This window comes from Ascaphus truei, chromosome 2 (genome assembly GCF_040206685.1).
Source record: "Ascaphus truei isolate aAscTru1 chromosome 2, aAscTru1.hap1, whole genome shotgun sequence".
Lineage (NCBI taxonomy): Eukaryota > Metazoa > Chordata > Amphibia > Anura > Ascaphidae > Ascaphus > Ascaphus truei.
Genome location: NC_134484.1, coordinates 148975812 through 149119990, shown reverse-complemented (window position 1 = coordinate 149119990; position 144179 = coordinate 148975812). Strand labels below are relative to the sequence as shown.

The 144179-nt window shown below is 42.1% G+C and overlaps 1 protein-coding gene and 1 long non-coding RNA gene across 3 annotated transcripts; both read right to left on the bottom strand.

Moving 5' to 3' along the window:
* Positions 1-25474: 25474 nt before the first annotated feature.
* LOC142488154 (zinc finger BED domain-containing protein 5-like) lies at positions 25475-27124 on the bottom strand. The gene has a single exon (XM_075588527.1). The coding sequence runs from the start codon at positions 27122-27124 to the stop codon at positions 25475-25477; it is 1650 nt and encodes a 549-aa protein (XP_075444642.1).
* Positions 27125-51795: 24671 nt separating this feature from the next.
* On the bottom strand, positions 51796-141843 carry LOC142486925 (uncharacterized). Of its 2 annotated transcripts, none has more exons than XR_012799082.1 (6): positions 141134-141843; positions 89333-89398; positions 87483-87641; positions 56635-56771; positions 53588-53841; positions 51796-52319 (listed from the first exon to the last, which is right to left on the bottom strand). It is a non-coding gene; the product is annotated as an uncharacterized LOC142486925 (long non-coding RNA). The 2 variants fall into 2 exon arrangements; XR_012799081.1 differs by lacking the exon at positions 141134-141843 and adding an exon at positions 136774-137105.
* Between the last annotated feature and the right edge of the window lie 2336 nt (positions 141844-144179).

Below are 144179 nucleotides of genomic sequence, written 5' to 3'. Positions count from 1 at the left end.
AAATGAAGGTGCTACTGTATTATAGTAGTAGTCTTCTTGCTTTTGAAAGAGTGAACATTTATGTTAATTTGTTCTTCTTTTACGTATGGTACGAAAGGTTATCCTGGCTTCACTGGAGATTTCAACTTTCCAGACTCTTAGCTGCTGATTAGCATTATATAGTATATTGTAAGTGATTATTGTTTTAAGTGATTGTAATAAAGAATACTGTTTTTTTAATTATTAAATCAGTTTTTGATGTGTTTTATGTCTCACTGCTCACGTTAAGCATTGAAATTCTGATGTTTTGTGTTGTTTGGGATTTACAGTATACTCACATGTTCGTTGACATTTAACTTGACTGGAGTATGTTAACAGTATGTTTTTTGATAATGTTTGTTTGACTGAGAAAAGTCGGCAAAATAAGAAGAATGTCAAGAAAGTGTGGCATTGTTTCTACAGTTTATATTATAGCAATATTTAAACAGCATCTCCTTATATAAAAACTAACAAATTATCTCCTTACTCTTAATTTTGATGAGAAAAAAGAAATACTGTAACTTACAGGCTTTATATATGTTTTCCTGCTAAGTTTTATATATACCTGAAGATAAACTACAGTTGTACAGTACTTCACAAGTGCAAAAGGAGCTTTGACACACTGCAACTTTTTTTGTTGTTACTGCTCAAATTTTATGGTACCAACACATGATCATATTTTATGAGCAATATGTAGGGGATTGCAATGTATAAAAAAACAATCAATTAATGTAAAAGTGTTTTTGAATTATTATTCTTAAACTGGGTTTCATCAAAGAGTGTTAGTGCTGATTGGGCACTTACACGCAGACAATGTAGCTGAAGCAGTGTGTTTTATGTTGACAATAAAGGATTTAGGGGCCTATGCAGAAAGGTCCGAAAAATTGCATTCGCCAGGGTTTCAATTCGCCAGGTTTTTGGCGTGTTAACCTCGCTGTATGCAGGAAGGGCCGAATCCCTGGCGAATGAATGCGCCACCACCATTTGATAAAATGGCTAGTAACCGGTGGCGAGACGGCTGCCTGGCGAGAAACTGCCGAGAAGCCGTCCCCTGGCGAGTTGTGTTTGCAGCAGAGAGAGATCCGCTGCTCTCTCTGCGCAAACATCGGCACATTAAAAATTATTTAAAATACATTTTTACTCCTAGTGTACATGTTCAGGGGGTCTCTGGAGCTGAACCGCATTGGTTTCAGGTCGGGGGACCCCCTGCTTCCCGAGATACAGGCCCCTTTATGAGGTGCCGGTATCCCACTGCATTTAAAAGTCCCGATCACGTGACCGCGGAATGTAAACAAAGCAGAGGGATACCGGCACCCCATAAAGGGGCCTTATCTCGGGAAGCAGGGGGTCCCCGGACCTAAAACCAAAGCAGTCCAGCTCCGGAGACCCTCTGCACATCTACACTATGAGAAAAACATCCATATCAATAAAGACTCGTTCCTTACCTTTGCGGCGATCTGCTACGGTAACGAAGCAGCACGAAAGTATTTTTAATAATAGTGTACTGTGAGCAGGGGGTCTCTGAGCCACAAATCAATGCGGTTCAGCTCAGGGGACACCCTGCTCCCGCACAATATTATTAAAATACAGAAATGCTGCTTCATTACCATAGCGTATAGCCGCTAAGGCAATGAAGGGTTAAGGCAGAATAGCATGTTTATTGGGGACAATTGCCCCCAATAAACATTGCAATAAACAACACACAACCCCTGTTTATTTAAAATACATAAACAACAATAAATACATTAAATACATTTAGCACTCACCCATGTCCGGCTGCCACGATGAAGGCCATCCTCCTCTTCATCCTGCCCATGCCCCCTCCGCTGCTGCAAAACAGACACAAGAATGAAAACATCCAAAGTAATGTCCCCTAACCCCTTAATCACCATAGCGGTTATTAACCGCTACAGTCATTAGGGGGTTAACCCACCCTCACCCACCACTCGGGATGCCTACATACCCTCCCCCACTAACCCCCCACCCCGTGAGGCCTAACCACCCTCACCCACTACCCACAAGGGAGGCCTACCCACATACCATTGTTTAACCCCCCCCCCACCCCAGTACCCACAATAAAAACAATACAGTGACACACAATAAACATCATTCTATTTATTAAATACATTACCCACCCCCTGTGCCACCCCATAAATACAAGATTTATCCTTTTACAAACAGGGTTCATAACACAGACCCATGCGAGTCCCCGGTGGGCTGGCGGGGCACCTGACAGACCTACAGGGTACCAGCAGCCCTTTTCAAACAGGTTCTGGAGGCTTGTTGGTGGGTCCCACCAAGCGCCATGGCCCCCAGGTGGTCTCCTTGGGTCACATGGGCAACAATTGGGTCCCCACGGTAGGCCCAAGGATGTCTGGGAACCCCGGGTCAGACCCACAGGTGTCTGTGGGGCCTCGGGTGGTTCCCACGGGGGTCTGGGGAACTCACGAGTGCTCACTATGGGTCCGCGGTGCCCCCACGGATGTGGGACCACCGCTTCATCCCCACACCTATGGGTCGGCGGTGCCCCCACGGATGTGGGACCACCGCTTCATCCCCACACCTATGGGTCGGCGGTGCCCCCACGGATGTGGGACCACCGCTTCATCCCCGCAGAATACGGGTCCGTGGTGCCCCCACAGATGTGAGGCCACCGCTTCATCCCCTCATGTGTCACCCGTGGAACCAACAGCCTGATACCCGTGAGATACCCGAGGAGACTACAGGTGGTCTCCATAGGTCTCACGCAGAACCACGGAACAAACCCTGAATGTAAAAAAAATAAACCTGGCCTATACATTCAATACATACACACCCTACCCCCCCCCCCCAACACCTACAGTACAATAATGTGCAAAATAACTATTATCCAGATAGGGATAATAGATTTTTTGACCATTATTAAAACCATTAACTAGCATATTCAAATAAATAAATTACTACTGACCTCATCAATAAGAAGTCTCAGTCGCCAGCAACATCCTTGTCTTGCCCACAAAAAACATAGACAATACAAAGCCAATACATTGTAATTACATTCAGATATCAATTAACCCCTTAAACACCTTATCGGATAATAAACGCAAAGGTAATTAAGGGGTTAAGCCACACTGGCCCAATACCCACCCTTCACCCATGAATTTTTACTTTGGCTTCATCATGCAAATATATATATATATATATATATATATATATATATATATATATATATATATATATATATATATATATATATATATATATATATACACACATGATGAACCAATATACAAATAAATGTAGAAGGGTTATCAAAAACATGCTGTACTCAAAATAACACTTCTCTGTAAAGACACACTACATTAAAATTAATTTCATTTCATAATCCTAACTGATCTTACAATCAAAAACATCAAATGCCAATAAAAAACCTCAAATGACAATCAACACATTGCATTTACATTGTATATATGATGCATCCAATCTTAGCACCATATACATTCTGCAAATGAATGTTAACAATAACATTGCAAGCAAAATACAGATAACTCCAAACAAGTGTACTATTTTAACCAATCCAGTAAACATAAATCAATTAGCATTCATTAATGACATCCCTAAGCAATTTACATTCCATCACTAACAATTAAACAATTAACTAATTCAAGCCTGGAACTGAACAATGTAGCCTGAGAAAAAATATAAGTACCAACAAGCATACAAAATTGAAAACCAAGGCTAACCCTGACCTGAAATACAACATACAATAGCAACGATTACATCTATCTAATTTAAAATACTTTAAACACACATTTAAGCATAGCTGCCTTGTCAAATTAATTTAAAACACATCAAATCAAGCTTTTCAAACAACCTAATTTCTAAACAGTAAATTCCTCAATCGTCGAGCAGTTACGGCGAAGACGGAGGTACTGCCCTATTGGGATACCTGCTATCAGGCTCCTGGGGTGTTGGCTCTGTGCCAGTAACAAACTGTTAGTTGCTGTGCTTTTTCTGAACACCTTAGTTTGGATATTACATTCGTGATCAACATAGATGTTCAGATCTAAAAATGTTATTGATGTAGTACTCATCACAGTCGTGAGCCTCAAATTAAGCGTGTTCGTATTTAGCACCTCAACAAATTCATGCAGTAGTTGACTGGATTCTTCCCACAGGAGCAGGATATCATCTATGTACCTGATCCACATGGTGAGTGTGCCTGCTTTCCTTGCACAGCACTGCTGTTTCTGGCAGGTCTATGCTGCAGTGTATGTATCACCATTATCACTGCACTTGCCAGCTTTATCACTCCAGCACTCTTACTTTAACACACTAAAGTCTCTATTATAGTGCGCAGTGCTGGTTGTTCTAGCAAGGTAGCTGGACATTTAACACACTGGCCACTCACTTGTGTACATTTATATACCTTTATTTTTGGGTCTCATCGTTGCTCCAGAGGGGTTAACACCCTGACTTCTAGCAACCTGTGTCCTCTTATCCCACCATTATCAAGTGGTTCAATGGGATAGTATATACTTAAAATAGACGACACGGTTGCCTGATAATGTTGATTTAATATATTTTTAATTCACATTACACATTACTTTGGTAATATATGTTTTAAGTAAATTTATTAAAAGTTAAATTTTACACTGTTTTGGTATTCCTTGGGAATCAGCTCTGGAGACCCCCTGCATCAATCCGAGCTAGGAAAAGGGCCTGTTTCTTTTTTTATGTCCCCTATCGCCGCTCAGTCCAGCTTTTTGCCAACTTTTGTTGGCGGAGCTATTTGGAGAACATCTCTCCATTTTATTGGCGCGATCAGCGCCGAGGTGCTGATCGGGGCTACATGCATATGGCGGGTTTTAAAACTGGCGAGATATTGCTTCTCGCCACCCGCGCGGTGAGTTTTTTTTCCAAGAAACAAAAACTGGTGGATTTTCCTCATCTCGCCAGTTTTACGCCATTTACTAAATTGCTGTAGGCATATTTGGCAAAAAACTGGCGAGATTGGGCTTCTCGCAGCTCTCTGCATAGGCCCCTAAGTCATGACTACCTAGGCCTCTATTAAATATGATGGAGAATTATGAAATGGAATTAGTTTGCACTGCCCTCCGCTTCCCCTCTTCTCACTGCCTATGTGATCCTCCCTGCAGCTCTCAATCTCCCGTGATCAGCGGGGCAAATTCCACATAAAATAAAACAAAACAAAAGGGGCGCACGAGAGAAGAGACAGTATGTACTACCAAACACAATTTATACAGTATGTACACTAATACATGAAACATACTTAAAATTAAGACTAGATCATAATATCCAATGAATCACACAACACACAACACTACCAGAGGGCAAGCCTCAGTAACCCAAGGCACTTATTCAATCAAAGATCTTAGGGAATGGGGGCTTACGTGATAATTATCAGCCACCCCAATGCCTTCAACGGAGCCCTCATGGGTGTGTACACATGCACAGCTGCTGGAGTTTGTCGTCACAAGCCCTCCGTCGCTGCTTATGACCTCGCCGCTATGTGCCATTCCCATAGGCTGATATTATTTCCAGGAAGGGTACTTAACTAGTGCCATGGGAACTGTTAGACCAACCCCCTGAGGAAGTGTCATTCTGACAAGAAACGCGTCAAGCGGTGAGGTCATAGGCTGTGACGGAGGGCTCGTGACGACGGACTCCAGAATCTGTGCACGCATACACACCCATGAGGCATACACACCCATGAGGGCTCCATTGAAGGCATTGAGCTGCTGATAATTATCACATAAGCCCCCATTCCCTAAGATCTTTGAATTCAACGAGTGCCTTTGGTTACTGAGGCTTGCCCTCTGGTAGCGTGGTGTGTTGTGTGATTCATTGGATATTATGATCTGGTCTTAATTTTAAGTATGTTGTACATGTATTAGTGTACATATAAATTGTGTTTGATGGAGATTTATACTTAGTTGCCTACTTGTGATATATGTAGATTTATGGCCAAATGGATACCGTACCATTGTTTTAACATGAATGTTTACTGAGCACAATGCCATTTGTTAAGGTGAACTCTTAAATAATGTATTACAAAAACATTTTTTGAAGTCCACACTGCAATACATTTCAATTAGTTTTCAACAAAAATTAAGAAATGTAGAGAAAACATAATGTTTTCAATAAACAGGTGAATTTTGATTGAACTTCAAGCAATACAGGTAAGAAGATTCCAAAAGTACATTTTGAAGCACCACATAACGTTTAAATATAACAAACACATTAATAAAGTTTCTTACAAGTGATACAAATCCTTAGGTTAAAAATACTCTGATACACTGAAACTTGTTAACATGTGTAGCGCTGTTTCCCCCGCAGTATGGGAGATGTGGCGGCTACTGAGTGTGTGTGTTTTACCTGTGGCTCACAGGAGACCTGAACCTTCGCTGCTGGGAGTCTGGGGTGTACCTGATCCATCTGGTGACAGTGCCTCCACCTGTGAATGATCCTAGCACTGCTGGGTACCCCCTTGCACAGGACCCAATACAATAGACACGCACTTGTATATTATAACAGTTTACAGAATACAGGTAAAACTAGGTATATCACTATTCCACATACAACATAGGCCTCCCACGCCCGTAACCCCACAGTGCCCTCCAACCGTAGTGTGCAAACTCTGATGGGATTCCACCAAAGTACTGATGTGCCCAATGGCACCCAACCTCCCTGGTATCCACAAGAGCCAACCCATCCAATGTGTGCGACAGTGCTGACCACAGTAACTGAAAGTGTTATAGTTGGTGCACGTTGTTAGGTACCTGCCCAGGTGCTCCAGCACCCGGGTATGACCGAAAAGCAAAAGGCATTTGCTGATCCAGCGACGTTGTCGTCAGCTAAGTCTCGACATCTGCGTGGGGTGGGTTCCAGCTGGATGGTCCCACCATGAAGAGAGTCTCTATTGTTGTGGTGGTCTGGTCCCAGACCACTTGATTTCCAGTCTGATGTCGCGTCCTGGCTCTGTTCCTAACACTTGGCACTACAGGGGCAGTGTCCCTATCTAATGGCCTGTCCCTGTAGCAGCCAGAAACTTGCAGGGGAGTCGGGTGTAGCTGGGGTCTATAGGGGATCTTTGGCCTAGAGCAGGGGTCACTCACCCCCTGCACACAACCTTACCTCCCTGTGTCCCAGCTATGGATGGCGTGGCTCACAGCACGCCAAATGTATCAAGTGTGGGGAGCAGGGGAAGCTGCAGCCCTATTGGCTGTACTGGGCCATGTGGTAATGAAGCCCCAGTGGCTGCTGGGAACTGTAGTTCCCCTGCAGGAGCTTAACTCCTAATCGCCGCCACTTGCGCTTGCACTGAGCATGCGCGAGGATTCCCAAGATGGACATCACAACTATTGGGCCATTGCGCATGCGCAAAATGTACTACACATGCGCGCGCATTCAAAGATGGTGGTCCTGCAAGTTGGGTTCGCCATGGACCTCCGGCCACATGCTCCCCTGGTGGCTCCTCCCTGCTCCTATAAGTTGTTCCACCACTATGCGGAGTTAAGCGGGGAACCAAGGGGGGCCGAGGGGGATGCCCAGAGGGGATATACAACTTAATGCATTGCAATGGCTTTACATCACAATGACAGATTTAATTTTCCTACGAGACCACTGCTGAGCTTCATAGTGGGGTGCCCCTAATGAATCATAGGTTACTCGGATGGGAGGGTACCTCACTTTTTGGCTTGTGTAAAGCTCTTTTTTGGCAACTCCCTCTGGGGAGTAATCATCATAAGCTTGAGGCTCGTGCAAAGCGGGTGTAACTGTCTCATACGGGTACAAAACAGGGACTTCTGGGGTCCAGAGGAGGGTTTACTGGAGTAGGTGTATATTGCCTGGGCCCATTACCCGTGGCTCCTGTGGGAGGTGCTGTTGCAGAGTACATGCACCTACACACATGGGTTCTTTGGATAACGTTTATTTATTTGAGCCTTAAGACATACAGCACACCAAAAACAAAGAGCTTCTCATCAGCAAACAAAAGAAAAACAGCTTTTTCTTAAACAGAAAAACATAATATCTTCTTTTTAGCAGACAGAGTAAAAGAGGTTCTTTTTAGCAGACAAAACAAAAATAAGGCAGCTACTCTGTTGTATGCAGGAGACAGACAGTTCATCACATAAGTATTTTGCAACACAGTCCTTATATACGTAATCTCTTCAGCACTTTTAGTCCTATCTCCTCACCAGCCAGGCATGTGTGCACATCCTGGGGTTTTTAACACACCTTGATTAGGCAGCTGGGATTCAACTAATTGCCATGAGCTTCCCAGCTGAAGTTAACCTATTCACTGCTGCACTGCAGACTAAACATATGTCTGCCAGGCATATAGCTGGAGGTCCGTTTCCTCCTCCACTGGGTGGATGAATAGAGACCGCTGCATCTTCCAGGGTTTCAGCAAGTTCACATGGTAAATTTTTTTACCCTTCCTGGACACTGGTTGAGCGATCTCGTAATCCACATCACCCGTGCGGCGGAGTACTTCGAATGGGCCCTGCCATTTGGCCAGGAGTTTACTCTCGCAACTGGGTAATAATAACATCACCTGGTCTCCCGGGTGAAACACTCTCATGCGAGCATTCTGATTGTAATGTCTCTCCTGACTGTCCTGGGCTGATCTAAGATTCTCCCTAGCAAAATGGCCGACCACATCCAGGCGCTTCCTAAGGTCTAGTACATATTGCAGGGTATTCTTAGAAGGGGACCGCTGTTCCTCCCAGGACTCCTTCAGGAGGTCTAGGATACCCTAGGGTTGGCGGCCATAGAGAAGTTCAAATGGAGAGAATCCCGTGGAGGCCTGGGGAACTTCCCGCACTGCAAACAACAGAAAAGGGAGAAGTTCATCCCAGGCTCTCTTCTCTGAATCTACAAATTTCCTCAGCATCCCTTTTAGAGTTCGGATAAATCTTTCCACCAATCCGTCAGTCTGTGGATGGTAGACCGATGTCCAAACAGACTTGACATCTAGTAATTTTAAGACATCCTGCATCAGTTTAGCCATAACATTTGTACCTTGGTCTGTCAACATAACCTGGGGAAGTCCAACCAGTGAGAACAGCTCCAACAACTTGTTGGCTACTTGCTTTGCCGTTGCTGTTCTCAGGGGGAACTCAGGATATCTTGATATATCCTCAGGATATCTTGTTGCATAGTCAAATATTACAAGAATAAACCTGTGTCCTTTCGCAGAAGGTTCTAGAGGTCCTACGAAGTCTACCACAATCCTCTCAAAGGGAACTGATACCAAGGGTAGAGGAACCAAAGGGGCTGGTTTTTGTCCCTTCGGACTAGTTAGCTGGCACTCCGGACATGCCGCACACAATTTCGCAATATCACTATGCATCCCTGGCCAATAGAATCGGGACGAAATACGGTCCAACGTTTTATCCCTGCTCAGGTGACCACCCCAAGGGACAGTATGGGCTAGAGTGAACACAGATTTAACAAACGCCTTTGGAACCAATATCTGTCTGGTAACCTCCCCTGTTTGTGTCTGCCTATTCACTCTATACAGGATATCATTTGATAATTCAAAATAGGGGAATACTAACACCCCCTGTGCATTTAAAATCTGCTCATCAATTTTCACCACCTTGTCATACTGTCTAGCAAGGACTGGGTCTTCCCTTTGCTTCTGGCGAAACTCAGGGAGATACAGGTCTGGTAAATCTCCAGGGCCCATATCCCCCTCCCTCTGGCCATCCCCAGCCATCACTTGTGACCTCTGGCTACTAGAATGGTCACCTTGAGACCCAGATTTCTGCAACCAGTCCTGTTTGTCAGAGCGTCTTTGCTTCCGAGTCTTTTGAACCCGGTGTCTACTGGGAAAAAGGTCTGCCGAGAAGGGGAACAGTTTGCCAGGGTTCTCCTGAGCCATAGAATAAGGCTCCTCGTGAGAGACTGGAGCCATTAGGTCCGAAAATAAAGGCCAGTCCCGGCCGAGCACAATGGGGGCAGGGAGCCAAGGAGAGACTCCTACTTCGAGGTAGGCCTCCTGACCTTTTACCTGTAGCCGGATTTTGGCCGTCGGATACCGTTTTACATCGCCGTGTATACATTCTATACTCCATAGAGAGTCAAAAGAACACACGTTAGGTGGTAACAGTTCCTGGAAGACCAGAGTTTTCCCAGAGCCCGAATCTACAAGGGCCTGGACGTTTTTTCCCCCAACCTGGGCTGGAAGTAGCCAGGGCTTGTAATTTTCTCCAGTGAAGGCCGAGGCAACAGTCCTGCTGAAGGAACAATTGATCTGTGGACAGTCCACCTGCCGGTGGCCTTGTTCTCCGCAGGCGGAACATGGAGAGGGTTCCCTCACAGGAGGGGGCCGTGGATAGCACTCCGCTGAACCGGATACTGGATACCAGGCATCTGGTGGGTCTTGTGGGTGACGTCCTAGGAAGTTCCTCTCATTTTGCATCGAGCCGACATCAGGAAGGAGATGGGGGTCTCGGCGGGGACCAGCATATGGACTCCGCCCTTGCTGGAATGACTGCTATTTCCGTTGGACTTGGCGGTTGCGCATGGACGGACCGTAGGTTCCCCGTTGATCAGACCTTCCTCTTTGGGCATCCGCAGGTGCCGGTGGAGTCGGACCTGTCGGGTCTAGGACACTCGCCTGTTCCTCAGCCCCAAGGAAGTTCTCCACGAGTCGGACCACCAAAGCTAGGGTTTCAGCCACTTGGAGTTTTACCCACGAGCGTGCGGAAGGGGGTATTATTTGTAGGAATTGTTCCATAACCACCTGCTCAAGAATTGCCTCCTTATTGCACTCCTCGGGTTGTATCCAGCGTGTACACAAGTCCAATAATCGCTGAGCGAGGACCCGGGGTCTCATCTTAGCGGTGTACTTCATGTTCCAGAACTACTGCCGGTAGGTCTCTGGGGTCAGACCTAAGCGATCCAGTATGGCGGCTTTCACTTGTCGGTAGTACATTGCCTGATCTTCAGGGAGGCCCTGATATGAGGCCTGTGCTTCTCCTATGAGTAACGGGGCCAAAGCAGCTGAGCCCTGAACTTCGGCAACCCGTTCAAATGTCAGTAAAAGAGCCTCTGGATCCTCGTTCGGAGCCATTTTCCTCAGGAGTATCGGGGGGTTATTTGCAAGTTCTCGACTGGCAGACCCCTGGAATTGGGTCAGCAGCTTGGCCATCCGCGCATCCTGTGCTTTCTGCTGCTGGGTTAGGAGCTGGGTTTGCTGCTGCAGTAGTAGTTGGGCCTGCTTCTGCATTAACTGTCCCTGCTGTCTGATCTGCTCGCATAGAAACTCTTTAAAAAATTCTTCCATTTTTCTCATTCTTGTGAGTGTGTGTGTGGCCCTTTAACTGCAGGGGCCTTTCAAAGTCCCGGCACTTCTTGACACCATATGTTGCAGGGTACATGCAACTACACACGCGGGTTCTTTGGATAAGGCTTATTTATTCGAGCTTTAAGACATACAGCACACCAAAAACAAAGAGCTTCTCATCAGCAAACAAAAGAAAAACAGCTTTTACTTCAGCAGAAAAACATAATATCTTCTTTTTAGCAGACAGAGTAAAATAGGTTCTCTTTAGCAGACAAAACAAAAATAAGGCAGCTACTCTGTTGTATGCAAGAGACAGACAGTTCATCACACAAGTACTTTGCAACACAGACCTTACATCAGTAATCTCTTCAGCACTTTCAGTCCTATCTCCTCACCAACCAGGCATGTGTGCGCATCCTGGGGTTTTTAACACACCTTGATTAGGCAGCTGGGATTCAACTAATTGCCATGAGCTTCCCAGCTGAAGTTAACCTATTCACTGCTGCACTGCAGACTAAACATATGTCTGCCAGGCATATAGCTTGTGGCTTTTATTTACCCTGTCACAGGTGCCCTGTGACTGTGGTCTGTACTACTAGAGAGCCCTTCCATAGGATCCTCGGGTGTCTCTGTTACTATTTCTGATCTCTCGTCAGCTCCACTGGCTCACCGGCCAATGGAGTAGTCTCTATTTCGAGATCATCATCCCCCATTTGCGGAATAGGCAGGAGATGATTTCGGTGCCAGACCTTTACTCGGCCATCCGTGTCTCTTATATGATAGACCGGGAGGCCAGGCACCTGCGATTTTACTTCAAATATTCTGTCTCGCCAACAGTCGCTAGCTTGTGTTTGCTGGGGATCCCAAGGTTGCGGAGGTGAACGACGTCTCCAGGACGAATTTCCTGATGGCGGACCTTATGGTCGTAGCGACTTTTATTACTGGCATTCAGATGAGCTCCATTAGGTGGTAGACTCATTGCAGGCTTACTTGGAGCCGCTGTACGTACTTGAATTGCGTCCTGTTGGTAGATATACTCAGACGTATATCTACAGGAAGCAGTGCTTCTCGCCCAAACATTAGAAAGTATGGAGTGTATCCCATAGACTTGTGGCGGGTGCAGTTATAGGCGTGCACCAAGGACATCACGTGCTTACTTCACTCATTCTTCTGCGAACCTTTTAGGGTGCCGAGCATGTCGAGGAGTGTCTGGTTGAACCTCTCCGGCAGAGAATCTCCCTCGGGAGGGTATGGTTAGTTCGGGACTTAGTGATATTTAGCAATTTCAGTAACTCTTGGATGAGGTTATTTTCAAAGTACAAATGTAGGTGATTGGGTATTCCATAATGTATAAAGTACCGCTCCCACAGAATCTTCGCCATCATGATGGTCTTCAGGTCTTAGGTGGGGAAGGCCTGGGCATAGCGAGTGAAATGGTCTGTGATCACTAGTACGTTGCCGATGCTGCAGGCATCTGATACATAGAAAGTCCATGCATACGAGGTCCAGGGCACCCAAGCTCTTCAGATGAGCCATTGGAGTGACTCTGGTAGGGAGTATGTTTCGTTGGATGCACCGTGAGCATCGGCGGCAATGGTGTTCTACGAACTCTCTCATCTGAGGCCAGAAGAACCGGTCGCGTATTAACCCGACGGTCTTATCCACTCCAAGATGCCTATGGTTATTGTGTAGCGATCGAAGAACCATATGCGGTAGGTTCCTTGTTAGAACTAGTTGCCTTCTATCCGGGTGGATGAAATACCCGATAGAGTAAACCCTTGTCGATTTCATATTTGTCAATATCAAGCATTAGTATTGCGACTGTGTCGCTGGGAGAACATTTCACTAATGAGGTTTTGTCCTGCTGGATGGCCTGGCAGCTAGTTCCAGCCATTGGATCCCGTATCTGGTACTGCACCAGATCTTTCCAGGCAATGAATTTGCCCGGGGTGATATTAATTCCTTCTGGGTGGCAATAGGCGGCCGGGATAGCCTTGGATTGACATCCCAATTAATCTGCGACCCTCAGTTCTAAGAAGGCACTTATTCTTCCACAATAGCTGCGGTCAAGAACATAGTCCGCACCCCTGGTTCAGGGATTTCTTCCAAAAGGTCATCATCTGGGATGGTACTCAGTCCCGTTCTTCTGGATATAGCATCGGCTCTGATGTTCAGGAGCACGGGTTTGTATTTCAGCGTTAACTGGTAGTTCGAGAGAGCTGCCAGCCATCTGTGACCTGTGGCGTCCTGTTTGGTAGACGTCAATATGTACGTCAACGGATTGTTGTCCATACGCACTTCGAAGGTGATGCCATACAGATAATCATGGAGTTTGTCCACAATTGCCCACTTGAGAGCAAGGAATTCCAACTTGTGGATAGGATAATTATGCTCGCTGGGGGTACAGCTGTGATTGACATAGGCTATGGGCCAGAGACCCGCCTAGGCCGTTGAAGCTCGCATCCACATGAAGGATGATGTAGGGCTGCTCGGGATCAGCGGAAGTGAGAACGGTGCCTTTTCACAGCAGATCATCAAATGGCAGTCACGCAGAAGTGGATTTCCGCCCCGTATCCTCGGGGTACATCTTGAGAAGGTTGTTGAGGACCTTCGCTTTGCTCGAATATCCCTCCACAAAGCGGCAATAGTAACCGCAGAATCCTAAGAAGGAGTGAAGCTCCATTACGTTTTCGGGTCTTGGCCAGTTCACCATAGATTCGACTTTGGCGGGGTCGGTAGCTATCACATCCGCGGACACTAGGTCACTGATGTGCGGCAGAACTGGCATTTTTTCAAGGACAGCTTCAAGCCTTCCTTGTCCAGACGATTCATCACTTTCTGTAGCTGTTCTTTGTGTTCCACCAGAGTTTTGCCAAAGACGATGATGTCGTCCAGGTAGACTAAGCACTCCTGTGGGTTCATGTCGCCGATGGTCTTCACCATCAAATGCTGGAACATTGCCGGTGCACCACAAATGCCTTGGAGCATGCAGGTGAACTGGTAGAAGCCCAGGGGACATACAAATGCTGTCTTCTCTTGCTTTTCTGCACTCATTGGTACCTGGTAGTACCCAGATCTCAGGTCCAGTACACGGAACCACTGGCTTCCTGACAGTGTGTTGAGAATTTCTTCAATCCGCAGAAGAGTATACTGGTCGGGTACGGTGCCGTTGTTCAAGGTCCAATAGTCGACACACAAACGGACCAACCCATTCTTCTTCTGGACCACCATGATCGTTGATGCATAGGGACTATGGGATTTTGTCACAATGCCCACCGCCTCCCTTTCTTGTAGGACATAGCTCACGTCCTCCACATCTCTGGGAGCGATGTGACGGGCATGGTCCTGAAAGGGCATGGTATTAGTTAGCCGGATGGTCTGCAGGGTGTTTCGGCTAAACCCCATATCCATTTCACTGGTGTAAAACATGTCCCGGTGTTTTTCCAATATGGCCATTAGCTGACCCCTTCACTCGGTGGACAGTGTTGATTCCCCAAAGTCGAATGCCAGTCCAGCTGGTTGATCTTGCACTGTCGCAGTATTCACTTGACGGCCATCATCTTGACAGGGGTGACTGGGTATATCCTACCCAACCGCTGTCCTTGGTCGAGGGCATGGAGTAAGGAGAGATGTTTTGGATACACACCTTTATCTTCCTGATCAGTGAGAACTTCAATTCTCGTACCTCCGGCACAAGCTTGTAGCCGCGGTAGGCATCTTCCTCTGGCGTACTCTCTAGAGAGAACAGATGATCGGCCTCGTCTCGGCCCGGATAGCAGCATGCATCGTACATGATCTTCCCCCCGGTGGAATCTCGGTCAACACATTGGTGTGGTTGAATAGGTCCCCATATACTTCCTGGGCCGAGACCTTATAGCACTCTTCCTTCAGAATCGGATGGATCCGAAGCGACAACAGGGTTTGTTTGCCAGTTTCCTGTAGGTAGGCTTGGATCACTGCTCGCACCACAATGGTGTTGGTCCCCAAGATGATGGGAGAGCATGGATGTTCGTGGGGCTTTGGGAATATCAAAGCCTCCACATCTATAATGTGAGACTTGCCAGTGTTCAGCTGTTGTATCTCTATTCATACATTTATCATGCCATCAATGTGGTAATCCTCATTGCTGAGTCTCCACAACTTCATCTTGTCCGCCGACTGTAAGGGCAGGTGTTTAAGATGTAGGTCATAGAAGGGGTGGTATACAATAGTCACTTGAGACTCGCCAAGTCCAGCAAAGATGATGCGTAGATGCCTTCTACCAGAATCCTTATGATAGTGGCCGGTCCCACTCGACTGCAGGCTTCGGGTTTGGGTGCTTCATCGGTGATAGGCATTGGGGCTCCCTCCGATGGTGGGAGGGGGAAGTATCTGCGGTGGCGCCGTGAGGGTCATGACCTTAGGGATGTGCTTCTTGGGCTTTGGACATTCCTTGGAGAATTATCCCCCTTGACCGCAGTTGTAGCAGCGGTAAGTGCTATCCTTGCCAGCACTGGATAAAGCGCTAATCTCCTAGGTGGTGGTGAGATCTGTCGGTACTGCCTCTGGGGAGTAGGATCTTCAGATTTCACTTTGCCACAGGTCTTCTCTCCTGGAGTCTTTGGAACCAATGCTCTTTTAGTATCTTCTTTGAGGGGCTCCTTAGACTTCTAAGGACAGTGGAAGTGTAGTTGCACCTCTTGTTTTGTTATATGGCCCATCAACTCTAGGCATCCAGGGGGTGTCGCAGCCCGAGGGGCTCCTCGCATCTTGAGAGCCACCGGATGTGATGATAGGGATCGCTTCATGAGTTGTTAAAATCGGAACTCGTTTACTACCGTGGCGGGGATAATTTTCTTGGAGAGCAATCCCCATAAGGACATCTGCAAGTGGCGTGTAAATGCGGACAGTTCTTCTTCCTCTTTCTGGCGAAGAGCACGGAATTGGGCCAGGAGTTCATCCTCACTTTCCTTGGCAGTATAGGCCTGAGTGAGGAGTTAAACTAGCTCTTGGGCAGTGGCTTCTCCCTCAGTCTCACGATGCATTTGGACCAGTTGAGTGGCTGGGGGAAGTAGACATTCGATTATTCGTTGTCGCTTTACGGCCTCGAAGCAGGATCCTTTGTTGGGCACATGTAGGGTGTAAAAAAAATATAGAAGAAAGCGCAAAACCCTCATAGTGTAGTAAATAAAATAGAAAGTTTTATTAAAAAGAGTAAAATATGCACGTACAGAATAAAAGATAACAATGGGCATGTAGGTATAATAACCAGTTTATAACAGATGCTCCCATGGCTGCTGCACTGCATCTTTAGTGCCTCGTCGTATTCCTTCAAAGGCTATGATTTGCCAGAGATTTTCACCTCCACACTCCTGGACAGCTGTGGTAAGTGGAGGGTATTAACCAGAGGTTGCCTTCCCCATTAGTTGTATTCTCCCTACTGATCTCCACACCCATTGGCAGATACTCCGTCTGGGTACTGCTCCGTCGAGGGGAGGAAAAAGGAATCCCGCACACTGTTAAGCTGTCAGGTCACCTCATATGGTAAGGGGCTCCTCGACTCATCTCTGCATCCGATCACCAGATACTCCGTCCGAGTACTGCTCCATCGAGGAGAGGGAGGGGGAATCCCTCTGAAACACCAAGTGGTGTATAGCACGTCACAGTCTACAGCTGTTCAAAGCCATGATTGCAGGAAAAAAACAGCTTGTTCTAAGCGTTCTCACACCCCAAACACAGTGGAGGAAGCGGCAAACTAATGGCTAGCTGTTTAAAGTTGTAAGTCCTGGAAAGTCTAGAAAAGGCTCAACTGAGCTTGAAGTGCCTAATGTCTGTCAGATCACCTCATATGATAAAGAATACGCATGGATACGTGCACAAATTTGGCATGTTAATTTTTAAACATTTTGATATGTTCAGCGAGTGGAGCCAAAAAGGGAATAATGATGTCAATAGGACCAAGGCGGGCGTTCTGTGAATTTAAGGATAATTATTATTATTAAAAAACAAATTAGTGAATACTAGGATGGCAGCCTGAGGACAATATAACAAGTCTATCCAATGACTTGTAATAATGATAGAACTAACAAAAGAACAGAAAGTCCTTTGCGCAGTTATTGATTAAGAATACCAGTCCTGGCACAAGCTGTAGTCAGTCCAGGTGTATAATCTCTGATAAAGCGCGATCTCCTCCAAAAGCAGTACTTCTATGAATAAACAGAAAAAAAGAAGACCATTGTGCAGTAACTTCTAACTTGAGTCCCAGGACACTTCACAAAGAAATGCCTACTTACAGGAGATTAATAGATTAAGTAACTTGATTGGTATCTTTATCTTCATCATGATCTTGTGTGCACACTGGCTCCCTGTATCCCACGAAGTCTCCAGATCAGTAAATACCCATATACAAAGAATAAAAGTACATAGAGTAGTACCAGGGATAACAATTTATTAAAAATACAAAGAACGATAAAACACTCACATTGTGATCAGTCTTGGCGTGTAGCTTAAGAATGCCATCCGCAGCTTGAGTGTTTGGGATGTAGGGCAATCAGCTGGGTTTGGTTCCACACCCTCCTCTCTACCTTCGCGGCCACGACTGGAGTGTGTTCCTCTTCAGATGTCATCACCACCACTGCATGGATCTCCCTCACTCTGCTCGTAAACGGACATAGTAGGCTGCACCCGGCGCATTTCATGACAGTAATCGTCTCTTCGTCAGGTACTTATGCGACATTAAAGAGTTGTGTGTTTTGCCTTTCCTGGGATGCTGGGACCAGGAGCTTTCTGTGAGATTCAGGGTAGGTTTGACAGAGAAACTTCTTTCAGATTGAGTCTATTTAGCGGGTTTCCAAAGAGTTACTGGAGACCCCAAAAATGTACCCCGGTTTCAGGTTAGATTCCTGGCTACATTGAAGCGCAGTGCTCCGGTTAAAACCCTACCATGAAAAGCATTCTTGCAACTCACTGCCAAGATCCCTGCTGCAGCATTGTCCAGACAAGGTAAGTGGGTATGAAGGGGTTAAAAGATATCTGCAGGTAAACACGGAGTCCCCAGTATAGCAGAGGTACCCAAATATATGCCCAGGTACCCTATAACCCAGGAACCATATAGGGGTTCAGGGGTGCTTCAGCTAGGTGATAAGGCTGAGCATGTTTGCAGTGTGTACAAGTTTTAAAAGTAATGTTTCTAATGTGTGCCAAGCATGAGGCTAGTGAGGGTAGGTGAATTATACCCTCACTCCATCCCTGACACCAGAACAAAGACTAATGGCCAATCAGAATTACACAGCGGGGTCCCTGCTTCTGAATGGGAATCCCGCTGTATTAGTCCTACCGGGCTAAATAAGTCTTGATGAGACGCGCAGTGAGAGTACACAAAATCAGTCACACCCTCTGCGCATCTCTAACAGGCGATCGCACATCTTTTATTTTATTTTAATAACATAGAAGTTAAGCACGGGGTCTCCGGAACTGAACCGCATTAATTTCAGCACCACAGACCCCTAGTTCCCAATTTACAGGCCAGTATGGGGTGCCGGTATCTCCGCCATGTTTAAATTCTCCTACATCACATGACCAGATCATTTAAACAATGCAGAGAGATCCCGGCACCCTGGTATCTTTTTTTTTTTTTATATCAATGGGTTTAATAGCAAATATTTGTTTTTATTTAATTGCAATATGATGGTTTTTTTGTGTGGATGTTTATCGTGGGGTTGCCCATTCATTGCCATTGTAGTAATCCATAACCAGACTGTGAGCATAATTTACCATAGTGAGAATCAATGGGTAGAGGGGTGGGGGATGGGGTGTAGCTACCCTGGGGAGGGTAGCTAAGCCTCCCAGGTGGGTAGCGGTAGTTGGGGTTAACTCTTTAATTAGCATTGTGGTTAAAACCTGCTAGGGTGTTACAGGCCAGTATTTATTTATTTTTATTTTTATTTTACTGTTGGTGCACAAGTGGAGGACTAGAATGATGAGGATGGCCTTCATCCTAGCATGGGTAAGTACAACTTTTATATTCTATATGCTGGCATCTGAAATGGGTAATAATGTCATTAGTCATTTGGCTACTAGTGCTTTTGCCCATTTGTGTGTTAGGTTATGGGGTTGGTTGGGGAAAGGAGTAGAGGGGCTGGGTGATGGGGGTAGTTGCCCTGGGGCAGGTGGTTAGGCCTCCTGAGAGGGTTACAGGTGGGTTTAACCCCTTAATTGCCGTAGCGTTTACAACCCCTAAGGTAATTAAGAGGTAACCCATCTAGCAACTCTCCCGGGGGTCTTAACCACCATCCCCGGGAAAACTACCGTACACGTTTCACCAACCTTATTAAAAAATCAGTAACCCCTTAATTACCTTAGCGGTAGTAATCGCTAAGGTAATTAAGCGGTTACTGGTGTTTTAATGCTTGGGCATCGGCCCTTACATGCTCAGTCAGAGGGGGACACCTTCATCCTTGCAGGGGTCAGTAAAACATTTATTCATTTAATAAGTTATGTATTTTACTATATGCATTTTACTGTATTTCAATGGGAAAAGTGGTGGTAGCCATATTTGGCTACTAGGGTATTTACCCATTTGTTTGTGGGGGGTTTGTTGGGGTAGAGGGGGTAGGTGAAGGGGGTAGTTGCTCTGGGGACATTAGTTAGGCCTCTCGTGTGGGTAGTGGGAGGGGTTAACCCCATTCATTACCTTAATTGTAGTAACCACTAAGGTATTGAAGGGGTAACCCCTCCTGCAACCTTCCCGGTAGGCCTAACCACCCACACTGGGGCAACTACTCCCTTCACCCACCACCTCTAACCCCAACAAACCAGGTTGTTTTGTTTAAGAAAAAAGACCTAAAGCGCACAGGAGAGATAAAGACAAAAACAGAACATAGTGTAATCTGTATGATAAAGAAAAAATGTCCTGCTGTATAAATCTTCACTTACAAGATAAAAGTTTAAAGCAGGCAGAAATTATGATCTTATCTTGTTGTTTTCTTAAAAGGGGTCCACTCTGCTGGGCTCAGCTGGGCTCAGCAAGGCTCCTCTTTTGGATTATAACCGCTGTGCTCAACCAGGAAAGGGTCTCCTCACACTGAACTGCTAGGCTCAGCTCAGTTTTTGTCTTTATCTCTCCTGTACACTTTGGTCTTTTTTCTTTTTCATATTGACTTTTCTCTCCGGGTGAGAGGGAGAGATGTATTATTTTAGGTATTGTATTATCCCCTTGTTTTGGTGTTTGTCAAATTGCACAGTTCTGTACCTTTACAATAGTTTTATTAAACCTCTTCATTACCATAGTGGCCAGCCGCTAAGGTAATGAAGCTGCTTTTATTTTATTTTAATTACATAGTATTGAAGCAGGAGGTTTCCGGAGCTTAACTGCATTTATTTCAGCCACGGGAACCCCTGCTTCCCAAGATACAGGCCCTGGTATGGGTGCCAGTATCGCTCTGCAGGTTCAATTCACTGCGCCTCTAATACAGCTTGATGCAGGATTGGTGTAGGATTCACAAAGCGGGAGTCCCATTCAGAAGCAGGGCACTCAGCTGTGTTAAACCTGATAGGCCATTAGGTAGATAAGGGAATAAACCCCTAAAGTGGTGCTTCAAATTGGTGTCGGTATTGAGGACTGTTTAATCCTCAGTGTAGCAGTGGTAGGGCAGATTTGCCATGTTTTGGAGGTGATAGAGCAGAGCAGCGGAGTGAGTACCCCTATATAGAAAATAATAACTTCTTTTGGGCACAATAAGGCACAATCTGGATAGCCGTATAGGAAAAATGATCTCTAACCTGACCGGAGTGCTTCTCCCATCCGGCGGTTCCTTCTGTGGCGGATCACGTGTTCCCAGCGGGTCCTCGAGCAGGGAGTGCAGGGACTCGTGTAGCTGGCTCGTGTAGTGCCTGATGGCTGTCCGTTCCAAAGGAGGGGGCCTCACCGCTGCTCTCTTGGAGCGTGCGTCCGTCCCAGAGCAAGTGAGTAGGAGGAGGGGAGAGACAAGGACATTGGAGCATAGCAAAAAGACAGGCTGGCGGCAGTGACTGCGTGCAAAAGCTTTATTCCGGCAACATTGCCATTAAAAACAGGACAGGTTCTCTGACGCGTTTCGTCTAAGAGACTTTTTCAAAGAGTGCTATACTGCAGTCAGGGATGTTCCCTAAATACCCACAGACACCCACGTGATCAATTTGAAATCCCCGCCCCTGGCCGGTAATTTACAGGCCACTGGATAATTATCTAAATAAGAAGGGCGCTGCCCATCAAATCCAATGGAGGGGAGTTTTAACCATATGGTTCCTGAATACATTATGGGAAACTAATACTGTAAGGGTAGCAGGTTTATCCTCTGGCTGCCATAGCAAACTGATATGTGGAGAACATAACACAACATGACATTTAATCTTATTTAAAATATATACATATTAATATACATTAATAGGTAATGCATCATCTGATAATATTAAGCATATTAGAATGACCATTTAGCTTGTAAGAGATTATCCTAGAGAGGTAGATGTACTTAATTCACCTATTTATGCATAAAAATAATAAAAACCAAAAAACATGTTTAAGACATGTCACAAATCTAAACATTAAAAAATAAAATAAGAACAGCCACACAGAGAGAATATATAAATTGTCACATAATCCTAGTTGAAAGTTCAGGCAGCAGACAATGAGGGATACATAAAAGACTGACACTATTGCATTCTATTTTGCATTCTATTTTGTATCGTAGCAACAGACCACCCAATAATTTTGGGCATAACCTCATATTATTGTGATACAGAAGATTATATTAGTACATCCAAAGTTATAACAGTAATCTTGAAGCCTCTAAAAACAATAAAGGCAAGAAAGCAAAAGAGCAGCAGAACAACGGCAGAGAAATAACATAAGTACCGGTCTTGTATTCAAACACCTAATATATAATTTTCAGTTTTTAGTTTCAATATTTCAAATTTTAGTATTTTAGTATTTTAGTAGACCCTAGGTACATCAGCCAGGGGACAAACAGTTCACCAGCCCATATATACATATATCTCTCTCTATTCAGCAAACAGTTGACTGTGATACACAGGGCTAACAGTCTATAAAAAATGGGACAGCTCCCAATCCACATTTAGACCTTGTGGGTGGAGACTGTCCGTACAAAAGATCCATGACATCTCTTTTTGGTTCAATATCTTAAGTCTATTACCACCCCTTATCATATTAGGGACGTGTTCAAGTCCCAAAAAGGAAAAGCCATGTAGGCCACCTTGTCGACAGGAGGAAAAGTGTCGAGAGACCGGGTGCAACAAGTCCTTTTTCATAATTAGCCGTACATGTTCCTGTATTCTCGTTTTTAGCGCTCTAATTGTACGGCCAATATAGGTCTTGTTGCATCCGCATTTAATCATGTAGACTACATGACTACTGTTGCAGTTGATGAACGTATGTATGGGTTTTTTAATCTTTGGTTTAAGACAATCAATTACCTTAGTTGGTCTAGCATACTGGCACACATTACACCGTCCACATGGGAAGAACCCTTTAGGTATATTACTAATTTTTTTCACACTTTGGGATGAAAAGAGACTGGGTGACAAATAAGATGATAAAGGTTTTGCTCTACGAAAGACCAATTTGGGCCTTTCCTTTGTGATGTTTCCTAGGTCACAGTCTAGTTTAAGTGTTTCCCAGTGTCTGGCTATAATGAACCTAATGTCGTTTGATTGACGGCTCTGTCTGGTAATAAACATGGGTGCATTTTGGGTGCGATCTCCCTTTTTCCCTTTTGTTCGTGACAGAAGCTCTTCCCTTGACATTGCTTTAACTATAGTAAATGTTTTCACTAGATCCTCTTCAGGATTACCCTCTGTCCTTGAATATGTTAATCATTAGATTTGCCTGGTTGATGAAATTTTCATCGGTTGAAAACAACCACTCTTTTTGCTGTGCTCCAATGTCCTTGTCTCTCCCCTCCTGATAGGCCATTAGTCTGGTTGCAGGGATTCCGTGAACACATTAGACCAGGACCAATCCTGTGGTGGAATCTGCGCCAACTTCGGGACCAACCATCGTGCTACAGTACATTTATACGTCTTTTTTCAACCTCATTTACTATGTAACTATATAACATTATTTATATATATTATGAGGGAAATTAGAAGCTAAAAAATGTGTTTAATCCATATAAACTGTACATATTTATACATTTTCCTCCATCTATGCATTTCCTAAAGACTAATTAAATTATTTCCGCATGTTTATATACCCATATTTTCCAAATCTTTTTTACTTTTGTCAAATGTATTTTAATTATTGTGTAACGGTTGTACCCCCACCCAATCTCATATTGGCCCCATGTGAGGATACTGTCCCATATTACATGTCATGTCGTGTGGTGCACCTGCTGGCTCATAGGACTCCTGAGTCTCCCGCTTGATGGTACTGGGGAATTCACCAGGACTGGCTCGTGAGGTAGTGCTGAGATCTACTCACAGTTGGTACAGCGCCTCCATCTCTTCCAGGTCCCCACGGCAGCAGGGAGGAATCTCTGGAAGAGAACCCCTGGGTGCAGCTTCTTCCTGATTAACTCCAGTCTCAGGCAAGAAGGTTCAGGCAGACTGCCCCTCATAGTGGCCGGTCTCTAGCCACACATGCTCAAAGTTGCCCACCTAAAGGAAGTCCCTGAATACCACTCCTTGTCAGGGCCCTAGAAGCTATCCTTGCTCTTCCCTTACTCTTATAGAGTAAGGGGAATAGTCTGCCCACCACTCCCCTAATGGAGGGCCACAATCCTTGCCAGAGCCCTGGCAATGTGTTGGGTCAGACAGTCACACTGCAACTGACAGTGCACAGACAGAACAGAGCTCACTTTAGGAAGTGATGCGTAATATATAGCTCCAGTAGGCACCACCCCTGTGTCACTGTCAGTGGACACAGAGCATGCTGTCACTTCCTTTGCTACATATTACACCTCACAGGGGGTGAGGGCAAACCTCATGATTACTCCTGGCAAAGCTGCCCTCTTAACAGGGTTTACTGCACAGGAGGAGGGAGGCATGTAACCCCAAAATTACACAGGGCTACAATTGTTAAAATGCATAAAGAGTAAGGTAAAAAAAAAACTCCACTATCTTAATAAATTTCAACGAGCAATCAGTTTTCACAATTCTAAATAAAATTTAGCATAGTTTTTGAGCAATACATCAATGTTTTCACCTTGATCTGAATCATCTCCTAATCTAGAAAAAAATCTGTAATGTTGAGCACATTTAAATATTTTACTAAAACATATATCTTTGAATATGATAGATACAACTATGTGATTTGTATCTGGGAATTCACCCTAATGCCTTTTATTGTAATTTAAAAACAAACAATGTATATCTTTATTCTCTTGTGCTTCAAGTTAATTTGCTAAATATTTGCACACATTCACATTTGCACCATCTGTAGTTTTGGTGAAAACAGTAACATACACAAAGAAAGAAACACATTGATTTTGTGCTTATAATTTACCCTAAAAAGTCCTCACCTGCCTAAATTAACGTGATATATCTTAATGGTAGACATGGGCAGTGGTCCTGGTATTTTGGAATTTGTTTTACAGGTTTTGTTTTTGCCTGAAGTTTATTTCTTTAGTTTAAAATTTTAAGAAATATTAGCATTTGAGCTAATTTTAAAAAAAAATATATGCAATTTTGAGCTGGTTTTTGCCTCCTAATCCTCACTATATACTGTAGATGCTGCTGATCATTAGAATGATAATCTGCAGTGATATTGGCTTCCCAGAGATGTATGAACAGTATGTTGTATGCGTTTGTACATGTTGATACATGTTGGTTTATGGAGAGTACTGTATGTGTGTGCACATATGTACATATTTTTCACACTCAATTACACATAGAAAATCTAATATCCTAAGGCAGGGGTGAGCAAACTTTTTATGCCGAGCCCCCCTTTTCATCCATGAAATTTTTCGGGCCCCCCCTGCCTAATGTAATCAAAATCACGTGGAAAAAAAACTTTATTAAACGGTATACAATGTAAATACAAATACGTCTAAATACTTACATATTTCAACATTTTTAAAACAGTTAAACATTACAATTTAAGTATGTTTAAAAACAAAAACCAATCATATTAAAATAACAGCAAAAAGAACAGCAAAAAAAGGAGGGCAATGTAGTATTGCTGCTTTAATGAGATGGATGAGCCTGAGCGCCGGCAGTAAGGACATCCATCCTTGGTGATATTCCAGAGACTGCTACTCTGAGCTCTGGTTCCACATCCAGACGGGAACGATTTTTGCTTTTTAAAGTAACTAATTTGGAGAAAGTAGCTTCACACAGGTAAGTTGATGGAAAAGGCAAGAGCACGTCAATAGCCTTAGCAGAAATATCAGGATATTCTCTCTTCATGGTGACCCAAAAACTTGTAAGGCTTTTCTTTTTGAATTCTATTTTTAATGTGGAGTCGTTTGATAACTCTATCAACTTTTCTTGATCAGTAAGTGGTAGGTGGGTGCTTCCTACATCGGTGTCAAAAGGATTCCCAATCCAGTGAAGCTCCCCTGTTTGCAAGTCCCGGAACCTCTCAGAGAGATTCTGGTGGAGATTTTCAAGGTGTGTTTTTATAACAGAATCAATCTCTCTTGGATTAGCATTAGAGGCTTCTATGAATTCGCTGAGACATTGAAACATTTCGCAAGATCCTGCTTCATATTTATGCTTCCACAGTGTGAGCTTTTGTAAAAAAGTTGAAATTTTATCACCCATTGATAAAATATTGCTATTTTTTCCTTGTAGAGATGAATTCAAGTCATTCATTTTTTCAAAAATATCGCTGAGGTAACACAAAATTTGCAGCCATCTTTCGTTGCAGAATTTTGCAGCCAAGGTGGGGTTGTGATCTGAAAGATAAAGTTGGAGTTCATCCTTGAGCTCAAAGACTCGGCGAAGAATCTTTCCTCGTGATAACCATCTAACTTCGGTATGCAAAAGGAGGCTGTCATATTGTGAGCCCATTTCATTACAGAAAATGGAAAATAACCTGCTCTGTAAAGGTCGAGCTTTAATAAAATTCACTATTTTTATTGCATCGTTAAGAACTTCATTAGCTTCGGGCTCAAGCTTTTTTGCAGCAAGAGCTTCACGATGTATCATGCAATGTGTGAATTTCACATGAGGTGCGATGCTTAGCACCTTTGCTCTGAAACCCTTCTTATGTCCCATCATTGCAGCCGCACCATCTGTACACACACCAACACAATTATGCCACAGCAGATCATTGGCCTTAAAAAATTCTTCCACAACACTGAAGATATCTTCTCCCGTAGTGTGTCCTTCAAGTGATTTGCAGAACAACATTTCTTCTAGGATTTCACCTTCATAACAATATCGCACAAATACGAGTAGCTGTGCCATGTTACCAATATCAGTGCTTTCATCCAGTTGGATTGCAAATTTAACACTTTGCTGAATTTGCATTAATAGTTGTATTTCAATGTTCTTAGATAAATCTATAATGCGCCTCTTTACTGTGTCACGAGATAACGGTATGGATTTTAAGGCTTCAGCATATTTGCTACCATGCATAATTTCACACATCTTTATTGCAGCCGGAAGCACTAATGTTTCACCAATATTATATGGCTTCATTGTCCGTGCAATGAGTTCAGACACTACGTACGATGCCCTCTGAGCCTTTGATGATACTGTCACATATTTATTCATGACACTTGCACTTGCCTTCTGCGATTCTTCATGCCGCTTAAAAAAGGCAATATCTTTATCTTTGTATTCTGGATGCTTGGTAACCAAGTGGCGTGTGAGTTTATTTGGTTTCATACTGTCGTTGGCCAAGATCTCAGAACATAATACACACTGTGGTCATTGCTCATGATTAACCATTGTCCAAGAAAATCCAAGTTTAAGATATTCATCTTTATATTTTCTTCTTTTGCTACTTAAAGATTCCATTTGCACATTTGGACTTTCTGTTGTTTTAGTATTTTCAGCAATGTTGTGCAACTTTTGTACTTTTTTGGATGGACCATCATCTGATGAGGTAGCAGTTGTAGCATTTACAGCAGCCTTTAAAAGCCACTTATCCATGTTCAGGGAGAAAATATATTTAACTAACAGTACCAAAAGTTTTACTCATCCGGAGCCGCAGATGATGCTTCAATTAGATCAGGTGATTAAGGCCGTGGCTATATAAAGAGAAAAAACTGATATAGCCCAACACTGTATGATATCATATGTGACAATCACACGCAGATTCTCCTCATCCCCTTCTCATCTCTCACCCCTTTTTTATTTACGTCAATAGACATGCTGCAAATGGATTCTTTAATATTGTTTAAATTCTTAATGCTTACTTATAATAATAGTTTGTTCCTGTATAGTGCTACTAATTTTACATAGCGCTTTACAGAGACATTTTGCAGATACAGTCCCTGCCCCATAGAGTTTACAATCTATATTTTTGTGCCTGAGACACAGGGAAATAAAGTGACTTGCCCAAGGTCAAAAGGAGCCAACACCGGGAATTGAACCAGGTTCCCCTGTTCCAAACTCAGTGCCAGAGTCAGTGTCTCACTAAGCCGCTCCTTGTCCCAGAGTTAAGGCCATTAATTATTATCCCCCATTGACTGTAAAGTTCCTGTAGAACTGCAAGGTTATAGCAACCCAGAAGACAGTAGGACAGGGATGGGAGAACCATGAATGCACTAAAATCTCCAAGGGACACCGAGTAATGTTTTATTAACTCATTAAATGCAACAGCTGAACTTTGGACCTGTCAGACTACAGCTAATGAAATCAGGTGACCTCCTGTGTATAAAGGCTCTGGATGAAGACTGAACACTTCCCCTGAACCCTGCACCATGCTCCTCAGGAACTGACACTCAGGATTATTAATGCATCAGGTGACCCTAGAAAGCAGTAACATGGCTTGGGTCGGCTCATTTTATCTAAGGCTGGGATTATGGTGCCAGCGTCGCTGCATGAACGTGCTTGTGTGCGTGCGCCCGGAAACCACTCTGCTGTATTTTCATATGGGAGCTACCCCCGTGCCTGCGCGCCTACAAGTGGAGAGGCGCGTTGGCGCAGTAGCGTTTTGAAAAGATAAATTGTGTATTTTCAGGCATCTGCCGTGTGACGCAACGCACAAGCTGGTTCAGCCAATGAGGGTGAATCAGCTTCGTGACACTTCCGCCATGCGTCTACAATCTCCTGAATCAAAGTTTACAAATCACATGGGCTGCAGGAGTGCGCACGGCGGCGTGAACGTTTGCACGTGGCCGCGCAAGGACCATATTTGGGGGGTGGGGGGGCATTTATCACTCCTTTGCTACCTCCCTTCCCTCTCCCCTCTTTTATTCCTTCCCCTCCCTTTTTTCCTTCACACATTTGCTTTCCCTGGTGTCATCCACTACTACCTATCTTTATTAGGCCTCGGCCAGGGTGGCGCTGAGCGGGCGGGTATGCTCACGCTCGGCGCTTAGCTGCTTGAAGAGCAAGCAAATTTCATTTTGCTGCTCGCAAGCGTGCCTGGCCGATTCGTGTCCGGCTAGCTGCGCGCTCATCTGGGGGCACAGCAACGATGTCACGGAGCTGGTTCGCCCTCATTGGGCGAACCGCTCACGTGACGCGCTTGCGAGCAGCAAAATCAAGTTTGCTATGCAAGCTGTTAAGCGCCGAGCAGGCGCAGGAGCTCGCTCGCGCTGGCCACCGTGGCCAGCGTAAGTACGCCCACCCGCTCAGCGCCACCCTGGTCGAGGACTAATGTATTATTTATTTATTTTTGTTTTTAATGTTGTGATTTTACTTTCTGTTAATTATTTTATTACATTTATAGTTTCACTGACAGTGCAGCCTACCTGTCAGCTGTGCCAGGAATCAGATAGCAGCCAGCAGAGGAGTCTTACTGACAATGCAGCCAACTGTGTCAGTAATCGGGTCACAGCCAGCAGAGGAGAGCAGGTCCAGAGCGCTTAGCAGACACCAGGAGGTGATGTCAGAGTGCTGGGGCGTGCTCCTCCTCCTGGCCTCTTAGGAACCACTGGCAGCCGCCGTACCTCCGCAGACCTTGTTGTCCGCGAACTCGTGCGCGCGCGCTATCATGTGTGCCTGCCCGGACACCGGCACTGGTGCACTCGCCTGCACACAGGCACGGCTACCCCCGCCTGCCTACACACCCGCACGGCGCCCCCCACCCGCCCGCACACAGGCACGGTCACCTCCGCCAGCCTGCAAACCTACACGGCCGCCTGCACACACACACAACGTTGCCCGGCGCCTGCGCCCCCCCTCAATAATCTTGCGCCCCCCCGGGGGGGCGCGCCCCATAGTTTGCGCACCGCTGTCCTAAGGTACATTCTTTGCAGTCTAAACCCAACAGCTCCACAGCCAAAAAAGGAATATTATTAGGTCCAAAATGTACAGGCACTACAGATATGGCATTTTTCTCTATTTATTGGTGCAGCCTACACCAGTTCTAGTGTTGTGTTGCCTGCTGGCACCCCTGAGCATCCCTATTGTGAGATGGCACTGCATGCCACCACCTGTGAGGATACTACAACATTCTAAATGTTGCCTACTTCATCAATCTCTTAAAACTCCAGCAGCATTCATTTTTGTTGTTAAAATCCAAGGACAAAAAAACACAAACAACTTATTATTGCTTTTTGGAATGCACAAATAGAATCCAGCTCACAGAAACCAATGCTGGTTACATTATTTTCTGGAATTGAAAGTGTTCAGGGGAACAGTAGGAGAATGGCATTTGCTATATGCACATCACGTATTTCCAAGCTGCAGAACATATTTCTTGGAATAAATGAATAACAAAAAAATTGACCCTAGAAAGGAAGTCCAGAAAAAAAGATGGCACTCAAGGATATTCAGGCTGTATGCAAAAATATTACTATTAAATATGAACTATTTATTAAAGCAAAATGAAGCAGCCCGCACAAACACATAAAGCCATTACAAATACTGAGATAATTGACAAGTAGATCCCCACTATTAATACTAAATGAACACACAATATAGATGGATACCATAGAGCCATGCATCCTGAGGGATGGGCACAATGACCCACTCAGGAGATATTAATAAGTGTACCCGGGTACATAAATAATAACTTGCACAGAAGGGCAAATGGATAGCAATTAGAAATTCAGCGCTTGTGCTGCAGATGTGTAGTTTGCTGGAAGCACTAACCCCCTTGCAGCATAAATGTGGAGCATCTCCCCAACTAACTCCGAAAGCAAGGTTACCCCTGGAACAGGGGACAGCTTGTAAAAACAAGAAAAGAAAGCACACAATGCGCACCAGGGATTAGAATAAGTAAAAAAATATATATATTTATTAAAACAAAAAGAAAAAGGAGCATCGACTGAGGGGATCCAACCCCACCTCAGTATACACACACACACTTAATCAGAATAAACATTAGGAAAGTGTTACGTAAACACTGCAGTGTACTCAAAATGGATCCCATTTTGGGACCAAAATTAAAATCACAGCCAGGTATTGTATACAAATGAGCACCCAATCTGAAGAGTCTATTGGCTCCTAGCCAAGTTGTCAAAAAGAATAAGATTTCTGGTGATATAAAAACACGTTTAGGAGTTATAGGAACATACAAATGTGGCAAATGCAAAGCATATAATAATGTCACCACAGATAAATCTATTACGTCTTTTGCAACTAATCAAACATATAAGATCAAGAGTTTTATAAATTGTTTAGCTACGCATGTTGTTGCATCACTATTATCAAAAGGTTACGGGCACTGCACCGCATCACTTAGAGGTTAATTAGTTGCGCATGGTTTATTTATTTTTTCTAGCATGTTGTCTATGCCTTGCAGTGTAGTTGCAATATGCAGTATATTGGCAAGACAAAGAGACCTTTCAAAACATGCATGCTAGAACATCTGAGAAATGTTAAAAACATACCTAAAACTGTAGCGAAAAGTATGCCTTTAACTCCTTTACTTAAGCACTTTAAAGAAATTCATAATAGTGATCCTAGCTGTATAAAATTCAAGGGATTGGAATGTGTTCCTTATAATATCAGACAAGGAAACAGAGATCTTAATTTGTTGAAAAAAGAACAATATTGGATTTTTACATTCTGATTAAGGTATCTGACTGGTTTTAATGACTTAATAGAACTTAACCCATTTTTAAGATGAAATATGTATTACGATCATGGTTTTGTTCTGTGGTGTATTCTGTATTTTTATTATTTATTTATTTTTTACTGTTCATTGTCTATTTCACTTTATGTGTCCTACGATATCTGTATATTAATACAATGCATATTTTGAATATACCAGGCTCCGATTCACAGCTCGGCTGTTGATTGGTGGACAGTTATGTAAATACGCGAGTGACCCTGTGCGTAACCTCCTGACGAAGCACGTAGTGTGAAACACGTAGAGGATACGACAGGTCACTCTGCGCGTATGCTGTTAGGCTGAGGCGGCGCTTGCAGGAAATTTGTGCGGTGGTAACATCTCTGCGGTGGCGTGGTCCAGACCCCTTTACGCTCACCAGCGGGACCCGTTCGGCACTTCAGTGTAAGTTTCCGCCTCCCCCTTTCAGATTTAGGCATATGTTCAGCCTTGCTACTAGCATTCATCTGGGTCATTATCATCCACGATTTTGAGCATTTATGTCTTTTTATTTATTTATTCATTTGGAATTATAGTGTTTAGATCTAGTCTAAATAGATAGATCTACTTATGATTTTGTGTGGGTAATTCTGCATTGTTTATTCTGACTAAGTGTGTGTGTGTACAGTATACTGAGGTGGGGTTGGATCCCCTCAGTCGATGCTCCTTTTTCTTTTTGTTTTAATAAATATATATATTTTTTACTTATTCTAATCCCTGATGCGCATTGTGTGCTTTCTTTTCAAATGGATAGCAGCACATAAAAACAAATATATCTGTTAGCAAAAAATAAGACAAAGAATGTAAGGCTTTTTAGTCAAAAAAATAACACCTAACTGTATCAGGAATGCACAAACTTGCATATAAGAAGTTGGTATGTCCAAGATATGTATAAGTGATGGCGGGGTAAAATAATGATACAATGCCAGTACCACTAACCACAAAATGCAGACACCCCTCCTCGGGGTTTGTGAATTAAAATTTAACTAATATGGGAGAATAATAATTATAATGTTTAGGGCTAAATGGAAAATGACATTGAACCGCTGTTCTTTGGAGTTGATTTGTTGGATTATTGAGCATGATCAAATTGTCAAGACTCAACTACTGCATTAACCCCTTCATACCTTCCATTATCTTCTTCCCGTATTCACCCGATTGACATGTACAATCCATCCATACAGTAGGAGACCGGCAGTATTCCTTATTTTCACAGGACTCAACTACTGAGTTCTGTTTCCTTGTCTGCAGCCTTAGCAAACAGCTCTGCTTATGCAAAACATGTCTCCCTCCGCCTATAAGAATCCCCGTTTTACTCTACTCTGGGCTTCTCAACAACCTTTCTAGCTGGACCTTGTTTGCTGCCTTGTTTTCGGTCCTGTTCACAGCCCTGTTTCCTGCCCTGTTTGCTGCCCTGTTTTCTGTCCTGAATTCAGACCTGGTTCCCGTCCTGACTATGGAACCATCTTGCTGTTTGTTCCTCACCTGTCTACGGATCCTCCTTGCTGTTTTTCCTGTCCTGTCTATAGACCCACATTGCTGTTGTTCCTGTCTTGTCAATGGATCCACCTTCCTGCTGTTCCTGTCCTATGTACGGGTCCATGTCGCTATTACCCTCGCCCTGTTCTGTGAACCATCCTACTATCTTTTGGTAAGAAATTAGACAAGTTTGAACACAGCATTATGGAAAATAAAATAATATGTTTTCCAGGGATTCAATGGACTTTGCTCGCAATCATGTTTACCATTGGAGAACAGCAGATGCATAAAGAGGTAACCTGAGATCATTTGTCAATCAACAATTGATCCTGACTCTTCAGACACTAATATGGATAGAGAAATTCTCATAAAGAAGGCAGTATTTTTAGGGAGTGGTTGGATGCAACTTGGTATTACAAGCACAGAAGGAAACAGACCAGATGAGGATGGACAAGGTCTCAGGTGGCGCTCATCTCAGCTACAGGTGAGCCTATCATCTGCATAGAGATAAGAGGCATATGCAAGGATTGCTGAGGGGATCACATCGCCTCTGAGTCCAGACCAGCGATTTCAGGATTAATTATTATCTCTCCCTTGGACATTCAGCTGCATAGATAAGACTGTTAATTCCATACTAAATCTTTATGTATATGTTTATGTGTGGTTTTTTTTTATTAAGGAGGCTGTTATACCATAGTAGAATCCTTATTCATTTTTATTGGTGTTTTTTTTTTTTTTTCCCTACATTTACCAAAATGACTGAGCTATTAGATTTCACCACTAGTTTTTTATCCAGTTTGGATAATAGAAATAACAGAGGTGCTTTATTGGGACAAATGTTTTGTGAGAATATTAATCTAGAAGATGTCACGGTAGATTTACCGTCAAAGATTTTTGCTCTGACTAAATTATTAGAGCAGGAAACTAAAGCGTTTTGGGAGCTTGTATCATTTGAGGAATACCTGAAACAAAAAAGGGTTCCTAGAGGCCTAAGATTGCTACTCAAACCCACCTATGGCAATGACAATCCAGCCTTTCTAGCTATTTGGGAGGAGATCCTTGAGATAAGTTCAATAAACCTCATTAAACTCCTTATGGGAGAGAGGAAAAAAGAACTACAGGAACTCTCTGTTAAAATTGACAAAGTCAAATTGGACATTATCGGTTTACCAACACTAGAAGGGTTGCCCAAATTAGTTGAAGATATGGTGGGAAAATTGAGAAAACATGAGAAAGGCATAATGATAAGGAAAAATAAAAAGTTCCTTAGAGATAAGGTTGACTATTTGGAAAATAGGCAAAAGGACTGGAAAGACAAAAAGTCAGATCAAGTTGTCAAAACAGACAGAAATGTCTGTGAACAGATTCCACAGAAATCTGCAAGTTTAGAACAATCCAAAAAAGAGGTCCAAAAAATTAATAATAAACCTATGTCAGCGGGTGCAATACCTAAAACCCCCCAAAATTTGAAGAAATCTCATTCTGTAGAGAATATTCAAAGATCTAACAAAGATCTACATAGACCAGTAAATGAAAATATCAAAAGAGATCACTTTAATAATAGACCCTCTAATCAACATAAATATAGAGAGAGGAGTCAAAGTGACAACTGGTCAATGGTAGGCAAAAATGGTAAATCCAAGGATGTAAAACATAAATATAAACATCAAAGGAAAAACCAATATGCCAGTAGAGGGGACAAAAGTATTGCATTTGAATTACCAGTTTCAAATAAGTTTCATCAATTAAAAGATAGAGCTGACGGTAATGAAAGTGATATAAATGAAGATAATAATGATTGTTTTTTTCAGAAATCGATCAAAAACAAGCCCAACAGACCAAGTTGGGACCTTGACAATCCCCCCTCAAAACCCCTGCAAAAAATGAATCGAAAAAGGGGTTACTCAGACGAGGTAAGAGAGGAGGGAGAAAGCCCTCCCCCAAAGAGGGGATCCCTGAGCCATTGACACTAACCAGTAATGGGATCTTTAACTTATCTTCATTAATTATAGATAAAGATCTCTTTCAAGTGCTTAAGGGCTTTACGTTTGCCCCTTCTAGAGAATCAAATGAATTTGATCTCTATATTGATCTTCAAAAATATTTAAGAAAAATGACTTTACAGCGTCATTATAGTAGCAATAAGGTTACATCAGATCAAATTTCTCACAATGAGGCAATTGATATTACAGTTGATCAGATGGCTATTATTGAAGATCTAGAAGCACTACTGAAAGAAAGTGACCCTGACTTTGTCAACTTTGGAAGTTACACACATACTGGTTTCAAACCAAATTCTGTATTTTTCCCATATGCCTCAAGAGGACACAATATAGAATTATTTGGAAAACTGGTTGAACAGGATTTCAGAGATATGTGTAAGAAAAAACAACTAGGATTATATTCCAATTTAACTTGGGATGAACAAAAAAGTATTAAACAACTAAAGTCCAATCCTGACATTGTATTAAGGTCAGCTGATAAGGGAGGCGGAATAGTCCTCTTGAATACTGAGGACTATTTTAAGGAAGCTCATCGCCTTTTACAGGACCCGATCTCATATGTCACATTAAAGAGGGACCCCACAAAGGAATTTTTGAGTCTCATTAAAACGCATTTGTATGGAGCTCTGGAACTTGGTATTATTTCTAAGTTGGAATATCAATATTTGTTCACGGAAACTCCCACTGTTCCAGTATTTTATTAAATCCCCAAGATACACAAATCTCTCACTTCCCCACCCGGACGTCCCATTATTTCCGGGATTAATTCCCTCACTTCTAATTTATCCACCTATATTGATTTTTTTCTACAACCAATGGTCACTTCACTACCATCTCACCTTAAAGATACCACTATGGTTTTACAATTGTTTGATGGTTTTGTTTGGGAAGATAATTATAGATTAGCCACATTAGATGTTCAATCACTATACACCAGTATTCCTCACAAAAAAAGGGGTAGAAGCAATTAGACACTTTTTATTGACCCCACAAACACTTCCCATTACACAGGTTGAATTCATTTTATCTTCAATTGAGTTCATCCTCAGTCACAATTATTTTTTGTTTGATTCCCTCTATTTTATGCAAATCTTGGGGACGGCGATGGGCACAACATTTGCCCCGTCATTCGCCAATTTGTATATGGGACAGTGGGAGTCTCTGGTGATCTTTAGATGTACTCCTCCGCAGCTTAAGCTGTGGAGGAGATACATCGATGATATTATTATTGTGTGGGAGGGGACAGAAGATTCCTATCTTGAGTTCGTCACGAATCTGAACAATAATGATTTTAATTTAAAATTTAGTGGTGAAAATAGCTCTGTAAGTATTCATTATCTCGATTTAGAGATTTACATTGAGGCCAAAACTGTACATACTAAAACGCATTTTAAGGCTACAAATGTAAATTCATATTTAGACCCATTTAGTTGTCACGATAAGAGATGGGTCCAAAATATTCCCTTTAATCAATTTCTCAGGTTAAAGAGAAATTATTCTAAGGCTGTGGATTATGAAGAACAATCTTTCTTTTTAAAGAAAAGATTCCTAGACAAAGAATATGATAGCGATTTAGTAAACTCTTCGCTCAAAAAACTAGAAAGGATTCCTAGGAAATCTTTGATGAAATATCATCATAAAAAAAGTGAGAAGAGACAAAATCAAATCCCAGCATTTATTACTCAATTTAGTGATACCCATTACAATGTTAGAAAAATTCTGCAAAAACATTGGGGGATATTAAAAGCTGATCCCATTTTGGGTCCCCAACTAAAGTCCAAACCAGGGATAGTGTTCAAACGAGCACCTAACCTTAAACACATTCTGGCTCCAAGTCAAGTCTCCAGAGAGTCCATCGTATCTGGAGATATTAAAACTCGCCTAGGAGTTAAAGGCATGTACAAATGCGGAAAGTGTAAAGCGTGTAACCATATCTGTCAAGGGAAAACAGTTACATCAGGAGTTACTAACAAGGTCTACAATATTACAAGTTTCATTAATTGTCAGACAACGCATGTGGTCTATGCCTTACAGTGTAGCTGTAATTTACAGTACATTGGTAAGACAAAAAGACCGTTTAAAATGCGCATGTTAGAGCACCTGAGAAATGTTAAAAACATACCAAAAATAATAGCAAAGGGTATGCCATTAACTCCGCTTTTGAAACACTTTAAAGAAGTGCATAATAGTGAACCTGGTTGTATTAAATTTAAGGGACTTGAAAGTGTATCACTAGGTAGTAGACAGGGAAATAGAGATAATCATTTATTGAAACGGGAGCAATTTTGGATTTATGAGATGCATACTAGACATCCCTATGGTTTCAATGAACTAATTGAATTGACTCCTTTTTTAAGATAAGGTATTCCGTTTTTAATAAAAGGAATTTATTAACATTTATTTGCATTAACATTTATGTATGTTTTTATATTTATTTGTTTTTATTTAATCATTTGTTCTTTTTTCTTTTATTTATATACAGGTTTCAGCATGATTTGTTTACATAGTATATCATTTATGTTGTTAGAGGTCTTTTTCCTGTATTTTTTCATAGGGGTGAGTGCAATGATTAATTTATAATTGCACACATCCCCCACATGAGTTGTCATACACCCTGTTGCCTAGTAACCTTATTTCAAGGTGTTTTAATCAGTGTAGCAATTAGGCAAAGTAAGGGTGTTTCTCTGAGGGGGCTGGTTTATTCAATCAGTTGCCGCCTATATATACGCGCGGATGAAGCTGTACGTGACCTCCTGATGAAGTACTTGGTACGAAACGCGTAGAGGTCACGACAGGTCATCCTGCGCGTGTTTGCTGGTAAGTTGAGACGGAGCCTGCAGGAGACAGCAGCGTTTTTTTCCATCTCCGCGGTGCTGAGATCCGGATCCTGTGCAGCCACCGCGAGTCTGCTGACTGTCTCAGTGTGACTGTCTGTTTCCCCTTGCCAGTGCCCAACCTTATGGCGGTTTCTATACAAATCTGTTGATAGGTTGTTTTCATGTTTGTTTTTTTCTTTCATGTGTTTTTATATAAATTTTACTGTATTTGTATACTGTGCAGCTTAGGGTTTAGTCACCATCAGGTGTTCTCCTTGGTTGTACTTAGCCGTCCAGCTGCACAGCTGTTCTGAGGTGGGGTTGGATCCCCTCAGAGTTTGTGTGTATTTTTAATAAATTACCTTCCACTAATCCCCGGTGCGCATTTGTGCATTTTTTATTATCTTGTATTTCAGGGTGCCCTCCCCCCTTTTTAAGGGGGGTTCACCTAGATTTGAGAGTTTCTAGGGAGACGCTTTATGTACATGCTGCAAAGGGATCATCCACACCATCATACAGCACGAGCGCTGAATATCCTGTTTTTTCTACCTTTAATTATTATCAATTTTTCCCACCATTCTTTGACTGAGTTACAAAGGTCTTTACTCACAAGAGGTTTATCATTTGCCCCCAACCCTTTATTTGACAAATTTTCATGTGTTAAAGATCTATTTATCTTATACAGAAAGTTACTTTTAAATATTTTTTTTCCTCAAGAGAGGAGTTGACCAGGGTAGATTCTAACACTTTTCAAGATATGTTGACACTGCTATAGGATAATTAAGGAATTGATGATAATGAACAGTTATTCACACAGTTTAAACCTAAATCCACCTTTACTCCACCATTTCACATAAATCCAGCAATAGAAGTGTTCCTCAAAATGGTGAGGAGGGATTTTGTTCAGATGCCTTATTGTAGATCTTTCTCTAATAATCTTTTGATTGTGGAATGTTAAGCCATAAACTATTTAGGGAATTTGATGATGTGCTGTTTAAACCATCTGATAAAGGTGCAAAGGTGGTACTGTGGCCAAAATAAATATATCTCTATATATCTCAATGAGATGAAACATCAATTTTCGAATCCTTTGAATTATAAGAGATTATATGATGACCCTACTTTGCATTTTAAAATATAATTGAATGGCCATATTATTTGTGCTTTCAAAGGGGGTATGTAACAGTGCTCATCTCCGATAGGCAGCGGACCCGCAGAGCTAAGTTAGGGGTATATTATCACTGACTGCAGCGGCCACGTAAGAACAAGTTCTGACAAAACCCAGGACTGGAACCATTACAGTCTATAAGTACCAAAAACACTGGTGGCATGACCTAATATACTAACTTTGTATATCTTGCCTAAAGTTCACATGGAAGGCCTAATCTCCTCCTGGACATCTCATTGTCTCAGGGATTCTGTGGATTTGTGACCCCCCCTTACATGCTCCACTCTGATGGACAGAAGTAAGGTGGTGACTCATGGCCTGTGTAAGCCTATCAGGGGTAGGTATAGACCACGAGCCCACCCCTTCTGGTTCCTGATGGGAGGCAGTGCCAAATTTAGTCAGTCCTGCTCTGGAGGATTAAGAGAGCAGTAGAGCGGTGAGTCTCTCCCATCCGGGATGAGTGTGCTCACCCCCAGCCCTTGGGGCTGGGGGAACATCTGATTGAAACCCAGCAGATACGCTGTACTATTTGGGGCAAGCATCATCCAGAGGCCTGGAGCCTCTGTGACCCTACACCACTGTATGAAGAACATCTGCAGTGATTGTCAGAATAAAGACCCTTATTCCTCATACTCCTGTCTAACTGTCAGTCCATGGGCAGGAGGGAAGAAGTATGCAATAGTGGGGACTGATCTCCGAACACCCTGGAGCCCACTATTGCTGGAGGCACCCTGAGAAGAATCTCAGGGAAAAAGAACCTAAGCCTGTCCTGATCTCCATACCACTGCAGATAATCTCAGCTCTCCTGGCCCAAACAAGTACTCGCACCACAACCTATATATAGTTCTTTTACCCCCCCTCCTAAGTAAGATTGGGATGGGTCTGCTTCTCCAGCTACTTCACTAGGTGTTGGGCTGTACCTCTTGGTAAACAGGAGGGCTGAGCGCTCCACAATGGTGTGGAAGGAACAGGACAGGATCATAGGGTTACCTTAGTTGTTCTTCATCGGTGCCGCGCCTCCAGTCAGCATGGATCCTCTGTGATGGCAGGGGATGGCCCATACTGACACCTCTTCTTCTTTCATTAGCAGACAGTGAATCACACTCCTTTGTATTTTCATGGTCTTTATTGCATCAGAGCAGACATATACAGCAGATGTATTCCTTTTCCCAGCTTCCTTCAGGACAGTGCCCTGGTTCAGGCTTGAGGCCCAGATCAGGCCTGTTGGATCCCTCCCCACCTCCTTATGAGGTGAAGGGCTGATGTTGCTTCCTCCATAGAGGGAGGAGAAAGACAGGAACTCTCAGAGAGACTCTCAAAGAGATAGGGACCCAGACTTTAGGAAAGTGCCAGTATTTATAACCTGAGGTTGGTGATTGTAACCCTGCCCCTTAACAGAGCAGGTTGAATACTCATTGGTCATCACATACTACAGATGAACCAATTAGTATCCTTCCTTCAGGCTGACACACTCTGGCTGTTGCTAAGGCCCTTCATTGGTTACATCTAATGTAGCCAAGGCTGCTAAACACACATAGGGCCTAAAAGAAGGAATTAACCCCTCCACTGCCTGCACCTAACAAGACTTACAATGGAAAGGTCCAGGAGAAGAAGTAGCGGCCGGAGGCTAGGTTTCATATATATACACACACAGGCCTCGACAAACCCACTCGCCCCCTCGCCCCCTCGCTGGGTTGAGTGGATTTTGGCAGCTGGCAAGACAGTCTCTTCTCCCCTGTCTGTATTTACATCTCATCTTCCATAACTATATTTACTTCCTGGTCTGAGCCATGTGCCATGAGTGGCAGGAGCCTGCAGCCAATCCCAACCCCTCTGTGGTTGGCCAAACCTCCACCCTTGGCCCAAACACAGTGCCATGTAACCAACAGTCTTTGCCCCCAGTAGTGACGTTCACCCAATCACGAAGTGGGAGGAGGGACCGACAGCAAGTGTAAAATTATGTGCAGGAGAGAAACACAGGGCACAGACTCGGCAAAAGCCTTAAATGTGGGAAGTCGTGTAGGGGATAGCAATAAGTCCTATTTACTTCAGATAAAAGTACAACTTGCTGTCCTTCACTTCCCTGTTAAATATTTATTGGCATTCTTAAATTAAACATTTGAATTGAGTGGTGTGCAGGCAGTTTGTGTAAATTGTCCTCGTCTGTGCTGCTTGGGGCTCAGCAGTCCCCTGCCTTTTAAAATCGCTTCACAGCACAGAGAGGACTTTAATGATGTCTCTGTTTATATGGACAATGTCTCAGCCTTACCCCACATACAGAAACCATTACCAAAAAATTCTGCTGGTGAACAACCAAGTTAAATATTAAGTAAATTGAGCCAGTTGGTCATCCTGTGGAATACCCTATTTATATATTTGTATCTGTGTCCCATTTATTTTATTGTTAAGCCGAAGGACCGATTTTAGATTATCCAACCATTCCTGTATTATTCATTCTTATTGTTAGGGACTTTTTACAGTTACATTGCTTCCCTATTGGTATTTTACCTTCTAATGCTGACATACTCAGCATAACATACAATTACCACTGCATAGCAAGTGTATGATATTAGGGGGCTTCCTTTTCTCAGCCTAGTTTCCAACTTTGGAGATTATATAGGGCTTTGGAATTTGTTTATATATACGCCCCCTTCCCCTAGTGCACCCTGCATTTATACTAGATTATAGGAGGCTGAGAGGGTTTTATCTATTTTGTGTTAATCTTCCTCCCCTATTTATTTTTGGGCAAGGCTGGTATGTCTTTCTACCCCACAAAGAGAATACTCTTTTCCAGAGAGGTACTTGCAACACAACATGGGTCTATGCTCTATGGACAAAAGAGAGAAAGGAGTATCTGGAGTGGCAGCATAAATATCAATAAAGATATGGAGTCCCAGGTCACAGTGAATGCTTTATTCTTGCATACGGAGTAGACAGACAGTGTCCATATTCTCCCTCATATGCATTTCACGCTGCAAGGACGCTTTCTTAAGGAGTTTATGCAGTCAGTATCAGGATCTGTGTGAAAAGCTTTGGGTCTTGGGGACATGAACCAAGATACACAATGGGAGCCCCATAACAAGTTATAGCGAAGTGCAACTTGTCACACATTACATTTTTGTATGACTGTTAGTATTTGCCGTTCACCTTTCTTCCATTTGATACAAACTTGGCAGAAGTTTTTTTTTTTAATCATCAGTGAAATGCAAACCAATGGTTGCTACAAAAGCACAATTTGGCACAACCCATTATAATATGTGCGAAAAGTAGCCTCTCCCCAACTCTATCCCAAATCGTGAGGGTAGCACACACGCTTAGCATGATATAGTGACACTAAGGCCTGGGTCCCGCTGCATCAGTTTCCTACATCTGATGCAGCATTTTAGATGTGTGCCACTACAGATGTGGCAGATTGTTTTGGGAAAATAAAATGGGAAAAGAATGTTGCCAATAGATGCAGAATTTTTCTTATTACGAACTTATTACATTTTTGTTTGGGCAAGTAGCTTTTTGGGTAATTTGTCAAGGTGTGTGTGTGTGTGTATACATATATATGTTTTTCTTTTTATATATATATATATATATATATATATATATATATATATATATATATATATATATATATGTTTCTCTATTTTTATATATATATATATATATATATATATATATATATATATATATGTTTCTCTATTTATATATATATATATATATATATATATATATATATATATATATATAAATGTTTCTCTATTTATATATTATATATATATATATATATATATATATATATATATATATATATATATATATATATATATATATATATATGTATATATGTTTCTCTATTTATATATATATATAAGATATCTGTGCTTGGTGCAACATCTTGCCACATTTGATCAGAGCTGCAGCAATTTGGTATAGTTTGTGAAGGGCGCTGTCTTTAATACTGTTATATAAATATATATATATATATAATATATATATATATAAATAGAGAAACATATATATATATATATATATATATATATATATATATATATATATTTATATAACAGTATTAAAGACAGCGCCCTTCACACACTACACCCAAATTGCTGCAGCTCTGATCAAATGTGGCAAGATGTTGCACCAAGCACAGATATCTAGTTTATAGGTTAGACATATAAATATGTATATGGCAGGAAACAATTGAATAACAATAGTATTATATGTATTGCCTAAACAATATTAAAAAAACAAAAAAGTGTGCATACATGAAATTTAAAAAAAAAATTTAAAAAAAAATTAAAAAATATTAAAAAATGAGAAAAAATACAAAATGACACTGGTGTGTCGTGTGGACTAAAGTACAAAAAAATATATAAATTAGAAAAAATGGCATATGTAAAAAACAGCATATATAAAAAACCATATGATGAAATTGCCAAAAATAACTAAAAATACAGAAAATACTTAAGTCCATATGAGTCCATGGATAAGATGATAACAAAAGTCCAGGCTGCTTCTTCTTGGGCTCACCAACCTCCCAAAGTACCTATTAGAAAAAAAAGAAGAGAAAAAGCGCTTTTTTCTAATATATATATATATATATATATATACTCCTTAGTACATCCAACATACATGTTGTGCTTAAACTTGTTTACATATACCTCTATGTTCTGTTCTTTCTATATGAATTGGAAGTGAATACATTTCACTTTTTTGCAAAAAGGAGTGTCTGTCCCTTTTTTTTCTTTTGATGTATCTTTTTGGACAGTATGCACCCTTCCTTTACCCTTATTTTTTATTTTGTTTTGTGCGTGCCCTGTTTCTGATTTTATATATAAACAGTAGTGTCCTTACTGGTGTGTTCTGATGCTGGTGAGTACCAGTGAGGTATAAAAGGAGGCCGGAGATCTCAGCAGTGGTATAGGGAGTGCATCAGGAAAGGCTAGATGGATGGTTCCTCATCAGTGGCAGTGCCTTCAGCCCCAGAGGATCCTAGTGTGGTCAGGATGGACTTCAGGGGCACTTCTTCTTTGGGTGATCATTTCAAATAGTACACCAGATTAGGTATAACTGGGATTTATTGGTACAGCATGATGAGACACAGGATATAATCCCCAAATGCAATACCCAGACTTGAGGCCTTGAATAATCCCTTCTTGGTTAACCTTACCCCCTTGTGGGGCAAGGCCTCAGCCTAATCCTCTTTAGGAGAGACTCACTGTTGCCTCCTCATAGCATGGAGGACAGCCCAGAACTACTGTTACACTCAAACCTCTAGAGGAACCCCCCCCTTCCCAGGGGAGTGGCTTGTAAGCCGGCCTCCTATACTCATAGGCCCCCCTTACAATAACAGTCTATTCCTGAACTTTATTAATAATACACACATAACAATATAACAGGCCCTGCATAATCTATTCCCAACACTGCCAACTCTTTACAGGCACTTACAGAGTTAGAGTGGCCAGGGAATCAGTAGTCAAAGGGGGACTTGGCTATATCCTCCATCTGGTTTTAAAACTCCCTCCCGACCCCACAGTCGGGCATAAAATCCACCACATAGTTATACAATTGAATGCAAAATGCAATAAATATTTCCACAAGTCATACAGTATGTTAGGATCATCAGTAATAGTGGGCAGGGTCAGGCTTATGCACCAGGTTCCCTGCGCTATCTGTCACTGTCACAGAATAGCAGCGCTTGCCATTCTCTGCAACATAGTGTACCATCTCAAGATGTACATTGCAGCCGACATGCCAGGTACTATTATTTATTTATTTATTTATAAAATATTTTACCAGGAAGTAATACATTGAGAGTTACCTCTCGTTTTCAAGTATGTCCTATTTACAGTAGGTAAGCAACTCGCTCTTCCCGATAGTGTGTATTACTGCCAACTTGCTGCAATCACATGGTCTATGATGGCTATGTGTGCACTCACTCAGCCGTGCACATTAAATCCTCTGGAAGGTACAGTAGGGGTAATAATAGCCTTTCAGTCTAATCCATTGGACCAGCACCCTATCAGCGTGACTACACTTAGTGAGGCTATGCCCACAGGTCTGACCTGGTAATACCCAGTATATGGGTCCTAACCACAGAGGCTCACTAGCTGAGTTCTCTCCCTCTGGTTTAGAGAAAAGGCATTCCGCCATCTTAGCGCAGCGCTCTTGCATGATTTCTGACTCCTGCTCAGCAGAAATGTGACCTTTCTACCACCAATGATCAATTTGGGACCCCCGTTCCATTAAGAACCTGGTCTGTTTTAGGTATGGCACATACCCCCTAAATAGTGGATACCACCATGGCAAGGGTTCCATCCCTTCAGACACATTTTCTTTGAAACATGAAATAGTCATCACAGAGGGAATAGCCAGTATCATTATGAGAGAAACAGGGCGAGGGGACCGGGGTTTGTCACTGTGGTCACCATCAGCTCCTTGGGGACTGAGCTCTGGACTGAGAGAATGGTCAGAATGGGGCGACGGTAGTGAGCAGATCAGCAGGGCAGAGCGAAATAAGTTCTGCACCCTAAAGTCAAGTTTCTCCGGGGAGTTAGGGCTTCATACCCCAACTGGAGTGGCAACCTGAGAGGCTGTCCGCATCAAGGCCTGTAGCTGTCCACGCCCAGAAGCAGGGACAACTATAGCTGAGGGCCTAGCAAGGCCTCCCATAGTCTGGATTTAAACGGAGCGGCATTGTTGATCATAACCATGCTTCCGTGCTCGGCAGTGCTGTAAGAAAAGGTCTTCTGATTTCACACTCATCAGTGATGCAGGGGCGGGCACAGCAGCTGGAAGAACGTCAGTATCGGCCGATACCGCTAGTGGAGATTTCTCCACGCTGATCGCCTCATCGATGGGCTCACCGTAGGTATTATACACATAGGCCGTGGCTTGATCTCGGGCCTCGCAGAGGACTTGGCACTGTACAGTAGGTAGAGCTGGCACATCCCTCCATGAGCATAGCTCCAGCTTTGAGTGACATCTTGAGGAAAGAGGGCTCAAGAGGGATGAAGGAGTCATGGGCTCTGGATCGTGGAGGCCCTGTCCAACACCTCATAAACGGACGCACCCTCGATATTTGGCAAGAGACATGCAGATACAGCGGCTGATGGTTCCTACTGGGGTGACCAAGGCAACAAGGGTGTGGCAGTCCTTGTTCAGCCATACCTCTCTGGGCACCGGCTCGCTTCCTCTAAGGCATGGATAAGGGCTGGGAAAGGTGGGACGTTAGTGTGGAACTAACGTAACTATACACCGGCCAATGTGGGCTCAGGTACATCTGATAGTAAAGTTTCCCTGCAGGGCTGGATTAACCATGGGCCTCGGCTCCCAGTGACCCCAGCAACCTCGCCCCAGAGTCAATACTTAGAGACCGGCGGGTCCCACGTCGGAAGTCGGGACCAACCAGGTACTGAAGTATAATCCAGTAATCAGGCTTGGGGCCGTGGAGGGATGTCCAGCCATCTCCACTAGTCACTGGAGGAACTCCGGGATATTAGTATAATCCAGTAATCAGGCCTAGGGGCCATGGAGGGATGTCCAGCCATCTCCACTAGTCATTGGAGGAACTCTGGGATATTGGTAAATCCCCTGGTGTTCTGTAGGGTCTTGGACGTCTCTGCTCCAGGGCCCTGGAAGCGGAGGTACAGTGTGGTACATTCTAGGCACCGGGAAGCAGATCCCAGTGCAGGCCCCACCTGCTCAACTGCGGGCAGGCCAAACGGAGTCTATTCTCCCCATCATGGTGTAGTAGCAGCAATCCTCAGGGGAGAACGAAGTGAATGCTTTTATCTTCTTCCATCGTCGAAGTTGGTTGTAGAGGGAGTGAGTAGGCGTACAACTGTGCAGTAGTACTTCCTCATGCATCTATGGCTGAGTCTCCGCATCTGCAGCTCAGTAGCAGATAGATACGCCCTTAGCTCCTAACTCTGGTTTTGAGATAGCCCACTGGAGAGAACAGGGTGGAACTTGGCGTTCACGCCAATACCGGATAACTTTACAAGAAGGATGCGGTCAGGGTCCACGCCAAATCCATAGATTTGCAGATAGTCTTGCACAAGTTGCCATGCGGTCTACCGTTTTCAGCGGGAACCGCCATTTTACATGGTGAAAGTACCTTATGCAGCTCCCTTTTTTGGGGGCCGACTGCAGCTCCTCAAGCAGACTATAGTATAGTGCAGCTCTTCAAGCAGAGGGACCGACTTGCCCCTCCTAAGATGCCTGCCAGCATATGCTTAGCTTAGGGTAGTGCAGGGCTGCATGGCGCAGGCCACAGTCCCCTGCACTTCCTAGCGTCCTAAAGCACAGGCTTTACACACACACACACAATTCTCAAGCATGTGTATGCATGGTATATGCACAAATGTCTGTATCTTGCTGCAAAAACATGTCCTGATGATATCTCATCAGCGCCTCCATCTGTAGCACCTTTTCCCCCATCCTATGTGTCGCTACCTGTGTGTTCTGGTGCTGGTGCGCACCTGTGAGGTATAGCAGGAGTCCGAAGATCTCAGCGGTGGTATAGGGAGTGCATCAGGACAGGCTAAACGGATAGTTCCTCGTAAGTGGCAGCGCCTCAAGTCCCAGAGGATCCTCAAGTCCCAAAGGATCTGGGTGTGGCCAGGATGGACCTCAGGGGCACTTCTTCTGTGGGTGATCATTTCAAATAGTACACTATAACTGTGTCATGATTGTGCTCACCACAAACCGGGACCGGACCGCGGGGCTGAGGCTAGGTTATGAAATCACCGACCTTAGAACGCGCAGACTGGTCCGGAGAGTCGCAGTTCATAGTCAAACAGGCCGGGTTCAGGACTGGAGATAACAGCATATCGTTGGACGAGCCAAAGTTGGGGTAGGAGATATCCGGGTAGTCGTAGTCCATGCAGGGAGTCGGCAACAGGAAATCAAGCTGAACCTTTTGTTTCAGCGCAATCGCTGCAGGTCGGGAACGAGGTTTGCGCGGCTGGCGTCCACGACCCATGGCGCCGGTCTAGGAGAGAGATGACTGACCGCAATGGGCACACCGCCAGGCAGCACTAGTAACCCTGTGTTACAGCGCAAAAGTAAACAGGTCTCTAAGAACCAGGAACTCAGGAACTCAGCGTAGCAGCAGCAGGCCTGGAGGAAACTGGACGAGTACAACGAACTGGAACAAAAACAGAGAGATACGTAACAACTGATTTATGATATTGTCCTGCTTTTATTACTCTTATGCCACTCTGACATATGGGACTTTACTTTGTCTGGCATTCAAAACCCCTGATATCCTTGCGGGGATCGACGTAGCCTACCTGGAAAGCCCAGTGATGTCACGAGCTCTCACGAGACTGCTACTAGGAGCCCAGTGCGGTGATGAAGGGCTGGAAGGAGAGAGACATCCCTCACTTGCTCCGGTACATGGAGTAGAACTGCAGTGTTTCTGTATTCCTTCACATCAGACGGTGTTTCTGGAGCAGCTGTATCCTGCACTTGGGCTGGCGATTGAGCATAACTCATGGATGCTTTTTATTCCCTTACGTTTGTGAGTGTGCATTTTTACACATCCTACCCCTTATAAATTGTAAACTTTAATACGCTATGAGTGCGCCTGTTTTTTGTTTGTTTTTTTCTGTATATATATATATATATATATATACAATTATATATATATATATATATATATATATATATATATATATATATATACTGAACATTCAGATTTCTCTTTTCTAAAACATATTTAGCATATATATACTTGGTTAAGTTATGGTGGGTAAAAAAAAGTGACAAAAACCCTCCACAGCAAAGCATATAGCAAATGGAAATATTCCTGTATGCTTATTTGCATGTCTTAGACAGGTCTGCAACCCCGCCTTTCACCATTATCACCCAGCACACAGCACTTCCACTGCAGCAAGGGATTCTGAGAAATGACATGCAAATGGGAACCCAGTGTCACCTTTTGCTTCAAAACCATTTTTAACATGGTGTAATGTTAAAACAAAATGTGACAAATGGGTGTCTTTGTAGAGACCCCGCTTGGAGCTGACCCTCAAAGCAGTAATTAGCTACACACTGAGAAGGGAGAGAAAAATACACATCCCTATACACCAATCTAAACTGACCCTGCGGGGATATAGCCTATATATATGGCTACCTACTGAGGGAATTACATAAACCCGCTTGCCTATCCATCAATAACATACTCCTGCATCACTGGAGGGGAAAGGGATGGGGAGAGGACAGAAAGAGGGAGAGAAGACCCTAGTCACTTAGCTGTGGGGATTAATTCCGAAAAAGCTGTGTTATTTGCTGCAGGTGAAGCTGCGTGGCTGCTGTGCATGCAGTCTCATTCAACACTCATTCGCGTGATGTGTGACGTCATGGAGCTTCCCTCTAATGCACGCTTCGCTTATGCTTCTTCCTGAGAAGGATAGGTCTTCCCACCATGCAGAGACCACTATTTGTATGCACTGATGGGTTGGAGGACCTATCCCTCTCAGGAAGAAGCCTAAGCGAAACGTGCATCAGAGGGAAGCACAATAAGACAGAATGCAAGCCTGACAGAGCATGTGTGTCCCTGTGTGTAGCTAATTACTGGTTTGAGGGTCAGCTCCAAGTGGGGTCTCTACACAGACACCCACTTGTCACTTTTGTTTTAACATTACACTATGTGCTTATGTGATCTCACAATTACAGGGCTTGTTGTTATTTAGTGAAGAAATTGCGTTCTCAGCTGGCACAACATTGTCACTGTCTGCTTGCGTATGGTTGCTGTTATAACACTTTGGGCTACTATGCCTTCAGCCAATTTTTGGCATGCTGGGTCACTACACCCTTAGCCTATTTTGGCTCACGTGACCTCTTTAGAGGCATCTAGTGGTATTCATTGACCTAGCTAATTTGCATTGGGTACCCATTGCCTCTATGAGAAATTAGTACACTGTGCTATTATTTAATACATTTTTATTGTACTCATTTATCCAGTCTGGTCCAATTATTTTAATGCATACCAATAAATAGTGTTTTTAACTCTTTAATTATGCAATACATCCTGGACCAGCACCACAGATTTCTTTGGCTTCCCCTACTTTTGTTTAGGTACTTTCCCTTATACAGATATTGAGTGCACGCAATAGGGACTTATCCGGTTGGTAGTGCCTTGCTCCACCTGTATTTTATTTCTCTCTTAAAGTCAATGACACGCATGTCCATAGACAGGAGCGAGCACAGTGTACTTTAAGCATTTATTTCTTCTTTATTATTAAGTAACAATCTTACAATTATTGTACAGAGTTAACCTGTACAAGAGACAGCTGGACAGCTGTGAAGTGCTGTCAGAGAAAAGTAAATAAAGGAGTGACAGAATTTGGTAAAGAAATTAGGGGGTGGGGGTATGTTACCAGTTCTACATGTGGACCTTAAGAGTTGAGATTCAGGTCTCTGCCAGCAGGACATAATTAAAGAGCTGTTATATTTTAAATGGAAAAAGGGGGGTTAGGGAAAAGCACTACTACCAAAATGAATGCTAACAACTCCCAAGGAGTATAAAATTAACTATTGCAAATACAAAGGGCGCAACTCCTGAAAGACAAGAATTGTGACTCCACAAAATGGGGAGACTCACAGTTGTATGCAAAAAAGTATAACAATGCCAAATGTAATGAAAATAGACAATGATTGGGACAAATAATACAATTCTAAAAAAAAACATGTATCCAATCACTGAGCAACCTCCAGGTGAATAAATGATGCAGATAAATGCTGCATAAATCAAAATAAGTCCTGCTAGAGTATATTAGCTGCTTGAAAAAATGTACATGTACATGTGTATGGACCGCAACCCAGAACTCTATCAAACACCGATATAGAAATAATATCCACAAGGACCCATAAATCATGGAGGATTTATGGACTCAATGTCCCCTCCTGAAGAATGGATGCCTGTCTGCCAACAGTGCACTTCTTACAATGAAGTAGAATGGTGAAAGAGATGGTAATTAAACCCTGAGTACTTATAAACCTGTTTAAAGCAGAGTAAACACAAGTTGAACAAACCAAATGTAACTAACCATTAAATAAAGATTCCGGCGCCTAATACGTCCAATTAGGTGGAGTCCTGGAATTCCAGTAGAAATAATTCAAGTTCCAGAATGATAATCAGCAATCTCTCAGTCTTGAAGTGACCAAATGGAACTTCATTCATGGGGAGTGGAACATGAAACGAAAAAACAGAATTTATTGCAACACAGCTATGATAATTCATACAGACATGAACTCACAGGACCTACACAGGACCCTATAGGGTCTATTGATTGTCATCTATTTTCATTAGCGCTATTCTACATCACCTTTTTTTTTTTTAACCATTAAATAAGGAATGATTGTATTTCCACCAGGCTGCACAGATACAATGTCTCATAGCATATGGAACTTTGAACAGTGTAACATAGTAAATTAATATATATACAATGTGGCAGTTCCAGATGCAGGCATGCTAACTAGAAAAATATATGCAAAGATCAGAATACATATGGAAAAACTACCCAACTGGTAACATAGGTCTGTCAGTATATAACAGCCTTGAATCTCAATTTAAAAAAGAGACAAGAAGGGGATATTCCCGATACTGCTGCGACACACTTTATTCGAGCAAATACCCAGTATGTACCTGGCAGATACCTGGAATGCGCCGCTCCTCACCTCTGACAAGCCCCGTTGCATTTGCCTTCCCAGCCTGGGTTCATGCCTGGCTGATGGGCGGCTGATCTGTTAAATGATAATGATTAGGATTTAATAGGCTGCAATGCTTCGCGTGTCTACCAGATGGCATAAATTCATGAATTGTAATGCAGTATATATATATATACTGTGCAGTATTGCAGCCAGCGGGAATAAAATGCTTCAATCCCTGCCTGGAAAATAACTCAATGCACTCGGGCAGAAAACAGTCACAAACCTCAATAGACCCGGGTATACCCGAATTCGTGGGACTAGCCGAGCTCGAATAAAGTGTGTCGCCAGTGTATATTATAGGAAAAAACAGTCAAGCATTAGACACAGCACAGCATTGGCTGTATACAGTACGAACCACCTCCATGAGATTCTAGCAGCGTGTGTTGATTGCAGAAGTAAGCAATCAGAGGTATGATGATAAAATAACCAGCACAGCATTAGGAGATAGTGGCTTCGATGATAATGTTGATAACTTGGAGTCCCATTGTCGATTCACGGAGGCACTTTTGAGAGGCAGGCAGACAAACAGACAGGCAGGTATACACAGCGGAAAGCTTCTCAGCGGTTTGGAAGTGACGATGAGCCCAACGCAGCATTTTGCTGTTCCAGCTTTGCCTGGGGCATAACCAACCATGCCCCATCATTGTCTTAAGTAGACCAGCCTTGTGATATCACTCTGTAAATGAGAAAAAATAGACCAATACATACAGTACCACACATATACTTGTAGACCCTTAATAGTCACTAAACTCTATATGAAAACCCTGGATAGATAGTGGCCATGAAGGAAGAAAAACTCAAATCTTCGTTGAGCCCTTTGGGAGTGACACAAGTTAGATTAAATATCCACCTGGATTCGTGTCTAAGTAACCCCACTTCTAAATTGTCTCCCCTACTGCCTAGGGACACAGTTTTGACACCCCAGATTTTCAGACCCCCCATAGTCCCTACATGTGCTCCATGGAAGTGTTTAGCACCACTAGTTAATTGTTTGCCTTTGGTCAGACCTTTGTCTGCATTCCTGATGTTACATGCATGTTTCAGTGTGCTCTTTCTTAACTTTCTGGAAGTCATTCCTAAATACTAAAAGGTGACAAGAGCAGGTTAGCACATAGATGATCCCCTTAGTATGGCAATTAAAGAAATCTCTGACATGTAATTATTGTAATTAAGCAAACTTTATTACTCATGTTGGTGCATTGCAATCCTTACGGGACATGCATAGTATAAATAATTTAAATAAACTTCTATTGAACACCTGTCCCAGAGGAAAGGTGATTGTTCTATAGAGTATGTAACAGCCATCGCATCATCTCAGACATCTAAATAACTAGAAGATTGTTGGCTCAGATAATTCTCATCTGAACTTTAAACTGAAAGCCAGTGAGGCGTTATTGGTGACTTTTGTGATATGATATTCACAGAGAGAAAGATTCAGGAAACAACAGGGAGCAAAATCAAAATTGCTACTGTGTGCTCATTAAACAAAGATTTACTTTACATTCCTTGAAGAAGCTAGCTGTGTTATAGCGAAATGTGTAGGAGGAAAAGAGGAGGAAAGTCATTATTTGCTCGTATGCACTGTGTGAGTATATTTGAATAATTATTTTATCCATTTAAATCCCATACTTTTTTCACCATGGAGGAATTTCTTTGTACTTTCTTCTAGGTATTCTTTACTTCAACTGAACTTTAAACTTAAACCCAGTAAGGTGTTCTTGGTGACTTTTGTGATATAATATTCACAGAGAGACAAATTGAGGAAACTACAGGGAACAAAATCAAAATTGCTACTGTGTGCTCATTGAACAAAGATTTTCAACATCAGTGGAGCAGGTCACTGGAAGATGCTTTCTGAACTGCCCTGTTCAGTAAAATGCTACAATTTTACCGATATTCTTCCTGAAATGCTATGCAATAGAAAATGAATCTACAGTACAGTACCTCACTGATCCTCATCAGATTTTTTTTCTAACCGGTGGGGATCCCTGCTTTCGACTTTGATAAAAGGAAGGCACATCAACTACAAAACAGATTTTTGTCTCTGAATTCGTCCTCCAAATGCTCCTGTTTTCTGATGATTACAGAATTATTGCTTATTCAACAGAAGTCTACAAGACATCCTTGATCTGGGTCCTTGCTTCTATATTGGAGTCCCGCTGTGTTAATCCTACCGGACCGCCACCAGTCTGGATGACCTGCACAATGAGAGCAAAAGGAAGAAATCCCTTTCTTTAAGATGACGCCACATCCTTAAAAAAAATGGAAGCAGTAACGTGGGACTTCAACCAATCGGATTGGGGTTGTACCATGTGATTGCATCCCTTTTTCTGGTGACATCATTTTAAAGGTAGAGAAGCATATCCTTCCTGATTGGATGGCTTCCCTCCCTTTAAGATGACATCAAATCCTGAAGACATTAAAGGTAATAAACACATTGATTGTATGTTTTTTAATTGTATATTTTTCTGGGTATAGATAAACACAGTGACAAGCAATGCATTTTTAGGCAAATGGTTGTTTTTATTTCATTGTAAGGTATTGCATTTTTTGGTATGTTCTTTTTTTTCTTAGCTTGACCATTGACTGCCAATGTGCTTATGTGCTTATCTATGCCCCTTTTATAGTATAAATAAGCACAGTTACAAGCAATGAATTTCTGTTTCAAATGCTTTTTTTTTAAATTGCTTGTATTGTATTTTTGCTGATGCTTTTTTTTTTAGGTAAGCCCATCCATTGTCAGTGTGGTAATCCATGCCCATATTGGGGGCATGGCTTACCACAGTCACAATCAATGGCTTTATTCTCATCGGTGGAAGAGAGTCATGGCCCCTCAGATTCATTTGACCGCACAGATGACATATGGAGGAAAAGCAGTGAGGCAAGCGGCGTACAGAGAGATGCATCCACTCCAGTAAGAGCAGGACCCTCATCCCAATTCCAGAGAGACTGGGAGGGGAAACCTTTTTAGGACAAGGAGGTCCAAAAGAAAAAAGAGGCCTAGGAGGGGAAAAGAAATGGAAGAAATACAGTATGCCTCAATAATATGGAGATCAATGTGATTAACATTTCTGATATGATCCTTACTACTAGCCAGCTATCCCTGCTTAATAAGGGGTTAAATGTTGCCCCATTTAATGATTTTTCATTATTTGGTCCAATCATAGATTTACAACGCTTTACACAAAAATTGTGTCTTCATAAATTCTTTGTTGCACATAATGTAAAGGGAGGAGAGGTTGATCTGGATGCTCAAACACAGACATCACAGATACAGTACCAACAGAGGATGATGGTTCTAGCGATCCCCAATGGACATTTAGGCAGTATTGCGCTCTTGCAGACATGTGAGAATTGGGGAGGAAATGTGACAGTTTGGAGCCTTCTGGGATGTCTCTTACACTGGACTTTTTTAGTCATACACACACCAATTTTAGGAGAGAGTCTACATTTTGTGCCAAAGCCTCCAAAGGCCATTTTATCTCAACATTTGAACAGTTAGTAGAGAGGGACTTAAAAATACTAGCTGAGGGTTAAACCTTTTGCCATCCCTGGGAGAAAATATAACATCAGAGGAGAAACAGCATTTTCTAAACCTGAAAAACAACAAATCCATAGGAATTAAAAATGCGGATAAGGTGGGGTAATCATAGTGCAATCCTCCGCTGATTACTAATTAGAGGCTCTGAGACAATTAAGTAATACCAACTTCTATAAAAAAATGACAAAATATCCCACGGGAATATTCAAGCAAGAGCTGAGACCTCTTTTGGAAATGGGGGAGGTACTGTATGTTCTGAACAAAAAAGAGTTGGATTTCCTGTACCCTCTGCATCCAATCATACCCATCTTTTACCATCTCCCAAAGATCCCTAAATCGCTGACACATCCGCCAGGTAGTCCTATGGTGTCCAGCATTGGATCTTTGGGAGATGGTCTTTCACGTTATATTGACAAATGTTTGAAGCCCATAGTGGGAACACTATCGTCTTTTTTGAAAGACACAAATGTGTTGCTTACAGATATTCAAACTTTTCATTGGGAAAGTGATTTTCGGTGGGTAACAATGGATGTGGCATCACTGTACTCCATTATAAAGCATGAAACATTTTTTTTGGATCGTTCACATTTGACACCAGCACTGCACTTTTTTGTTGGAGTCTATCACATTTCTTTTGACACACAATTATTTTAATATTGATTCACAATTTTATTTACAAATTATGGGCACAGCGATGGGCACTTCTTTTGCACCATTTTATGCTAATTTATTTATGGGGTTGTGGGAATCTATTTTTATTTTTGGTGACTGCAATCCCTTTAGAAAACACATTAAATATTATAAATATTACACATAGATTATTTGCTTTTCATTTGGGAGGTTGATATATGCACTTTACAAGAATTTATTATGTCTCTTAATGTTAAGGATTACAATTTTCACTTTACTTATGAGCACGATCCTCACCATATATATTATTTAGATGTCATGCTTTATGTGGATATGAAGGGTAATGTCCAAATGGACCTGTACAGGAAGGCCAACTCAATGAACTCTCTAATGATGGCTAAAAGCAATCATGCAAGATCCCTTAAACAAGGAATTCCCAAAGCTCAACTATTAAGATTAAGGAGAATTTGCTCCACAGAGGAGAATTTTGATAAACAGTCAAGGGAACTTATCAACAGATTTTGTACAAGGGGATATAGTGCACCCCAGCTTGAAGAAGCTCTGTTAGAAGTAAAACAACAAGATACAGTAGAATAAATGTATTGTCTAAAAATACAAGTAAAAAAAGACAGTGGGACGACAATAATACAAATAAAACACGGGAGGTACCCTTGTTTATTACAACCCAGAGCAGGCAAGCAGGGGTAATAAATTCCATCATTTCCAAGCACTGGGACATTTTGAAATTAGATAAGGGACTGGTGCCCTTGATACAGAAAGGGACAAAGTTTGTTTTCAAAAAAGCCAGGTCACTTGCTACCTTCTTGTCCCCAAGTCTCTTGAGCTCTAGATCACGTTCCAGTGGTGTGAGAGGTATCCGAAAGGTGTTTCATAAGTGTGGATGCTGCACCATGTGTTGTTATGCCCACTCAACTAAAACAATGGAATGTGTTCAATCTAAAAAACAAAGGAGAATACTAACATTTATTAATTGTAACACGTTATGTTGTATATGCTTTGATATGTGGATGTGGGAAATATTATATTGGCCGTACTATCAGGCCACTTAAGAAAAGGATCAGCGAACATGTCCGCTTGATCAAACAAGGAAACATACTACATCCTGTCTCAAAGCTTTTTTCAAATTGTTGGATGGGGGGCATTAATAACTTCACATTCTCGGGTACTGAGCATCTTCCCGCACCAACACATGGGGGTGGTAGATTGAACATGCTCAATAGATCTAAAACCTATTATAAGGGATGATGTCTATGAAGGGAATGATGAAAATGTAGAGACCTTGAGGATAGAAATTAGCAGTGGAGGTAAAAGTATAAAGAAAATGTTTGTGGGAATATGCTATAAACCACCAAATATCTGTGAGATTGAGGAAGCTAAAATACATTTGCAAATGGAGAAGGCATCAAAATTGGGTCATGTTTGCATAATGGGGGATTTTAATTATCCAGACATAGACTGGGGCAATGCGATTAGCATTACAACAAAAGGAAACAGGTTTTTGGGGGTGCTTAAAGATAATTATATGACCCAAATTATTGAGGAACCAATCAGGAGAGGGGCAGTTCTGGATTTGGTCATATCAAACAATGTAGAAGTAATAACAAATATTCAAGCCCTGGAACATTTGGGTAACAGTGATCATAACATGGTCTCATTTGAAATAAATTATCAAAAAACAGATTACGTGGGTTCAACAAAGACTTTAAACTTTAGAAAGGCAGATTTTAATAAAATGAGGTCTAATCTAGTAGTAATACAATGGGATGATGTTTTTGCAGGGAAAAATGTAGAAGATAAATGGGCAGTCTTTAAAACATTGTTAGAAAAGCACACTTATCAGTGTATACCCTTGGGTAATAAGTATAAAAGAAATAAGTCAAAACCAATGTGGCTAAATAAACAGGTAGGGGAGGAAATGGACAAGAAGAGGAAGGCGTTTAGATTCTTTAAGTCAGAAGGGACAGAGACATCGTATCAGAATTATAAGGAATGTAACAAAAATTGCAAAAGGGCAATTAAATTAGCAAAAATGGATAATGAAAAAAGGATTGCAATAGAAAGTAAGGTCAACCCTAAAAAGTTCTTTAAGTACCTTAATAACAAAAAAACGAGAAAAGAAAATATAGGACCCTTTCAGTGTGAGATGGGTAGGAAGATTATTGGAGATATGGAAAAAGCAGAGGTATTAAACAAATTCTTTGCCTCTGTGTTTACCAGGGAAGAATCAAGTTCAATAGTAGCGCCACAGGAGGAAGCCACAACCTCCATATTAATGACCAATTGGTTAACTGAGGAAGAAGTTCATAAGCGACTTGAAAAAATTAAAGTAAATAAGGCACTTTGCCCCGATGGCATACATCCAAGAGTTCTAAAGGATTTAAGCTCAGTAATAGCAAAACCATTATATTTAATATTCAAGGACTCCATTTCCACAGGCTCAGTACCACAAGATTGGCGTAAAGCAGATGTGGTGCCTATATTTAAAAAGGGAGCTAGATCACACCCGGGGAATTACAGACCTGTAAGCCTGACTTCAATAGTAGGGAAACTACTTGAAGGTTTAATATGGGATAATATTCAGGAATACCTAATGGAAAACAAAATTATTAGTAATAGTCAGCATGGATTTATGAAGGATAAATCTTGCCAAACTAACCTTATTTGTTTCTTTGAGGAGGTAAGTAGGAATTTAGACCAGGGTAATGCAGTTGATGTGGTCTACTTAGATTTTGCAAAGGCTTTTGATACGGTTTCACACAAGAGGTTGGTGTACAAAATAAAGAAAATTGGACTCAGTAATAATATATGCACCTGGATTGAAAACTGGTTAAAGGACAGACAACAGAGGGTTGTCATAAATGGAACTTTTTCAGGTTGGGCTAAAGTCGTGGGTGGAGTACCTCAAGGATCGGTACTGGGACCCCTGCTTTTTAATTTGTTTATTAATGACCTTGAGGTTGGGATCGAGAGCAAAGTCTCCATCTTTGCTGATGATACTAAATTGTGTAAGGTAATAGAATCAGAGCAGGATGTAATTTCTCTTCAGAAGGACTTGGAGAGACTGGAAACGTGGGCAGGTAAATGGCAAATGAGGTTTAATACAGATAAATGTAAGGTTATGCATTTGGGATGCAAGAATAAAAAGGCGACTTACAAATTAAATGGAGATATATTGGGGGAATCCTTGATGGAGAAGGATTTAGGAGTGCTTGTAGACAGCAGGCTTAGCAATAGTGCCCAATGTCATGCAGTAGCTGCAAAGGCAAACAAGATCTTATCTTGCATCAAACGGGCAATGGATGGAAGGGAAGTAAACATAATTATGCCCCTTTACAAAGCATTAGTAAGACCACACCTTGAATATGGAGTACAATTTTGGGCACCAATCCTAAGAAAAGACATTATGGAACTAGAGAGAGTGTAGAGAAGAGCCACCAAATTAATAAAGGGAATAGACATTCTAACTTATGAGGAGAGGCTAGCTAAATTAAATTTATTTACATTAGAAAAGAGGCATCTAAGAGGGGATATGATAACTATATACAAATATATTCAGGGACAATACAAGGAGCTTTCAAAAGAACTATTCATCCCACGGGCAGTACAAAGGACTCGGGCCATCCCTTAAGGTTGGAGGAAAGGAAATTTCACCAGCAACAAAGGAAAGGGTTCTTTACAGTAAGACCAAAAAGCGCACCAGCACAAACGGAGGAGGAAGAACCCAGGACAAAAAATGATTAAAAGGGCACTTTAATGTGACAAAAGACCCATCCAACGCGTTTCAAACGTCACAGCGCTGTGACGTTCGAAACGCGTTGGATGGGTCTTTTGTCACATTAAAGTGCCCTTTTAATCATTTTTTGTCCTGGGTTCTTCCTGCTCCGTTTGTGCTGGTGCGCTTTTTGGTCTCCCTTTTCCCTGTATTGCATTGAGTAGCTGCACAGCCTGCCTGCCTGCCCTACCAGGATGTGAGTACTTGTATATTTTTCAGGGGAACCTGCCAATGAGACTGATGGTGAGTGGGTTGCACCACACACCACCTGTCTTCAGGAGGATAGTACCCATTATATGACACAATAGGTACTATATCAATTGTTAGTACCCTGGTACAGTGGTCTGGCTTATTATCATTTTGAGATATACCTGCATTTGAGCGCTTCAGCTATTTTCCATATTCTTTACAGTAAGGGCAGTTAAAATGTGGAATTCATTACCCATGGAGACTGTGATGGCAGATACAATAGATTTGTTCAAAAAAAGGTTGGACATCTTTTTAGATGGGAAAGGTATACAGGGATATACCAAATAAGTATACATGGGAAGGATGTTGATCCAGGGATTAATCCGACTGCAAATTCTTGGAGTCAGGAAGGAATTAATGTTTCCCCTTAATGGGGTTTTTTGTTTGCCTTCCTCTGGATCAATAAGTAAGTATAGATATAGAATAAAGTATCTGTTGTCTAAATTTAGCATAGGTTGAACTTGATGGACGTACGTCTTTTTTCCACCTCATCTACTATGTAACTATGTAACTATGTAATAAACAAGAAATGTCATGGATTTACAGTATGGGCACTTTGTCTCATATGGGTATTAATATAGACTGAGAGCTTACACATTTTCTGGTTTGACTATAAGCTCCAGTCTACCTTTGCCCTGGTTTCATTTTCAAAATGATCACCACCATAGAAATGCTTAAGATTAAGTAACATGATGTGGTTAGACAATACATTGGATCATGTAGGAATTATCCTCTCTTACAATTTTGTTACAATCGATATCATCCTTATTTTGATAAACAGTATCGGGCATAATGCCTTATGAGATACATCAATAGAATCCTATAATGTATATGTAGATACCGTTTGTATCTTTTTAAGTATTTTCTATGATTGTGTGTTTGTTTATGTATGTGTTGTTTAGATAATGGTGTTTCAATTATAGTAATTTTTAATGTTTTCACTTAGGTCACAGATGCTGAGCAATTGGCGATTACATGATAATGTGGGGAGATGTAGGACCCACATCTCATTTGATCATTTGATATTTCAAATTGGTATGAAGACTAGAAGTGACTCATCTATATAAAGTGTCACATTACGTTTTGGTTGTAATGTATAGATGTATTGTAGGACCGCCTCCTATGTGGGCTCACAGATTGGCTGCTGATTTCGGTTCCGATTGGTCCATCCCCGTGCCATCCGCAGGGGCGGGGGGGAGGAAGGAGGAGGGGAAGTGAGCCGATGATATCTATCAGCAATCAGTTGGAGCCCTATATAGTAAGCGCTTGTGACACTGGGTACTCTTTGATAAAGTGCCTATCGGCAGGGAACGCGTCAGAGGAACTATCCTTTTTTTGTTTTCATCAAGGCTTCATGCCTAATAAATAGCTCATTTTTTTAACCTGCCTCCAGCCCGAATTTTTGCAGTGCTTAGTCCTGATCTCTTCGTTTTCTTGAATCAACATATGATCATGGACTTCTTTGCATCAGTTGTTTGAGGAGCATCGAGGGTCAAGAGATAGTGCTTGAGTAGGACGGGAGGTCCAGACATCAAAGGTAAGAAACACATTGATTGTATGTTATTTAATTGTGTATTTTTCTGGGTATAGATTAACACAATGACAAGCAATGCATTTTTAGGCAAATGTTTGTTTTAATTTCATTGTAAGGTATTGCATTTTTTGGTATGTTCTTTTTTTTCTTAGCTTACACATTGACTGCCAATGTGCTTATCTATGCCTCTTTTATAGTATTAATAAGCACAGTTTTGTTTCAAATGCTTTTTTTATTTAATTGCTTATATTGTATTTTTGCTGATGCTTTTTTTTTTTTTTAGGTAAGCCCATCCAATGTCAGTGTGACAATCCATGCCCATATTGGGGGCATGGTTTACCACAGTCACAAAAAAATGTTTTATTGTAAAATGCAACAAGAACACTCCAAAGTGCAAAACTCCCCTCAGGCATGTAAAAAAGGGAAAAAAAGAAAACAAAGTGCAAATATTTATTACACAAAAAAACTATTAACAAAAGGATGAGTGCCCAATCACGTGGTAAAAATGTAATTCAGGCGCTTCCATATTTCTGATCTGCAGTAGATATTTGGCAGGACCTCTCTCAAACCATAAACAAAAAGAAGAGGAAATATATTGTAACACAATTTAATTTAAACATACATATACAGCAGAGACTGCGACTATTCTAACACAAACCAGTGGCAATCGCCAAAAAGACACAGGTACACCCAGGTACATGCTGGATACATGCCTTAAACTTGCCTTAAACTAGCCCAAGCATTTCTACATTGATTAATGGCCCATCAGATTAACAGCGGGGGTCCCTGGCAGTCCCATTCAAACTGAGTGGGAATGCCAGGGACCCCTGCTGTGTTAATCCTATGGGTCATTAGTCAATGCAGAAATGCCTATAACTTGCTTTAAACTAGCCCAGCACATACCAGCACATACCCAGAATGTAACCGGGCTAGTTTAAGGCAAGCTTTAGAATAGTTGTGGTCTCGTCTGTATGAGCAGTGAGCCCATGAAACTCACATGTTCCCATAAGAACATAAGCAGATTGACCACTCTGGGTCCAGTAGATGTCCCGATTGTGCTCAGATGAAGCGCCGGTGAGTGGAAGCGGTATCCCTGTGAGTTTCTCCTGCGGATTACATCACAGATCAGCTTAGCCAATGGAAGCCTCCGATTTCGGCTTCCCCGGTCTTCACGGCAGCAGCAGGACACCAAAGTAACACAGTGTTCTTACACAAAAAAGGGACCACCTTACGCGTTTCATTCGGTACTCCGAACTTCCTCAGGGGTGCAATAATACATCAAGGTGCACAAGTCCTGTATAAATTGTCCCTAATGGCGACATCACAGCGCAGAAAACTTGGTAAAAATAGGGGCAGCGCAAAGCTATTAACAAATCACTGCATGACAGATACAAACAGCAACAAATGTATATACACATCAAAAAACATAAGTAATCAATAACTAGGGATGTGAATGAATGGTCTAGGGGAGAAACAAACATGGATTAGCACACAGTATTAACATAAAAAACATATATAATATAATACTCAGCAAAAAGGCTGAAGAGAAAATTAATACACAATTAAAGAACTAGAAACTCAGAGTACATAAAACATTCAATGAGAATAAAACCTCATACATACTGTAGGGGAAATACGGCACAGATAGGCTAAATAAAAATGGAATGTAGGTCTATATCAATGTTGAGATGTAGGGGTTTATCCAGAATTTTTCCTTTTGTGAAACATCCTGTATACGGTTGCCCCTTCTCCAATGCAATTTAACTATATCAATGCCTTGGTATAAAATACCTGACGGATTGGACTGGTGGAACTTCTTAAAATGTAATGACACATTATGACTTTCAAATCCTAATGTGATATTCATAATATGTTCCAATATTCTGACGCATATAGGTCAATGGTACAACCTACATATTGTAGCCCACAGGGGCAACATATTACATAAGTGATCTTCAGTGTTCCCCACGGGTTCCCACCGGTCTCCGGGGGGAACCTGCGGGCCTCTGGTATCAATCCTATACAGTAAAAATAAAAGAAACACTGTAACAGGGGACTTACCCTGTTAAGAAAACTTGCCTCTAATCCAGCAGTGTGCTGGATAATTGACCAGCACCTGGCTGATTAGAGGTGTTAGAAAAAGCCTGCCTCAGAGACAGGAAGTGAGACTCCTTAGCCCACCTGTGAGCTGAACAAGGAGACAGACATCTTTAGCCTACCAGAAGAGGCTGCCAGCAAGACACAGGGGAAAGTACTTCTAAACCTAGAGAACAAAGAAGCCTTCCCCTACAAAAGACAGATAAGAATTTATTTTCTAAGACTTTTTGTATATCTGCACATATTAAGATATATGTTTGGGGCTGGGAGACATGCTAATCTAAAAGGAGTTGTGGACTGCATACACTGGCGACACACTTTATTCGAGCTCGGCTAGTCCCACGAATTCGGGTATACCCGGGTGTAGTGAGGTTTGTGACTGTTTTCTGCCCGAGTGCATTGAGGTATTTTCAGGCAGGGATTGAAGCATTTTATTCCCGCTGGCTGCAATACTGCACAGTTTATATATATATACTGCATTACAATTCATGAATTTATGCCATCTGGTAGACACGCGAAGCATTGCAGCCTATTAAATCCTAATCATTATCATTTAACAGATCAGCCGCCCATCAGCCAGGCATGAACCCAGGCTGGGAAGGCAAATGCAACGGGGCTTGTCAGAGGTGAGGAGCGGCGCATTCCAGGTATCTGCCAGGTACATACTGGGTATTTGCTCGAATAAAGTGTGTCGGTGCAGTAGGTTTCCCTAGAAATTCTCCCAAGTGGAACAGAAGCTTTGTTTGACCCCTTATTTGCATAAGTCTGGATGATTTTCTTGTGTTAAAGAAACAGGCGCAATAAAAGCCTTATTTAATTTCACCTTAAAAAAGTCTCCATTGCATACCTCTGCACATGTCCTCCTACATATGGTGGCAGAAGTGGGATTTGAACCCACGCCTCCATACAGAGACCAGAATTAAAGGGATACACATCCAGGCAGGAAATCTACACTGCACTGAAGAAAACCACAGATGGACTCTTTTCCCCGATTCCAAGAGGAGAGAGAGAGACTGTGCTGAAGCAGGTAAACCTTACTTGCCTATCACAATAAAGTGTAATATGGTCGTTGAAATAGGGGTTTTGCCTTCCAGCCGTAGTCAGGGTTCAAGAAGTAAGTTAGCCCTTAAAAGGGATAGGCGTTTGTTGTTTTCAAATGTTTCGCTGAAGCAGTGAATACAGATGGTGACCCACGAGCGGTACTGATTCTGCAAGTAAAGGCTGCCACACCGCATAGGACAACCAGCTGTGAATGGAGTATATGCAGAAAAGTGGGAAAATTGATGCAAGACTGTGCTGAAGCAGGGGAATCTTCAGCAAACAAGTGCTGTGTGTAAAATTGCCCCGCCGGGTAAAAAGGGATTGCTGAACTGTGTAATGGGTAACCCAAAGCCAATTGCTGAGTGTTAAGTCACCCTGCCCAGAGTGAAAGAAAGTGAAAAAAAAAAAGAGTATATTTTTTCTGCAAGTAAAGTCTGTATGTATCTTGGGAGTATAACATGCACCCAAAGTAGGAAGAGTGAATGCCATATTACCCAAAGATGAGATTGAAAATTACTGAACTCAAGCAGAAAACCAAATGCCTTTGCTGAAGCCAGAAAATGAGCAGCTAGCAAGCATTGTGTTTAAAGAAATAGAACCCTGGGAATTTAAAATGGCCACCCAGCTGAAGTCAAATACAGACTCTGCAAAAATAGGGAAGAAAATGTGTTCCTGGTGTAAAGAACCACACCACACAGAGCAGTGTCCCTTCAGGCCTTATTCAGACGATAAGAGTGAATGCATGCACAGTAATGCCAATATTGTAAAACTTACCCAAGGGAAGAAAAAGTCTACAGAGAGGCCTATGAGAGCTACGACCTCTACAAGCAAAATATGCCCACCTGTAGGACTACCACCATTTGGGGCTCTAGCAAATACAGTGGCAACAGCTGCAATAGCGCCTCCTGAGGTCAGGAAGAAAAATACACCTGATAGCCCCAAAATGGAGGACAAGACGCAGCCTGTAATGAACCCTACCCCACGGAAGAGTGGCCCTTCCAGTCCGATGAGGAGGAAGTTGTATAGTGAACCGTGATGTTCACAAATCCGACGCTCAGAGGTATATCAGGAAGCTGAACAGCATCAAATAGTATATCATGAAAAAGGGAGTGACCGAGTCACAGGCTCTAGTAAAATAGATGATGAACTCACGATTAACCGAAGGGCCCGGCGGTATCCCCACAATGTCTGCAAGCTCATCCGGTCTTCCTCACCACGATCAAACAGCGACTCCTCCGTCGCAATGGGGACTAGGTGTAATCTGTATCCGGCTATTGCCCCAGCAACCCGGCGTGCTAACGATGGCGTCTTGCGTAGCTATGGTGCTCCTCCCACAGGAGAAAAGATCGATGCACCGCCAAAGAACTTGTGCAGAGGCTGAGAGATGTGACTAAAAAAACTTTATTGCGGCATGGAAGTGGAGCTCTGGCGGATCCTCTGACGCGTTTCAGCCGCAAGGGCCTTTGTCAAAGGTATCCTGAGGAAAACAAGAGAGAGATACCGAGTCTTTGGGAAAATGCCCGCCAGAATTTTGAGATGAACTGTGATCCACGGTCAGAGACAATAGAAATGGGAACGCCATGTAACCTAAAAATTTCTTTGGAGAAGACATCAGCCAATGTGGCAGAATTAGGAAGGCCCTTGAGGGGAATAAAGTGTGCTTGTTTAGAGAACCTGTCTACTACGACCAGAATGGTGTTCATCCCTTTGGAAATGGGCAGTTCAACAATGAAATCCGTCGAAATATGTTTCATGGGTTGTTCCGGAATGGGGAGAGGAAAGAGAAGTCCAGAAGGTTTGTGATGGAGTGTCTTACTCTGGGCACATACAGGACAGGCGGAGGTAAAGTCAAGAATGTCTTGGTTCATCTTTGGCCACCAAAAAGTCAGTTTAATGAGATCTGCTGTCCTTTTGAAGCCTGGATGACCAACTGCTCTAGAAGAATGACCCCAAAGTAAAACTTTATGGCGAAAGCGTGGACTGCGTTTAGGCATCCTTCTGGTACCCTGAACCTGCTGGGAATGTGAGCTTGAGCTTTGTTGATTTCGTCCAACACATCGAAGTTGTTACCGGAAATTATACATTTGCCTGGAAGAATAGGCTCCGTGGTTTCATTACCTTCGGTTTCGGTGGGGAACTGACGAGAGAGAGCGTCCGCTTTGACATTTTTGGAATGTACGAGATGGTGTAGTTAAAGCGGGAAAAGAAGAGTGACCAGCAAGCTTGGCGGGATCCCAGACGACGAGCCCCCTCAATATATAACACATTTTTTTGGTCAGTGAGAATAGCAACTGGTTCTTTGGAACCTTCCAAAAGGTATCTCCATTCTTGAAGAGCCAGAATTATGGCCAAAAGTTCACGATTACCACCATCATAATTCCTTTCGGCAGATGAAAATTTCCGTGAAAAAAAACCACAGGGGTGAAATTTTTCTTGGGGAGAAGTCCTCTGGGAAAGGACTGCGCCGGCTCCTATGTCCGAGGTGTCGACCTCCAAAGTGAAGGGGAGGGAGGTATCTGGATGACGAAGGATGGGTGCAGAAACAAAAGCCTTCTTGAGAACCTCAAAAGCAAAAGCAAGAATAGCCTCTGGAGACCAGGAGGAAATATCGGTGCCCTTCTTGGTCAATGCGGTGATGGGAAGAGCAATAGAAGAAACATTTTTGATGAATTTCCTGTAATAGTTGGCAAAGCCGAGAAAACGCTGCACAGCCTTGTGTGAATTAGCTAGTACACTGATCCATGCGTACGCTCAGGGTAATCAACTCCTCCAGGGAGGAGGCCGGGCATGAGTCGCTAGGTCGTCTTTCAACGTAACTGAGAGTCCGTGCCAATACGTGGCGGCGAGTGCCTCATCATTCCATTGGACTTCAGCAGCCAGCGTGCGGAACTCGATGGCGTATTTGGCAGCTGATTTTCGGGCCTGTGAAATGTGAAAAAGAGAGAAGGCGGCTGTCTCGCCCCGTGCAGGGGTATCAAATACAAGTTGAAACTACCGTCTGAAGAGAGAGTAATCTTGCGTTACTTCACTTTTGCGCTCCCATAGGGGGGAGGCCCAGGTGAGAGCATCTCCGGTGAGCAAGGCGTAGACAAATGCTACTTTAGCACAACCAGTGGGAAACAGGGAGGGGGACATCTTAATCTGCACCTCACATTGGTTTAAGAAACCGCGGCAGGCGAGGGGGTCCCCATCGTAGCGATTCAGAGAGAGAATCCGGGGCCCAAGGTTGGCATAGGTTGTGGCCACCGGTGGCGTGGGAGCCATGGGACTCTCCTGAGGGGAGAACTTGGCCAATTGCTGGGAGACAGTAGTCAGCTGGTTACTGACAAATTGTAAGGCCTCTAAGGAAATACTTGTACCCACCTCAGGGGGGTCTGCGTTTGTTGGGCTCTGCATAATGTCACGCCTGTATGCCCGCAGACCTGGCAAGACCCCAGTACTGAGGTGGGAACGGTATTACACCATACACCCACAGCAGTGGGAGCAAGCCCGGAGTGTGGTATAGTGTTGCTGGGCCTATAGAGAGAGTGGTTAATGATACTTGCAATGTCCGTAGGTGTAAGCGCAAGAATGGTCGTGTCCGTGTGCCAATGTCCAGGAGTCCAGAGAGTAGAGTCGTCGGGGTACATAGCCAGGTCCAAGGATGCCAGAGGTAAGCAAGGTAGTGTTTGAAGCAAGGTTCAAAGGGGTACAGAGAGCAGGGTAGTCCAGACCAAGCAGGGGTCAAAGCCAGGGAAATCCAAAGTAAACACAGGAGCAGGATACAGCAGGGACACAGAGGGAGCACAGCATAGGTCAGCACTCACAGGGAAACAGGAACTATGCAGAGCGAGGAAGAAGAGGACAGTCTGGGATTATAAAGGGATACACACCAATAGGAGAGAGGGGAGGAGCAGAGAGAGAAGTGGGAGACAACAGAGATAGGTCAGGGAGAGAAGAGGAGGCGACAGAAGGGGCAGTCAGGGGAATAGCCTGTAGGGATTGGGAGGAGGAGTCAGGAACGTGGCAGGCCAAAGAAGAGGAGCATGTGCGCGCGCCCTCTGTAAGTTGAGGGTGCGCGCTCACAGGCTGTGACAGGGAGATGGCCCGCAGGGACTGGGAGGAGGAACCAGAAGGGCGACAGAGCCCAGAGGAGGAGTGTGTGCGCATGCCCTCTGCCATCTGAGGGAGCGCATGCACAGGCCGCGTCACCAGGCGTGCAGAGCACCGCGCCACGGGTACCCCGCTATAGGGAGGCAAAGGAGCGGACGGGGCCGCCAAGGAAGGTGAGGTACTGGCCGCGGGCATAGTGGGTGTCTGGTGTGGGGAGCGTCACTGCAGGGGCTCGGGGACCGCGCGGGAGCGCAAGACCTGCGGGGCATGCGCTGAGGCAGAGGAGTAGAGGGAGAGGTAGATGGAACGGGACAGGAGTGGGAAAGGGTAGAGGGATTGGAAGGAGATGGCACAGAGGGAGAGAAAGAAGGGGAAGTAATTCCCTGAATCGTCACACAATGTACTCTTTGGCCAGGACAGAATTGGACGATCTCAAGACTGAGCTAGATACTGCAAACGCTACTATTACCGCCATGGATGAAAAGAAGAGCCAATCTGATAAAATGATGGCTAAACTGAAGCGTAAGTATGAGGAGGCACTGCATGAGATTACAGTCTTTCAGCAAGAGGTTCACACTCTTCATGTAGAGCTGAATGCCTCACAACAGGAAGTCAACAGTGACCGGACAGAGGTGGACGTATCTCAGAAGGAGATTCATACAGTCCGCAGAGCACTGGATGCCTCACATCATGAGATCAACAGCTGCCACACAGAACTGGAAGTCTCCAGAAAGGAACTTCACAGTCTCACTGAGGAGATGGACATTTCAAAGAAAACTATCCTCAATCTTAACTTAGATCTCAAAGTCTCTCAGAAGGAGCTTCAAAACCTAAACCTGGAGATAGAAGTCTCACGCCAGGAGACAGCCCGCCTCAAAGCAGATGTGCAAAATTGGAAGGTGGATTGCAAGGAGGCCCTGAATAGTACAGAGACTGAAAAAGGAGAAAATTTAAGATTAAAAAAAGAAAATTTGGAGTTGACAGACCATGTCAATGGAAAGAATGAAAAGCTGCACGAGCTTGAAAAAATAAAGAAACGGTTGGAAGATGAAAAATTTGAAGCAGAGCACCGACTGCAGAACCAACTGCAAGGTCTGCGTACACACCTCCAGAATGTCGAGGAGGAGCAGCAAACTCTGCAGGAAGAAAATCTGCAGGCTGCTAAGGAAATACAAGTGCTGCAGGAACGTCTGATTACCCAGTGCGTCCCCGCAAAGCAGCAGAATAAACTGAAGGCTACCCTGACCATCACCAAAGCATCGCTAGAGGCTAAGCTTAGAGGCCAGGTGACTCGGTACAAGGGGGAGCGCAAAAAGGTCCAGAAACTGAGACGAGTATCTGCGGCCCAAGCGAAGAAGTTCACAGTGCTCCACAAAATAATGAATGATAGGTGGAAGCAAGCTCAGAGAAAACACAGGGAAGAAATTAAGACCCTGAAAGGAGAATGTCAGGAAACACTCAAGAAACAGAGTGAGACTCTGCAGCCCAGTAACTTACAGATGCCTCCAATACGGGAAAAGGTATTGGCTCTGTCCAAGCATCGGTATCCCACAGTAACTATGGCCCGTGAGGACAGGGGACAGTGAGAGCAGGGGACACCACTCACCTTCAAAACAAGATTACGAAGTTTGAGCCACCTAAGAAAGCACTAGCCAAACCTGCAACCGCCCAACAGGCAACAAACAGAGGTAGGAGTGCAGAATCAAAGCCTGAGGAATTCTTAGCTGAGGTAGCTGAAAAGATAGGACATTCTCTGGAAATGGAGCTGGAATCGCAACTCATTCCCAAAGTAGCTGAACTGGCGACTACATTGAATGGGAAAAGTGCAGGAAGACAGCTTCAAGAACTAAGGGCTCAAGTGGCTGGTGTTGGGCGATCTTGTGATACCAGGAAATTGACATTTGGTGCTAAAGTGGAGCACATGGGAAGGATGGCGAGAGAGAGCGATTTGCATAGGCGCTCTGCGACTGTCGCCATACAGTCTGCCTACAAAAAGAGGAGTGCCCGACACAGGGGAAAGCTCAGGACCACGTGGTCAGTAGAAAGACTGTACTTAGGAAAAGTTCTCCTTGAGTGACTGAGGACTGCTGATCTCAAGCACCTTCTGGAGGAGACACTACTAAACTGGAGGAAGGGCTCCAATCCCAGCAGGACTGAGGGTTCTCCTCCATCCACTCTCATTCAAGTCACAGAGATATCTCGAATGAGAGTGGAAGGATGAGCTTTGGCCGTGGCAAGCCCGAGCTTCCCACAAACAGAGGAGGTATGTAACAGGGGACTTACCCTATTCAGAAAACTTGCCTCTAATCCAGCAGTGTGCTGGTTAATTAACCAGCAGTGTGCTGGTTAATTAACCAGCACCTGGCTGATTAGAGGTGTTAGAAAAAGCCTGCCTCTGAGACAGGAAGTGAGACTCCTAAGCCCACCTGTGAGCTGAACAAGGAGACAGACATCTTGAGCCTACCAGAAGAGGTTGCCAGCAAGACACATGGGGAAAGTACTTCTAAACCTGGAGAACAAAGAAGCCTTCCCCTACAAAAGACAGATAAGAATTTATTTTCTAAGACTTTTTGTATATCTGCACATATTAAGATATATGTTTGGGGCTGGGAGACATGCTAATCTAAAAGGAGTTGTGGACTGCATACACTGGCGACACACTTTATTCGAGCTCGGCTAGTCCCACGAATTCGGGTATACCCGGGTGTAGTGAGGTTTTTAGAATGCCATTCTCTATATAAATATTGAGATCTAAGAAATTAAGGGAGCTTGTACTAGTAGCAGAGGTAAATTGTAGGTTATAATTATTTGTATTTATACCTGACAAAAAGGCGTCCAAACTTTCCTGACTGCCTTGCCAAATCAAAATCACATCATCGATGTAGCGCCGCCAAAGGACAAGGTCCGCCCCCAGTACGCCACCGGGCCATATATGCTGTTCCTCCCAGAGTCCCATAAAGAGATTGGCGTAACTGGGAGCAAACCTCGTACCCATGGCGGTACCACATCTCTGAATGTAAAAGTTGTTATCAAACCAAAAGTAATTTTTGTCAAGTATAAAACAAATGCTATCAAGAATGAATTGTATTTGCTGTTCATTCATATCTGATTTATTAGAGAGCGTAACATGGAAGAATGAGTTCATCATGGCCACTATAGATGTTGCGTCTCTCTATACGTCTATAGAGAAAAATTTGGGCTGTGAAGCAGTGAGCTTCTTTCTTAAACAAGATCCAGATATGAATGAACAGCAAATACAATTCATTCTTGATAGCATTTGTTTTATACTTGACAAAAATTACTTTTGGTTTGATAACAACTTTTACATTCAGAGATGTGGTACCGCCATGGGTACGAGGTTTGCTCCCAGTTACGCCAATCTCTTTATGGGACTCTGGGAGGAACAGCATATATGGCCCGGTGGCGTACTGGGGGCGGACCTTGTCCTTTGGCGGCGCTACATCGATGATGTGATTTTGATTTGGCAAGGCAGTCAGGAAAGTTTGGACGCCTTTTTGTCAGGTATAAATACAAATAATTATAACCTACAATTTACCTCTGCTATTAGTACAAGCTCCCTTAATTTCTTAGATCTCAATATTTATATAGAGAATGGCATTCTAAAAACTAGGTCCTATTTTAAGGAAGTGGACAGCAATAACTACATCTTACGTACAAGCTGCCACCAGAATTTATGGATGGACAATGTCCCTTATAATCAGTTCAGGAGGATGCGCCGTAATTGCACTGATACATTGATATTTAATGATCAGTGCAATATACTAAAAGAACGCTTTGTTGAGAAACAGTATAATCCAGGACTCCTGGACGTTGCATTTGAAAAGCCTAATTGTCTAGATAGAAAGGATCTAATAATACCAAATAAAAAAGAGAAAGTTTTAAACACAAATTTTGACACAGCATTCTTAACTTCTTTTAATAAAGAATCAAACAATATCAAGAAAATAGTCAACAAACATTGGCATGTTTTATTAAATGACCCAATTCTGACGGATAACATGCCACAACACCCCAAGGTGATTTTAAAAAAAAGCTAGAAACCTGAAGGGGATGATAGCACCAAGTGCAATCAAAATGGTTGAATCAAATAAAAATAAAAATGGATGGCTTCAAAAATTAAAAGGATTCTATGGGTGTAGTTCATGCACCGCCTGTAGACATAAAAACCAAGAAAAAAAGAAATTTAAGAGTAACAACAGAAATGAGGAATATAAAATAAAACAATACATGAATTGTAATTCAAACCACATCATTTACCTTCTTGAATGCCCATGTGGGCTACAATATGTGGGTAAAACAACACGAGCAATTAAGACACGAATCATAGAGCATTTGAGTAATATTAGACGAAGTGTTCAGACCCATAATGTATCTAAACATTTTTCCATATTCCACAACTCCAATGTAACAGGATTAAAATTTACTGCTATAGAACATGTGGCACAACATTGGAGAGGTCGAGATAGAAATTTAGACCTAAGTAAAAGGGAAATGTACTGGGTACATAAACTCAACACTTTGACGCCAAATGGTCTTAATGTGGATTTTGAGATTGCACCTTTCCTCTAATTATTGCACTTTATTTATTGCACCTTGCACTTTGGCTATTCTGATATAATTCACATATTTAATCTGTATTTTTTATTCTTTTATATTAAATCATGCTGGTCTATTTTATACCTATGTCCCTCTAACTAATCAATGTCTTTTCTCTCTTTTTTCCCCCTGTGTATACATATGGATCCTCTCCATTTAATTACTATCAACTTGAGTTTTATTATGATCTTAGTTTTTTAATAATAGTTTTTAATTATGTTTTTATTTCTAGTACCTCTTAATATATAGAGTGATTAAAATTAAATTTATTATATGTATTTTATGCGTCGATATTTTTGGCCACAGAATTGTGTACCCTTGTGGGAGAATCTGTGTGTAAATTAATTAAATGTGTTTCCAATTAGTATCTCAATTGATGATGCTACTTAAGTAACACCCACTAGGGGACATGATTATTGCTCCTGAGGAAGCTGCGGATGCAGTGAAACACGTTGAGCCAAGCTAAGGAAGGAGACAGAGTACAGCTGCATCATACACTGACGGTCTGATAGCCTGCTCCAACCCTAGAGGCACTGCTGCTGCGGCTCGGCGAGTCTTCCATACCCCCTGATCTTCCCGTCCTTACCGGAAAAGGCGTCACTCCGAGGCCAGGAAGTGACGTCAGACGCCATCTATCCGGACGAGGGGGCACCCTCGAGGAGGGGATTTCTGAGTGGAGCGGAGGACATTTCCAACTGCCAAGCCGTGTGTAGCTGCCTGATACCCAAGAAACCTTTATGTGAATGTGCTCACACGTTGCATTGTGAGTACACATTTCTATGCTTCTTCTATAAATTTTTTAGTGTTACCTGGTACACACTATGTTTCCCTCTTCTCTCTGTATGAATGCGGTTGCTGGTTTGTGAGAGCGAAAGCCCCGGCGATCACACTATCCAGCTTACAATCATCAGTGACTGCTGTATGCTGCTATCTTAGGCGGAGGAATATATTATTCAACTCTACATACAAAAACGCTGTTTTTTATCCTAGAAAAAAAGAGAGCAGGTGCAAAACAGCGCTAGTAATATCAAATAAAATCAAATAAATGTTCAGGCAGCCAGGTGAATGACTGGTGGTACAACCAGTCAAATTGACAAACGGAAAAAAAGGGTTAACCGGCGCCAAAAAAGGGGGTAAATACCAGACCAATGGAAGGTGTAACAGTCCAAATACAGTCCTTGGGATGATGAATGGTGATGACTCTCACCTCAGCAGTGTATATGTGGATATATTTTTGGCGCCGGTTAACCCTTTTTTCCCGCTGTTTTTTATCCTGCTTTTTGTAAGTAGGCGATCTGTAAGAGCCAAGATTCTTCCTGAATTCTGACCCATAATTGTCCATAAGTACTACACTATGATTTGTTATTGTATGTTTTTTTCTGGGTGTTCCTGATGATCCTGCTCCCTTCCTGTCCTGGATTCATAAATACAGCTGACTGCAGATTTCGGCGCCAAAATAAGTGATGTCACGTCCCACTATGCCCTCCAATGGGCAATCGCATCACTCTCGCATGTGCAACAACCACCAGGGGGAGAGAGAGTCTCTGCTCAGACAATCAGAGCTCCCCCGCATCTGGTGATATTTAATACTCACCTGATGCTTGCAGGAGTCACGGCTAGTCCGTTCCAGGGCTTCACCTCTCCTGTGCTGTAGTGAGCATGCGCTGAATAGATGAGATGCACAACCACTGATGTTGCGGCCGTTATTTGAACACATCTCTGCGAACGCGGCCAATCGCCACAGGCACCCGTGCTTATCGCGGATGTTTTGTTTAAATTTCAAGGATTCTGTTTCTTCGTTTGCAATAAAATGATTGAATGGTAATGTGTACAGTACTGTGCTACTGTGCTACTGTGTCAATTTCATGTTTTTTAAAGCCAGAACACTAAAATGCGTTTTTCTGCTCTCGCCACGCTCGCATCTTAGTGTGGGAAGGCTGGAATTCATCCCGCGGTTTCAAATCGCGATTCCGATGTACATGACGCGTGAAATGTCCGAATAACAGCCGCTACATCAGTAGGAACAAACCCACTGGTCAGTGCGTGTGGATCCTCCTCCACCACAACCTCATGCTGAAACCGTAGTCGTTTGAGAAAAAAAATGGGGGGAGGTGGGAGAAGATAGCGCAGCCACCCTCCAAGCAGTAGAGGGCCATGATCAGTTGTATAAAAGAAACCCAGCATAATTACATTTCTAAACTATTGAGTTCACATTCAGTCCTAAAGGAAAAAGCAAGAACATTAAAAAACATAAATATTCATAAAAAATAGAATACATCCTATATATTCTATTTGTATGTGAAAAAACACTCTTCTTAGAAAACACAGAAATCAATAATCTTAATAATACTCATAATGAAATAAAATATTAATAATGGGATTAATGTTAAACCAGAAAAAACAAGTGTTGATACTGTTGATAATATTAGCAAGAAAGAAAGAGGACCATATAGTCATATCATTAGCTCTTAATATTAAATTACTGTGAATAAACAATAGTAATAATAAGAAAACCACTACGATATATAGAATGCATGTAAATATATTCTTCCATAGATCATAAAAAATGAAACGGCCCAAAGCATCATTTAGAGAAATGAATCACATAAATCTACATCAACAACTAATATCCATAGATAACTCCTACATTCGTATCTATGTATTACGATATTATAGACAACAAAAGGAGGCGGGCACATGATACAGTGTCCAATCTGATTGGAGCTGTACCATCTGACCTGAAAATATCACATCACAGGCCCTTAATAAGGCCTTGTCCACAGGCCATCAGGGACCCCCAGACACCCGAGTGGACCACCCGATGACCCCGGACACCCACGGAGACCACACGAAAACCCCCGCTGGCCTCTTGTATTAATGCTGTGCAAAAAAATAATAATACTTTAATGCATGTCTTCATCTCTTTTGCACCAGCCTTTAGCTGGTGAAAATAAATAGTGAGCTTTTATAGTACAAATCAGTTATCACTGCTTTGTGATTAGCGCTTACTGACAAAAAAATGGTGGGTTTGCCATTTTTTCATCTATCGTGCAACTTCTTTTTCATTGATTGTTTATTGGTGATAAAAAAGCCATTGTAGCGTGATACTGCACTATTATCACTGCTTTGTGAATCGCACAGCAGGCAGTATTGTGCTATAAAGGCATTTATCGCACTTAAAACCAGAATCGGTCCCACAGAGTGCAGTTATGACAGCATATCAGCCTGCTCTACCAACAGAGTTGTGAAATCACAGCTCATCTCTGGCCGACTGCCTTGGCGAGCGGAAGTGGTAAATGCCAAATACTTAATTTGAAAGTGAAGCTGCCTGGCTTGCAGCTCTAACTGGCTGCCTACTGAAAGAAAGTACAGATCTTAATATATAATAAATGAGTTTTATACAGCTTTAGCTGGCTGCCCAGGTGCCCACTTCACTCAATAGATTAGTTGACGCTGACCTCTAATATAAATTATGGGGAGCGCCAATTTATTTCTATCAGGATAACTGGGCGATTAAGCTGTGAAGTCACATCTCAGCTCTTTCTGGCAGACTATTGTATTAACTAGTTTGTGAGATGGTTAAAGTAAGGTGCATGTACAGTACATGATATAGCAGATACTGTACTGTATCTGCCTAATTTGCAGCTCTAACTGGCTGCCTACTTATAATAAAATTGGATTTCTGTTAGTCTAGGTAGTATATTCATGGAGCGCGACACTCAATCATCAAACAAACTAGTTTCCAGCCTGCCCTTCCTGAAGTGACGTAAGCGCGTCCCTATGCTTACACGTATCACTCCAGATGGAGCTTCGGCAGGGTAGGTGATCAGAGGGGTCCAGGTCCCGGTTTTAAATAGTGTCCCCGTTGTCATGGTGACTGATGACTTATCAGCCATTGTTGGCCAGGGGCTAGTAGTAATCTGATTATACAGTATACAGGACTATAACGGAAGTACGTTCCTCCCCCTCTTAACAGAAATAAAATTGCACACAGTCAAAGTGCTTAAATAATCATTGAGTAAATGATGTATCAATTAAGAGAAGCAAAGTCAATATAATCAACACAAAATATCTCTGTTACTCAACTAAAGGAAGCAATGGTGGGGGGCGAGCACACCAACAAAAGATGCAAAATAAGTTACTGCGAAAGGATCATTTATTTACTAAGATAGTCAAACGCATCCAACGCTTTGGTGCTAAGCACCTAATCCCACATTGGCACATTTCCCTAATAGTACTATTGCCCATTACTGTGGGGGCAGTAGTGGCCCCGGGGTCAGTGGTTACACCTCCTGGGAGAGTAGCAGGATCGGTCAATGCCTTCATTGCCATAGTGGTTAGCCCCTAAGGTAATGAAGGTGGAGCACACCTACACATTGAAGTGTTCACTGTTGTTGCAGTACCTACTGTGCTGTTACCTCCTTCATGAACCGTTACTATCATGGTGCTGGGACACATGCCCACATATTGAGGCATCTGCTGCTCTCTGCAATATTTATTTTGCTGCTGCCTCTGCTCGAGCACTCCACCACCAACCGTTACTACCACTGTGATCTAGTAAATACTTTATAAAACTGTTGTAGAGCGGCCATGGAAGGAGGGATGTTTTTTTTTTAATTCCTTCCAGTAGGGTCAAATGATATACTGGTCTCTGGTCTCTATCAATCAGGGCAGCTCTATCTGAGGGCTTACTGATTGCTGTCCCTGGACCGTACAGCTGACCATAAAATGCATTCTTTATATGTGATAGACTAAGGTAATAATCCTTCCCCCTCACAAATTATGTATGCAAACTATAGGGTGTACCCCTGCATCATCTTAGAATGTAGCTTCGCTGGTGGTGCTGCTTTGGGTAGAATAGCCCATATTACGTGTTTTGAGAAAATGTCCTTACACGAAACGCGCGTCGGCATATCTCACATGCACGCACAGGGTTTACACGCTAACCGCAATGGAAGAACTGGTTACACAGTTGAAGTTCCCTTCTCGTTCTAATCCTTGCTCTGAAAACAGACCCGATGATCTAAGAGAGCATGTCTAGGGGACTCACAGTAAAACCTTACAGCAGTATCTTTTCATGAGTGATTTTACTGGCCACTACAGTACATGCTTACTAATCAGTGGCTGCTGACATTTTTGACCATACAGATTGTTTAAGCACCTCTTGGGATGTAGAGGGTACTGATCCCTGAACCTATATAGTCTGATCCCAAAGTTATTTCTCTGTATGTCAGCCTGATGCACTGTGCGCTCAGGGTACTGTAGCACACACTAGCTCTCAGTTTATTCTTCATTAGTTTGACACTTTTGACATAGTGATTTATGCTAGTCTATAGGGAATTGATCCCTAATTATATGTGTACCTAACATAGTTCATTCACATGGCTGTAGTATACGTACAACACTTTCCTGTAGCAGTTTTCGCTTCCACTAACCTTTCGCCATCATGCACTAGATTGTTTGCTACACCTAGAACATTTGTGGCAAGGAGTTATTATATATACTCGCTCACGCATCAGTGTTAGATATGGAGCTCTGAAACCGATTATTTAAACCTAACTACGGTTTGAACTACCTTTAAGAGTCCATACAACAGGACCTACTCAGGCTCTAATGTTTACTCTTTGCCCCCTTCTTGTTTGCTCACATTGTGGGGCTGTATAATAATTTCAAATGTTTGCTATAAATAGATTGAGGTCATCCATCTATTCTATTGATTTTTCTTGATCCAGAGTACCTATCGTAGTACTCTTCAGAGGATCACAAGTGCATTAATTTTTGTTTTTTAACACCCATTATTTTAATTCGAAATTGTATATAAAATTACTAATCAATCATCCAGAATGGTCGTAGAGTGCCCATATTAGGTCTCTTTTTCTTGTGCAGTTTAAGCACATTCAGTTTCAGGCTACTCTGGGGTTTACATCTGTTCAATCCCTGATGTACTTTCCACCATGGCCATATGATTATTATTGGCTGTCATATTAAATGCAGTCTACTATGACCCCACTGTACTATCCTACTTGCAGGGCCAATTGGGATTATCTAACTAGGGAAAGGTTACACCACTGTACTGCACTGAGCACTTTTCGGGCTCACTTACACTGCAATCAGAGCCTGCAGTTAGATTAACTTTGAGCTCTTTACGACTCTACACTGTAGCTGTAACTCTAGCTACTGTACCTCTCAGAGATACAATTTAAACCATTCACCACTAGTGTCATTTTATGGTTACAATACATTACACTCTTGCCACTAGAGGTATCCTCTCCCTGATACTATACAGTGTATGGGGGCTATGCACTAAGCTCAATGGCTTTGCGATTTGATTAGGTCCGTTAAAAAGTGAAGCCGGGGACGCGATGCACTAAGGCCTTGAGGCCATTTTTTTACGTACCTGCTTCAAATAGCTCAGAACAACCACAGCAAACGTGTTGCTTTTTCCCCCCCTGCTAGCGTTCTTAACCTTTACGAACGCTAGCTGATAGAAAAAAATGCCGCTTGTAGGCAGTTACAGGCGATTATACAGTACATAAATACATTTTATTAATATTGTACATGAGAAGGGGTCTCCGGAGCTGAACCGCATTATTGTCAGCTCTGGGGGACCCCTACTTCATGAGGTACAGGCCCCGTTTACTGCTTCCACGTCACGTGACTGGGAAATGTACATTCAGCAGGGGATACCGGCACCCCATAAATGGGCCTGGACTCCTGAAGAAGGGGGTCCCCAGACCTGAAGCCAATGCTGTTCAGCTCCGAGGACCCCATGCTCATTGACAGTATTATTAAAGCAAACGTAATCATTAATTTTTTTATGTCTTCATTTACACGCTAAGGCAATGATGGTGCCCTGAGGTTCATGTATGTCCCCTTATTTTTCTGGGGTATATGTGGGAGAGACAATGGAAGGAGTGAATCCATGTAATATAATATTGTTGTCAATTACAGTGTGTGTCATTATTTTTGGGTTGGGACATGGCAGTGTAGTGGTTAAATTCTGAAATGCTGACGTCGTCAATTTAGGCAAACACCTGAAAACAATAGTAATCACACTTGTGGCCAACTATTTGGGAGGGATACCCTACATAAAGCGTTCATTTTGTTCATTTAGTGTGGGTGTTGTTGTGAAGAGAGATAGAGTCGAGTTGGTGGTAGTAGTTGGAGAGAGTTGGAGAGAGTTGGTGATTTGTTGGCGAATATTGAGTGAGTTGTCTTGTGTTATTATATTTTGTTTATCTACTTTTTTGTATTGTTAGTGTGATTGAACTTTGTTAGTGTGTTATTTTTCTTTATATTTGTTTCTTGTGAGTGAGTCAAATTGAGAGGATGAGTGGATGTGGGAGTGGATGTGGGAGTGGATGTGGGAGTGGTGCTGTGGCTGGTGGAGTGGTGGAGCGTGGGAGTGGAGGAGGTGCGGTAGCTGGTGGGAGTGGGGGAGTGGTGAAGCGTGGGAGTGGAGGAGGTGCAGTGGCTGGTGGGAGTGGGGGAGTAGGGGAGTGGTGGAGCATGGGAGTGGAGGAGGTGCAGTGGCTGGTGGGAGTTGGGGAGTGGTGGAGCGTGGGAGTGGAGGAGGTGCGGTGGCTAGTGGGAGTGGGGGAGTGGTGGAGCGTGGGAGTGGAGGAGGTGTGGTGGCTGGTGGGAGTGGGGGAGTGTTGGAGCGTGGGAGTGGAGTGAGACGTCGTGCCAAGGCAGGTACGTCCCGTGATGACACTCCAGGTGGTGGAGTGCAGGTGGATGAGGGTAGCGGGACTACTGGACTGGGAGAGAGGGACACTGTTCACCATACAAACAGTGATGATGATGGAAGTGATGAGGGGCCATCAACAAGCCAGGTGCGGACGGAGGGCCTAAGAAACCCCCGCTTTACCCATCGCGAAAATGACATCCTGGTTGAAAGTGTCATGGATTCCTATGAACAACTCTATGGATCATTAGCATGTAAATTTTGTATTTGAATTATTCGATAACAATATATAAATTAGGTTGTATATGCCGCATTCTCATGTATTAACTTTATTTCACATGTGTAAATTGTGGGGTGCTGTGGAACAATGAAGGGACCTCTAATCTGTCTTAAGTACATAGAGAACATAAAAAGTGTTGTCCGCACTCATAATGAATACTAAACAATCAATGATACTTTAAATGCTGATATATATGAATGACTCAAAGTGAGGGTCATTCATTGTCAATGTGCCTACAAAATTTAATCACATACAATTAACAGAAGGGTGAGGGATGGTGAGGGAAGGGTGAAAATTGTCATTATTAAAAATTCAGGGATATGATAAACACATCCCGAACAGGGAAGGAAGTGGTTTCGATGAGACACAGGGGAACGCGACGTTTCGTGCTCACTTACCCCTTTTACAGGCCAATTATCATAATCAGCACAAAGTGGGACTATGGGCCTCATGCAGTAAGCCCCGATACAAAATTTTCGGCAAGAATAGCGAAAAGGCTTTTTTTGGGCGATTTGCCCTCGCAGTATTCAGTAAGGGCCGAATCCTTCCGATCCCTGCCGAAGCACTGCGAGAGCAAAGCTGCCGATGAGCCCGTGCCGATACAGCCTGGCTCCCGATAAGGCCTTTTCTGCCGATAGATGTTTGCAGCTGAGAGAGACAAGTCGCTCTCTCAGCGCAAACATCGGCAACAGATAAAGTATTTAAAAACAACTTTTACTGATAGTGGACATGTGCAGGGGGTCTTCGGAGCTGAAGCGTGTTGGTTTCAGCTCCGGGGACCCCGTGCTCCCCAAGATACAGGCCCCTTTATGAGGTTCCGGTATCCCTCTGCGTTTAAAGGTCCCGATCACGTGACCGCGACCTGTAAACAAAGCAGAGGGATACCGGCACCCCAAAAGGGGCCTGTATCTCGGGGAGCACGGGGTCCCCGGAGCTGAAACCAACGCGCTTCAGCTCCGGAGACCCTCTGCATATCTACACTATCAGTAAAAAACACACATCAATAAAGACTCGTTCCTTATCTTGGCGGCTATGTGCTACGGTAATGAAGTAGCATGAATGTATTTTTAATAATACTGTACAGTGAGCAGGGGGTTCCCTGAGCTGAACCGCATTGCTTTGTGGAGCAGGGTCCCCCTGCTTCCCGAGTTACAGGCCTCGGTATGTGTCATCGGGTGGCAGTGTCGCCGCCATGTTTATAGCGTTCCCGCAACAAATATGGCGTCCACACTGTAACCGATGGCCCAAACCGGGGCCTGTAACTCGGGAAGCAGGGGGTCTCTGAGCCACAAATAAATGCGCTTCAGCTCAATATTATTAAAATACATTAATGCTGCTTCATTACCACAGCGGATAGCCGCTAAGGCAATGAAGGGGTTAACGCATAGTAGCATGTTTATTGGGGACAAGTGCCCCCAATAAACATAGCAGCAATGCACAACATACAATACAGTAATGGGCAACAGTAATATTATCCACAAAAGGATAATAGTGCAGTTGTCCATGTACAATACATACACACCAATAAAGACATTAAATACATGTAGCACTCACCCATGTACGGCTGCCACGATGAAGGCCATCCTCATCTTCATCCTGCCCATGCCCCATCCGCTTCTGCAAAACAGACACAATAATTAAAACATTCTATGTAATGTCCCCTAACCCCTTAATCACCATAACGGTTATTAACCGCTACAGTCATTAAGGGGTTAACCCACCATCACCCACATACCCTCTCCCACTAACCCCCCCAACCCTGAGGCCCAACCACCCTCACCCACTATCCACAGGGGAGTACTACCAAATACCCTTGGGGCCTATACCCCCTCCCCCAGCACATACAGTACAATAATGAGCCAAATAAATATTATCCACATAGGTATAATACATTATTTGGCCATTATTAAACACATTCAATACGGTAATAAAGTGATTTAAATTGTACTAACCTCATCAATAAGAAGTCTCCATTGCCAGCGTGGGAACTCCATCCCTACTCTGATTGGCTGCCGTACCATGTGAGCCCGGCCATGTGTCTTTTCATGACGTTTTCTTAAAGGCAATTGCAGCAAAGCCATTCTGATTGGCTGTGCTGTCATTGCCTTTAAGTGACGTCATCAATTTTTTTTACATCGGCCAAAACACATGGTTTTCACGGCCCAATCAGGGCCGTGGGAACCATATGACGACAAATGTGACGTCATAGGCCTTTAAAAGCCTATGGCGTCTCATTTTGAAGACAGACGCCGAGGAGGAAGGACCTCCTCCTGAAGATTGAAGACCTGGGCGTGGCACCGGACGCCAAGAAGACCCCGGAACAAGGTATTTTAATACAGATTCACATGGATTAAAACTAGAACAACCCTTGATTGTCATGTTGTATTATTTTAATGTTTAATTTTTAATGTTTTTTTATTTCATGGTTTCCTGTTCCTGGATTGTTTCGTGGATGGTGTCGTGGATGGTGTCGTGGATTGGTTCGTGAGTAAGCTGATCAACGGGAGTCGGTGGGGGCAAGTAATGGTAAGTTTAAGAAAGAAATGTATTGAATGTAACTGTGTTTTTTGTTGCTTTTTCATGTGTTCATTTTTTAAAATGCATATCATTTGTTGCCACTGTATGTATGTATGTATGTCTACATGTATATATACAGGGTAACAAATGATACTGTTGTTAAAGCTTGATATTCTGTATTGTTAATCATTGTGGCTATGCATAGATGTGTGGTAAATGTATTTTATTATTAGAGAGATGTAAGTTTTGGGCTTCTAGGCCGTACAGTAGGTTATGGAAAGCCTTGCTTTAGTATATTGTAATTGTTGGTGTACATTTTTCAATGTTTTGAAGTGGTTCTCTGTTATGATAGCTTTAGTTCATTGTGTAATTGGTATGGATGGTATTTTAATTGTTTAGGGATGTAATTGATGTGTGTTAATTCATTGATGGTGAGTTAATTGGATTAAATAATATACTTCTTGTGATGTATGGCGATTTGAGTGGGATTATTGTATTGTTAACATTGATTTGCAGCGTGTACATGTAGTTTACATGTTATGCTACATGTATACACTGTAAATGCAATGTTTTAAGAGGCATGTGAGCCTTCAGATTGAATGATTAAATGTGATTTGGTTAGGCAATTGGTTTTTAAATCATTGAGGATGTTATGCATAAATGTTGTTGGCATTGCAGGATGGCTTCACCCCTTAATTACCTTTCAGGTTAGTACCCGATAAGGTGATTAAGGGGTTCAGTGTTATGTTACTGGTATTCAAATGTTTTGGCAATTTATTATTTTGGCAACGGACACCAAGGATTATGCTGGCGATGGAGACTTCTTATTGATGAGGTTAGTACAATTTAAATCACTTTATTACCGTATTGACTGTGTTTAATAATGGCCAAATAATGTATTATACCTATGTGGATAATATTTATTTGGCTCATTATTGTACTGTATGTGCTGGGGGAGGGGGTATAGGCCCCAAGGGTATTTGGTAGTACTCCCCTGTGGATAGTGGGTGAGGGTGGTTGGGCCTCAGGGTTCGGGGGGTTAGTGGGAGAGGGTATGTGGGTGATGGTGGGTTAACCCCTTAATGACTGTAGCGGTTAATAACCGTTATGGTGATTAAGGGGTTAGGGGACATTACATAGAATGTTTTAATTATTGTGTCTGTTTTGCAGAAGCGGATGGGGCATGGGCAGGATGAAGATGAGGATGGCCTTCATCGTGGCAGCCGTACATGGGTGAGTGCTACATGTATTTAATGTCTTTATTGGTGTGTATGTATTGTAAATGGACAACTGCACTATTATCCTTTTGTGGATAATAGTCATTGTGCACATTACTATACAGTATGTTAGGGGGTATAGGTGTTGTTGGGTTTATATATATATATATATATAAATTTTTATTTATATATATATATATATATATATATATATATATATTTCTTTAATTATTTATTTATTTAGTTATTGTGGGGCTGGGGTGTGTATTTTTTTAATATTGTGGCTAGTGGGGGTGGGTGAAAGGGGTATTAGCCCCAACGGTGGTAGTTTATGGCTTGCGGGTGGGTAGCGGGAGGCCTTAACCCCTTCAGGACCGTAGCGGTATTAACTGCTACGGTCGTGAAGGGGTTAAGTGCCCCCGCAACCCCCCCGCAAGTCCTAAACTCACACCCAGGGCCAAATACCCACCTCACCCATCCCCGCTACCCACAATAATGCTGGCACGGTGGGTTAACCCCTTCATTGCCTTAGCGGTTAGCCGCTAAGGTAATGAAGTGGCTTTTAAATGCCTTTTTCCTGCCTCGGATGCATGCCGGGGGGCTCCGGTGCGGGTATCAGCTCCGGAGACCCCCGGCATCAATCACAGGCAGGAAAAAGGGCTGATTTTTTCTAAGTGTCGCCCTTGCCGATGCTTCTCCTTCAGCAAGTTGCCAACTTTAGTTGGTGGGCTGGATTGGCCATAAAATCTCCAATCTGGCCTGCCGATCAGCACCGAAAAGCTGATTGGGGCTTACTGAATTCAGGCGGGTTAAAAAAGTCCCGATAAGTGGCTTATCGGCAGCCGGGTGGCGAAAAAATTTTTTTCGGAAAAAAGTTGCCGATAATTCCCACTTATCGGGGCTTACTGAATCTGGAAGGGAAAAAATGCCGATAAACGCCTTATCGGGGCTTACTGCATGAGGCCCTATGTTACTTACCGACTCCCTCACAGTAATTTCATCACATTGTTAAAATAAATGGTATTAAGATGCCATTACTGTTTATTCAAGACATGCCTAACGTTACATACAGTTGTTAAACATGTATGCTGTAATGGAGGTGTGCAGCTGATTGTTCACATGTAATTTGTCAGGAATGCGCGCATGACCTACACTAATAGGTGTCTGTAATTAGAGGGACATGTTATAATTGTTACAATATTAACATACAGTAAGATTTAAATACTGAAATTTATATGAACACATTGTTACATATACGCAGGTAAAACCAAGACCAGTCAGAAGTCAAAATTGTGGGGCCAGATATGCTGAGCTGTCTCATCAGCTGGTGTCTTTCCAAGGACATCAGAGACGTGTAAAAAAAGATTTGGGGACATAAAACTTAGGCTCAAGAATAAGAATAGTTGGCCACAAGTGTGATTACTATTGTTTTCAGGTGATTGCCTAAATTGAGGACGTCAGCATTTCAGAATTTAACCACTACACTGCCATGTCCCAACCCAAAAATAATGACACACACTGTAATTGACAACAATATTATATTACATGGATTCACTCCTTCCATTGTCTCTCCCACATATACCCCAGAAAAATAAGGGGACATACATGAACCTCAGGGGACCATCATTGCCTTAGCGTGTAAATGAAGACATAAAAAAATTAATGATTACGTTTGCTTTAATAATACTCTCAATGAACATTTTTTTTTTTTAAATTCGGTGTCCACGCTCAAATCGTGTTATGAGCGGATCCGCGTTATAGCGGATCGCGCTATAACGGGGTTGAGCTGTATATATATACACATACATACATCATATCGCTTCATTCATGCACTACAATAGTTAATTTGAATAAAAACCAGTTACTTTGGGGTGCTGCATAATAATTTTTAAACTTTTGCAGATCCCCACCTCCTCATGTCGCAATGAATACATTTTAAAATAGTCAACCATGTTCTCATCCAGTTAGTTCATGCACTGTGGGAGCATAAAATCCGAACACATTCTCTTTTGTATTTTGACATTCAGAATTACATCACATTGATTAAAAGTTACAATTTTTTAGCTAATGCCACATGCTTTTAGGGATTCATTTTCAACCAAGATCTTCATGAAATTAGACATGGCAGGGGCATCTTCAATGCTGAGACGACCATATGAAACATATACATATATGATATTTCAAGCTATAGAATACCAGGAAGATAAGAGAGCTAAAGTCCGTGAAATTTATGATTCAACACAACTTATCCATTCAAGAATGCTTTATTCGAATAATACCACGTTTCGGACAGAGGTACTGTTGCTGGGAAATACTCCAATTATGTAAGCTTATGTTCGATCATGGCACATATCTTTGAGAAAAAAAAGTTTCTTCAGTTATCTATGTAAGAATTGACGTTCACAGAGTGGTGTCTCGTATCATATGCCAGCATAGTGCCTCGCACAATATGATTGGCAATACGGAGAAACCTACTATGGGAATGTGCAAAACTTTCCTGTCCAATACCAGTGTGCATGGGAAAACATTAGCCAAGATGCGTACCTGACTCAGCCCATGTACTGGGCAGAAAACGATGTGCCAGAACAATCCACCGCTGGCAACAAGATGTATATGCATCAGGATCCCATGATTGACTCAACCGTGGACGAACCGGATCTGCCTGCCTGGAACAATGGTTAACAGCAAGGACCTTGTTGACTTCTACAATAAAGGTAAATATTTTGTAATATGGCTTTAATTATTATTATTGCGAAGTACTTTATTACATATGAGAGCATCATCTGCATAACATCCATCACGCATGCGCTAAACTACACATATATGATGAAGTGTAGCATAGCAACAATTAGAATATATATGTGTAAAGCTGCATTTTAATATTCAGCGTAAAAAATAACATTTTAGATATTACATTATATATGTGCATCAATACAATCTGCACAATGACAAGTGATTAGCTCCATTATAGATTGATCCGTTCACCTACAATTGATTGCTACTATTCAGCATGTAATAATATCGATGCCGCGTCCTCATGTGACGTGGCTATGTGGTCATGTGACGATGCTGACTCACCACTATGAGAGGCTGCATTTAGACGCCCAGCGCAAGAGAGCTTGCGTGCGAATCTAATGATGGCCGCAGTGAAAGACGCTAAGAGCCATATAAAGATGAGCACCATTTTTTAACAGATATTATAATGTACAATTGTTGAAATTGCAAGGTTCTCTAAGCATACAGTATGTGTACCTTCAGCGTTAACCTCCAAAATAATGCATGCCTAATATTACAGCACACGCCTGCTTAAATAATCAAATTATTTTTGACCAACATTTTATGACTATGTTATTTATCTTTCAGACAACTACTTTTGACATCGACTGTCCTAACATATTATTTGACGTTTCTAAAAGAACAACTTGAACAAAATAATTTATAATGCTTTCAAACACTGTAGAGATGATTTAGACATTGATGCTTATTTCCACTATTGCTTCAATCTTTAAATCAATAAAACATAATATACGTAATTTAATAAAAAAAAATATGTACTCATAATGATAGTTTCATATATATTCATAAATAGATATGTTAATATGTAGTTGATTGTGACATGATATTTATATATAATTACACAAAAATATGTTATTAATGCACTGAGTATGTATATCAAGGATAATGTTGACACATTTTTCATTAGCTATATATTGAAATGTACAGTATATTAAATTTGGTGACATAAAATATACCAAGTACAGTATATACAATGTTTTGTCTAAAAACAGTACTGGGTGTTGAGAGAAATTGTGTTTTTATTTTGTAATATATCCATACCATAAATAATATTTGTATATTTATGGAAGGATAATTACTATGTTAAAATGTTTTATTTAAACATCTGTCATATGTACATTTATACAAACTAAAATACATTATATAAAGTATTTTACACACATCTCACGTCAACAACATTGAATGTCAAACTTGAAGGATGCTACGAATTAAACTGTTGTTACAATGTCATGCTTAATACATTGTATAATAACGTTTACTGTATACACGCACCATGACAATGCGCTGCAGGGTCACGTGGTCTGACGTCACGTGACCACATGCGTCATTTGATGCCGACAAAAGAGGTGAGGGGGCGCAAGCACGAGGGGGAGAAGGCAAGGGGGTCGCAACTTTAATAGTTTGTGCACCCTGGTATATATTATTATTAACAGATAGATGGTGGCCTACTTGAGAAATAGGTGGAGATGACATTCCGATGTGTCTCCACCCCACTGGCTGTCTGCTCATGATCACAGAAGACCCAAGAAAGTGATGAAATTGGATTGCAGGTTACAGAAGAAAAAAAAGAAGACAAAGACTTTGGATTTTTTTTTTACCTGGTTCCTGTTCGTGGATTGGTTCGAGAGCATGCAGTGTCCCTGGGATTCGGAGTGTGAAGACATCTAAAAGGTAAGTAAAAATATGGAATATGTTTTATTTTTCTTTTACAGGTTTTTTATTTTTATTTTGATTTAATTTTTTTGATGCCCATTCATTGCATTCTATTTAAGTATGTTTCTATGGATATACATACTGTATATACAGGGGAATGGTTGTTTGTGCAAATGCTTGTTTTTATGTATTTTAAATGTAGTTTGGTTGTTTGTTTATAAATGTTTGGGCAACATAATTTTTATTTTTATTTAGTAAGATGTAATTTTTAGTTTTTTTTTCAATGGTTTATTTCAGGGGAATGCTTGCTTTTTAATAGTGGCTTCTTTTTGGTAGTTAGATTTTGTGTGATGGAGGTTACTTTGAGCTTTCATTTATTTCATAATGGTTTTGTTTTGGTGTTTTCATTGAGGAATTTATTTTGGATTGGATTAATTGACTGGTGGTAATTTAGTTCTGTTTACTTCTTTATTTGTTTATCTGATTATTTGATGGCATTGGATCTTGTTTGTGATTGTTTCTTTTAGTTCCACCATTGACTGGCATAGTGTTAAATGATGCACAGATTATATGGGCATAATTTAACCATTGTGCCATTCAATTGTTTTATTGGCATTTGTTATATATTTAATTGGCTATGTGATGTGTTTTATTTTGCTATGTGCTGTATATTGTTTTGCTATGTGCGATTTGATTTTGCTGTTTAATGCTTTATATGTGGCTATGTAATGTTTTTTATTTGGCAATGTAATGATTTATATTTGGATATGTGATTTATTTGGGCCTGATTTTTTTTTAATCCTTCGCCATTAATTTTTATATTGGTCAATCATGCACATATTATTATGGGCATGATGTACCAATGAATGGATGAAGGATGGGTATAGTGGGTCCGGAGTGGGTGGTTAGGCCTCTCGGGTGGGTAGCAGGGCAGGGTGGGTTAACCCCTTAATTACTATAGCGGTTATTAACCGCTAAGGTGATTAAGGGGCTAGGGGACATTAGACTGTATTTATTATCTATTCTTGCTGGCATCGGAGGACAGGGACATGCAGTAAGCTAATGAGGCCACCCTTCACATTGCCAGGGGTAAGTTGAACGGTTTTATTTACTTTATTTATGCTTGCTAATGTTGTGATTAATAATGGTCAAATAATCTATTATCCATATTTGGATAATAGTTACTTTGTCCATTACTGTACTGTTTGTGTTTGGTGGGGGGTGGGGGATTGATTTAAATGTAGGCCATGTTTTATTTTTTGACAGACAGAATTGGTACCTCAGGCCTGCGAGGACCCACGGGGACCGTCCAATGACCCCCGGACGCCCACGGGATCCACCCGAGGACCCTGGACGCCCATGGGTACCACCTGAGGTCCCATGGGGGACACCTGCAGGAACGAACCGGGGGCTCCAAAGCTTTGGGGCCCTGTGGACCTGGATGGACTACCCGAGGGCCCCAGACCCACGTGGGAACCACCCGAGGGCCCCCAGTCCCCCATTGGAACTACCCGAGAGCCCCTAGACACCCATGGGGATGACCCAGGGACCCCAAGACAGCCGCAGGGACCACCTGTGGCCCCATTGGGGCCCACGGGGAATGCAGGTCCCACCTGGAGGCTCATGGAGCATAGCTGGGACCACTCGGAGGCCCCCAGACACCCATATGAACCCCCCAGGGTGCACTCTGGGGCCTGTGGACACCCATCGAGACCACTGGGACCCCCGCTGGCCTGGGGTATTAATCGTGTGCCAAATAATAAAGTGCAAGTCTTAGAGTATGGGGGGGCACAGGGGGAGGGTGGTGTATTGGCATTTATTAAATGTTGCAATGTTTATTGGGGGCCTAGGAGGTAGGTAGTGTGTATTTTTTGTATTGTGGGTAGCGGGGGTGGTTGAAGCGGGTATTAGCCCCAAGGATGGGTGTTTAGGCCTACTGGGTGGTAGCGGAAGGGGTTAACCCCTTCATTACCTTAGCGGTATTAACTGCTTTGGTAATGAAGGGTTTAAGTCCACCCACAACCCCCCCACAAGGCCTAAACACCCACCAAGGGCCAAATACCACCTTCACCCACCCCCACTATCCACAATAAGCCTGGAAACCCTTTAACCCCTTCATTGCCTTAGCGGTTAGCTGCTAAGGTAATGAAGTGGGCTGTAAATGCATTTTTCATACATCGGGGGTATGATGGCGGTTATATATATATATATATATATATATATATATATATATATATATATATATATATATATATATATTAATGGATTTCAGCTCAAGAGACCCCAGCATCAATCTGATGCATGCGAAAGGCCTGATTATTTTCTAACTGCCGCTCATCGCCAGTTTCTCCCCACCTTCTTGCTAACTTTTTGTGGCGGGACGATTGGGAGAGAAAATCACAATTCTAAAGTGGCGATCAGCTGCAATAAGCTGGTCAGGGCTACTAGAATACAGCGACTTGGAAAAGCTCGGCGATGAGCGGCGAAAAGTGGCTTAAAGGCAAGCGGTTGGCAGGTTTTTTTTTCGTGGGGAAAAAACAGCGATTTTTGCTCTTATCGCCAGCTTATCGGGGCTTACTGAATCCAGTAGGCAGTTTTGGTGAGAAGCTGGCGATAAGTGGCTTATTGCTGCTTACTGCATGAGGCCCAAAATGTGATGCAAAAATATTGAAATCTTTAATTGCTACTATGGCTAAAAAGGAAACAGAAGTTCCTTTTCTTTAAATTTACACGTGAAATGATTTATCTATCATAGCATGGTTCACTGAATCATTTCTTTAACAAATTCTAGTAGAGGAGCACACAATTGCATATTTCTATACTTTACAAAAAGGATAGATAACATGGCACTATTCTGTTTTTATTGTATGTTCATTTAAAGCAGATTGCACATTCAAACAGATCTGTTTTATTGCATCTGAAATTATGCTGTATACTATTGAAGATTTACTCTATCACTTTCGTTGTCTGAATTTATTATTGATTTTTCATTCACATCTGCTCTGCTGTTCAGTCTACTGAATTTAATGTTTTTTTTTGTTGTTCACATATGGATTTAATGTTAACAGAGACATGTCATTGCTACACATTCCTCTCTGTCAGCAGCTTTCAGAATGTAATTTTTCTATTTCTACACAACTGTGTTTATTACATTCCACTACCCAATGAAAATTGTTTATACAAAGACCTTTGTGTGATGTTCATCCTATGCAATGTATATTCCTCACAAGCAGAGATTGTTTTCTTTGATTGAGTCACTAACAAAATATGTCTAAAATTATATTTTTTCACAAATGTTTATAGTAATATATTTGTGTTTTGATTTCGAAGTTAATGTAAAAATCCAGTTCTTAATCACCTACCAACGCTTGCAATTTTGTGTGTCTTGGTGCACCAATGTATTAATCCAATTTTAATATGTTGTGTGGTAGAGATTGGTGAATCTGCCCAAAACCGTTTCCCAGATTTTCTTGTATTTTCCCCCCAAAATCCGTTTCGCATTGTCCACAAACGGATTTGGTCGTTTTTAATCCACACTGATACTCTCAAAAACTGCCATTGAATAAAACCTGTAGATGGATTTGTAGAATCCAATCCGCACATTCAGCAAATTGGTGGCAAATTGCTGAATTTGCGTATAGGATTCTGCAAATCAGTCCACAGGTATCGAAATTCATGGAGTGTATTGGAAATGATAATTAAACATCTGCAAAACTCGAATCGCCCTTTTTGATATTGAACCATTGAAATCCATGATACGAAGGAAATGGCCTATCCGCTGTGAATCATAATACAAAAAACAATTGATCCATCTCTATTGTGTGGTGCATGTATCACTAAGGAAAAAAATAAGACATGGGTTGTAGTTAGAGGGAGAGTTTGGAGGTTGTGGTTGCGCACATTTAAATTATATATATTAACAAATTGGAAGCATACAATATCTTTTGTGCATCCAAAATAAGTTATCATGCACTCCTATAATAGAATGGTAATGGCTGGTGTTATTGTCATAAGGATAAACAGCATAAAATACCCACAAGAATGAGGTACAGAGACAAAAGCACTCAGCAGTTCAAAATGCTGAGTGCTTTTGTCTCTGTACCTCTTTATTGTGAGTATTGTATGATATATATATATATGGGTGTTCACGGGTATGTAGCGCACATTCCCCCACCCTATGGGAGATATGGTGGCTACTGAATGTGTGTGGTGTGTTACCTGTGGCTCATAGGAGGCCTGAAACTCCGCTGCTGGGAGACTGGGGTGTACCTGATCCGTCTGGTGACAGCGCCTCCACCTGTGCGGGATCCTACTATGTTGGATAACCCCGTCACAGGACCCAATGCAATAATACACACACTGATATAGATAACAGTTTACTGCATGCTTATGAAAAAGGAATAACAATGTAACATCCACACCAAATAGGCCTCGAATGACCAAAACCCCTCAGTGCCCTCCAACACAGTGTCCACACCCTGATGGGATATTCCCCAAAGTACTGAGTTGCCCCTGGGCACCCAACCACCCTGGTGTCCACATGAGCCAACCCACCCAATGTGTGCCACAGTGCTGCCCACAACTGCAGTTTTATTGTTGATGCACTTGGTGATGTGATGATACCTGCCGGGTACTCCAGTACCCCGTAGCGCTGACTGAAGACCAGATGCTGTCTGGTCCCATGCCGTTGTCGTCAGTGAGTAGTCCACCTCCATGTGGGGTGGTATCTAGCTGGAGGGTCCCAACATAAAATAGTCTCTTTCTGTGTTGTGAACTGGTCTTAGACCACAAGATGCCAGGTCGCTGCCATGTCCTGGCTGTGTCCCTCATGCTTGATACTACAGGGGCAGTGTCCCTATCTGTCGGGCCTAGCTGGGGCCTCTGGCCTAGTTCAGGGGCCACAGACACCCTACACACAGACCCTACCCTCTCCTTGTCCCAGCTCCGACTGGCGTGCTCTCAGCATGCCAAATGTTACAATTCTGGTTGCAGGGGATTGCTGCAGCCCTATTGGATGAGCTTAGTCATCTGACAGGCAGCCCTATGGCCATCTGGGGGCTGAAGTCCCCATGGACCTAAGATGGCCACCATGCACTGCGTATGCGTGCGCCTCTCCCTAATGGCCGCCGCAACTTGGGACATACCTGCGCATGTATGGGACATCTGCGCATGCGCGTGCATAAACACCATGACGGCGCCTCCGGTGACTCAGTCATCCTGTGCAAGCTCCTTGCTTCTCTTGGTGGTTCCCCCGCTATGTGGAGGTAAGCGGGAACCAAGGGGGTGGGTACTGGGGGATGCCCAGAGGGGGACCTTGCCACATTCTCCCCCTAGTAAAAATACCAACGTTCCCACTTGGGAACAGCGTACACAACCACACAGATTATATTATAAAAATACATTGAAATATGTACAACTTACCACATTGACATAACTCTACATCAAGTTATATATTTCCGTGAACATCACAATGACAGATTTGATTTTGCTGCAAGACCACTGCTGAGCCTCAGTGTGGTGCCCCAAATGAATCATAGGCTATCCGGTTAGAAGGGTACCTAACACATTTGCTTCGACGAAGCCCTACTTCATCTTTCTCTGGGGAGTTGTGATCGTACTCTTGAGGCTCAGTCTCTCTCATCGGGGGTACTACGGTCTCTGTCATGTCTCTATGAGGTATAAAGAAAGGACTTCTGGGGTCCAGAGGAAGGCTCATTGGAGCCACCAGAGTAGGTGTCTGAGGCCTGGTCCATTATCCGTATCTCCTTCTGGAGGTGCTCCTTGACATTGGTCTGCATTACTATAGGGTCCTTCCATAGGATCCTCGGTTGTTTCAGTTACTGTTTCTTCAGGACCTTCTGGCTCACCAGCCAATGGTGTAGCCTCTGCCTCTGGTTCATCATCCCCCACTTGTGGGATAGGCAGAAGATGATTGCGGTGCCAGACTTTTACCCGGCCATCCATGTCTTTTATACAGTAGACCGGGAGGCACGGCACCTGTAATTCAACCTCGAATACCCCGTCGCGCCAATGGTCGGCCAATTTGTGTCTGCCGGGGATACTGAGGTCACGGAGGAGAACGGTGTCTCCAGGATAAATTTCCCGATGGCGGACCTTGTGGTCGTAGCGCCTTTTGTTATTGGCATTCAGATGAGCGGAAGCTTTCTCTGCTAGCTGGTAGGCCTGTTGTAGGCTTTCTTGAAGCCATTGTACGTATCTGAAGTCGGTAGATACCCTCTGAGGTACAGTATATCTACAGGAAGCCGTGCTTCTCGCCCGAACATTAGAAAGTAAGGAGTGAATCCTGTGGACTCGTGGCGGGTGCAGTTGTAGGCATGCACCAAAGACTCCACATGTTTACTCCACTCACTCTTCTGAGAGCCCTTTAGGGTGTTGAGCATGTCGAGGAGGGTACGGTTGAACCTCTCCGGCAGAGCATCTCCCTCTGGATGGTAAGGGGTCATTCTGAACTTAGTGATGTTGAGCAATTTTACCAGCTCCCGGATAAGTTTGCTTTCTAAATCCCGTCCTTGATCTGAATGTATGCGATTGGGTAGGCCATAATGTATAAAGTACCGCTCGCACCGAATCTTCGCCACCGTGATGGCCTTCTGGTCTTTAGTAGGGAAGGCTTGAGCATAGCGGGTGTAATGGTCGGTGATAACTAGCACGTTGCCTTGGGCATCTGGTTCGATACACAATGTCCATGCATACAAGGTCCAGAAGACCCGAGCTCAGGTGAGCCATTGGACCGACTCTGTTGGAAGAGACTTTTGTTGGATGCACTGTGAGCAGCAGCAGCAGTGGTGTTCTACCGACTCTCATGCGAGGACAGAAGAACCGGTGTCGGATTAAGCCGAAGGTCCTGTCCACGCCGAGATGGCTATGTTCATTGTGTAGTGATCTCAGGACCATACGTTGCAGGTTCCTGGGTAGAACCCCCTCCCCCCCCTCACCCCTCTTTTTCACCAACTGGTTGTGCTTAATATATTATGTTGAAGCAGCCAAAAAATATACATGTTCATTATTTGATTAGTGTGCGGTATATGACTTTTCTGAAAGGAAATGCAATCACACATTATATAAATATGAGGCTGCTAAGCCATATACAACATTGCATTAAGAGAGTCAACCAGGTACTAGCAGTACTTACAGCAGTTTTTAATTTTCTTTATATACCCTTAATGAGTAACCTAAGCCAGAGGTAATATATACCTAGAATATGAATGCAAGGACATTCTAAGAATTAACAACATGGTATTCCATTAATAGTTTATTTAAATGATTGTGCAATATGGGGAACATGTTAATAGGCTTAGGCATTGAGGGGGTTAATGTTTTAATTAATTTTATGCCGTTTTTCGCACGCTTATTTCTGTACTTAATCGGGCAGCTTCCGCTTCTCCCCACTCCAAGACGAAGCCCTATCTGTGAGGGTGAAACGCGTAGAGGGGGAGAATGCGGTGTTAGCCCTTGTGTGTATCATCAATAAAGTTTTTTGAAGAACTTCAGGAGCCTCTCTGATTCAGACATGCGCAGTTGCGCCGAATCCACCATTGTTTCCAGCCTACACTAAGACGGTGGCACGCAGGAGCAGCCGAGGGAGCGGACCCCAGACCGGAGATGCAGGTGAGGTAAGGCAACTTTGTTCCCCCTGCACCGGTTGTTATTGTGGCCAAACGGAGCTCCTCGTGTGATGCCCCAGTATCTGACATATTCAGATCACTGCTCTGCACACGGAAGCGCAGGACAGACGCTTTGATAATTGCATAATGTATAAAGTACCGCTCGCACCGAATCTTCGCCACCGTGATGGCCTTCTGGTCTTTAGTAGGAAAGGCTTGAGCATAGCGGGTGTAATGGTCGGTGATAACTAGCACGTTGCCTTGGGCATCTGGTTCGATACACAATGTCCATGCATACAAGGTCCAGAAGACCCGAGCTCAGGTGAGCCATTGGACCGACTCTGTTGGGAGAGTCTTTTGTTGGATACACTGTGAGCAGCAGCAGCAGTGGTGTTCTACCGACTCTCATGCGAGGACAGAAGAACCGGTGTCGGATTAAGCCGAAGGTCCTGTCCACGCCGAGATGGCTATGTTCATTGTGTAGTGATCTCAGGACCATACGTTGGAGGTTCCTGGGTAGAACCATTTGCCTTCTATCCGGGTTGTTATGGTATTCCACCACCCGATAGAGTAGATCCTTATTGATTTCGAGTTTGTCCGCTTCCCGCATTACTATTGTGACCGTGTCGCTGGGAGCACGTTTCATCAATGAAGGCTTGTTTTGCTGGACGGCCTGGCAGATAATCCCAGCCATTGGATCCTGTAACTGGTATTGCACCAGATCCTTCCAGGTGATGATCTTGTCTGGGGTGATATACATTCCCTCTGTGACAATAGGCGGCAGGGATAGCCTTGAATTGGCATCCCAATGAGTCCGTGTGACGGTGAAGGGTAACCAAGCCATCAATAAAGGTATTATGCCCAGCTGGTTACCTCTGAACCATATTTCAGGTTTTAGAGTGTCAGCTCTTCAACTTGTGTATTGTGCCTGCAATGAATGTAATTGTATGACAATAAAGTTTTTATGCGTGTTTTACCTTTCCAGGAGTGCTAACCAGTGGAGATTTCCGGCTGTGAGTTTCAGGGGGATCTTTGCGGTAAAAGTGTTGTCAGAATGTGTCTAGGTAGAAGGGGTCCAGAGTTTCTGGCTACCCCAAAAATGTATCCGGGAATCAGGTCAGATTCCCGGAGACATACAGTGGTGTGAAAAATAAAGTACACCCTCTTTGAATTATATGGTTTTGCATATCAGGACATAATAACAATCATCTGTTCCTTAGCAGATCTAAAAATTAGGTAAATACAACCTCAGATGAACAACAACACGACATATTACACCGTGTCATGATTTATTTAACAAAAATAAAGCAAAAATGGAGAAGCCATGTGTGAAAAACTAGGTATACCTTATGATTCAATAGCTTGTAGAACCACCTTTAGCAGCAATAACGTGAAGTAATCATTTTCTGTATAACTTTATCAGTCTCTCACATCGTTGTGGAGGAATTTTGGCCCACTCTTCTTTACAACGTTGCTTCAGTTCATTGAGGTTTGTGGGCATTTGTTTATGCACAGTTCTCTTAAGGTCCAGCCACAGCATTTCAATCGGGTTGAGCTCTGGACTTTGACTGGGCCATTGCAACACCTTGATTCTCTTCTTTTTCAGCCATTCTGTTGTAGATTTGCTGGTGTGCTTGGGATCATTGTCCTGTTGCATGACCCAATTTCGGCCAAGCTTTAGCTGTCGGACAGATGGCCTCACATTTGACTCTAGAATACTTTGGTATACAGAGGAGTTCATGGTTGCCTCAATGGCTGCAAGGTTCCCAGGTCCTGTGGCTGCAAAACAAGCCCAAATCATCACCCCTCCACCACCATGCTTGACAGTTGGTATGAGGTGTTTGTGCTGACATGCTGGGTTTTGTTTTTTGGTTTTCGCCAAATGTGGCGCTGTGCTTTATGGCCAAACATCTCCACTTTGGTCTCGTCTGTCCAAAGGACATTGTTCCAGAAGTCTTGTGGTTTGTTCAGATGCAACTTTGCAAACCTAAGCCGTGCTGCCATGTTCTTTTTAGTGAGAAGAGGCTTTCTCCTGGCAACCCTTCCAAACAAACCATACTTGTTCAGTCTTTTTCTAATTGTACTGTCATGAACTTTAACATTTAACATGCTAACTGTAGAGTCTGAGATGTAACTATTTATTTTTTTGCAATTTCTCTGAGCATTGCACGGGCTGGGGTGAATTTGCTGGGACGTCCACTCCTGGGAAGATTGGCCACTGTCTTGAATGTTTTCCACTTTTGAATAATCTTTCTCACTGTAGAATGATGGACCTTAAATTATTTGGAAATGGCCTTATAACCCTTCCCAGATTGATGGGCAGCAACAATTGCTTCTCTAAGATCATTGCTGATGTCTTTCCTCCTTGGCATTGTGTTAACACACACCTGAATGCTCCAGACAGCAAACTGCTAAAACTTCAGCTTTTATAGAGGCGGTCACACTTGATGATGAACAATTAATCAAGGGCATTTGATTAGTAGCACCTGTCTGCTACTTGGCATCCTAATTCCTATGGAAGCCGTTAGGGTGTACTGAGTTTTTCACACATAGCTTCTCCATTTTTACTTTATTTTTGTTAAATAAATTATGACACAGTGTAATATGTCATGTGTTGTTGTTCATCTGAGGTTATATTTACCTAATTTTAAGATCTGCTAAGGAACAGAGGATTGTTATTATGTCCTGATATGTAAAACCATAGAATTCAAAGAGGGTGTACTTTCTTTTTCACACAACTCTATAGGCACATCCCTCCAGTCAAAATCCTCCTTTGAAAACAGTTACGCGACTCACCGCCAGGTTTCCCAGCTTCATCACAGACCAGAGAGGTAAAAGGGGGCATAGGGATTTGTGTATCCCGGGTACAGTCAAGGGTCCCTAAGTTAGTGAGGGTCCCCCAGTACTGCACCGACACACTTTATTCGAGCAAATACCCAGTATGTACCTGGCAGATACCTGGAATGCGCCGCTCCTCACCTCTGACAAGCCCCATTGTGTTTGCCTTCCCAGCCTGGGTTCATGCCTGGCTGACGGGCGGCTGATCTGTTAAATGATAATGATTAGGATTTAATAGGCTGCAATGCTTCGCGTGTCTACCAGATGGCATAAATTCATGAATTGTAATGCAGTATATATATATATACTGTGCAGTATTGCAGCCAGCGGGAATAAAATGCTTCAATCCCTGCCTGGAAAATAACCCAATGCACTCGGGCAGAAAACAGTCACAAACCTCAATACACCCGGGTATACCCGAATTCGTGGGACTAGCCGAGCTCAAATAAAGTGTGTCGCCAGTGTATATGCCCCGGTACCAGTATAGGGTTTCTGAGGGTTACTCCAACTGTATATGAGATTGCAAGAGGTTTTATGAAACCTAATTCCAATTCTCAGTAAAGAAAAGAGATACAGCCCTAAGAAAGTGCCTAAGCGTTTTTTTAGTTCTAACTAAATTTAGGTTTTTTAACAAAAGGAGCTACAGCTCTTAGAATGTTTAGTAGCCAATATGGCTATGTGGTTTTTAAAGGCTTAGTCAGGTTTACAGTGTGTGAGGAATATGGCTAGTGGGGTTAAAAGTATATATTCCCATTCTACCCTTCATCGCCAAAAGAATTAGACAAGGTAAAAGTGAAAAGTATATTTTATTAAACCAGTTTGGCTGGGTAGTGGGGGGGGGCGGTTAACCCCTTAATTACTATAGTGATTATTAACCGCTAAAGTGATTAAGGGGTTATTTATTTATAAAATGTTTTACCAGGAAGTAAACTCCTCCGAATTCCAGAAGGAGCAGGATCACCCCAGAAAATAAAAAACACAATATAGTGTACACTGTGTATTGTAAATGTGGAAATAGTGGCACTGAAATTGGCTCTTATGTCAGCCCACTTACTAGAAAAATTATAATTAAAACTCATCCAATCAGTGGACGTGCTTTGATTTCCTTAAAGCTTTTTGTATTTCTTCTGATCCAATGACTATGTCAGTATAAGTATATTTGTATTCCTCACTTGTGACATGTGGATGAATCCTCAATACAAGATACAAAACATAGTGCAGTGCATGCACAGTTAAAGATAATATATATTATAGGCGTATGTAACAGTTACAGACCAGATTAAAATGTGAGTGAGTAACTACTCCCAGATCCAAAAATAGCAATGTGGGAACTCTCAGAAATTGGCAAGGAGACCCAAAATAATAACCATAAAGGAATCTTGAATAGTACAATGCGGATCTACACCGGTAGCATCCCCTCTGATAAAGAGTATGACTGTACTCACCCTATCACTCCCATTTTTCATCACCTTCCTAAAATTCACAAATCCCTTCATGCACCATCTGGACGTCCCATTGTATCCAGGATAGGGTCACTGGGTGAACACTTGTCCACTTATATTGATCACTATTTACAACCACTTGTTTATGCACTTCCTTCACATTTACAGGACACATCTCACCTTCTCACTTTATTTCAACACTACCTCTGGTCTCCCAATTTTTATGGGTTACACTAGGCGTATCTTCACTATACACCATTATTTCACACCCGGATGGTCTCCAAGCTACCAGATATTTTCTGGAACGAGATTCATCTTTATCACTGGCACATATTTCCTTCATCCTTAACAGCATACACTTTTTACTCAATCATAATTATTTTTATTTTTCAGGGGCTTTCTATCTCCAAACACGTGGGACCGCCATGGGCACATGTTTCACACCATCCTATGCGAATCTTTTCATGGGGTGGTGGGAAGAGTCCCACGTGTTTGGAGAAAAGAACCCTTATCGTCATCACATATACTTTTACCGCCGCTACATTGATGATTTACTGTTGATATGGAAAGGTTCTGTTGAACAGGTGATGGCATTTCTTGACTATGTCAACAGTAACTCACTCAATCTCACATTCACATCACAACACCATTCACATCACATACATTACCTTGACCTTAGGCTATTCATAGGCCTAGACCAAATGGTTCATATGGATATATTACGAAAAGAGCACTCTAGAAATACCCTTCTCCACGCACACAGTGCACATAGTCATACTCTATTTAGAGGAATAACATATGGCCAATTTTAACGTTTACGCCGAAATTGCTCCAACCTTGAAGACTATCATCTCAGAGCTACAGAGCTCACAGATCGTTTCCTTGCAAGAAGATACAATAAAAAAAACACTAATTGAAGCCAATCAGAATGCTCTCAATCAAAGTAGAGAGGAGTTGTTGGATGGTAGTCAAGTCCATCTGAAATTGACGAGAGCAAGACAAGATAAACCCATGTCTGACCTGGACCCTCCGTACTTTATAACTACTTTCAGCAATCAAGCACATGCAATCAAACAAATTATAAATAACACTTGTCTATTCTCAACATAGACCCCCTTTTGAAAGACATCACAGCAACAAATCCATAGTTTGTCTTGAAAAAATTACAAACATTGGATAATATCATCTCTCCAAGTGCAATTAAAACTGATAAAACACGCAATAGGAGAGAGTTTTTTCCAAAATTAACAGGCTGCTATCCTTGTAGTCAATGTAAAATTTGTCCATATATACTTAAGACAAAAACATTTACAGATGCGGAGAGTACCAGGTCACACAATATAACTACTTTTATCAATTGCAACTCAGAATTTGTTGTCTATATGGTATGTCTTTATTTATATAGCGCCATTAATGTACATAGCGCTTCACAGTATTAATACATGTGGTAATTGAATAAATAACAGATAATATAAATAACAGATCATGGGACAAATTTGCTTTAGACAAACATAACATTAAGGAAGAGGAGTCCCTGCCCCGAGGAGCTTACAGTCTAATTGGTAGGTAGGGAGAACGTACAGAGACAGTAGGACGGAGTTCTGGTAAGTGCGTCTGCAGGGGGCCAAGCTTTATGTATCATGTGTTCAGAATGTTCACAGTGCTATTCGTATGCTCCTTTAAGCAAGTGTGTCTTAAGGTGGGTCTTAAAGGTGGATAGAGAGGGTGCTAGTCGGGTACTGAGGGGAAGGGCATTCCAGAGGTGTGGGGCAGTCAGTGAAAAAGGTTTAAGGCGGTAGAGGGCTTTAGATACAAAAGGGGTAGAAAAAAGACATCCTTGAGCAGAACGCAAGAGTCGGGGTGGTGCGTAGCGAGAAATTAGGGCTGAGATGTAAGGAGGGGCAGAAGAGTGTAAAGCTTTAAAAGTGAGGAGAAGAATGGAGTTTGAGATGCGGGATTTTATTGGAAGCCAGGAGAGGGATTTCAGGAGGGGAGATGCTGAGACAGATCTAGGAAAGAGTAGAGTGATTCTGGCAGCAGCATTTAGGATAGATTGTAGGGGAGACAGGTGAGAGGCAGGAAGGCCGGACAGCAGGAGGTTACAGTAATCAAGACGGGAGAGAATGAGGGCCTGAGTCAGAGTTTTAGCAGTCGAGCAACAGAGGAAAGGGCGTATCTTTGTTATATTGCGGAGGAAAAAGCGACAAGTTTTAGAAATGTTTTGAATATGAGGGGCGAATGTGAGAGAGGAGTCGAGTGTGACCCCTAGGCAGCGTGCTTGGGCTACTGGGTGGATGATCGTAGTTCCAACAGTAATGTGGAAGGAGGTAGTAGGGCCAGGTTTGGGAGGAAGTATGAGGAGCTCTGTTTTAGCCATGTTGAGTTTAAGGCGACGGAGGGCCATCCAGGATGATATAGCAGAGAGACATTCAGAAACTTTGGTCTGTATAGCAGGTGTAAGGTCAGGTGTTGAAAAGTATATTTGTGTGTCGTCAGCATAGAGGTGATATTTAAACCCAAAAGATGTTATTAGGTCACCTAGAGAGAGTGTGTACAGAGAAAAGAGAAGAGGTCCCAGGACAGAGCCCTGGGGTACCCCCACAGAGAGATCAATAGAGGAGGAGGAGGTGTTAGCAGAAGAGACACTAAAAGTACGATGGGAGAGGTAGGATGAGATCCAGGATAGAGCTTTGTTCCGAATACCTAGAGTATGGAGAATGTGGAGGAGAAGAGGGTGGTCCACTGTGTCAAATGCTGCAGAGAGATCGAGTAATATGAGCAGAGTGTAATGACCTCTGTCTTTGGCAGCATGGAGGTCGTCAGTTATTTTAGTGAGGGCTGTTTCCGTGGAGTGAGCAGTGCGGAAGCCAGATTGTAGAGGGTCTAGGAGAGAATAGGTGTTGAGAAAATGGAGCAAGTGAGAGAATACAAGACGTTCAAGGAGTTTAGAGGCAAAAGGCAGGAGGGAGACAGGTCGATAGTTAGAAAGACAGGTAGGGTAAAGCTTGCTGTTTTTGAGTAATGGTATGACTGTTGCATGTTTGAAGGAGGATGGAAAGGTTCCAGAGCAGAGGGAGGAGTTAAAAATGTGTGTGAGCGTAGGGATTATAGTAGGAGCAAGAGGTTTTAGGAGATGGGAGGGAATGGGGTAAAGAGGGCAAGTGGTAGAGGGAGAAGAGGCGATCAACAGCGACACATCCTCCTCTGAGACAGTGGATAAAGAGTTAAGGAAGGCAGGAGGAGAGTTAGGAAGAGGTGTAGGATGGGAAGAAGAAACAGAGGGGATGTTCTGACATATGGATTCCACCTTTTCCTTAAAATAGTCAGCAAAGTCCTGAGCGGAGATGGAGGAAGGAGAGGCAGCTGAGGGTGGTTTGAGTAGAGTATCAAAGACAGAGAACAGTCGGCGTGGGTTAGACTTGTGCATGTTGATTAGTGCAGAAAAGTAGGCTTGTTTAGCTTGCGAGAGGGCAGAGTTGAAACAGGATAGCATTAATTTGTAGTGAAGGAAGTCTGCGAGAGTGTGAGACTTCCTCCAGAGGCATTCAGAGGAATGAGTGGAGGAACGCAGCATGCGTGTGTGGGAATTTAGCCAGGGTCTAGGGTTAGAAGGGCGAGTGCGGCAGAGAGAAAGTGGGGCATGTAGATCAAGAGAGGGGGACAAGGCAGAGTTGTAGTTCCTGACCAGGTTGTCGGGGTCTGTAGCAGAGCTGAGAGAGGAGAGGGAGGAGCGTAAAGTGGATTCAAAGTCAGGTAAGTGAGTAGAGCGCAGGTTTCTGCAGAGCCAGGGTGTAGATGGAGGTGGAGAAGGGGAGAAGCGAGATAGAGAGAATGAGATGAGATGATGGTCAGAGAGAGGAAAAGGGGAAATGGAGAAATTGGAGAGAGAGAAGTTCTTAGTGAAAACCAGGTCTAAGTAGTGGCCATCCTTGTGGGTGCTGGCTGCAGTCCACTGTTGAAGGCCAAAAGAAGAGATTAGAGAAAGAAAGCGGGAAGCCCAAGGGAGAGAGGGGTCATCAATGTGTCAATTGAAGTCCCCAAGGAGAAGAACAGGGGAGTCTGAGGAGAGGAAGAAAGAGAGCCAGGATTCAAAGTGAGAGAGAAAGGCAGAAGGGGGATGAGTAGAGGTAGGTGGGCGATAGATGACCGCCACATGAACAGGGAGAGGAGCGAAAATCTGGACAGTGTGAGCCTCAAAGGAGGGAAAAGGAAGAGAGGAGGAATAGGAAGGGTTCGGTAACGACAGAGAGAGGAGAGCAGGAGCCCCACGCCTCCACCCCTGCCATCAGTGCGCGGAGTGAGGGAGAAGGAAAGGCCACCGTAGGAGAGGGCAGCTTCCAGAGCAGAGTCAGACTGAGTGAGCCAGGTCTCAGTTATAGCAAAGAGCAGCAGGGAGTGAGAGAGAAAGAAGTCATGTACAGAGAGGAACTTGTTAGAAAGGGAGCGAGCATTCCAAAGGGCACAGGAGAAAGGGAGAGAGGAGGGAGGGTGGCAGGGTATGGGTATGAGGTTGGAGGGGTTGACACCAGAAGGAGTAGAGGTTGCAGTTGGCAGGCGAGCGCATGTAGGAATAAGACAGGGACCAGGATTGGGAGAGATATCCCCAGAAGCAAGAGGAGAAGCATGGATAGAAAGAGGATGTGTGAGGATGATGTGTAAGGGTGTGTTTTAGTGCAGGGGATATAGCTGTGTGGTGTCAGAGGACGCAGGTAAGAAAGGAGTTCATGTGAAAAGAGAAGTGGTGAAGGAAAGAGAGATGGAGATATATGAATAGAGTTAGAGACATACTGAGGCTGGTAAAAAGAAGTGCATAATTTGATATGCTTATATGCGGCTGCAATAAGAGGTACATCGGTCTCACCACACGTATGTTCTAGATACGGATAATGGAGCACCTGAGACTCATTTTAAAACGAGACCATGTGCATCCTATATCTAAACATTTTGATGTGTGTCAGAATGGTTCCCTTGCTACCGTCAAATGTATTGCCATTGAACACGTTCATATCCACTGTCGTGGAGTTGATAGGACGAACGCAGTATATAGGAGAGAAGCCCATTGGATATTTTCTTTAAACACATTGATCCCTAACGGGCTCAATACCCAATGGGACTTGAAATACTTTTTATTAATATATTCTTTACAAATGTTTTCTTTATATATTCTCCTCCAGTATACTGCTTTCTGTCCTTACACATTTGCTTTGTTTTGTCTCATATGACTTGTTCATATACCATTCTCGATAACCATTTTTATTCCTATTTAGCTAAGTATTAAAGAGTTTACAATACTCTAATTATTAAAGTGATGTACTATCACCCAATATGCATATACTGTCAATATTCACATGATAGATATTAAATAATCTATAGCTGATTTATTGTATCCATGTAATGAGGACGATATAGCTTTTGTCAGTTTTGTTAAAAAATCTTATTTTCTACCAAGGACAATACTGACAATGGTTATGTAGTTATAATATCTCCATCGATATACAGGTGGAATCTTTATGGATACAGTATTAATTTTGTCACCACAGATATGCAATGGATCTTAGATTACATCACTAAACAGGACTTATTTACAACTTGCTGATTTTATCATTATATCGTTGATTCTCTGTATCCTACACATGTATTTCTTCTCCTCTCTTGTTACTTCTGCTATTTCATGCAAGACATTTTACTTTCAATTTCAAACATATGAAACCATTTATTGCTATGTGTTACAAGTCATCCATGTTTGACAAGCATTTATTGTTTATATAGTATCATTTAAATTTATATGTATGAAAATTATTTACTAGATATGAATTTTTGATAGTTGGTTTATATACTATTTAGACTCATTATGTATTATGGATATTTTATCCTATATACTGTGCTTGATGTGTCCACTAGTAAATATCCCAGTACATATTTAATAGCTGTACATTTCATTAATTCTCTTGCTTTTAATTAACATGGAGACTTGCGCACATCCAATGGTTAACACCATACGTTTTAATCACCTGTATATGTCTCAGGTGCGTTAGAGTTCAGAGGAGGGGCTATATAAACTTTACATCATCTTGCCCCTATTACACTCCTTGAGAAAGGGCTGCAGAACCTGAAACGCGTGGGAAAATTGTCCTGTATTGTCTTCTTGTTTTTTGTTTTTTAATTATGTAAACGATTAAACTTTTTTTATTTTTACTACATCTGGTGAGTTGATCGGTGCTTATTTCTTTGGATCCTGCTGTTCAACCAATTTTTTCACTTACCAGATTAAAATGTGAGACAGCTTTAGTTTTGAATGAACTTAGAATGGTGGTGGCTTTGAGCGTCTCCGGTAGATTGTTCCAGTTTTGGGGTGCACGGTGAGAGAAGAAGGAGCGGCGGATACTTTGCTGAACATTGGGACCATGAATAGTCTTTTGGAGTTAGATCTCAGATGATAAGTGCTGCATGTGTTAGGGGTGTGGAGCTTGTTCAAGTAGCTTGCCCAGAATGTATTTGAAGGCAAGTCAGGAGAGATGAACTTTGCGCTAAGACGCAAGTGATGACCAATCTAGATCTTTGAGCATTTCACAGTGATACTGTATGTGTTGTTGTTGCACTGGAGAATAAAATGGCATATTGAATTGTAGAGGGTATCAAGTTTGCCAAGGTGGGTTTGGGATGCCGAGCCATATACTATGTCCCCATAGTCAATAATTGGCATTAGCATCTGCTGTGAAATAAGCTTTCTGACCAGCAGACTTAGGGAGGATTTGTTCCTATAAAGTAAAGCTAGTTTGGCATAGGATTTGGATGTCAGGGTATCAATGTGCATCCAAAATGTTAAATGAGAGTCAACCATATGCCCAAGCATTTGAAACTAGTAACAGGAGTTAGGGTGGTGTTAGCATTGGTTCTGATCTGGAGCTCAGTCATTGGAAGCTTTAGAAATTTAGCCTTGGTCCCAAATACCATTGTTACAGTCTTGTCAGTGTTTAAAAACAGTTTGTTTTATACTCCCCGCTGTATCCAAAACAGTGCGGAGGATCGGCCGACCTGTTACACATGCTGTGGTCCTGCCCTCGAATTACACCAATATGGGTAGAAATTAGAAATTGGATTCAGAGGATTTTTGACCTCACAATTCCCCCAGACCCATGGCTGTTCCTCCTAAACAGACCATTACCGGGTCTCACCAAAGCTGGAAATAAACTAGTTGCTCATTTTGCAACAGCGACGAGATGTGAGATCGCAGCATTGTGGAAACAACCCGAGATCCCAAATATCCCCAAGATTTTAAACAGATTATGGTACGTATGCCAGATGGAAAAAATGAACGAGTCTTGTTAATGACACTGGCACCAATTTTCTAAAAGTCTGGACGCCTTGGTTGGCGCAGACAGATATCACAATTTGGCAATGATAATCATAAATGCATTTTCACACAAAAGGGGAGCTCACGATCCAGCAGTTCTATGGACAACGGACTTAGAGTGGATATTACCCAGGAGACTAAACAGACAATCTCTTCAGACCAAGCAGGGGATCCCCCGGAGGGGAGTGAGGGTTGCGGTAGGCATGATAATGGAGGGAGCTCGCGCCCTCTGGTCCTTTCCCCCCCTCCCCCCCTCTCCCTCCTCCATCGCTATTTTAATTTTAAGTTTAAATTGTTTACTGTATCTTATTACTTTAAGTTAGCTATGTGCATATGTTAACACTGTTCATGTATTTAGGGGATGCTACTGGTATCTTCTACATATTGTGACATAGTCCAAAGATATCAGGCAGCTTTCTGCCCGGTTTTAGGTCAGAAAGTGCAGGAATAGTGCAAAATTATCAATTCCACAGCTCCACATTTACTCAGGCTGGTGGATGGAAAATCCAGACCAAAGTTTACAATGTGTCTAGTTCTCCATAACCTGCTCTCCTAATCACTAGAACAGGTATTTAGAGCAGAGAGGGTTGATTTTCAGTCTCTCTTCTTAGAGCCTGGAGGCTGGGGTTATCGCTGCTCCCCTGCATCCAGTTCGGGGAGGACGCCCCCTTCAAGTATCGCAGTACCAGAGGATTTGCCTGGACACTTGGGACCGAGTTCCCACCACGAACAGATAAGACAAACAAATGTTTATTGCTGTATCTAATAGACTGTATGCTGTATCTAGTGACCCTAAATGAGAGGGCATTGTTTTAAGCTGGGGAACCAGGTTAGTTGGCCCAGCAAAAGTTAGAGAGGCTGATTCTGCTGTGTAGTTAGATCCCTGAATTGGATAGGATTTCTTTATATGATTTATTTTTGGTTTCTTAAAGTGACAGTGTGTGAAATATTATAACAGTGATATGAGTAAACCGCTGATGGTTAATATCCGAGTGCCTCCTGCCTACACCTGTTAAAGCTGCAGTCCCTTACTGGGATGAAAATAAAGCAGGCAGAAGCCTGAGTTAAACAACGTAATGCTTTTTATGATCCGGTTATTCGTATAATTAACCCTAGAAGACTGAGTCGGGAAGATCCCAGACAGACGTCAGCGCTACAAAAGAGGGGCGTTTGTCACAATATGTTATACAAATGATGCTTTTTACCCAATGTGATACTATTTGTATTGACCAAAATTCTTCAATAAAATTTGAAGTTATTAAAAAAAAAAAACAGTTTGTTTTGGGAAATCCAATTTTCAAGTCTCAAAAAGTCAGATTGAAGTATGTGTTCAAGGTCGGAGAGGCTAGGGCTGTGTGCATATAAGATTGTGTCATTTGCATACATGTGTATTGAAGCTCAGTTACAAGCTGTAGGAAGATCATTATGAATACAGAGAAGAGTAGGGGCCCCAGAACAGAGCCTGGTGGGACACCACAGATGATATCCAAGAGGTTGGAGTTAAAGCCTGAGATAGACAAATGTTGGGATTTATCTGATAGGTAGGAATAAAACCAGTTTAAAGCATGCGTCCCTATTCCAGAGCACTGGAGATTGTTATGCAAAATAACATGATCAACAATATCAAAAGCCTTTGCAAAATCTAGGAATATTGCATCAGTGAATTGTCCCAGTTACATTCCACACTGGATTTCATTGCAAACTTTTAGCAGGGTTGTTACCGTTGAGTGTTTGGGGTGAAAGCCAGATTGGAATTGGCTAGGGAAATTTGTCTTGTTATAGTAATCGCTTAATTGGGAGTGAACACATTTTCCCATGACTTTGAATAGTATTTGGAGAAGAGAGATTGGCCTGTAGTTTAAGACAGTGTTTTTGTTCCCACTTTTGAAGATTGGGACAACTTTGGCAGTTTTCCAGGTCTTATGGAGCACTTGTGTAATCTCCTCTTCAGATTCTGGGACAAATTGAAAATTGTGAGCAGTGTTGAGAGAGGGTGGGGCTATATGGGTACTCTCATAATGAGGTTTATGTTTGTGGTTTGGGTTGCGTTTCACTAATAAGTTAGTTGCACACCACTCAAAGTAATCATTGAATGCATTTGCAATGTCAGTGGGATTTGTCAGAGTAATATCCTCCTTAGTGATATTACTTGGATGTTGATGGGTAGAAGGCTGGTATATATTGTGGATAACCTTCTAGAAGTTAGCTGGATTTGATTTATTCTGGCGAAGATTGTCAGAGTAATATTGTGCTTTTGCATGTCTTGTTTGCCTTGTGCACATATTCAGCAGGTGTCTGTAGTTATTAAGATCCTTGGTAGTGCTACAGTAGTTACTTTTTAGCTTTTCCATAAGGAATCCCTGAAATGGTTGAGCGCTTTAAGGACAGCTGTAACCCACGGAAGTGGGCCCCCCATACTCTTATTCTGCGTAGTGGGGCATGGGTATCACAGAGTTTTAAGAAGACGGATTGGAAATAGTAGAGAACAGAATCGGGGTTGGGAATTAAGTCGATTCTGTACCAAGGGTAGTTGGTAAGGTCAGCCAGAAACTGTTGTGAGTTAAAGATTCTAATTGTTCTAGTGAGGAGAACTTTAGGGCTTAATTGGGGTAATTTAATTTTCCTTACAAAGTACTCTATTGCATTGTCAATGAAAATGTTAGGAAGGATGCCAGAGGATTGGATTATGCTGAGATTTGAGGAGAGAACCCAGTCTAGTAAGGAGTGGTTGTGAGATTTCAGGTTTGTCCATGTAGGTTTGGAAATTTGTTGCGTTAGGTTAAGTGACTTGAGTTGCATCTGGATTTTGTCGTTTTTAGTGTCAATCCAATTGTAGTTGAAATGCCCAAGAACTAGCAGCTCACTCTTCTCATTAAGAGAGGAAATGGAGCCAAGAAACTTGGTGATATCAGTAAGGGACTCTAGAGGGGCTTTAGGGAGGCGGTAAATGCAAGCAATCAGAATGGGCTTAAAAAGGGGAGGCAGATTTTGCCAACTAGGATTTCAAAAGAGGGTGGGTTTGGGGGGGCAATTTAACAGTGTAAATTGTAAGGTGTGTGCAATATAAAATAACACCCCTCTTCCTCTCTTGGCTTGATCTTCATGAGATTTAGTCTTCCAACATCTGTCTTAATGTCCATAATCAGAATCTCCATCTCTCTGTTTGGTGTCACACCTCAAAAAAAACTTTGATTTGTTCAACACAATCATATATCTTCAGTTTACATGGAAATTGGCCTTCAAAATTCTTTTTGTTAATAAAACCGCTGATCCTAGCATAACATATGATACATCTGTTACTAATCCTATCATCAATCGGGCCTCCTTTAAAAAGTCAGTAGGCACTTCTGATATGGAAAGTCTGTTTGAAGAAGGATGCATAGAGATATCTAACAGATTCACCCCTTTTATCGGCCATAGAGATTCTGGTCTTAGGAACAAATCACTGTTCACACCCAGTTCTTCTAGGGGACCGTACATCACAGCATTTGAAACATTGGTAGAGAGGGACCTCTGTACACTAGCTGGAGGGCTTTCCTTCTCATATACCTCCATTGATAATATCACATTCAAAGAGAGTGGATCTTAAACCGCTGAGAGAAAACGACTCAATTATAATAAAAAAAATGTCGTCAAAGGTGGGGCATTGTTGTCCAATCAGCATCCAAATACAAGGCTGAAGCCTTGAGACAATTAGGAGATGAGACATTCTATGTAAGGCTCAAAAAAGATCATACTAGTAAGTTTCCAGTGGAACTTAAGGACCTTATGGAACTTGGTAACACTTCATATGTATTAAATCATAAAGAATACCAGTTCCTTTTTTGCGTACATCCCGTCATTCCTGTATTTCACCATCTCCCAAAGATCCAAAAATCGCTCGACAGCCCTCCTAGCTGGCCCATCGTATCGAGCATTGGATCTTTGGGAGATGGTCTTTTGCGATATGCCAATAGGTTTCCAACCTATGGTGTTGAGCTTGCCTTCCTACATTCACGATACCACTGATCTCTTGATCGCTATGGAAAATGTGGTCTGGGAGAAACACTATCAATGTGTCACCATGGATGTCACATCCTTATACACTATCATTGAGCACAGTCACTGCCTCACTGCTATTCAACACTATTTACAATCATCAAAATGATCTATTGCACAATGCACTTTCATCACTGACTCCAACTTATTCTTATTCACTCACAATTCTTTTTACAGAATAAGGGCACTGCTATGGGCACTTCATTTGCCCCTTCTTATGCAAACCTCTTCATGGGATTTTGGGAGCACACTCATATTTATAGTAGCACAAACACATTTCACTCATAAATCATATTTTACAAACACTATATAGATGATTTGATTTTCATTTGGGGTGATGACACACTTTCACTAAATGCATTTATTCAAACAGTTAATACCAATGACAAACTTAAGGTTCACTTTTAAAACCCATTTAACCCCCATTAATTTTTTGGATGTGACATTCTATGTGGACATAAACAATCTAATACAGACAGATATCTTTTGGAAACCTCATTCTAGGAATTCCTTCCTTAGTGCTGCAAGCAGTCACCCGAGATCTTTGATCTGGGGCATTCCTAAAGGACAATTCCTTTGATACAAGAGATTATGTTCTGAAGATCATTCATTCCTGAAACAAACAGATGACTTGAGTCATAGATTTCTAGCTAGAGACTATCCACAGGAGGATGTACAGATAGCTTTTGAACAAGCAAACCATACAGATAGGAGAGACGTTTGCCTATCACAAAACGTCAAAAACCATTAAGAAACAACCATTTAATAGTCCTTTATTTGTGACCCAATTCAATAAACAAGCGAACCAAATTCGCAATATTATACCCAAACATGGGCACACATTAAAATTGGATTCTAATTTTAAGTCAATCTTACAGGAGGGTCCAAAATTTGTTTTTTAGAAAGCAAGATCTCTGGCATCTTCTTTGTCCAAGTGTTCTACTACCAATAACATTTGTGGTGTTCCTAATGGTTTTCACAAATTGGCATATTGACAAAGTCCACAATGGCCAAAACAGCCTATAGTACAATGTGATGATGAAGGGGTCCGCAGGCCATTAATAAAGGCATTTGGCCCTTCTTGGTGCCCTGATCCAGGTTGGGAATTGTAGAGTATCAGCTCTGCAATCCAACCAGGGTAATAATACTGTAAATGTATGTGAAATGCCGGTGTCTCTTCCCCAGGAATAAGGGGATGAGATTAATACCATGTAACAACTGTATAATCCATGAAACAGGGTCCTCTGAGTTATAGTGGGTAAAGGTAGAGTTTCAGCTCTACAGGCCCCTAATGCCAGCAACCCTGTAATTATGTTAGAACAGTCTGTGTGTATCCCGTCAGGTATAAGGGGCACACAAGTATAACTCGTGTGACAAGGTTCCCCTGAGTCAGTTAAAGTGACTGTAGAGTGTCAGTTCAGCAGCCCAGGGCTGCCTACTGTCCCAGTAATATGCATTAATTTGTCTAAAATATGCCCGCTAGGAATAAGGGGCCTCTAGCGCTGTTTAAAGGGTTAATTGGATAAGCTTGTCTGTGGTTTTGTGGTTGAGCCCGGCATTACAACACTGTATCACTGTGTAACCGCAGACAAGCAAGGAAAGCCTTAACTGCAAGTTAAATTCGTTAAGTGGTCTGCAGTCAGGAACAGCTGCCAGATCGCAACAGTGTATACTGTGGTTTCCCCATTCAATTAAGGTCAATTGGTAAAGTACGCCTGCGGTTATCGATTGCAGCCAGGATTGCAACATTGCATCCCGACCTCAAACTGCAGACCGGGGAAAAGTTTAACCACAAACCACAACATAGCCCTCACATAATTAAGCAGCTAACTTTGGATTGGAAGGTCCTAGCTTTCTAATTTTTGGTGTGCAGAGTGCTAGGGGGTAGACATATAAGATAGTATAGTCATTAGAACTGTAACATTTATTTTAAAGCCTAAATGAGAAATAGCTTGGAGTTTACTGCTTTAAAGTTATAGGAACCGGGACATTTACATTTCAGCCATGCAGAACAGCGGATACATTAAGCATTCACCATTGTCATTTATGATCAGGGATGAGTCATGTATAATGTCAGTCAGGGCTTCTGAGACTCCCTGTGGAGCAGGCTCCAGTGTCTGCAAAGGTTTGTGGCTTCAAAAGACACCAACCTGGGGAAAGTGCTAACTGTCAGGAAAGGTACTGTATGTAAACAGTTTGCCTAGCAGATGTCTGGGCATCCTGGAGAAAGGTAAACTTTCTGCTACCGGGCATGTGGGCCTGGTCAGGTATGCTAAGCTGGTTACGTGTGAAGTTAGCGCATGACCCTTGGCATACCGTGAAGCCCTGTGCCCGGTTGCAGGAATAGCTGTCAAACTTGCCATTGGGTGGGAATTTGCTTCCCAAGCCAAGATTGGCTGTGTATTACCCAGATAAGCTTGGGAGGGTGTTATAAGCCCGTGCAGGCTATCGGGTAGGGGGTTCTACATAGTTCATCAGTGTGACATCGGAAATGACAGCTTGCGGTACAAATATGTTTCATCGCAACCAAGGATTGTACCTCGCTGTAAAAGTTCGTTAGAACTAAGGACTTGGAAACAAATTCTGCAAGCGCAGAACGAACATACTTCTTTTGGCGGAGAAACAGGGGCTGCAAGTGACGCCCCTAGCCAAAGACAGTTTTGCGTCTCTTATTCGCGTATTAACCCCACTCCTGGGAATTAAAACATAGAGACTGCATTTCATGGACTTTCGTTCCGGAAACCAATTATTTTGTTTTACCTCATTCCCGTAAGTGTTATTTCATGTTATCTTGTAGATCAAGCTGTGTGTGTTTCTCGTGTGAATAAATACAATTTATTTTATCTCACGTTTTGTCTAAGGATCCAGGTATATTTTCGGAAGACATACAGGACACCTACAAGCTCATATTGTACCCCCAAAATAACCACAACATATATATATAAGCATATAAGTGTCACAGAGGAGTGCTACTGAGCATGGCAATATATATTTAAAACCAGAGACAGAACATGAAACACAGACAGAGCTCAGTGCACATCTAGTGAAACTTATACACGGTACAGTGCCTAAATATATATGTATAGATATCTATTAAATAAAATGGTCTTTTAGTTTAACATTTTGGCCAAAGTTTTGTACTGTAAGCCCCTGAGCCACTACACAGCAGACCACATCTCGAGCGTCCCTAACACTAATATAAATTCTTAAAAACCTGTGCATTACCAGGAAGAATGATTTAAAATAAATCTGTCAAAATTAGTTGCATAGTTCTAAGTCTGATTGAAGCTTTTATTAACCTGTACATTACCAGGAAAAGCACAGGTTATTAAGAATTTATATTAGTGTTAGGGACCCTTGAGATGTGGTCTGCCGTGTAGTGGTTCAGGGGCTTACAACACTTTATTGCTTACAACCATTGGCGCCCTGTGTTCACAATACACACTTTTTGGATTATTACTGCGGTGTGCTGTCTTTTGTCATCAGAGTCCCCCTGGTTACCACATGTCTATATGCTTCATATGGGACAAGCATCTGCCTTCTAACAAACGTGAATGCAAACCTCCATACCAATGACTATATATATATATATATGTATATATATATACATACATACATTCCTAGCAAATGTAATGCTTGTTCTTTTAATAGTATTGTTTGTTCTACACATTCATTGTGTTGTTTTATGTTCATTGGTTTATTTTCTATATATATTTAGTCAGTCTTGTTCTGTGCAAAGTTTTTTCCTTTCATTTGGATGGGATGTGCAGGGTTGTCCCTCTTTTCTTATTGGATATTTGTCGCCTAACAACCCGCCCCTTTCTGTATATAGTTGGGTCTGAGTGGAGTTTCATTTATCCTTTGATAAAGTCAGTCATCTGACGAAACACGTCAGGAACGCAGCGACGGCGATACGTCATCATTGTGGGGCGTTTGGCTTGTGATGAGCTTCCTCACCTGCTGCACGGAGCTGCAGTGTCAGTTCGGATGAGAACCCAGCTGGTAGGAAGAACTTGACTACTCAGGACTTCCATATTGATCGTTATCACCTTATCCAAGAGGTCTGAACTTTTGGACAAGCAGCTGACAGCGTTGATTACATCTTTGCTGTGGAGGTTTCATCTTGCTGTTCCCGTGGTGGGGATATTTTTCAAATGCCTTTTATACTTTGTCGTTTGTGAGTGAGCCTGTTTCCCTCCTCCATATATATTTTTATTAAATGTTGCGCTTTTTACGCTATGGGCTGCGCACTCTCTCTTTTTGTTTTATATATATATATATATATCTATATATATATAACAGATATAGATATATATATATATAACAGATATAGATATATATATATAAAACAAAAAGAGAGAGTGCGCAGCCCATAGCGTAAAAAGCGCAACATTTAATAAAAATATATATGGAGGAGGGAAACAGGCTCACTCACAAACGACAAAGTATAAAAGGCATTTGAAAAATATCCCCACCACGGGAACAGCAAGATGAAACCTCCACAGCAAAGATGTAATCAGCGCTGTCAGCTGCTTGTCCAAAAGTTCAGACCTCTTGGATAAGGTGATAACGATCATACATACATACATAAATAGCAAATGTAATGCTTGTTTTTTTAATAGTATTGTTTGGTCTACACATTCATTGTGTTGTTTTATGTTCATTGGTTTATTTTCTATATATATTTAGCCAGTCTTGTTCTGTGCAAAGTTTTTTCCTTTCGTTTGGATGGGATGTGCTCAGATATATATGCTTCTGATTACCATCAACTATCACCTGGTTGAGTGATTAATTGCCTTCATCTCATTGGCTGTCGGTTAATCACTTAAGCCAGGAAGCACTATTTCAGAGCACACTCTGCCACATACAAATCACTCTTTGAGAAAGAGCTCCAAGTGTGAAACGCGTTAGAGGATTTGCCAGCACCACTTCTCTATATGTTTTTTGTTGATTAAATAAACTATTTTCTTGGTCACTACCGCCTGACATTGTTCCATATTTCGGCTGTGCACCGGTTGTTCCTGATTGGATTTTCTCCGTTTCTCATCTTTGCATGGGAGCACGCCTGACGGGAGTAACTTGCAGTGGATAGTGAGTAATTCTAAATCAATACTATTGTGCTTTTATGTAAGCCGTTTGAACTTCAGTGTGCTTTATCTACTATGATCTTGAGTGGCTTGCACGCTGGTTGTTCCGCTGCCTGCAGGATGCTCGCAGCAGTCTTCCCCCTCCCCCTCCTGCCCCCTCTTGAGCGGGGTCAGAACATATTGCATATTTATATACATACCACAGCTCCGCAAGGATCTACAATATATATACTCCTGTTTATACACTAAGGACCTTTCTAATTATTGCTCATTCATCACCAATTGTGTAGTCTTTTGAGCACTGGACTTTGGGTTTTCACCCACCCTCACCCATTCATATAAGGTTCTTGAAATGTGTTTTATACGTTTTGCTGAAATAACGTGATAATCAGAATCTGGCTGCATGTGATGCCAAGTTTGGTATGACTTATTTAAGGTTACATTATTTACCTACATTAACCTTATCAGTGCTAAGTAGATATGGCATGCTTACTTTAACGGCTCAATTGCATATCATTTTCCTTAACGTCCATAAAAATGTACACTTTGCTATTTCAGTGAGTAACTTTACATTAGTCTATTTAGTGGTTAAGTGTTACTTTTAACATAATGATAACTTAGGTTAATGTCATGTTAAATAACCTAAAAAGCTTAATGTATCTGGGCCCTAGTTTTAATGACAAAGCCTGCTTCTATTTTTTGTTTTACTGTATCCCTATTTTAGGCCTTCCTCTTTCATTCCTCTTCCATTTTGGTTTCACATATCATCTCGACATTCAGCTACTGTAAATTCTCCTGCTCTATATTTTTACAATGGAACTTCTTCTTTAATTTCTTTAATAGTAATTAATATCATCCATGCAGTTCCCAATTTTGTTTGCTTAGGCATTGTAATCCTCTGAGAACCCATTATTAACTCTTTTACAAAATCCAACCCCTTCAGAAATAAATACGTTCCATTAAAATGAATGGGATGAACTCTTCTCCAGAACAGTCAAATGGCTTCACAACATATTGTATAAAGGCTTTTAGAGCTGTATAATTCTGTATTGATAATTTTACAAATGCTCTGCACTTATCCCTGCTTTAATCTCAACATTGTTTACCTACAGTACAATGTACACGTCCCTGTTTTTCTCTGCTCAAGGCTGTCTACATTTCACTTATCCGGCCTAATTTGTAAAGGCACATATAATAAATGGGATTTATAATATGAGGTTATTTATTAATTAGTAAAAATAACAGGTCAAAAAGCTTACTTTAACAAATTCAAATTATTCAGTTACAGCATGCATTCAGTACATTCTAAAGGAAATTATTAAATAAAACATCAAATTAAATGAAAAAATAAAATGGACATGAGAAAAAGTTGAAACTTAATATGATGTGTAAAATATTTAGTGTAATCATTTATATTTGCAATATAAACAGAATTTTTGAACAGCACACAATTCAATTCTGCATCTTTGCTGAAACATAAAATTCACATCTGCAATATAAAGTTTTGCATCCCAATACAATATTATACCTTTATATCCATTTTTGAATCCAGATGTCAACTGTAGAACTTCAGTTTTGCTGTCTACCAAAATAATCTAGCTAAAAGGAGAAACTAGCACTTTGTTTTAAAATCCATATTCTCATTTTGGTATTTTGCTAAAAATAACATATGCAGACGATGATTAATTATTCAGTGAATATTTACTGCTTCATTTCTCCACATTAGTGATCAAATATAGTATGCCCTAAAAAAGAACTCCTACAGTAGCAAAATGTAATATGTGTGTGGGAGGGGGGGAAGGGGGGGGGAAATTACATGCATACTGTAACTCTTTCACTGAAATATAATAAAAACCTAAATGAAAAACTACTGTATATTCTGTAAACATTTCAACAGAAACTATTTTGTATATCTGTGTCTGTCTTTGATAAAATACAGTACAGAGTGTATTTTCTAAATACTGGGCCTAAGCAGTATTTTGCCATACAGTGAGACTTTTTCTTGTTCTGGAAGATATGCTACAACACATACAAATCAATAGGCTGCAAATTTTCTTCCAGTAATTGAAGGTGTTTTATGTTAAAAGATTGCTTAAAATATATAGGATATCACCTATTGAGTAAGAAAAGATACTTTACAGATGCAGCCAGTTGTATCTCCAAAATCGCCCAAACATGTTTGTGAACCGCGGTCCAAATTTGGAGCGTTCACAGACAAATGCCGTGCAGCTGGGAATTGCCTATAAGGATTAACATAGCGGGATCCCTGCTTGTGAATCATACTCTGGTGCTGAACCGCATTAATTTCACCCCCCTACATCGCAAAATACCGACTCCCGCTATTGGGTGCTGGTATCCCAGCAAGTTTAATTCTCTTGCATCATGTGACCAGGACATTTAAACTTGACAGAGATACCGCAATCCCATATCAGGGCCTGTAACTCAGGAAGAAGGGGTCTCCAAAGCTGAAATTAATGCGATTCAGCTCCGGAGAACCCCTGCTTCAATGTTATTTGAACAACTATGTTATTAAAATAAAATAAAAAGCAGCATGATCGGCTGTTAGAGGTGCGCAGACAGAGTGACTGATTCTGTCTGCTCTCACTGCGCAACTTTTCCAGACTGATAAAGCCCAGTAGGTTTAACACAGAGGGAGTCCCATTCAGAAGCATAGACCCCCCACTGTGCTAAAAAAAAAAAAAGGGGGAAAAGCAGGAGGCCCAGAGGTTAAAAAGGAAAACCTTTTATTTCATAATAGGATCAGACAACAAAAAAAAACAGATGTCTCCAACAACACCACACCTACGCGTTTCAGGCTGTGTGCCCTTTATCAAGGTGTAATACACCATCATCCAAAGGATGCCGCCAATAGCAGTTCCACAATCAGTGATAAAAGAACTTCACAATTAAATATTCCAATTTATATGGCAACATAAAGCCCCAAGAATTGCGAGATCTGTGCTGCTGGCACAAAAAGAAGGTGACGGTCTAGCAGTACCAGATCTTAAATAATTCTACCAAGCAGCTAATATCAAACAGATAGTAATGTGGCATCCAGACCCTCATATCCACAAATGGGTGGATATAGAAACCCACCTAGAGAGCCCAACATTGCTCCCAACTTTATTGTGGAAACACAAAGAGGGAAGAGACAAGAAGCCAGAACTCAACCAAACGAAGTTATTCACATAAAAAATATGGCATAAGCCAACTCCGCATACAAACTCCTCTCCTCCGCATCAAAATTAACACCATTATATGTAAACCCGGATTTCGCCCCAGGCATCCCGGCAAAAGAATATACAACATGGAAAAGGGTATGGTTGTGAGACATGGGTGATGTCCTTTAGAAAGGTGGGATCTCAAATTTGATTTGAAGACTTTATAAAACTATACAATTTAGATAGTTCAGAAATGTACAGGTTCAAACACCTAATTAAACAAATATCCCGGATGGACCCTTTCCCTCAATGCACAACCTTCTATGTAGACGAAGGTCATATCAAAAAGGACTAATTTCAACAATATACAGAGAATTAGACACCCCGGTTCCCCGGGTCAATCGCAAACACACAAATATATGGATAAATGGGAAACAGACCTTCAGAGGGAAATAACAACGGAGGAGTGGTCTTATATTTGGGGAAATGCTTCAAAGACCTCGATTTGTACACAAATCAAGGAAAATATATACAAGGTCCTTTTTACTTGCCCATTGACTGCCAGTGTATTTATATGTGCCCCTTTAGGGTATAGATAAATACAGTGACAAGCAATTAATTAATTGTTATGTTTTTTTTTATTTCTGTTTCTTGTTTTGAGTTAATTGTTATGTATTTGTAGAGCTTGTTTTTATTTAATGTTTGGATTGTTTAGGCCATATTTAATAATGCTTTTTTGCACGACACCAATGCTTTAAGGTACACTATTTAGGGGAATAGCACAACTTACTAAATATGGGCCACTATCCTACAGTACACTGATGTAATGTTTTACAAAAGTAATTTTGAAGAGTGATGTGACATTGAATTGTTCACATTTAAATAATGTTTACAATGAAAAATATGTTATTTTATGAATTACTTAGACATTGTTGAATGCACTTTCACATTGCAATATTTGACCTAATTTTATATGTACATTGTACCTAAATTACTGTAACTAACATTATTTAAAGAAAAAATATTCAGGACACTGTCTCAGTATAACCTTCACAATATGATACTCTAATATATAGAGTACATATACTGTATACCATGTTCTTATTAATGGTAATTTTCTAATCTCACTTCTTCATAGAAGTTAATTTTTTCCATCAATGTTCACTTTGTTGCTACAAAGTTTATACATCTTAGAAGACAAGAGATTTGGCATTCGTACAAATATGTGTTTCCTTAAAGCAATTAATAGTGTTCTTGTCTCACTCTCGCACATTTTCAGCCATAATTAACTTGTTAATTGCACTTATTTTTTCATCTAGTGTTACTTCAATTCAAATAATTTCTCATGTTTGTTAGTTAAATCTTTTAATTTTTTTAGCAAAAATATAAACTTAAAATATATACAATTGCTTTAACCATATTGTGACAAAACTACAAAAAAGGAAATTAATTGTAATTTTACTATAGATCATATGATGTGAATTTTAGAGAGAGTTTAAAAATACCAAATGTTTAGAAATACCAGCTTAAACAATTCAGTAAGTTGCTTAAGTAACATGCCATTTTAGTCAGTATTTCATCAGTGTACAGTATATATAAAACCTAATCTTCTGAGTCTTCCAGAAAAACAATGTGAGAAAAAGATGTTTGAATGACAACCATACGGTACTACATAAATGTACCTGCGGTGTTCCACAGGGCTCTATTCTGGGGCCCCTACTCTTCTCAGTGTTCATTAATGATCTTCCAACAACTTGTAAGGGAGCTTCAATACACATGTATGCAGATAACATACTCTTATACGCATAAAGCCCTAACTTCTCCGACCTTGGACACGTACTTCCATCTGATTTTTTAAGACTTGAACATTGGATTTACCAAAACAAACTGTTTTTAAACACTGACAAGACTGTAACAATGGTATTTGGGACCAGGGCTAAATGTTTAAAGGTTCCTATGAATGAACCCTAGATCAGAACCAACTCTAAAACTTTCCTAGCCCTGCTACTAGTTTCAAATATGTGGGCATATGGTTTGATTCCATTTAACATTTGGGTTGCACATTGATACCCTGATATCGAATGCCAAATTAGGTGTACTTTATAGGAACAAATCCTCCCTAAGTCTGCTGGTCAGAAAGCATCGCACTGCAGATGCTGATGCCAATTATAGACTAAGGGGACATACAGTAGTATATGCCACGGCACCCCAAACACATTTTAGCAAACTTGATACCCTCTACAACTCACTATGCTGCAGTGTCCTACAATGCAACTACAACACACACTGCAAAATCCTCAAAGAACTAGATTGGTCATCGAGTCTAGGCGCAAAGCTCATCTTTCCTGTTTTGTCTTCAAATACTTTCTGGGCAAGCTACCGGCCTAGCTGAACAAGCTGCTCTTATTTTTTTGGGAGCCACATAATTAGAGCTGTTTCCACGTGACTTGTGAAGTAAATTTGTATTTCCAACCATCTAACGTTAGTGCGTGTAGTACTGTATGCAATTTGCTGATTGAGCAATTTGTGCAATGTGGTAATACATACAGTATATACAGTACATACAGTATACTTGTCAGTCACAGAGTACTGACAGAAAAGAAACCACTATATTGCACTCTCTAAAAGCATACGTGGGTTGGACAATGTATAGTAGAGGATGAAAAACAAATTGTTTACTTGTATAATCAACAATAATGAATATGGTGTAGGGTTTATATGTGTAAACACACACACACACACACACACACACACACACACACACACACACACACACACACACACACACACACACACACACACACACACACACACACACACACACAAACCAGGGAGAGAAAGAAAAAAAGAGAAAAAGAACCATCATAGGGTAGTATGTCAGATTATCAGAGTAACAAATTGGTGAGATATGCACTTACAGCAATTTAGATTTGTATCAGCTTTTTATCCACTCTGGGATCAGTAACTCAGCTTGGTGATCCTTTAAATCTCTGCTGGGAACTCCGTTTTTCAAAGTAACTGCTTTCACAGTACTTCACAGCAGTCGCGGAGCACCTGTGTACAGGGATTACGTCTTGCAGACGGATCTCATACAGAGATTAGGTAGGGAAAAGAAAAGGAAAAACAATATAGTGTAAAACCTTTTACTTTAAAACTAGTAAAGAAACTAAATAAGTAGCCAACTCACACTTTGTGAGTCATAAAAAAGCATTTGAGAATTTCACACGAGTCTCTCACACTCAGTGGTGGATCGGCGTTGGCTCCCAGTCCAGCTAACTCACGCAGTCACTTCCGCGTCACGTGACCTCTGCTCTCGCGAGATCTCCTCTCCGTTGCTGAAAATTCACTGCTCCGGCTCCGTGGTGGAAAATCAGCTTGTCAGCTCATCTCTCTCTGCTCATGGAATGCTCGCCCTACACATTTCTCCAATGTGGCTTCGTCAGGGGCTGCTCTATATATGTAAAGATATCCTTTGAATAAAATGGTCTTTTAGTTTACCCCTTTGGCCAAAGTGTTCAATCAGACTTAGAACTATGCAACTCATTTTGACAGATTTATTATAAATCATTCTTCCTGGTAATGTACAGGTTATTAAAAATGTATTTTAGTGTTTGGACCCGTGAGATGAGGTCTGCCTTGGAGGGGCTCAAGGGCTTACAACACTTTGGTCAAAGGGTTAAACTAAAAGACCATTTTATTCAAAAGATATATCTATATCTATATCTATATCTATATCTATAGATATCTATGTATCTATCTATCTATCTATCTATCTATCTATCTATCTATCTATCTATCTATCTAGATAGATAGATAGATAGATAGATAGATAGATAGATAGATAGATAGATATATGGCACTGTGCCGTGTATCTGTGTTAATGGATGTAGCACTGAGATCTGTCTGTGTTTCATGTTCTGTCTGTGGTTTTAAATATATATTGCCATGCTCAGTAGCACTACTCTTTGACACCTATATGTATATATATATATGTATATATATATATATATATATATATATATATATATATATATATATATATGTGTGTGTAACGGATTTTCTGGCCTGGCCTGACCCACCCAATCTCACATTGGCCCCTGTGGTCTAACCAGCCCCCATTACAGTGTGGTGTCTGGTGGTGCACCTGTTGGTAACAGGACTCCTGAGTCTCCCGCATGATGGTGTGTGGGGATTGCCAACCCAGACAGGCAGCTGAGGTAGTGTGCTTGAGTCCTACCTAGATCCAGTGCAGCGCCTCCACCTCATCAGGATCCCTGCGTCCGCATGGGTATGATTCTGATGAGGAACTCCTCTGTGGTGCCTTCCTCTGCAGAGTAATCCCAGACTCACACACAAGGGTATCTTTGATCAAGGTCATCTTTATTGACGGTTCAGGCAGACTGCCCCTCATAGCGGTCGTACTTAGCCGCTCATGTTCTTGCTGCAATCCTTGGGAAGGTTCCTCCTTTTCTAATGGAGTTGCTTCCACCTCTCCCCTAAGGAAGATTCACCAGCTTCTCTCTGTCTGCTCTGAGCTGCACACAGTCACAGCTCTTGCATGAGACTACAGCAACACTGTTGCAGATCTTCACGTGCCTCTTACTGAACAGAGGCAGCACAACAACAGGAACTGAACACTAACTTTAGGCAGTGCTGTGTCGTATATCACCTCAGGAACAGGCACATATCTGATGTCACTAAGGGTGGACACCAAGCATGTTGTCACTTCCTTTGGGACATATGACACCTCACCAGGGTTTGAGGGCAAACCTCCATGATGACTACTGGCAATCCTGCATACTTACCAGGTTTACTGCCAGCATGAGAAAGAGATATGTACACCAATTTTACACATGGCTACATATATATGAAGATACACAAAAGAATACCGCCTCAACACAATAAGTCACTAGTGTCCACAAGACTGTCAATGTGTAGTATGAAGGATACTAGACAGTGGTGCTAAAGGTTGAGATAATTATATAGCAACAAAAAAAGCAAACTTACAAAAAGCACACAGGCATACCAAAAAAGTGTAAACAAAGATTTTATTAAAGTGAGTTAAAAACAAGGGATGAAAATTAAAAGAGGAGGGGGACTCTCATCTACCATATATATATACCTAGAGGCAAGGGTCTAACAGTAGAGCCAATTCCAACACCAAATTCAAAGAACACAAGAAGCTCTATTTAAGCAAACATGTGTAAACCTATAGACACACTACAAATGAGTGCATGTCCAAATAGAAAGTCACATGATAATACAGGTGAATAACTGCAATGAGTGGAGGCATGAATAGCACAGATAACGATATTGTATATACGTCACCACTTAAAGCATAGATGTCACGGGCAAGAAATAGCCATAGCCTCTTATCAGGAAAGAGAGGTAGGGGTCCCCCTCCACAGACTCCCAATCCAACGCTTTTCGACTTAAAACGGTCTTCTTCGGGGAATGGTGAGGGGAGAAATGAGCTAGGATTTATAGTGAAGTTTATTAAGAGAATTCGCGCCAAAAGCAAGTTTAATGTATAACAGCTGTAATCAGTGTAAGTACTCTCATTGTAGCATCGCATCCTGATTGATATAGAAGCATAACTATGGACCTCATTGGTCTGAGGGAGTCACCTGGTACACGTCTGATCCTCCCATGTAAAGCTCAAAATATGACGCATATGACGTCATCGCGCATAGCGCGTCGTTGCGTGAATCTACCATAGCAACCGAGGGTTGCCTATAATCAAACGGGAACCTGCCCTGATCGCTGTAGGAACATAATTATGGACCTCATTGGCCTAGGGGGGTCACATGGTATACATCTGAACCTCCCTGGTCAAAAACGAGTCGTGACATCATCGCGCATAGCGCGACATTACATAAAGTCACCTCAACATCCGCGGGCCGCCTTCCATCAGAAGGGCACCAGCCCAGTCAAGGAGGAGCAGCCAGGGCCGCACCCACATCAAATAATAGGTATCATTATACAGCCCTAACAAGATGCTTTCGTGTATTACCATCCATTATAGTTAGCTGGCATCTACTATAATACCTATTTTCATTGTCATTGCTAAATTGCTGGTTATAATAGTATTTTACTAATCATTACCTCTCTTTAGAATTGGGGGTGCTCCAAAGACCGAAGCTTATCTTACACAAACAATTTCCCTTGTGGTCATTATATATTTATGTGATTCATTTATCTGCTATGTCTTCTAAGGTAATAGCTTCTTTGTTTATGTCTGCTTAATCTCCTTGACGACCATGCATAATTATTCCTATTACGTGATAACGTCATTTGCGTCAATCCGTGGTTCGATAATGCAAATTATGATATGTGCTATGTAGGGCAGTTTAGAGGACTGGTGAGACCAACGGTTTGATGTGGGTGCGGCCCTGGCTGCTCCTCCTTGACTGGGCTGGTGCCCTTCTGATGGAAGGCGGCCCGCGGATGTTGAGGTGACTTTATGTAATGTTGCGCTATGCGCGATGACGTCACGTCTCGTTTTTGACCAGGGAGGTTCAGATGTATACCATGTGACCCCCCTAGGCCAATGAGGTCCATAATTATGTTCCTACAGCGATCAGGGCAGGTTCCCGTTTGATTATAGGCAACCCTTTTTTTGCTATGGTAGATTCACGCAACGACGCGCTATGCGCGATGATGTCATATGCATCATATTTTGAGCTTTACATGGGAGGATCAGACGTGTACCAGGTGACTCCCTCAGACCAATGAGGTCAATAGTTATGCTTCTATAGCAATCAGGACGCGATGCTACAATGAGAGTACTTACACTGATTACAGCTGTTACACATTAAACTTGCTTTTGGCGCAAATTCTCTTAATAAACTTCACTATAAATCCTAGCTCATTTCTCCCCTCACCACTCCCCGAAGAAGACCGTTTTAAGTCAAAACGCGTTGGAGTGGGAGTCTGTGGAGGGGGACCCCTACCTCTCTTTCCTGATAAGAGGCTATGGCTATTTCTTGCCCGTGACATCTATGCTTTAAGTGGTGACGTATATACAATATCGTTATCTGTGCTATTCATGCCTCCACTCATTGCAGTTATTCACCTGTATTATCATGTGACTTTCTATTTGGACATGCACTCATTTGTAGTGTGTCTATAGGTTTACACATGTTTGCTTAATTAGAGCTTCTTGTGTTCTTTGAATTTGGTGTTGGAATTGGCTCTACTGTTAGACCCTTGCCTCTAGGTATATATATATATACAGTATATATATATCAGTTAAATCAGCCCCACACTGATGAGACCCATTAAGGTCGAAACAGCTGTCTGTGGGTGGTTTTCTGGGTATGCACCTTAACCCTGGCTGTGCTCAAAGCTGTGACCATGCAGCAAGCTTAAGCCTATAGGGAACCATGTTAAAAATGGTTTTTGAGGCAAAAAGTGACACTGTGTGCTCATTTGCATGTCATTTCCCAGAATCCCTTGCTGCAGTGGAAGTGCTGTATGCTGGGTGATTTTTTTTTTCTTTTTAAAGTTTTTATTCAAGCCATTACAACATATAGTATACAAAACTTTTCAAAACCACAAAACAAAATTAAACAGCCTCATAATACAAAAACCATACATTACATTTTGTTATTCTGTATAAAACCTTCCATTGGGGTTTTTTTTCCCCTTGTCAGGGACCTTTCCCTTACATAGTCACCTAGTAAGGAAAACCAAAATAAGAAAAAAAACAGTCCTCTTCTTCCCATTCACACACCATCTGCATCCTTCAAAAAAATACACACCCTATTCCAACTCTCCGTTCCCCATATGCTTTTCCTCCGCTGTCCTCACAACAGAGGGGAGCAACGGCCCACCTCTTCTCTCCGGTACTCCACCAAAAGGACCCTCTCAGCACATTTAGTGCCCCTTACCACACACTCGAAAAAAAAACATCCTCTTCCACAGGACCATTTTATCATTCCTCCTTTTGTATGCTGGGTGATAATGGGGAAAGGTGGGGTTGCAGACCTGCTTAAGACATGCAAATGAGCATACAGTTGTATTTGCATATATATCATAATACTGAGTTAAGTTATGGTGAGTAAAAAAAGTGACAAAAACCCTCCACAGGAAAGCAAATATGCAAATACAACTGTATGCTCATCTGCATGTCTTAGGCAGGTCTGCAACCCCGCCTTTCCCCATTATCACCCAGCATACAGCACTTCCACTGCAGCAAGGGATTCTGGGAAATGACATGCAAATGAGCACACAGTGTCACTTTTCGCCTCAAAAACCATTTGTAACATGGTTCCCTATAGGCTTAAGCTTGCTGCATGGTCACAGCTTTGAGCACAGCCAGGGTTAAGGTGCATACCCAGAAAACCACCCACAGACAGCTTTTTTTTTTTTTTTTTTTGGTAGCCCGGGTGGTGAAAAAGTGATTCCACCTCAAAAACCGTGCTCGTGGTCAAGTGAGACCAGGTGCGCTCCACATGTGACAAAGTCTTCTCCGGAGAGTAGGCCAGTCCGTACCAAAAGACAGTCCTCTTCAGCCGAAGCCAGAAAGAGTCCTTCTGTTACATTGACGTCGTCATCCGAGGAATGAGACGTCCATCCTGTTCCCTCCTAGTGCAGCAGATGCCGCAGGAGGGTCCAAGTCTTTAGGGTGTTCGGCTGACGCCTACTAACCCACCGTGATCTTCTCCCGAGGGATTGGCGGTCACTAGCCAGCACTACAGTCTTTACTCTCCGAAGAAAGGGGTGACGTTAACCCAACACCAAACAAAACAAATTCATGGTGTGAGTGCTCCGGTGTTCTGTGCAATGCAGTGCAGGAGGTGCTCAAACGTACAACACAAAAAGGGTGTGCACGAGTGCACGCCTGGCCCTTTGCAAGGCCAGGCGGTGACAAAAATAATTGGCTTGTCCCCTCAGCGGAAGGCAATAAGGGGGGGCCAAGTGCGGGAAAAATAGGGGACGGTGCAAAAATTATCTGTGCAGATCAAGTGCTCGTAAGTGGAGGCCGGACGCCCAAAAACGACCAACCACAGTGCAGCAAGTGATACTCCACCAGGTTTTCCACGCCTGGTGGTTCAAGATTAAAAATGCCCGGGCTACTTTGCATCCGCCCTCTCAGCCCATGACCAGAGGACCAAGTGATGCAACTAGGGCCATCCTTCACAGGACAGACCCTACACTTGATCTTAGCCAAAAGGCCGACAGCTGTTTCGACCTTGATGGGTCTCATCAGTGTGGGGTTGATTTTAACTGGATATGCATAAGAGGCTATGGGATAGGCTATACCATAATACTGAGTTAAGTTATGGTGAGTAAAAAAAGGTGACAAAAACCCTCCACAGGAAAGCAATTATGCAAATACAACTGTATGCTCATTTGCATGTCTTAGGCAGTTGTATTTGCATATTTGCTTTCCTGTGGAGGGTTTTTGTCCCTTTTTTTACTCACCATAACTTAACTCAGTATTATGGTATAGCCTATCCCATAGCCTCTTATGCATATCCAGTTAAAATCAACCCCACACTGATGAGACCCATCAAGGTCGAAACAGCTGTCTGTGGGTGGTTTTCTGGGTATGCACCTTAACCCTGGCTGTGCTCAAAGCTGTGACCATGCAGCAAGCTTAAGCCTATAGGGAACCATGTTACAAATGGTTTTTGAGGCAAAAAGTGACACTGTGTGCTCATTTGCATGTCATTTCCCAGAATCCCTTGCTGCAGTGGAAGTGCTGTATGCTGGGTGATAATGGGGAAAGGCGGGGTTGCAGACCTGCCTAAGACATGCAGATGAGCATACAGTTGTATTTGTATATATATATTTTTTATATTGGCATTATTTACACAGATAACTGACTCTGTGTGCTGTGTTACTGATATAGGTACAATACCACTAACCTGTACAAGTAACCAGCTATACCTGTATACTGCTACAGTCAGCGTTGATATCGACATGCTGATTTATGCCATACGACATAGTACAAACTAGACACTTACCGTTACCAGTTTTGACCTATAACCATCCTTTGGATCTACTCTACACCACTAGTGTTATCGTGCGGCCATATCCCAGACTCTGGGTTTACAGTACAGAGTTTATTGTGGTCTGCTTTGCTCATTTTTAATATTAATTCACTGTACACTGGCTATCATTAGTATATTACTTGACCTATAGTGTTCCCCATATTATTTTATATTTAGAGTTAAGACTCAATTAAAGTTTCTGGTTTTAATTAATTCATTACTCACCCACCTTACTAGGTTCTGATACATTTTGGCCACACATTGGTAGAGTGCTCTCCTTGGGGTTCTACCTCTCTCTGTTTTTTCTATATATATATATATATATATATATATATATATATATATATATATATATATATAGTAGATGAGAGTCCCCCTCCTCTTTTTATTTTCATCCCTTGTTTTTAACTCACTTTAATAAAATCTTTGTTTACACTTTTTTGGTATGCCTGTGTGCTTTTTGTAAGGTTGCTTTCTTTGTTGCTCTCATATATATATATATATATATATATATATATATATATATATATATATATATATATATATATATATATATATATAGTTATATTGGGGGTTCTGCATGCTGAGAAAAAGCAAAGACTTTTGTTTTGTTTGTTTGTTTTACTCCTGTTATCTGCTGTAGCATTTGTATGGCAAAAATAAACAGGCCAAATCTTTTCACCTCTGTGTCAGAAGACTGTCTCCTCCACCTGGAAGGCTGTCTGAAAGTGCTGATCCATGAACAAAAGGTACAAAGCAAGAAGGTACTTTGTCACATATAGTGGAGTTTTATGCGGGCATCACACTGACAAGCCTGTAAGATGCAAAAGGGAATAGAGAAAGTAATCACAGTCCTGATCCAATCCACATCTCAACAGCAAGAAACTAATGCCACACAGCAAGAAACTAATGCCACACAACAAGAAACCAACAGAATGGCTGCTGAGGGTTATGTCTTACAGCAAGAAACCAACAGAAGACTGGCTGAGGGTAATGCCACACAGCAGGAAAACATGGAAATATTGCAGAGATTTGTGCTGGTCCAGGCTGAAGCTCATCAACTGGCAGCAATAATAGATTATTGTTTATCGTGTCCTGAATGTCAGCTCACTGCCCCTTTGCCAGTGTACCGTAGTCCATTGGTACCCCTACCAATAATTGGAATCCAATTTGAACGCATCTATATGGATTTTTTTGGCCCTTTAGTGAAGTCAGCCATGGGGCATCAGTACATACTGGTGATATTAGACTATGCGACCCGATATCCCGAGGCAATCCCTCTACGCACAGCCTCAGCAAAATCTATTGCTAAAGTGTTAATGATGATGTGTAGTCGGGTGGGGATCCCCAAGGAGATCCCATCAGATCAGGGTGCTCCATTCATGTCTCGGGTAACCAAGGAGTTATGCAAACTTCTCCACATAAAACAGTTAAAAACCTCTGTGTACCACCTACAAACTGATGTTCGTTGGAGAAGTTCAATAAAACCCTAAAGGCAATGCTACGGAAAGTAATTGATAAGGATGGAAAGAACTGGGACTTTTTGTTACCTTATTTAATGTTTGTTATTATAGAAGTGCCCCAAGCATCTACTGGGTTCTCACCATTTGAATTTTGTATGGTAGACACCTTAGGGGGTTTCTTGACATAGCCAAGGAGACATGGGAACAGGAGACTACACCCCATCGCAGTGTAATTGAGCACATAAACAATTACTGTGGAAACCACTGCCTTCCCCACTAGGAAAAACCCAGATCCAGAAGTGAACATATCAAAGGCCCTGTCTATACACCAGGCACGGGAAGTAAAAAAATGTGTCAAATTAAATAAAAAGGTATTCTCTGCAGTTCCAGGAAGGACTAGGGTTATTAGGCATGACATTATAACCGAACCAGGGAAAAGGGTCAATCTTAAGCCTTATAGAATACCTGCAGCTCGTAGAGAGGCAATTAGAGCAGAGGTTAAGAAAATGCTAGAACTTGGGGTGATTGAGGAGTCACAAAGTGACTGGAGCAGCCCTATTGTGCTTGTACCAAAGCCTGATGGGACTGTAAGGTTCTGTAACGATTATCGCAAGCTGAATGCTATATCAAAATGTGATTCCTACCCCATGCTAAGGGCTGATGAGCTAGTGGAGAGGCTTGGGAAAGCCCGTTATATCACCACACTAGATTTGACCAAGGGCTACTGGCAGGTTCCACTCACAGAGCAGGCAAAGGAAAAGACTGCCATTTCTACTCCTGATGGTCTTTTCCAATACAAGGTGTTGCCGTTTTGTCTGCATGGGGATCCTGCCACCTTTCAAAGGATGATGGACAGAATATTAAGGCCACATACATTATATGCAGCTGCATATTTAGACTATGTACATACTTAAGATTGGGAATCCCACCTTCCAAAAGTACAAGCAGTGTTAAACTCGATGTACTCTGCGGGGTTAACGGCTAACCCAAGTAAGTGTACAATTGGCTTAGAGGAAGCCAAATATTTACGATATTCCATTAGTAGAGGGTTAGTGAAACCTCAAATGGCTAATGTGGAAGCCATAAGGAATTGGCCCCGGCCAGTCACTAAGAAACAAGTGAGAATTTTCCTTGGCCTAGTTGGATATTACCAGAGGTTTATCTATAACTTTGCTACCCTTTCATGTCCTTTAACTGATCTGACAAAGGCAAGAGCTCCAGTAATGGTAAAATGGTCCCCAGAACTAGAACAAGCATTCAGGTCATTGAAAGAAGCCATACGTGCCCAACCAGTGTTAGTAACCCCCGATTTTGCTAAGGAATTTATTTTGCAAACCGATGCATCGGACATAGGGGTTGGTGCGGTCCTCTCACAAGTGAACCAGAATGAAGAACATCCTATCTTGTACCTAAGCAGGAAACTTAACCCACACGAAGGGAACTATTCCATAGTTGAAAAAGAATGTCTTGCTATAAATTGGCAGTAGACAGTCTTAAGTACTACCTGTTAGGCAGAAAATTCAGGCTGGTGACAGACCACATACCCCTAAACTGGATGAGTCAGAATAGGGAGAAAAATAGCATAGTGACCCACTGGTTTCTCAGTCTGCAACCCTACAAATTCTCAGTGGAACACAGGGCAGGCAGTAGACAGGGGAATGCAAATGGCCTGTCAAGAATACATTCACTGGTGTGCATGGTCGCACACCCCACTAGGTCTGAGCTGGGGGGGGAGGATATGTGACAGGTATGAGGGAACGGTAGTGAAAAGGGGATATTACGGCCCTCAATTAGAGCGGGGTTTCTGCTCCACTCCACGGTTTGGAGATTTACCAAGGGGAATCCAGACCGGGACTTCTAGCTCTCCCTGCTTTCACAGGACTGCAGCAGCTGATTGAGCAGGGAGATGATTAAAAGTCTGCTCTGAACAGAGCAAGACAGAGCTGTTTTACTCTCAAGAGAGGTGTGTACTGAAAAGCTGTGTGATACTGAGGAAAAGCAACGACTTTTGTTTTCTTTGTTTGTTTTACTCCTATTATCTGCTGTAGCATTTGTATGGCAAAAATAAATAGGCCAAAGCCTTTCACCTCTGTGTCAGAAGACTGTCTCCTCTACCTGGAAGGCTGTGTGAAAGTGCTGATCCCTGGACAAAAGGTACAGAGCAAGAAGGTACTTTGTCACAATACATATATATACATATATATATATATACACACACACACACATACACATCTATACACACACATTATATATATATATTAAAACTCAGGTGGTGGGTCGTCGCTATCACGAGCAATACCGGACTCCTCCTAAGTCAAGTAGTACCGCACACCCTCAAAGGGTTAATATACCTTTAATGGATATCTAAATAGATCAGAAATACTGTGTTTAACACCTCTTACCCCCCCCCCCAATCCCCCGGAGGGAGATCTGGATGTTACAGGTGTACTTTGGTTCTTTATGGGCTCACCTGTTGTCTGTCAGGAAGCCAGAGATGGACCCCACAGGAACCTCATTACAATAAGTTATACAGGAGACATGAAACGTTGTACAATTTATTGGCAGGACAGTAAATTCCATCTCCCACGCATGAGAGGTACCTTGTCACACCCTACAGAAGAACACCTTACCTCGCATCTTGTGGTCGCTTTGACCCCGTATAGGTCCCCCCAAAGGCTTGAGGCCCTTTGGGCTAGTCGTCACCCCCTCACCCCTGATGGGGTGATGTAGAACCACCTTGCTCACTATGGAGCAGGCTACATCCTGAAATCTCACATAATTTGGGAAGGAAACATCTTATACACCTGGGGGGAGGGGTTAGTGACTCTGCCCCAAAACTGGGCTGGTCGGAGGATGGAACAGGCATCACCCCACGGTGCTGGCACCTATACCCACCAGCCCAGGCATTATGCTTTCATGCGGCCACTAGCCTGCACCTAGCTATGGCTACATTCGGATACAATTAGTAGTGTGCTGCAGGACTCTCATTCTAGCTCACAAGGAAGAATTTAGCCCTAACACTGCCAACACTTACCAGGACTTATGTGCCAAGGCCAGGAAACCCATAGCCAGGGGCACTAGGCTACAGGTGTATAGTGCATCTACAGACCAAGGTAAAATGATGTTTCCTGCCTCTTGATATATACAAGGGTATAAAGATATGTACACATCTAATACACTGAACAATGACTTTGAATCTGAGGTATATACAGTAGTTTTAAACATTCATGAGCCAATACCAAAGAAATATCTCACAGTTCAGATGTAATTATTAGACGCCCTGTATTGCAACACTGTCTACAGAGAGTGTGTCAATGTCTCAGAATTAAAACCAGAGGGTTCCCCCTTCAGAATAATGCAGCCATATGTGTGTAGATATTTTGTCTCCATCAAGTTACACTGCAATTTGCAGAGGAAATCATCATAATAATAAAACATCAGTGTGCATGGCAACTGATTGCATGGGTAAAGTACAGAGTAATAGTGCATAATAAAATCCTCCCATTCGTCTATCATATCATAGACATAATCAGTGGATCAATTATTCAAGTCTGGCTTAGTATTTATTACTCCTTAGCTTCCATATATACATATACAGAGCCGTTGATGCCAGGAAGAACATACTGTATACAGGGGGAGGGAGACAAATACACATATGCATAGAACACTATACGATCTGTGCTTCTGGATATGCAGCTCGCAGCTTAACAGTCCCTACCACCGACGTCACAGAAGTGACGTAATCTAAACCGACGGTCGAACGTTTTGCGTGCACTTCAAGCTTCGTCAAGGTATGAGGTAATACACCTGAATACCAGTGACAGACATTCCTCTTTCCGACTACTGGCAAATTGACACTTTACGGTTGATTCTGTCACTTTCCCCTCCAAATAAAGTGGTATATACATTGTTAGGTTCTTTGGTTTTCACTGGAATGTGTAGTGTTCTAATTAAGTAGAGAATTTTTGGCAGGAGAGTCATTTTAAAGGTGTAGATTTTGCCCAGACATGAGATGGAATATCTGGGTAATGTTTATAAGCATTTCTTGAGCTTTTGAATAATATATGTATAGTTTACATGGTAGAAAGCGGTATCAAAGTTGGGAATTTTAACTCAAGGACACGTTATAGTTTTCGTTCTTACATTTAAAACTAAAATCAGATATCATTAACATGACTGAGTCAGTTGAAAGGTTTATATTTACAGGTGTGCAGAGGATGAGGGAGTGTGTTGTAGACAGGTAGGTCTCTAATTGTCTGCAGCTTCCTAGTGATATCTGGTCACTGCAGTACAGCTGGTAACAGTAGGTAGGGTAGAGTTGGGAGGGGGGAAAGACACAACACAAACAAATAAAATCCCTCCTGACGGCGCACTCACATTTCAGTACTGCCACTCAAAGCACATCAAGGTTTATTTAGTTCAGCAGTTGCTGCCCGGTATGAGTCCATATAGCCTGAGTCCTCCGTCTGTGGTCCCCGAAAGTGGCCGCTGGGGTTGTCACTGGGTGTCTGATGTCACTACTTCCCGGTTCAAAGATTCCTCCTCCCTCCTTCTCCACACAACGCGTTTCTCAAGTTAGGGTTTTGCTTCATCAGGAGTGTATAATTCACTACCCTACCTACTCTAGAAATACATAGTGCTAGTATCCTTTTGGCTAACAGGAAACTATGGCTGCTGTTCGGCATCTGCCGATTCCTCACAAAAGTATCTGGTGCTAAGAATCACATTCCTATTCGTACGAATACATAATCATAACATAAAGTAGTCAATTCTACTTGTTAAAAATCATAAAGTTTTAAATATAAAACGACTCCGGCATACAGCTCCACATATACCTATTGCAGATCTGGGTAGTGCAGATTCGTCACTCTTCCATTCACACTACAGAGCGCTGCATTTGCCGTCCAGTGTCTGCTGGTTAACCACTTATGGGATTTTACATTGATAAATATTGACACATTAAAATGTATACTATGATCCTGTTAATATATATACACAGGATGTGCATTCATCATATTCTCAAGTTATAATAACACATGATTCAGATCATCAAAAGAAAATACATCATAAATATTAACCAGTAAAGTATATGACCGGTTCTAGTAATCCCTGTATACTAGCTGATATTATGACACAGTCGAGATCTTCATCCGGTGTTCCGTTGGGACATCATAATCCTCAAAATAAAAGAAGAGGGGAGAGCGGATGGCAATCTGTCTTCTGAACAAATACATCGCATCATCTAATATATACACCCCAGGTGTTCAATCTCAAAATCGAGTCTCAGTACAAATCTTAACGAGAGAGTCCATATTTTCTAAGATCACTAGGTGGTGCTGTAACATCATTCAGGCAAGCGCCAGTCAGTTAAGTATCTGTTTCTAGCTTCAATAAGATAACTGTCATATAGATCGCTTTGGCATGTTGTTACTACACAGTATGAAATTTGTGAAAAAACGGTATTCCGTAAGATTTTTCGCTTGGTAGATACAGTTTGGTACAAAAATGCCATACCGATCGACTTCGAAAAAGCAACTGCAGAGATCTTACTGTGCAATCTCCCTGAGATTTGTAAGAGCTGCACTGAGAGCTGAATCTCCCTGCATAGATTGCACTGTTTTTATTTTCATGATAGTAATATATTATTGAAGCAGGTGTCTCCGAACTGAACTACATTCATTTCAGGTCTGGGACCTCCTTGCTTCCCGAGTTACAGGTCCGAGATACAGATATTTCCTGCAAGTTTAAATGTCCTGGTCACGTGACGTAGGAGAATTAAATTTGCTGATAATACCAGCACACCATAATGGGGCCTGTACGTCAGAAAGCAAAGGCTTCCCGCACCTGAAATTAATGCGATTCAGCTCCGGGGAGACACCCTGCTTCAATAAAATGTTATTACAGTTGTTGTTGTTTTTTTTTTTTTTTAAACGGAGCTTATTTACCTTAGCGGCTAACTAGTAAGGTAATGAATGGTTTAACTGTCACTACTCAGTTTGTTGGTAGTAGAGAGGGTGGGTGAAGATTAGAGGGCCCCAGGGATGCTGGTTAGGCCTCCCAGGAGAGATTACCTCTCCATTACCTTAGTGGTTACAGGCGCTAAGGTAAAGAAGGAGTTAACCCCCATTGCGAGACCCAACCACCCTCCCCGTGACAACTACCCCTTCACACACACCCTCTTCTACCAGCACCACACAGGAATGGGCAAAAGTTCTGTTAGCCAAACACTCAATCAATACAGTGCAATACAATAAAATACATTACTATAAAAATACATTATTATTATTAAAAAAAAAAAACTGTAGCTATTTAATCCACTGATTGCCATTGTGGTAATCTATTCCCTCAAATGGTCACAGATAGCCACATTTGCAAGCAAAGACCACCCAAACACCCGCCAACACACACTGTAATGGGCAAAAAGTGTATTTTCCATATTTGGATAATAGCTCATTTGCCCACTTAAAATAAAACATTAGCCAGCAACTCTATAGTAAATGAAAGTTGTACTTACCCCACCAGGATGAACGCCATCTTCATCCTCTTAGTGCTCCTGGTGCTTCTCATCTTCTATGGCGCAAATAGAAAAATATATATATATATATGTAATGGTTCGAGGCCCCCCAATCTCATATTGGCCCCCAGTACCATCTCAGTGTAGTGAGGTGCACCTTCAGGCTCACAGGACTCCTGAGTCTCCCGCTCGTTGGTAGTACGGATTTCACCATGACAGACATATGAGGTACAGGTAGGGCTGAGTTCTACTCACAGTTGGTACAGCGCCTCCATCCCTTCCAGATCCCCACAATAGTAGGGAGGAGTTTCTGGAAGAGAACTCCTGGGTGCATCTTCTTGCTGAATAACTCCAGTCTCAGACAAGAAGGGTCTCTTGAACAAGAGCATCTTTAATTGCATGGTACATGGCAGACTGCCCATCATAGCGGCCGACACTTAGCCGCACATCTTGTAGCTGCACCCCATTAGGAAGGTTCCTCCTGACTCTTTATTCAGCCAGGCATATTCTGCCACCTCTCCCCTAAGGGAGACTGTTATGGGTTACAGGTAACATACAAGTAACAAATATATAGCATAATTGTTATAGGTTACAGGTAGCATAAGGTACATATATAGTATATTATATGTCTTAGTACAGCTTAGAGCATACTGTCAGAATATTAGCTATTTTTCTTGCTCTGGAAATAATATCAGTTACCAGAATTTTTGCAGTTAGGATTTCTTTGTTCTGCTAGGAAATGGTCAGGATATAGTGTTGTGACATATGTCGTTGAGAGGCATGTACTTACGCATAAAAGCAGAAGTTGTTTGAGCTGTAAACACGCTGTGGTTAAACTGTAATTGCCAGTAAGACACGTCAGTAGCCACAGAAGATGTTCACGTGTCACTCGTACATCACGTACGCCATATACGAAACACACAATAAAGGTTAGCGTAACACCATGTTGAAGGGAGAGAACCGAGTGGCAAGCCACACTGAGACGAGACCTAGTGAGACTGGCGTGACCTATCATAATATCTTTTGGGTTTGTGAGTATGACAGGCATACTAACTAAATAATCTCTGCATAGGTAGAAATGGATTGTTAGCTTACTGTTAGCTCATTTCTTTGCAATTTTGCTTATGATGTTTTCTGGTTATTTTGTTGTATTACAATAAACAACACACCTTATCTTATACAAACTCTGAGTGACCTTTCTTTATAATAATCTCACAATACCCTGACACAAAAAGGGTGTGAGACTGAAGTTCTGCAGGTGAAACATTGCGATGAGTGCTTCTGCTTAGGGCAGAATATAACTTATCACAAGGCATTACCTGGGAGAAAAAGGTTTGGCATCGTGCCCAGATTAAGACTACCAGCTGTGCCAGAGCCCTGGCCACAGTGGGGTCTGCTTGTCACTCTCTGCAACTGACACGAACTCTCTGACAGACAGACTTGAACTGCTGCAGACCTTGAACTCAGGATCAACTACTAGAACTGCTAACTTTAGGAAGTGAGGTGTAATATATAGGTTCCAGAAAGACCCACCTCGGAGTTACTAACAGTGGACACAGATCATGCTGTCACTTCCTTTGCTACATGTCACACATCACAGGGGTTGAGGGCAAACCTCCATGATGATTTCTGGCAACCCTGCCCTTTTAACAGGAGTTACTGCTCAGAATGAGAGAGATATGTAACACCAATTTTACACATGGCTACATATATATAATAACTACTGTCCAGGAACCCCTTAATCACCATAGAGTTTATTAACTGCTGTGGTAATAAAGGTCTTAACCACCCCCGGGAGGTCTAACCCCCCTCCCTAGGGCAACTACTCCCATACCCCACCCCCTCTAACCCATTACCACAAATACAAATGGGGCAAAGCACTAGTAGCCATATGCACATTTGTGGTTAAAAAAAATATAAATACACAACAAAATAAAATTGACACTAAAATACACAGTAGGCAATAAACCCATTAATTGTCACTGTAGTAATCTATTCCCTCAATGTGGGGCAGAGATAGCCACAAGGTCAATGAATTGGCAACCTACAGTACAAAAATAAAGTGTAAATAATAAAATACATAACTAAATAAAAACAAACATTTGCCAAAAAAAAAGCATTGACTATTAATATGAAAGAGAGCATAGATAAACACATTGCCAATAAATGGGCATTTAAAAAAAAATACACAATTAAATAAAATACAATCAATATGTATCTTACATTTGCCGAAATGAAGGCTTTCATCCTCCTCTTCTGTAAGGCAGGAAACACTGTAATTCTCTATATGGGGTTCATTTACAGGGATTAAATCGTACACCAACAGGCCCGCCGTCCCTATAAGTCAAACAAATCAGAAAATAAAATAGCTTTTCCTAAAGAGAATAGGTAACTACACTGTAGCTGTCACCCTCACTATTTGGATGGACATCTAAGCTGGTTCCCACCCCCAAAACATGCCCTGGCATAAGCAACCATGTACACAGTCTCTGATACACAGCAATAAAGTGTTTTCCTTATCTGTTTGGAGCAGACGTCCACGCTTCAGCACGGCATTGCAGCCTCTCCTCCTAGGGGAACTCGACTTCATGTGAGCTCAGAGAAACTCTGCTCTGTATGTCCACTGTCAAGGACAGGAAATCCCCGCTTCAGCACGCTCTGTCGTCTTTCCTGCTTTCCTCTGGGATTGAAACCCAGCCAGTCCCAGCGGACTCCGCAATCACCATCCAGCAGGTCAAAGGAACTGTTCCAGCCTTACTTCCTGGGGAGCAATTCTCTGTCCCCCTCTCTGGGACATCAATCTCTCTCTCTGTGACTTAGCATTGTCTCTCTGGCAGCTCTCTGTGTTTGCCTTAAACACTTCCTTGTTCACTCAAACTGTCGATTCTGATTAATTATGCAGCAGCTGTTACTGGGTAATCTGGGGAAGATTAACGCTGTGTAGACTGGAAAGCACACTTACTGCACTGTTCCAGCACCTAGAGATACCTGATGGTATCAGAATATATATATATATATATATATAGTATATATATATATATATATATATATATATATATATATATATATATATATATATATATATATATATATATATATATATATATATATATATATATATATATGTAACAGATTTTCTGGCTAAGGCTGACCCACCCAATCTCATATTGGCCCCTGTGGTCTAACCTGTCCCTATTACATGGTAGTGTCTGGTGGTGCACCTGTTAGCAACAGGACTCCTGAGTCTCCTGCATGATGTTGTGTGGGGATGTCAGCTGATGTAGTGTGTTTGAGTCCTACCTACATACAGTGCAGCGCCTCCACCTCATCAGGATTTCTGCATCCGCAAGGAGATGGTTCTGATGAGTAAGTGCTTCTCGGTGGTGCCTTCCGCTGGAGAGTAACTTCAGTCTCACACAGTGGAGTTGATTTAGAACTGGACATCTTTATTGGTTGATGGTATGGGCCAGCTGCCCTTCACAGCCAGAAACTCAGCTGCTCATCTTGGCTGGTACTTCACTTTGAAAGGTCTGCTCGCTTAATGAAGTGGAATCACCTCTCCCCTCAGGGAGATCACCTCCTGTGCCTGGTCCCTGGACACAGTGTAGGCCCAGCTAGACTTGCTGCTGCTGGCCTTTGAATTAGAGCAGTGTCACTAGTTACTTCACTAGTACACTCTGGCCTTCTGCTCTGCTCAACCTTATAGAACACACTAACTTTGGACAGTGCTGTGCCTTATATACCTCAGGAACCAGGCACATCTCTGATGTCACTAACGGTGGACTCAGAGCATGTAACCACTCTCCTTGAATAGTGAAACGAAAAAAATAGGTAGCGCTATATCCAACAAATAGGCTGGCTGCCTTTGATATAACCCTGACCCCTGGTCAGGGGATAGAAGTAGAAAAAAAAGTTATATCTATGGCGCTCTGCACTAGTATATAGTCAATATTAGATGAATAATAATAATAAGCAGATTTATACAACCAGTATCACGGTATTGATCCGTCCATAAAAGTGCTCCACGTGATGAAAGGGTACATAGAAAAAAGAAAATAAAAGATCATAGCTTAATACTGCTGCAAACAACATGTAACATGTAACACACACCTAACACTAGACAAACGCTGAGATCAACAGGTGACCATGAATAATGCAAACACATTTAATTATGACATAATATACAAAAATACATAAAAATACATATAAAAGGGTTCAATAAGGACACTCCAACTCAGGTGGGGGTACCTGCAAGAAGGCATCAAGCGTTGGATAGATTGAAGAGTATCCCCTCTTATGGATAGCAGCTGCCGTCACTGATGTCTGTGCTGTGGCGTGTTAGACTCTTGGTTATGCAGGGGTAGATCTTTGCAACCTGCAGCGTCTGCCTCCCTCTGCAATCAGCACTGCACACGTGTTGTGATGGCTTTGAGATGGTAGCAGCAGACTCTTCCTGTCCAACCCTGCCAGATGATGCAATGGCAGCTCATAGGAGATTAGTGCACAAACGAAAGTGCATCAGCAGATGTCAGCTTCCAAGGGGGATATCAGTCACACCAGAGTGTGGGTTGTCACATAGAACCACCCTACGCATTTCGAAAGGCCTGCTTTCTTCTTCAGGGGTGAAATATAATAAAAATATAGTCCCTGTAAGTCCCAGTATATGTAGTTCCGTTTTAAACGCACAGTGCACAATTTCAAACTTAGTCATGTGCAGATGTGAAGTGTTTGGACTGGGACACTCAGCGTTTTGACATAACAACAAAATAAACATATAAGGACATGTAAAGACATATAAGTGACAAAAACAATGAAAATAAACAAATCATTATATGCATTTAACATCAATATTCATCCTCTCACAGTGTATTTTATCAAATATTTATCATATTAGTAATCTGTAGAAAAATCACAGTGATATATATAGGGAGACCACAATAATATATCTAGTGGTTCACCAGAGAAACATGTTGAGCAAAATAGAACACCCAGTGGGATTGTGACTAGCAGAAATAATTGCTAGAATGAAATGAAAAGTTTACCTCATGTGATATGGTATATTTATAAAATATGTATGTGTAATGTGGTATAATAATATAATGTGATATGAAGTGTGTAAATAAATGTTAATTAATGTATATAATGTGAAGAGTGATCTAAGTTCTAATAGGAAAATTAAATGTATAATATAAAATAGTGATGTGAGATGAATTAAAGTGAATAATATGTAAACATAAATAATAATAAGCACCGGTTGTTAACTCTCAAT

Coding starts and splice junctions, on each gene's coding strand:
- LOC142488154 (XM_075588527.1), bottom strand. CDS start 27,124: ATGAAACCAAATAAACTCACACGCCACTTGGTTACCAAGCATCCAGAA.